Raw genomic sequence first — 141,905 nt, 5'->3', positions numbered from 1 at the left:
CAAGTGTAACATATGCTGCAGGTGGAGGAGATTCCCAGTAACACTGTACAACATTACTGGCACTGTGTGTAAGGCACACTGGGTTCATAGTGTGCCACATGCCATAAATCCACCTTATTGACTTTCTGCTTTTAGAAGGGGTCCTTCGAGGACCAAGAACCGAATCAGGTCTGACAGTATAGCATGGATGAACTGGGGACTAAAAGTCAGCCCAGAACCTGCAGCCATAAATGCATCAGAAACATCATAAATGACATGTTTACATTTAGTCATTTAGCAGACACTTTTATCCAAATGAGGACAATGGAAGCAATCAAAAGCAACAAAAGAGCAATGATATATACGTGCTATAACAAGTCTCAGTTAGGTTAAACGCAGTACACATAGCAAGGGCTTTTTAAATAATATAATAAATAAAAAGAAAACATATAGAATAGAAAAAGAATAGAGCAATGTAGTGTTAGAGGTCTTTTTTGCTTTTGTTAACTGTATAATAAATGAAAAGAAAACAGATAGTTTTACAAAAAGATTAGAAAGCTATTAGAATTAGAATACAGAGTGCTAGAGTTAGAGGGTCAGATAAAGATGGAAGAGATGTGTTTTAAGCAGATTATTGAAGATTGCTAAGGACTCAGCTGCTCGGATTGTGTGGTGGAGGTCATTCCACCAGGAGGGAACATTTAATTTAAGAGTCCGTAAAAAAAACTTTGTGCTTCTTTGGGATGGCACAATCAAGCGACATTCACTTGCAGAACGCAAGCTTCTAGAGGGCACATAAGTCTGAAGTAACAAATTTAGGTAAATGGGTGCAGAGCCAGTGGTAGTTTTGTAGGCAAACATCCATGCCTTGAATTTTATGCGAGCAGCTATTGGAAGCCAGTGCAAATTGATAAACAGAGGTGAGACGTGTATTCTTTTTGGCTCATTAAAAATTAATCTTGCTGCCGCGTTCTGAATTAATTGTAAAGGTTTGATAGAATTGGCTGGAAGACCTGCCAAGAGGGCATTGCAATAGTCCAGCCTGGACAGAACAAGAGCTTGAACAAGGAGTTGTGCAGCATGATCCGAAAGAAAGGGCTTGAACCTCTTGATGTTGAATAAAGCAAATCTGCAGGATCGGACAGTTTTAGCAATGTGGTCTGAGAAAGTCAGCCGATCATCAATCATAACTCCAAGGCTTCTAGCTGTTTTTGAAGGAGTTATGGTTGATGTGCCTAACTTGATGGTGAAATTGTGATGAAACGATGGGTTTGCTGGAATCACAAGCAGTTCTGTCTTGGCAAGGTTGAGTTGAAGGTGATGGTCCATCATCCAGGAAGAAATGTCTGTTAGACAAGCTGAGATGCGAATAGCTACCGTCGGATCATCAGGATGGAATGAGAGGTAGAGTTGAGTGTCATCAGCATAGCAGTGGTATGAAAAGCCATGTTTCTGAATGACAGAACCTAATGATGCCATGTAGACAGAGAAGAGAAGTGGTCCAAGAACTGAGCCCTGAGGCACCCCAGTAGTTAGATGTTGTGACTTGGACACCTCACCTCTCCAAGATACTTCAGATACAAGATACTCTCCACTTCTGAAGCCAGATTGGTTGCTGTCAAGGAGGTTGTTGTGTGTCAGAAATGTAGAGACTTGGTTGAACACAGCTCTTTCAAGTGTTTTATCAATGAAAGAAAGAAGGAAAATTGGTCTGTAGTTCTCTAAAAGAGATGGGTTGAGGGTGGGTTTCTTAAGTAGTGGATTTATACGAGCCTGTCTAAATGTTGAGGGAAAAACAGTGTTGAGGAATATTTTAATGATGTGAGTGAGTGCAGGTACAACTGCAGGAGAAATGGCTTTAAGGAGATGAGATGAAATAAGATCAAGCGGACAATTAGTAGGATGATTAGAAAGGAAGAGTTTGGAGACTTCTAACAGTTTAGGCGGAGGAAGCAAAGATGAAACCATAGCAGATAGCCCGGAGGGTAAGAGTGAGTGTAAGTTACGTCGAAATATGACATGTGGAGGGGTAAGTGATGTGTCAGGGACCATGTTGAGGTTAAGAGTGAGGAGGAAGTGATCCGAGGTGTGCAGTGGAGTAACCAGAACATGATCAGTAGAGCAGTGTCGTGTATAAATAAGGTCCAGTTGGTTGCCTGATTTGTGAGTAGCAGTAGTTGACACTCTCTGGAGATCAAAAGAGGCAAGCAGATTGTGGAAGACAGCAGATAGAGGTTTCTAGGTGGATGTTGAAGTTTCCAAACATAACTAGGGGAGTACTATCCACAGAAAAGGTTGAGAGCAGCACATCTAATTCATCCATAATGTTACTTATTGGTCCTTGGGGTCAATAAACAACTGCAAAATGTACAAAATATATGTCAAAAGATAAGGGAAAATTAGATTTCACAATTCATGGCCCCTTTAAAAACCTATTTTCACTAGATTTAGCAAAGTGTGATCCCAAGCCCCCGATTGTAAATGAATGTGTTCCAGGGACCGAAATCTATAGTTTGCTGTAATCACTACACAGCTTTATGTGCAGAATCCTGCTAGCTTTCTTTATGGGACATTAAACGCTGAATCTTCAGTAACACTTTATATAGTCTGTATTTGAGGGAGGCTGTGATGGGATGACACCCCATCTGCTGAAAAAATTAATTAATAAAAAAGCTTCCCTTCTGTAAGACCACCATTTCCCCTCGACCATCTCCTTTACATTGTTATCATCTAAAACTCATCATGCAAATTGAATATTAAAACTACATGATAATTTACAACCTACAGATGTCATATATAATTTCCTAACAAGCTGCACACAGGGTCAAGGAAGTTTTCGTCATCATCTTTTGACGTGCAGTAAAACGAAGAGAATAAAAGATGACTAGTGATTCTGAACGGTCTCCTCATGAAACGTTAGAAAGGATAACGATTGTCTATTTTATTCTGTAACAGATCATTGTCAAGGTTGAATTACTGGAATGAATGCAGTCACACAGGCTGTTATACACACATGCATATGCTAGATGAATGTACACGTGTCAGCAGAGCTATTTTCTTACGGCACTGTTTAAGCAACCTGCACAAAGCAAAAGCAAAAGCAAAAAAAAAAAAAAACCTGGACCATTTGCACTCAGACAGTTGTTAATGGCTCCAAAGTGGCACTGTTGACGTATTCTGGCTGTTTCTGTCCATTTATGTAGAATAGCATGCATGCTGTACGTGTGACTGATGAACTGAAAGAGACAACTCCATCCTCGAACCTAATTTTGAACTCATTAAGTAATTTTTTATTAAAACTTCTGTTTATAATGACTTTAAAGCATGGTAATACTGATTAGACTAGCAGTAAAAACAGCATCTCTATATAACTCAATACTATAAAATATGTGCTTGTTCTGGAAAGAGAATATCTTTACTCTGTTATTTGTTCCAATCAATTTAATAATGTAAACTGGACTCAAGTTTAGGTGCTTCCTCAAAGAAATCCCATTCAAAATACCTAATAGTCTATACCAGACAATTTCTACCAAATTTAAGAGTGATATTGAAATAAATGGCTTTGAATGTTCCACTGAAACAATGTTTCCATTTGTTTTGGTCCTGCATTTAAAAAAAAAAAAGTTTCATTGTTGACAGTATTTTAAAAACATTTCATTTATCCTATAAACATGATTTTCAGTTATATATTGAGAATCACTACTCAAGCAGTAGTGAGTACTCAACTATTTGTTCTAATTTATTCTTTTTATTTTTCTTTTGATATTTTGCTGTTTTGTTATGGTGCATTAAACAAACAGAACTAACAAATATTGCTACAATTGTGACTGCATCATATAATAATGGCTGTTAATAATGTTCATCATCTGGTTAACTACGTCTTGTATTAATTTTTCTGAAAAATCCCGTCATACGTACACAAACTGACAGTCACCACTTATAAGCTACTACTAAATATTGTAGAAAGTTATTTTTTGTAAAGTTGCTTTGTAACGATTTGTATTGTAAAAAGCGCTATACAAATAAACATGAATTGAATTGAATGTGAAATGTTTTTGAACTAATTAAAACAAAAACAAAATGTGAAAAAATTAGAAATGTGAAATGTTTTCATTTCACATTTCACATCAAGGCAGTGCGAAATGTTAGTTCTAGAAATGTTGTTAGTTTTAATCAGTACAATCTGATTTAAATGTTTATTCTTAAGCCAAAGTTCTCAGGAAGCAGGACAATTTGAAACTGAATTCTAAGACTTGATCGAATGTTTCATACGCTATCAGGAGATTAGCAAACTAAAATGACACTTTTAAAAGCTGAAGTGTCAGTTTTGAAAATTGGCCCTCAAAACATTTGCATAAACACAATAAAATGGCTCGTTGTGACGGGATGTGGAGCACAGCTGCAGGCCATGGAGATGGTGACCAAAACACAATAATTGTGAGTCAAATTTCTCTTGACACTGATCCCGTCCTGTATGGGGACGGTCCCAGAATGTGAGGCGTCCCTGCAGCTTGTTCCTGTCCTGCTGCATCGTTACACGTCTGGATGCTGTATAATTTTCAGGCAGCCTTATGCCACACCAGTATTCGCATGACATAATCTATTTGTCAGCAGCAACCCCTCAATCTCTGCGCTGCATTTCAACCCGGCATTGCTTACTAGGTAAGTCTACAAAAACATTCAGGTTTCATGTATATACAGCTGTCAATAGCGGGATCATAGCGGGCAGTACACAAAACACAATACAAAAACTAAATAAACAGTGTAATGTAAGCAAGATGCTAAAGCAAATGACCACAGCAAGGATGTCACAAAATACTATCTCCCATTTACAGAGATTACTGTCAAATCTTCTGTCAGGCTTGTTTGAGAGATAACAATGGTGAATATTCTATAAGTCACTGGAAGACTGACAGAAACACTCTTGTGCGAGCAACACACAGACTTCTTCAACCACACATGATGTTATGATATACATATAAACATGCAGAAGAAACAGGCATCCAGAGAAAACGTATGGGTAAAGTAAATAGAAGACAGTTTATACAGAGACAAAAAAAGACAAATATTGTATGTTTAGGTAACAGGGGATTATTTCTTCTTCTAAAAAACAAAAACAAAAGATAAGTAAGAACTTATTCCTTTATCAAAATGTCAGTCTAATGACAAAATGATACACACTTGCATCATAGCAGCAACACACTGGTGTAGCCTACTTTATATAAAACACTGCAGTCATTAATTTTCACTGTTTTTATTCAGTTCTTCACTTAGCATTCTGTGAAGCTCAGTGCAACACTTACTGTTTTTGTTCGGTTTTTTTCCAACAAAGGTTTTCACAATGACATCAACTCAATACTGCACATCACAATACAGTAAATACAGGAACGCAAAAATAAATAAAACAAAATACACTACTGTAAATACAGAAAAACAGGCCAATTATGCGTGGGTGGGATTACGGACCATGCCGTCTGTTTGGGTCTGGCCACAGGTATCATCAACATAAGAAGTGATATTTTCTCCTGCTAAGCAACGGGGAAAATAAAAGCTTGTGTGCCGTATCCATCCATGGATTGACGTTTCCTCAGTGTCTCCTCATGCCTCAGTATGTGTGTGTGTGTGTGTGTGTGTGTGTACCTGTTTTTCTATTCTGGTGGGGACTTAAACCTGAATACACACAGACTCATGGGGACTTGTGTCACGGTGGGTTCCTAAATTGAGATCACCATGGGGAAACAAGCTCATAAATTACACAGAGTTAAGTTTTTTGTAAATCTAAAAATGCAGAAAGTTTCTTGTGAGGGGTAGGTTTAGGTGTAGGTTTAATGTAGGGCGATAGAAAATACAATCTGTACAGTAGGAAAAGCATTACGCCTATAGACAGTCTCCACAAGGACAGAAGACCAGACAAGTGTGTGTGTGTGTGTGTGTGAATATTGTTCCGTTTTGATCTCTCTTTTACTTCACTTTCACTGATAATTGAAATGACTAATGCTCCTGCCCTTTTATGTTCATTAGATCGGCTTTTGTTTTTCATATTTTTGTTTCTCGTATAGCGGGCTAAACTAATTAGCTTTCATGTTTCTTTTGTTATTGTCTTTTACTTTATTTATTCATTATTACGTTCAACAATTAATGCTACATCTGCAGAAAGCACGTACAGTATTTTGTTCTAAAAAATAAAGCAAGTTGTAATTATTGCATACAATATTATATTTTAAATGCAGGCATCTTTTATTAATCATATGTCCCCATATTTGTTTTGTTTTAATGTGTTTGAATACTCGTATAATATGGTATTTGCAGTGGTTGTTATTAACTATTTTCCATTGTGTGATTTTGGTGAATTATATTCAGTTCTCTTCACCACAGCCTCTATCACCAGCACTTTCTATTTTATTTCTATTATATCTACTTGTTTTCTTTTATATATATATAACGCCGTGCCTCTTATAGTGTCCGGGGGCGTGGTCAACACGGACAAATAAAGGCCGGTCCCGGAACTTTCTATTCTATTTCTATTCTACTTGTTTTCTTTTTAAGAAACTACTTTACTTTTTATTTATAAAAACTTGACCTTCCAACACATCACCCTGTATTACATTTCTATCTACCCATTTCCTTTTTTTATTAGAAAATTTACCCTCTAAAACCAAGACTGTCTATTATATTTCTGTTATATCTAGTTTTCTATTTATTTATTAAAAAACCTTCTTTCTCCAGCACTCTCTATTCTATTTATATTCTAATTACTGTTAATTATTATTGAAATAATAATAACTTAAACGTCTAACATTAACTAACTTCATCTCAAACAGACCTTTGAAGCTGCCGTTCTCACCAAGCTCTACCCACGATCACAAATCGACATCTACGTTAAGGCATGTACAAACATAAAACATCTATCTATCTATCTATCTATCTATCTATCTATCTATCTATCTATCTATCTATCTATCTGTCTTACAGAATATTTCCTTGTATCGTGCATGCTGCGTATAACTGATATTAACTGAACTATTAACTGAAGCCTACATTTAGGCTGAACGATTTGAGCAGAAACAAAATCTTTTTCTGGATGAAACACCATATAGAGTATCTACAGAAAAACTGTGTTTTGTAATTACAAAGATCAAATTTAAGACAAAAAAAAAAGGTTTTTGTATGTTTCTAGTTGACAACAGATTTTCCTTTTGTGTACCTCTGTACTCTATCATTTTTGCTTCCTCACTTTTATATATAAACATTTATTCCACATCTGTTGTATTGTACTGCCAATAGTTGATGTGCAAGTCTATTTTTGAAAATCAAAACCAGTGTAAATAAACATATCCTAAAGCTCGCGAGGAAGTTTCAGGAGGTTTGTGAGTTTATGAAAAACTAATAATTAAATTAATTATAAATAAATAATACAATTTAAATAAATTATTACAAAAAAGTGTAATAAAGTAGTGTTTAGAAGCAGCAGCACTACTTTGTTTACAGCGGTGACCTATTTCTGATCAGCGCCACCTGCTGTAAGACACTGGATTTACAGACTCACTGCTGTTTTTGTTCAGACCAATGACAAAACAGGACCAAAATTTAGTTTAAACTAATGTGTAATCTCAACACTTAATTACTGATCAATAGATGTGATCATTTTGGTCACTATAATCGTGATATGAAAATTTCATGTCACGATTATAGTGATGTGAAAAAAAAACTTTTTGAAGTAAACATGCAAATGTGCCATTAAAGGGATACACCACCCCAAAATAAGATTTTTGTCATTAATCACTTACCCCCATGTCATTCCAAACACAAAAAAGCTTGTAATGCTTTGTAATTGTAATTTTGGGGTGGAGTATCACTTTAAATTATTTAATATAATTACTTAAAATCTCAGGGGGTTCTTACAGTAAATCATATAGGCCAAAGGGATTCGGCTGACAAGAAATAGCAAAAAAAATCCCAGTCCTAAGTGATTATTTGAATTGTTAATTTGTTATCATAGGTGGCTACGGATTCAATTATGTGCATGTTTGCTCAAATATATAAGCAAACACTGACGCAATGGAGTTCATGCATATGATAATAAGGTGCTGAACTGTAATTACCCTACTTAACCACACTTGAATACAAGTCCTTGAATATTTGCAGATATACTTCCTGAACATTTCAGCCGTAATTCTAAAATCTTCACTATCCAGTGCCAAAATAAACCAAATGAGCAAAGTTCAAGGAATGATAAAATAATTTTAAGTGCTAAACGTACCCCAACACTATCACAAGAGCCACTAATGAGTAACAAGCTAGTAATGAATAGGATATTACAATTCAGAAATGATCATTAGTGCTATTAGTAAGATTAGACATGATGTGGAGATTGATTGATTGATTGCAACAGCAGTCTATGAGATGATGGTGAAAAAAAAAACTAAAAAACTAAAAAAAAAAAAAAAAACCTAACAAAAAAAAAAAAACCTTGCATTAAATCACAGCCCAGCAGGTGGAGCCCATTGTCTTCTGGTCAGCTCTGTTTATAGGTATGATTTTTGCATTGTGTCATTTCTGAACTATTCCAACTAAACATAGTTTATACAGTGCAATTAGAATTAAAATAAAGCACCATAACATGTATGCTATCCTGTAAAAAAAAGTAAAAATGAATTGAACATGCTGAAAGAGACAATTAACAGTGTATGTAAATGATAAAGACATTATTGACATTCCTGATGAACTGATGATTTTGCAGCTATGCTGGGTGTTATCAAATATTTTCTTTTATCTGTTTCTATATTCTTTACCTTTTGTGTTTTACCCCAAGACGCAATCTTTGATAACATGATAACAACTTACCCTAAAGCAAACCCTATAGTAATTGCAAGTTGTTAATATTACTCAGTACTTAACTGAAACAGAAGAATTTTAAGGTGTCCTTGTTACACGTTACATGTATTTACTATTATAATAACATTTAATTATGCATAGTTACATGCAAGTAACCCTGGTCCTAACCCTAAAAATATACAAAGTAAGGCCTACGTGTAGGCTAGTTAATTAATATTACTCAGTACTTATATGCATAACAAGGACAACCTAACTGCCCTATAGCGAGTATGTACATAAAAAGGAATAAAGAGAAGTGTGCCAAACCGTTCATAAGTGTCAAAGAAATGCTCCAGTTATTCTCCATGGGTCTCATCATCCTGATGTGCAAAAAACCGCAAAGAAATGCAGATGTTGAAGTGACATGCTGATGTTGCTGCCCATAAACAGTTCTGCCATTCACTTCCATCTGAGCTTACTGAAATGTAGCAAAGTAACTCGAAATAAAAACGCATTTAAAGTAAAGAAACGCTGCTTCAGTTGTGCTTTACTCCTCTGTAAAGCGCTGTACTGATGATGATGATGATGATGAGTGATGCGCTGCATTGTGACGTCAGTGTGCAGCAAATAAGGAAGTCTGAGATCCGGTAGTTCCCCTTAACTTTAAGAGAACTATTAGACAGTTCGCTCAAAAACCAGTTAGGGCTTCGCCATCGCATGTTAATGAAACTCCAGTCTTTTCATGCTTTCCTAGTCTTTAATGTTGAGTTAGTAGTGATTTTTTCTGACCGGAACTGGTAGAAAATTCAAAAAAGGTGACAAACAGACCGCAGGATGGATGTCACTCACCTGACGGAGGACGAAATGGCCGATATAAAGAAGGAAGTAAGTATCTTGTGTATGAAGGTGTGTTAAACAGATCCGAAATGCCACGAGTCTGTGAACATGTTGGTGTCTTTTCCAGCAAAATCGCTGTGTTGAGGTGGAAGTGAAAGTAGTGGCAGCTCACTGGTGAGCCAAAGATGAAAGACTTCTAGCTCTTTACTTACCGCAGAGTTCGCTTCTGGATAGTGGATCATCTATAAAAATAAATACATTTAAAAGAGGGCTACGCGATATCATATAACCTAGAGATTAGATAGATTTTTGACATCATAGTTAAAGTTAATGGTTAAGTTATTTCTACGAGTATTTATCCTTCTTCTCTTTAAAAATAAATAGTATTGCCAGAAAGGTTCTTTTAAGGTATGATTAGAAAGGCTTCATATCATATGACTAAGGTCTATTAAATTATATGCTATGCAATATGATGTTAAATAAACAAAACGTACAGTCTGTTAAAATAAACACTTGTGTACTAGATTAGCTTAATAAAGTCCGCATGAAACATAAGTTGTTATCATCTTTTGTTCACAGTTGCCAACTCTCGCGAGATATATAAGCTCCCGCAGTTTCAAAAACAAGCCCAATATTATTTGATTAATGATGATCGTCAATAATATCAATTATTTATTACCTATAAATGAGTCTGCAACATATTAAACTGAAACTACTCTTTTATTTGAAAAGCAAAAATAAGTTATTTTTTACAGAAATTAGCAAAGTGCGGCAAAGCGGCAGGCGTGCACTATCCCCTCATCTCTGATCAGCTGTGAGAAGAATACGATTGGAGAGATGGAAAAGGTGAAAGAGACAAGAGCTTTAAAAGTCACATATTTATAGCCAAATAAAACATATTCAAACCAAATGTAGATAATGTGTTAGTATACGGCCTACTTCTTGTTTATTATAGCCTGGGATAATTAACAGACATTACAAAAGCATTTTAAAATTAAAAATGAAGAAACGCCTCCGACTCCTCTATAATTACATCTAAAGTACTATCATGGCTTGGATTACAGTGCCACGCATCTTCATGTTGAACAAGATTTTTCCCCAAGATTTTTCCCCAATTTTTTTTGGGGGGGGGGGGGGGTGTTTGATGAATTGCACTGATTGACAGACAGAGTGTCAATCAATGCACTTGGAATATGGCGAACATAAATGTAAAGAAAACTTTTTTCACACAACTTCACACACACACAAAAAAACGAACAGCGCATATTATAAGCGGACTTGGCAACTCCGCTTTAGTTCTCTATTCTCCTAAGATTAAAAAAATGGACTTGACTTCATTTTGTGCAAGGTGAAATGATTGGACCGTTGTCGTTTCATATTACTGTGACCTCATGTGAGTGACAGATTCAAAAGTAGACAGATACAAACATAGTCCGAAACAGCAAGACAAAGTGGAAAATCCACGCCAGACAGTCATTCAGGTTATAACAAGACTAGTCTGAAAACTAGAACTGGGAACTGGCTCCGTGATGTAGCTATCGCTAACACAGTGATACGCTAAACATTACTCAGCAGTGAGAGAGATGAAGTCTATTACTTATGTAGGGTGTGTGATTGGCAGCAGCTGTGTGTGTAATCAGTGCAATGGATGCTGGGATATGTAGTCCGGGATGACATGCAACAGTTTGTGTGGTGTGAGAGTTAATGTAACGGAAGGGTGACCTCTGGTGGCAATCGGATGTAAGTCTACGGACAGTCTTCATGAAAACTGTATATCTCAAAATTCTGCGTTTATATTTCACAATTCAGACTTTGTTTCTGCGCAGATCTGAGCTTGCATCTCACTTTTCTGAGTTTATAATTCACAGTTCTGACTCTCTACTGAATTCTGCGTTTTTGTTTCCGCTATGAAATAAAGAATAAAAAGGTAGGCTAATTGTGACTCTTTATCTCACAATTCTCACATTTGTCTTGCCATTGTGAGTTATTTAACTCACAACTTCTCAGAATTAGAAGTTTAGTTTATTCCGATTGCAATTGTGAGTTAAAGCCCTGCAAATTTTACTTAATATATATACACTAAATTGCTAAACAAAATAAGTTGCAATTACATTTTTTATTTTTTATCCTGTAGTGGAAACTGGCTTCCATAGAAAACTGCTCACCAGCAAAGAACTTGCTCTTAAAACTCCTTGCTTTGACTAGTGCATTACACGCATGTCAACCACAACACTTCTGCAACATGCAGCTTGTGGGCAGCACCAATCTATTTTTGCAATTACTTTTGTTTGTCTCAGAAATAGTACTTCATGAATATCATTTAAATATTCCCTTTTGGTTTTTCTTTTTCACTGTAGGCCATAGACAGGTTACGGCCATACCTGGTGGATAAGATCATCGCCGAGCGGCACTTTGATTACTTGCGCTCGAAGAAAATCCTGACCAGAGAGGACACAGAAGAGATCAGCTGCAGAACCACGAGAGGGAGACGCACCAGCAAGCTGCTGGATATACTCGCAGAAAACCCTCGGGGTCTAGACGTGCTCATTGAGTCCATCAAATGGGGCCGAACTCTCAACTTCATCATCGCAAAGATCACTGATGAGGTGCAGCGCGTGAAAAATGAGCGACTGGAAGCTTTAAAAGGTAAAGAGGAATGGTAAAACACTTTAGCTTTGGGGACAATTGTGGCTATTAACAAGTTGTTTATTAGCATGCATGTGACTAGTAGTTTGGCTGTTTATTAGTACTTATAAAGTACATATTAATGTCTAATTCTGCATGACCATATTCTGGATCCCTAAACTTAACAACTATCTTACTAACTATTAATAAGCATCAAATCAGGAGGTTTTTTTTTTTGAGGCAAAAGACTACTAGTTAGTTAATAGTTAGAATTGGTCTCCAAACTAAAGTGTGATATATTATTTGTGATATAAGTTATGTGTATGTGAGATAATATTTAAAGGGGTCACCTCATGAAATCTGATGCTGATTTCAAATTTTACTTTATTATTTATTCATTTAATTACCTTTAAGTCTCAAATGGCTAACATTATTTTTAACATTAAACCATCCACTTGTTCTTCAAAAGACTTAAACCTGCTGTCTGGACTCAAAATCTCAAACCGTTTTGGACCCCATTTACACCTGTATTTAACATTTGAGATTGGATCAACCAAATCATATTTTAACATCCAGATGTAAACAAGGCCAGATCTACTCCTAATACAGCAGAGAGTGTGAGCTTTGCGGCGTTTAGAACTGACTTCTATATGCTTAAAAAGATAAGCTGATGATAAAGCTAAACAATGGGTTAAAAAAGATCTGCCCTTGATTTTCTGGCCATATAGTTTCTAATATGTTCTTGTATTGCAGCAGGGTCCTCAGCTAATTCAGGTTATTCAATCACAAAAGGAGCAACCAATGACTTCTCCAAAATGGACTCGGACTACGACAAGTATTCCACTATATGCTATCATCCCGAAGGGGAAGGAAGTCAGTCGTCCTTGGTGGCCACGGGATCCTTTAACCTGCGTTATGGCTCGGGTCGAGTGAACGAGGCTCTGTCGGTCTGTGGAGGGACTGGCAGCATGAACGTGTCCTCCACCGTCTCATCAAGCCTGCCTAAACCTGGAGACCCCGGAGCTCCGCCGCTGCCCGAGGAGCCGGATCTAGACGACCAGGATCTAGACGCTGCTGTTTGTGGAAGTACAGGAAGTAGCGGAGATGCTAACATCCAGCCGCTGCGCTCACGTTCTCTGTCTCCGCACATGCCATAGTGCAAACCTACAACACAGTCACTCAAAGTGAGCGATTCAGAACATTCTCTACAACAGTTGTCTCTCACAAGCATCCTCACACTGTAAAATAATAATAATAATTATAATTTCTCATGCTTGTTAAATTTGTGTTATTAAATTGAGTCATTTGGTTTCTTCTTCTTACTTTAACTGTATCCAGTCTACTGAAATATGTACAAGTTGGTAACACTTTACTTGAAGCGTTATGAAGGTGTATGTATAATGCATTATAAAGTTTTTTATAATCTACAATTGCAATGCATTGCATCTTTTCATAAATAATCGTGATCAAATGCATTCTAATATATAAGGTTTGTTTGTCATGTGTTCTAATGCTTTTGATTTTATAAATCTGTAACGAATAGATATCATAACTGTGGTTACAGTTATTCATGAGATCATACAATGCATTATATGGTGCATAATGCATTTATATACATTACATTTATAGTGCTTTTAGTAAATACTTAATACTGAAACTGGGCAGTGGATTTTTAGTCTCCTGCATGTTTTGCATAAAGGGCTGGAAGAGTAAAATGTGTTAGTCTGAGTAAAGGGAAAACCCTGTTGGTGTTTAATGCTATTGTGTTTGACATTTAAAGAGTTTCTAGATTGTGTTTTTGTGGTTACCATTGTGCCGAAGAGTGCAGCTTGTGGTGAAGTTGTGGGTGGATCCATGATTTAAGTTTATAGTATGTTGTTCCACTCGGTGATGTTCATTGCAAACATTTGCTATGCTGACTACAGGAAATGTTTTTAGTGTACGGTAAAAATCAAGAGTTCATATTACTCGCTTTTACAAGTAAATAGTTGTGTAACGTATTGACAAATGTTAGGTAGACTTCACCTTATTTACTGTGTTATAGCTGATAAATGTATGTATAGCTTTGGGTGGATTTTACATGGGATTAAATCTACTCAAACAAACCAGTTTCATTCTAGAGATCAGATTAACCTTCACTCTTTGAAGAGCAGTCTGAATATTATGCTATACCTTGTTTTCTTTTATAAAGAAATTAGAAAATCATGAGGTTAAGTAATATTTTTGATTTTAATTCCTTTACAAAATTGTATTTAATGGTATTAAATGATGTCATTATGAAATGATGATGCTTGTGCATACACTGTGTTTATATTTTGTTAAACAGTATCATATTCATATATAGGTCTAGTTACAGTTCGTCAGCTTATAGTATGAAAGTATAATTGGTCACGCATTATCAGGTGGCTTTAACTACTAACACGAAATACATACACGACTATGGATTTACTGTCTAAACACATGATGTTCTGGATTTACTGCTAATGGGTTTGAAGTATGGTTAAGTTTAAGAGTATGGCAGGGTTAGGGTTAAAAAAAAGGAAAGTGAATTATCTGATAGACCTTGCTGCAGATACTCAAGATTGTCATTATTATCATTCAGGTGTGATGTGATTTACTCCAAAGCTGCAGCATTTTTATAGTCAGTATATACGTTAAATTCTGAAATGCACATGATATTTCAAATATTTACTCCTTATAAAAGGAGTAAATATTACTCCTTTACTCATATAAAACCTTTCGTTTTCAGAGTTAAAATGCAGTAGTTTATCATGCACCTCACCATCCTTAGATTTGAGTTGCTTGGTAAAACTGGAAATACAGTATAACGTAACCATGTTTCTTGTAACATAAAAAAAAGCATTTTAAATAAGCTCAATTTCACACTTGATTCACTGTCAAGTTGTCAGTCAAGACAAGCTGTTCTTGATGATATCGATTATGAAGTTATGATCTGCCTGTATATTTGTTCCACAGTTAGTGAACAATGAGATGATGGTCACATTCAAAGAGGAAAATCACCGCCTTCGAACATTTTATCCTGAAAAATTCCCAGAGCAGAAATAAAGATCATGGCTTGCACACAAGACACGAGGTTCATGATCACATCCTTTACGTAATCAGAAGGGTACGGTTCTTTGGATTACACATTGGAAAGAATCATACGTACAGACAATTCTTTCCCTCAAATTATATTTATTTTTTCATTGACATTATTATTTTACTTTTCCATGATCTCTTAAAGCATTATGCTGATAGCCTGATAATATCATGTGATTTGAAAACAGAAAGCATGCAAAATAGCTTTTTTTATATTGTAGACAGTACATTTAATTACTAGTAAACACTTCCAATTGTCACATCTTTAGTATCAAAGTAACTTTGCATCTAGATGCTAGCAGTCTTTAGAGTATATTACTGCCTCTCTGTGTAACATCTGCTGACACTATATTTTGATGCTCATCAACACATTCTAGTCACTTCCAAGTTCATGTCAAATTAATCTGCAAACTTTAACCCACACTATTAATACTCTAATTAGAGTTGGTTGACATGTGAATTAACAGAATGTCTAAAGCGGACTATCAAAGGAAAGTGTAACTGTCTTGAAACACTGAATCTAATTTTTCTATTAGTTTTTCATCTAAAGACAGCTGCTTCTGCTTTCGGTTTCAATAAGAACATTTCCAAAAGTCAGTTTACTAGCCATAACCACACAGTTTCCAGGATTGGCTAATAGTGGTTAGTCACATGAACACTAGGCATTTCCCTCTTCTCCTTCATTTTTATTTTAATTTCTTTCAAATCTCAACTGTTTTGTTCCTTGATTTCATGCCGTTTTGTCCCAAACTCTCAAGTTCTTTATTTCTCAGAGTGAGCCAGAGAAAAACAGACTCAGAATTCCCCTTGGACAGGTTGAATTTAACTCGTTAAAGTGTGTAATCTGCTGTGTTCGATTACAGATCAAGTTTGACAACCATGCACAAAGTGGACAAATCAAGGTACGTTTCTGGCTCACGTTAGTTGTAGTGCAGGACCAAAAACACACAAAGAACACAAAAATCCCCTCTCAACAAAATCAGCAATCATCATAATCATTAATAAGCAAAACAGTAAGTCCATTATCACATATACAGTGGCTTCAACGTGAATCTTGAATGAATGATTAGATACTAAATATCTGCAAAACAAGTAATGCCACAACTTTTCTCAGAGCTAATTTTCATGATCCTTTTATGATTTTTTTGCTGGCCAGGTGATTTATTTAGTTCCTCTTAATTTTACACAGGTGTAGAAGAGTAATGACAGGCTTCGTTTGTCACAGTAACTGTACAGAGGTGCAAAAACTGGGGTCATATTGATTCCCCTTATATATATATATGTGCATTTTAAGACGACTGCACGGAGAGAAAAAAAATGCATGACAAAGGTTAATTTTTGTATTATTATTTCTGTCTGTGTTAGTGAAAAAAAAGTTAACAAATAAAATAAGTATATCAGTTGGGTTTGGAAAGTCAAAAATGAAATCAGAATGATGGGGAAAGCTTGTATCATCTATTAGTAAGTTATATAGATGTTTTTGGGGATTTCTTGTCTTGCCGCATGTTCTAGTGCAGGTCTGAGGATGAAAAGTTAATTGCACAGATTCATTCTTCATCATATGCTGAAAAATTGATATTACTGTCAGCCCTTTGATATTTCTGTAACAACACAGTTGTCAAATATTAAAAGTTTAACGACTTACTCTTAAATCTCACTTTATGACTGTTAAAATGGAGGTTTTGTGAGGAAATTCTCACTTGGCTTGGCTTGTGACAACCAAAAAAGTCCAAATACTGTTTGTATTAAACCTAGTAAACTTTTTTCTGAGAAACGTTCATATCATCAGTTATGCAATGTCTGTCTCTTAGCAACTAAAAATGAGGATGCTGAACACATTTCTAGTCACTGATTTACCTGTGTTGTCCATGCACTAACTAGTGAAGATGTGTGTGTTTGTTCCAGCAGACCTTCAGTATCAGTATCAGCTCATCCATCTGTTTGATCCTGTCTGCACACGCTCGGTCTACAACAGCATTCTCTTGCAGTTTGTAATTCTCCTGGATATGGCCGTCCCATTAAAGGGACAGTTCACCCAAAAATGAAAATTTGCTGTTAATTTACTCGCTCTCGTAGACCTTTTTCTCTTCAGTAGAACAGTAAATAAGATTTTTTTTTATCTTAAAAACCAGGCTCCTTGGTGATTCATTTAATTAAATTAATTAAAATTGACTTTACTTTTTAACTAATCAAATTAATAGCAATGGCTCCTGATGATATACTGAGGTCTTATGAAGCGAAACGATCAGCCTGTGCAAGAAACTGAACATTATTTACTTTTAAATTAACAGTATAATTTCATTTCTGGTTGTACTATACCTTTAAGCACAGCTCTACAATTACTCAGCAAGTCCATACATGCACTATTCTATTCTATTCTATTCATGTTTATGAGCATGAGATAAAAATAGTAATGTTTGAGAATAAAGTTTTAGTTTTACAGGAATACAGTCGGAAACTTAAGACATTAAAGTGAGCATGTTACAGAAAAGACATTCTAGCTATCAAGCAAAAGAAAAAAGAAGGTGGAACTTAAATGTATCCTTATTATATACGTAACTGTATCCCAGCCTTGTAAATATCATAAGTCAAATGATTTACATAAATAAATAATTCACTGCAATAATAAAATTTATGACACTATGCATAAAAATTCTCAACGAGGAAATGCAAATGCACTTTAAAACAAACAAACAAAACAAAGATGTACTGGTAACTGTCTGGCAGGACATTGTATATCCATATATACTGTACATAAAAAGGAAAAGCCATCACAACATACAGTAGTTTGATATGTTTGGAAACTTATAGATCAAAAACATGTAATCAGCAGTCCAAATCAAAGAGAATTCAAACATCGTCCACTAAACAAACAACAGCTCTCCGTCCTGAAACAAATGAAAGAAAAAACACAAAAACAAGGCCATGAAGTGCATCCAGTCGCTCTGAAGCAGGCAGAGGTTCAGGCGTTTTCTCCATTCAGTTGGCAGCTTGACTCAGTATGTCAGTAGGAAATAAGTCACAATCTCTTCCTCTTCATGAGCTGACAGGTACAGTAGATCTAAGCGCTAATGTCAGTAATTGGCTTGTTTTCAGGATCTGATGGATTATGATGTGTGCAGTATTTTGCTGGGCTCTTTTAAACTGTGAAAAATTTGACTTTATTGCTGCCATATGCAAATCCCTTTTTTTAAATTGGCTATGTAGTGTTACAAATAAGTAGATTAAATATTCAGTGTTGTTTATAAATTAATATGATCTCACAAAAGCTGCATGCATAAAAAACTTATAAAAAATTGCTGTTTAAAAATAGTTTAGATGGTGTAAAAGTATTTAATGTCAGCTACCCATATATCAAGCATGTTTAAGCCATTTAAATAAAATAAAATAAAATAATCACATCCCTTCTTTATGAAGAACATTTCTTATTTCTCCTCTGTTTTGGACCTTCAGAATGGTAGCTGGCTGTCTTTTCTCCATGATTAACAGTGATGAAGTCTACTCAACCTTCACTGACCTCCAGGATGAGAATGATCTGGTGTGGATGTTCAGCAGAATGTAATTTACACCTTTGTCCCACTCTTCACATCCATGATTTTGAGCTTCTTCACTGCCCTTATCACAGACACTTCTGAAACCATCAAGGTATGTATATTAAAGCCTGCTGCTCGTATAGCACACAGCGCTCAACAACAGCAACCAAAACTGGGTTTAGGTTTCCTGTGCAAGCTTGCCATCACAATGCTTTGGGTTTGTGATAACTAAGTGGTTCTTAGCACATCGCCAGCGCATGCTTTGGTTTTGTGGTAAGCTGTTTTTAACAAATAGCTAACACATACGTTATTAGGGTGTGATCTATTATAAGCAAGTTGCTGATTCAAAGTTTAATACTTAGTGTTAGTTCAGATCCCTAACTGTGAGTTATAGTAATAGGCCTTGTTCACACAGCAGCAGAATACAGCTGTCAATCTATGATGCAAATAGTCAAAGTAAGCACCATGAATGATCACACTTGACTCTGCTCTCTTTTTAACTGCAGCATTTTCAGAAGCATGGTTTGCCGTTATCAGAGCTGCAGGGTTTCATAGCTGAATGCAAGGACACATCAAACTCGGGGAAGTACGTGATGGATGAAAATTCCTCCACCTTCTGGTACCTTTGTGCTCTTTGTGTGAACTGCAGCTGAAGCTGCATGATGAGGAAACTGTGCATTGCTCACGGTCTCATGCACTGCTCCAAACCAGTGGCTTTTAACTGGAGGGTTGTGACCAAAATGGGTTGCATGTCTTTTCTTACAGGATTGTGGACAGCATGAAAAAAAAAAGATTAACCGCAATAATAAAACATGCATATTTTAAGAGGGAGTAGAAAAATCTTGCCGTATGTTGTGTTAGCATGGTGCCTGTACACGGTGCATGTAACTAATGGATTGAAAAGTAAGAATGATTCTGATTACATATGTATTATTATACTATATATATATATAACTTAGTATATACTAATATACAAGATCAAACATATAATTTGTTAGCAATTGATAATGATAATAAATTAAAAGTAATAAATTCATATAATGTATATAATGATAATGTATAATAATAAATCAAGCCGCATATGAATAGCACACTGAAATCATACAAAACTACAAAGAAACAATCATGCAAAGCAATCCCGCAGTCTAGTGGAATGATTATTTACTGACAATAAGACGAGTCTGCGATTGAATGCATTTCATCTGCTAACAGTCAATCTGCTAACTAAGCATTTCAATTTTGCCAATATATTGACTCAGACCTTGGTCTTGAGTTCCTGATTAACTATCAAGCGTGTGTACACATGAAAATATGACATCAGCAGGAGATAACCAAGTCACTGGCTGTAAAACATGGATAAACGTATAGGCCATGGTTACACAGTACAGAAGGGACACAACATTAAATACTAAAGAGCAAAGTGATTAAAATAATTATAATGATAATAACAATAATGAGAGAGAGTATTTTGACTTATTTTTATATTTGTGTTTATTTAGTTGCATTATATGTTATGCGTATATATATATATTCATTAAGTTTAGACCTTATAGAAGAAACAAGGCGAGTAAATATCGGTTAAATAGATATAATATAAATTCAAGTAAATGGAGAAATCAGTCAAGTGTCTATATATATGTTATGCGGAAGACGCTGAACACCTGTTGATTGTTGTTACAGACGATCCAGCCAATCAAACGGCGAGTTGCTGGTTGCTTGACAACAGGCTGGCCAATGAGAGTCGTGTTTGTTTATTTTGAAGAACTGAGTTGCACTTCAAATCATCCGATGATCTCTCTCTCTCTCTCTCTCTCTCTCTCTCTCACACACACACACACACACACACACACACACACACACACACTAATAATCAGTGTAATCCGCGCGCATATGCTGCTCTGTCTTCGCTCGGGTCCCCTGAAGTAAGTGCACCGGTGAGTCTGTGTTTATTAGCCGCTGTGCTAAAGTTGAAGCTCCGCTTGTGTCTCTAATGTCGTGTGCTGCCTACAGAGACGTGTTTGAATCCCTCTTCAAGCATCACCACTGCAGTGCCAGGCTAATGCTCTAATTTACCTGTGCAGTTCTTTGCTAACACTGTTTTAATTCTGCTGTTAATGTTTCCTAATCGAGAATCGCTCAAGCAGATTTATTAACCCGTTTAATCCCTCATTTCTCCCAGACATGAAAATATCCAAATGTTATGTCATTAGTAATGTTAATGTTTTTTTCTTCTTATTATTTTAAACTGTTCTGATCACATTCTAGGGTTACTATTATGCTTAAAAACCTTTATACAACACTGATAGTAATACTGAGATAAAAGTCCAACCATCAATGTATTTCAAAATTTTTACTTTATTGTAACATAATATTGTTCATAAAAATATATATCACAAAATTTGTCATATTAGAGCTACCTATTACAACATCAATATTGTGACTTCTATGTAACATTTGAACTTTTAATTTAGTGCAGTATGTTGCAATAATTTGCAAGCTTTCAGTGCAGCCTTCACTATTGTGACCATCAACATGTTTACACATTATATGACCATCACATGACAAAACTGAATAATTGTGCATTCATATATCAATACCAGACACCTTAAAGATTACTTATACCAAAAATCTTGATTGTAGCCTATATTTATGTTTACATACTTTACTAGGGTTTTGTTTTGCGCGCACAAAATGCTTGGGAAAAAAACAATCAGAGATGCTAGAATTGAGTCTTTTTTTATGTTGTGAAATATGTTTAGCTAAATATGCATAATGGAAAAGTGTCACAACAGTTGAAAATGTCCATTGAATGTATTTTTATATATACAAAAAATGCATGTACTGTACAGATTGTACTATGCATATATAAACTGCTTTGACGGTGTGGATTAAAAGCGTATGAAAAATGAATGCATGCAGATGAATTTTCCAAAGGGCATTATTTTGGGCCTAAGTCATAATTCTTCTGCTTAATGTAAAATATAGACTGATATAAAGCATTCTCATGAAAACATTTCCCAGTGGAATAAGAAAAAAGATCTTTGTTTTTAGTTTTTTTCTAACCCCATTGGCAGATATTTGTTTAGTTGTTTTAAGCATAGATTCTCTTAATTTTTCAGAAAGCGAGAGTGATGTCTTGAGCCATTTTGCTTCAGAGCAGAATGTATCTTGATTTGAAAATGTTTAGATATACTGGAAAACGAGACAAGAATCACAATTTGCAATGCAAGCCTGATTTTATTTTTTAAAATGATCATTCCATGCATTATTATAATTGTTATTATGTACACATCTGTGATATCCTGCATTCACTGTTTGTCGTGGACTCATGGTGTGATGCATCCATGTGTTTTTCTGAACTCTGAACTCAGTCTTTGGAGTCTGACCTTTTCTTGACTGTTGTGAATGAAATCTGCTGTGGGGTAGGATCTACACTGGTTTGGTTTGCTCAGTGCTCTTCGTCACGTGTGCTTCTGGTAATCCTGCAGCGGTATTCCAGGCTGTGTAATCCGGCTTCACAGGCCTTCTGCTGGGTAATCCAGTGTGCCGTCTATCCTGTTTCAGGCGTGATGTCCGAGTGCTAGCCTCTCGCTTTGGCCTCGCATCTCATCTGGATGAGCAGGACGCTGGAGAATCCCATCCCAGCTGAAGGTTTCGTGGGAGATTGGTGGACTCCTGCCATGATGCCAGATCCATCTCTCGGTGAGCTGCAAACATGGGAACGTTGTGTCCGGGACTCTTGGCTTGATCTTGTTAAGAGACTGAGTTAATTTAACCATGCTTTGTAATTGATCTGTGAAATGTTGCTTTATATTGAAGCTAGTTCTGTAGTGTATTGGAAGGAATAGTTAACCCCAAAAAAATAAAGTGTCTTTTTTTCGTCCCATGTATGCTGTTACTCTCTTCCCTTGGAACACACAGGAAGAATCTTAATGTAGCTGTTTTCCATAAAACAGACAGTTTATAGTGACCATATCTGCAAACCTTAACAGATATGTGTATTATCTGTTGTTGTATTGGGAAAAAAAGCTTTGTAAAGATTGTTCAAAAATGGGAAAGAAAATTAGGAGACGTGTGCTGGGGAATAACATGTGGTTGAGCAAATAATGAATGAAATAATAATGAATTTTAATTAGGGGCCAATTCACCGAAGTACAGACTCTGTCTTGTCCTTGTCCTCCTCCACTTTTGACTCTATCACAGCAAGTTATGAAATGCGGTACACAGATAAGATCCAGATGGGCAATCTGAATTATTAGCATAACAAATCTGATATCTCAATCCCTCTAGCGCCACCAGCAGGTCAGATTTGCACTTCATCGAGGCTAGTTACTTTTGAGGCCTAGAAACAAAATGATTTTCTTTTTTTCCTAAACTCCAGAATGATCATGTGTAAAACCTAGTTTTTCAAACTTCTAGACCATTGTCTCATATTTTCCAAATTTCCTGACATCCTGAAATGCTCGTTGTCAAATGCACCGCATAGTGTTTTGTAATTTTTTGTTATTATTATTTGAATGCTTTTCCTCAACTGAATTCTCCCAGGTCAGCTCCTGGTTTCGCCAGGCTTTAATAACGGGCTCTGCCTTTTCTTTTGTCTTCTGTACAGACACCAAAGAGCTTTCCAGTATTTCTGGGATCAGCATGTCTCCCTGCAGGCAAAACTCTCACCATTCGCTGCATTCCTCCACGGCTCTGCCCAAAACCTCCTACAGCGTGATAAGTGCGTTCTGCACCGAGGAGAACATACCGCAGTGCATCGCATATATCAATCAGGTACACTACAAGAGCAGTTCGAATGTATTGCATTATTGCATTATGTTTAATTACTTGGATTAAATGCAAAGCAAAGATTGTCCCTTTTCCCCACAAGGCTCCATTTCTTGTGGTCATGCACATGTAACTTCAAATGAACTGCGCATGTGGGGCTTCAACCCTGTTGGACTAATTTGAGAGACAGGGCAGATGTACTTGTGGCTTTAAGACTCTGTAATTCTAGCTCTTAGGATTATTTAGAGTAATGTTACTTTGAGTCTTCGAGTGAACCTATGGGAACACCCTCCAGGTGTGACGATTGTCTGATGCCTGTACAGAATGATGTGGATTTATTGGCTGTGTATTTGTATGACTCCTTGTCCTTGTTTCATCATGAGTAGGACACACAGGAGGAGTAAGTTAAGAGTTTGGGTCTTTGTCATTCTCAAGCCACACTAAATGGCTCTTTGGAATATCTCACATTGGAATAACTTTACAATGAAGTCCTTCGCTCAAGGTTTGCCATCTTTGAGTAAAGGAGAAAATTAGCTATCCATTCTGGTTCCGGTTCATGAGTCTGGGTCTATCTCTCGCTCTAACCAGACCAAGTGCTGTGTATTTATCTGGTTGCATGTGAGGAATATCTGGATGAGATATCTTTCTACTGCTCTATTGGACTCTTGAGGAGTTGGGAAATAGTCAGAGCAGTGCTCTTTCCAACAAGTATTCAGGAAATGTGTCCCTCTTTGGCTTAATTTGAGCTTCTGAATGTTGTGACACGTCATGATAGATTAAATGTAAACTCAGAGGCAGTCAAGGAACTCAGATGAGTGACTGATTTGGCATCATATGGCTTGCACGATTGGTCATTCTGTGGCAGGGTTGGTGGGACCCAGAGACATCTATGGTTGAATCTAGGGCTGAAACGATTCCTTGAGTAACTCGATTACAAAAATTGATCGAGGCAAATTCCTCTGCCTCGAAGCCTCTTTTAAATCTCAGTCAGGTTCTTTCGCAATGATTTTTAAAATTTGTTTTTGCTCTTTTTGTTGTTTTTGATTGCTTCCACTGTCCTCATCTGTAAGTCGCTTTGGACAAAAGCGTCTGCTAAATGAATAAATGTAATGTAAATGTAATGATTTTTTTAATGTGACACAATGCGTTTACGTCACCCACAAAAGCGGAAGGAGACACAAGCGCTGCGTCCGAAGTCACATACTGCAAGGAGTCAGCAGTGTTTTGTTTGAGGTCGCGGGCAAACGTAAAGAGAACGTCGTGGGCGTGTGTCCATTGCAGGATAGAGCTGGCATACCACAACTAGGGCCCTATGATTTCCGCGATGCAGAAAACTCGGAGGGAATCGCGGAATCCAGTCATAAAAACGGAATTTACAGTTTAACGCGGAGTGGCACGGAATTTGCCAATTTTTTAATGAATTAATCAAAAATAGGTCATTGCACTTACATCAAATCACGATATGGACTAATATCTGTAAATATTAAGCCGGAACAGACTATTTAAATATGAATCCTGCATGTTCTGCGTGTCTGTGTTAATGAAGGGCGCAGAAGCGCGACTTTCCATTATTTACACACACTGAAGCACGTGTGATGCTTGCGATGATTTCAGCGTCTGCTGTCTCACTAAATAAAGACGTGAACACATGAACAACATCTCCAGAACTGCTCTAACAGTCACTTCATCAGCATTTGGCCGTTTGATTGAGTAAAACTAGCTTCACATCACATACACAGAACTGTAAAAGTACGTCAACCCGTCAAAATAAAAGTCCGGTTAAAGACTATTGTTCAGCAGAAGCCTACTACAAAAAAAAAAAAAAATATCAAACCTTATTTTTTTTTTTTTAAAGGTGTAATCACAAAACATTTCTTCCATGTTTTATTTTTATTAGTAAATCCCCTTTGTTTACCAAAAAGTTAAGTTAATTTTCAATAATTAAAAGATAAATTAAATTAATGTTTTATGTGTTTAATGTTTAATGTGCATCTCAGAAAATGCTTTAAAACCCCAACTGAATGGCACTTAAATGCACTTAATTCATCTGTCAACTTTTTTGTCATTGTTCACAGTACAAGTACAGACAGCGAAACAATGGGTAATAATTAAATGTTTATTTATGATGTATGCATTGCATTCTATGCATTTAAAAAAAAACATTCTAAAAAAGGAAGCTTAGTTGTTCATTTTAAGAGGCCTGTGACGGTCACGGAGGGACCGCTCGTTCAACATGGACGTTAATACGCACAAACACACACCGAGACTGTTTGGTGATACAAGAGTTTATTGTAATTATTGATCAGAGAGTGAATAAAATACCTGCAACCCTCAGGCCACACTCTCCACTGCAGAAACAAACACAGACTACCTTCCATTACAAAGACATTCACATTTATACGGGTGGCCAGCACCATTACCACATGTGGAGGGACAAACTCAAGAAAACACTTTACACATGTTCCCTTAAATATACAGAGCCTGAAAGAAACATATTGGCAGGATGTTCTACTTAATAAATCTACTTTGATTTTATTAATTCGTTCACATTAAACAGGAAATAACAGCAACAACTCGGCCACGTTGCCCCTGAAACCCCCACGCTTAATTAACACATAGTAGATTCCCACCCTAAGCGGAACCAATAATTCCTGCCATTGTTTCTTACCAGGACTCTAAAAATCACGGGACAAACGCTACACGGGAACAATACACATAGTTTACAGGTATTTCATTCACTCTCTGATCAATAATAAACTCTTGTATCACCAAACAGTCTCGGTGTGTGTTTGTACGTATGTGTGCGTATTAACGTCCATGTTGAACGTGTGGTCCCTCCGTGACCGTCACAAGACCCAGGAGTCTTATTTTCTCTTGCATAATTAATATTGCACTTTAATTAAGCAAAAACACATTTTATCCGATTACTCGATTAATCGATTAAATTTTTGGTAGAATACTCAATTACTAAAATATTCGATAGCTACAACCCTAGTTGAATCTCACAGATATGTGTGAGAGAAAAGTCGAGGATGCTCTTGTTGCTCAGTCGGGACTTTTTGGCAATGCAATGAATTGTTGATTTATTAACATTTGGGGAAGTCGTGGCCTAGTGGTTAGAGAGTTTGACTCCTAACCCTAGGGTTGTGGGTTTGAATCTTGGGCCGGCAAGGTGCCCTTGAGCAAGGCATCGAACCCCCAACTGCTCCCCGGGCGCCACAGCATAAATGGCTGCCCACTGCTCCGGGTGTGTGTTCACAGTGTGTGTGTGTGTGTGTGTTCACTGCTCTGTGTGTGTGCACTTTGGATGGGTTAAATGCAGAGCACGAAATCTGAGTATGGATCACCATACTTGGCTGAATGTCACGTCACTTTATTGTCCACTAAATTAGTCTCTGGCTTTTCATATCCACAAAATATACAAAATGGGTTGCTTAATGATGGGGATCACAACAGAGGACAAGCCCAGATTTAGAGAATGGCCATTCTTCTCACAGTCTCTTGAGATTCTATTTTATTGTTTTTTCCACTTTTCACATCTTAAACAAGGTCTTGAACAACAATCTTTTTTTGTGTGTGTTCCATATGTCAATGACTACAGTGCACAGGAGTTTACGATGTTGTGCTTTTATGAAGCGTTGCCCCTATGGTGCATGCTGAACCCATTATACTGAGTCAGGCCATATGCTCTTCCATTTTGGGATAGGTTTTACCTGCTGCTCAGCCACTTAAAGGTCCCATTTGGGAAGGCTTGCTACAGATAGATGCACAGGGTGTTCTGATACACTCGTATCTCATGCACTGACTGGAGACGTAGCAGGCTTTCTAATGATTGCATTGTCCTCACATGAGTCTTAGTGACCCTCTTTCTCAGGTATCTGCTGTAAAATGTCTGATGCCTCTCTTCATTTGGCAGAATGACAACATCTGCTGAATGTCTCTTGTTGGGTTATGCAAACCATATAAAAGAGGTGCACTACCCTCCTCATTACTCCCCACAAAAGCTCAGAAAGCTCAGATCTTATGGCAGATAACCTACTCCCTGAAAGAGGAAAGGAGCTGTAGATAAAACACTTCCTCCCCAGGGGGAATCTGGTTTCTACATCCAGTATTTTCTAGTGCTGGAAAAGGGCAGCGGTTTGCACCTTTGGGCAAAGTCTGTCACTGTAAGGCGAGTTATGATAAGTGTCTTGTGCAGTTTTTTATTTTATATTTTTAAAACTGTTGAGATTAGCTCATGTGGCGCACAAACTACCTGGAGGTGATGTTTTTTTTTAGACATTTCCGGTCCAGACGAATGTCATGTGGTCATCAGGATGGAAAGAATCAGTGGTCTGTTACATAAAATCGCTAAGGGAAATGCATTTATACCCATTCTTCTTTGGACCTTTGGGTGAAGACCAAGCTTCTGTCACTGAGGGCCGGTTTTGGTCTGATTAGCCAGAGGTTTGAGGAACTGGAAAGCAGTTCTTGCGAGGGTCCGGGTGGACAGAGTGCCGCTGTCACCATTTTGGCCATTTCACCATATTGTTCTCGGATTTGGTGTCTCTCCTGGAGAAGCTTCCTTGGAAAATACCAATCAGAACGGGTTTACACTTTCAGGCTTGGGGCAGCATGTGGGATCCCTGGCAGGAAATATAGAAACTGGTTTAGCCTAGTCTTTGAATGGAGCTCTGTAATTAATTGTATCTTTTGACCCGGAGATTATGCAGATACAATCTAGGACACTATACTCTTAAGTTGTGGCTTTTTGCATCATGTGCAGAGAGCTCAATCACGGTTCCCTGCCCTTCTGTTTTAGTGCTGTCATTGCTTGTCGAGGATATTTCTTTCTTTTCCATTTTAGGTGTATGTAGTGGCAATTTCTCCCAGTCTAGTCTTGGTTTCGTTGTGGCCGAAGCTAGGTTGCATTTCAAAAGAAGCTTCTACTTCATTTTGCTCTCTAGATTTTGTTGCAGACATTTTCTCCTCTTTTCTTTGAGTCACAGAAGAATGAGAGACCACATATGTTTTGTCCTATGAGGTGATTAACGTAGACTGCATGATCCAGTGTAAATCTGATCAGTTGTTTGTGTGTTTCGGGGATGCAACAAGGGTGTTGCCACTATAAAACAACGGATGTTGCATTGGGTGAAAGATGTGACTTGCTTATGTTGTGCATGGTTTATCTTCTCCTCTCGGCATTCAGGCTCACTCTACGAGAGGCGTTTCTGCTTCACAGGCTTTATCGAAGAGCTCAACTTTATATATTTGTGCTGGCAGGTTGGGCCTCTTTGCATACTTTAATCAGATCTTATAACCTGGATGTTGACTTTGAACAGGTGTCATTTTTCTGTCAGTTTGTGGATATGTTTTCACAGGCTCATAAACTGGCGGACTCTCATGTATTTCTCTATAGTAACTTCTGGAAGGTGTTCACATTGTGTCAGCTAATGACCCAGCATCTTGGATATTAATGAACTACTAAAATCGTACAAAGAAAATAAACCACTGATCTATTTTCACAAGACGAGTCAATACTTTGACCTAAAATGACATGGTTTGGTGCATATCCGTAACTGAGATATAGTTTTTATTATGTATGTCTGTAAATGAATTGTTCATTTGGACATTATCTGTGGGGTTTACATTCACTTTGCTCAAGATGAGGGTCTACTTCAAACTGCCAACACAAGTCATGTATCTAACTCAAAATATGACCTTTATAGGGGACCAGTCTGGTCAATGCAAGTTCTCTGGCTTTTCACTAGCAGTGTTGGGGAAAGTTACTTTTAAAAGTAATGTATTGTGTTACTACTTAAAAAGTAACTAAATACAGGTTTGCATCATATTCACTGTTTTTATTCATTTCGAGGAATACTGAATCTGTTTTTGTGTGAGTAAATGCATTTTCTCATTTAGTCTAGAACTACAGTATCCTCATCATCTTCACACAGCACACACAATGCCTCTGCGCTGCTGATTTCTCTCCACATGGGAAAACAAAGTAACTGGTATTGCTTATTTGAAAAAGTTACTCCGATATTTCCTTGTAAATTAAAAAGTAATGCGTTACTTTTATTATTTACTTGGAGAAAAGTAATCTAAAGTAGCTCTCAGTACATTTAATGCAATAACCCATCACTGTTTACTAGCATGCCAGTTTGCATTTAATGTTAATTTAACATAAAATAAAAATGTTGTCTTGACTCTTTGGTGAAAACACTGTTAAATCATGCATATTAAGTTACTTTACTATTAAACAAAATACTGTATGTATAAATATTTAACACAAAACATAATTGTTTGAGTTGTTCGTATTGAGACGTTTCTCTTGGTTTTCTCTTGGGGAAGTCGTGGCCTGGTGGTTAGAGAATCGGACTCCCAATCGAAAGGTTGTGAGTTCGAGTCCCGGGCCGGCAGGAATTGTAGGTGGGGGGAGTGCATGTACAGTTCTCTCTCCACCCTCAATACCACGACTTAGGTGCCCTTGAGCAAGGCACCGAACCCCCAACTGCTCCCCGGGCGCCGCAGCATAAATGGCTGCCCACTGCTCCGGGTGTGTGCTCACAGTGTGTGTGTGTGTTCACTGCTCTGTGTGTGTGCACTTCAGATGGGTTAAATGCAGAGCACAAATTCTGAGTATGGGTCACCATACTTGGCCGAATGTCACTTCACTTCACTCACTTCACTTCACTTGGTTCTCCTCAGGAGGTGTGTTCGCTGGGCTTGACTGGAGTCAGTTTAGAGACTAAAGCAGGCGTTCTGAGCGCTGTGCCGGTTTTGAACCTGCTCTATGAAGTACTTCAGCTGCAGAAGAGAGCTCAGCGAGTACTACATGATCTGGAGACCCAGCAGCTGAAGAGCAGCAGTGACCTCGAGCATCTGCAGCACAGCAACTGTAGACTCAAAGTACGCCGCTTTCTACATCACTCCAGACAAATCGAACAAAAAACATTGCACAGGGATTTGTCATTTCCAGGACTGGGAAAGTGATGGAAATAGGGCTGTCGCGATAACTGCAATATTGTAACACCGCGCTATTGACAAGCAAACCACAGAGAAAAGATAGCAGGTTGTTCAGGTTCAGGATGATGTTCAGGTTTTTTTTTTTTTATATGAGGCTGTGGTCTTCTTGTTTTTATAATTTGTCACTGTGCATTCAATGTTAAATAAATTAATGATACAATATGGTTACGACTGTAATTTTCTCGCGAGCCGTTGTAGCTTTATGGTGCTTCGTTTGTTTTCGAATAGGCCGGCTGAAACGATGGGAGGCGCTCGATCTCGTCCCAAAACCTAACTTCACGTCACCAGTTTGGGAACATTTCGGCTTTCAACCCAATGAAAAGGGCGAGCCAGCGAATTTAGATGAGCCGATATGCAACATTTGCGGCAAAAAGTTTCCTGTGACGCGGCAATACATCTAATTTGAGGTCATCGGGACATTCTAAAATGCTTAACGTGGTTTAATGTACTAATACAGTGATATTAACAGACCAAACTCACTAAACATCATTTTAATAAAGTATACTATCTACAAAAAAATCAGATGATCCCTGAATATGAATTCAACGCATTTAATAACACATTAAGCCTTTTCCTCCCATAGCGAATTCTGTTAATATCACTATCTTAGTACATTAAGCCATGTTAAGCGTTTTTCACCGTAAGCATTTTAAAGTGTCCCCTGTCATCCAGCGCAGCTGCCCCCTCAAGCATCAGGTCGCGGAGCAACATCAAAAAGAACAGCTGAGACCGGCCGACAGTTAGGAGTAGCTGAAGCCTTTGTGAAATCTGTAAAATACAGCCGTGAAAGTAACAGGCATACCTGCTGAAGTCACGGACAACCTCCGCGTCAGTGCCCAGAGAGCGTGAGCAGATAACTAGCTCACGCGCTTTCTGCATGAGGAGTGCATCGACTCCAACGCGAATCCACTGTCCTGGTGGGCCAGTGCCGTGATAATCCGCTGCTGTCCAAAGTCGCGCGCAAATACATGTGTAATACGTGTTAGAACTCTTGGATTTCTTAAAAAAATATTTTATTGGAAAAGCATGTTCTTGTTGCTGTTTGGCATTTAACAATAAACAAAAATGTTTTAAAACGTGTCTCTCTGTCAGTTAAAAAAGCAACAATATATGCTACATAACTCAATGATAAAGCTTTGTATGCAGCAAAATCAGGATAAATTAGGTATGTTAAAAAAAACCCCAGCGGTAATACCGCATATCGCGCTATTGAGCCACCCATAATAACCGCAGGGGAAATTTCTTAACCGTGACAGCCCTAGATGGAAATTATGCAAATTTATTTGTATTATCTTTGAGATGATTTATTAAATATCTAATTTATTTTATTTATGAATTTATATATTTTTTCCCCTTTTAACCAGATTTCACAAACATAGTTTTGATGTCTTGTTTATGATGACTTAATTTTAAATGGTAGAAAATTGTAAAAAAAAAAAAAAAAAAAATTCTTGACCAGGAACACATTTAACATGTAAACATTTTCTAATCTATTTTGTGACGCCGAGTTAATTAATTATTTATCCATAAAAAAGTGAAGTAAGTGGAAACAGTGGGGCAGCTAGGAGACTCTTAATTTGTTCTGCTGTTGTGTAATTGTCTCAGGATCAGCTGGAGCACACCAGGAGAGAGAACTCAGGTCTGCACGAGGGAGAGCGACAGCTACAGCTGAAGATCAAAACCTTACAGAACTGCCTCAAGTCTGAGAAAGAGGAAGTAAGAGAAACTCGTTCATATGGTCCGACGGAGATGACAGCTGCACTCCTTCATGCTGCAGTATATTAACTAGTGCACTCTTGTTCCAGCTGCTACTTTCAACTAAACTACTTCTTTCTCAGACACTAAGTCTGAAATGTAAAAGGCACAATAGCAATGTATCTCCCACCATATGTGCTCGCTGTGTCTATATGTAATCTGGCTGACCTAAAATGAGCCCCGTGTGACAGTGGAAACACTGTCTGTCCTGAATGTGTCCCATACAGTATCCACTAATGGCCGCTCACTTAAAGGCAGAGTTCACACACACATGAAATTTAGCTGTTAGTTTTCTCACCCTCAGGCCATCCAAGATGTAGGTGACTTTTTTTTTTTTTTTTCAGTGGAACAGTAAAGATATTTAGCCGAAACTGTGCTGCTACAGTCATTTTAAGAGTCAAAAACAGCGATATATTGAGGTCTTATGAAGTGAAACGATCAGTCTGTGCAAGAAACTGCACATTATTTACAGCATTATTATTACCTGTAATCCAAAGCCTTGGTTAAATCTTCCAGAGTCTTACATTTTATGTATAATATGCTTTTGATATATGACTCTCAATGTGACTTGCTTGCACCAATGAGCACGGTTTCAGCTAAACACTTTCTTACTGTTCTACTGAAGAAAAACATGCCCTAATCCGACCACATTGATATTCAGAGTAGTTTATGTTGTAAAGCAAGATGTTTGGGGATCTCTTGTTTTGTTTGTTAATTTATTAAATCGAAAACCTTTTTTCCCCTCAATGATGAGTATGTTTTTAAGACTTCTTCGGTGTACTGTGTGTATACCCTGCATAATAATCACACAGCAGCCTCACTACTGTGTATTAAACATGATGCAGGTACAGAAACTGCAGAGCATCATCTCCAGTCGTGCCACACAGTACAACCACGACACCAAGCGCAGAGAGAGAGAGTGCACCAAACTGAAGGAGCGTCTCAACCAGCTGCTAATGGACAAGAGAGACAAGAAACTCTGTGAGTGCTGCTTTAGGAGATCCAGTTAAAATTCACCTTCTCCAGAAGGATTTGAACAGTCTGTCCAAGGTTACAGTATCCCTCTCTTCTCTGTTTTCATGTGTTCAGCCATTGAAATGTCAAACTATGTGGGAAGGTCAGATGGCAAGAGAGGCCTTTGGAAGACGAGCAAGATAGAGGCCAGGTAACCTCCAGCGCTCATGTGGGGCTTTGACATGATTCGTATCTCTCCCAGTGAAACAGTTGCTCTTGTGTTGTCAGACATGAGGGCGAGATGTACAGGGCTCTGCTGGGTGATTATGAGACGCGGCAGAGATCTCTGATGATGGAGAACTCGGAGCTTAAAAAAGTGTTGCAGCACATGAAGAAGGACATGATCGCTATTCTGAGCCCCAAGAAAGTCCTCGTCCAACCCGAGCCAGCAGATGATAGCCTCGAGCAGGTCTGAAGTCTACTCGCATCCTCTTTTTGAATCATTAAAAAATCCTGTAAATCAACGTATTATTTTTAAATTGTCACATGATCTTCAGAAATCATTGATTTGCTGCTCAAGAAACATTTTTGATTATCAGTTTTAAAACAGTTCTACTTTTAATATTAATTCACAAACCATGATATAGTACCGTTCAAATGTTTGTATATGTGAGTGTTTTTAATAGAAATGAATGCTTTTATTCAGCAAATATGCATTAAATTGTGACCGTAAAAACATTTTTATTGTTACAAAAGATTCTATTCCAAATAAATGGTTCTTGATGCTGAAAATTCAGCTTTGCATCACAGGAGTATTCAAATAGGAAACCATTATTTCGAATTGTAATAATATTTCACAATATTACTCTTTTTTTTTACTGTACTTCTTATCAAACAAATGCAGACTTTGTGAGCAGAAGAGACTTCAAAATCATAATGTTTCCAACCCATGGCTAATTAGGCATTTTTTTGTCTACTTTTGCGCATTATACAATGCAGGACGTGCATCACCAGGCTGTGTGTGAGGACGAGGAGGAGCCTGGTGACTGCAGCAGAGAGAGTCTGGAGCAGTCGTGTGAACGGGTCCGCCAGCAGCTCACCAACAGCATCCGCCTGCAGTGGAGGAAGCTCAAGAGCCACATGGAGAGACTCGACAGCCAAGGTTCAGCAGCTGACTGATGCTTTCATTCTTAAAGGGGCACAGCATGCATTTTCAGATTTTTTTTCTGGCAGTGAAATTATGGAGTGAGCATCAAAATACGTTCAACATTTCTGTCCGTCACAAACATGTCATTTCAAGTCTATTACCTCTTTCTATATATGTTATGGCCGAGTCAGATTAAAATGAACCAGTTGCCCCTATAGACAAAATACTTGAGAAAAGAATCCATTGTGAAATGACATAAACTTTCTCATTCAGTTGCTCAGGTACTTTAGGAACAAACTTCAGCCATGCTTTTTTAATAGCTTGATATTGACATTACAGTACATAACTTTACATTTTCATTTGATTAGAAGATTAGTTCAGTTGTTAATGTTTTATGCCGTCATTTGATTACACAACACCGAATGCAGACAGAAAAACAACTTTATTTGATCGATAATTAAAATTTAATTAAAACATTAAAATGAAGTCCTAAAAAAATGTATACGTTTATATAGGGCCCTAGCAAATATACTGTTACGCTTTGCTCTTCGGTTAACTATTGCTCTTGTTCTTGCAAACCATAGTGAGGGAAGCCTGTTTATAGTGACTTTTTATCTCACAATTCAGACTTTTTTTTCCCAGAACTGCGAGTTCATATCTTGCAATTCTGACTTTTTAACAAGCGATTGTGAATATGAAGTCACAATTCAGGTTTTTTTCTCTCGCAACTGATATGCAAAAAATATTAACTCGCAGTTCTGAGAAAAAAAAGCTCAGAATTGCAAGTTTATATCTAGCTATTTTGACGTTATAACTCACAGTTCTGAGATAAAAAGTCAATATTACCTTTATTTTTTTTTTATTTAGTGGTGGAAACGGGCTTCCATACATGGTGATGCTGAATTTCAGAGCAAGTTCTCTCTCGTGTCTTGTGTAATGGATGTCAGTGGTTGTGTTGCAGTGTCGCTGGTGGCGTGTCAGGAGCTCGAGGGACACGAGATGATGTCCAGGAAGGAGCACGAGGACGAGATGCAGCGGATGAGACTGGAGTTACAGCAGTGTAAAGAGTTCATCCACATGCAGCAGCAGCTTCTGCAGGTGAACAAACTCTCAATAACTCCGTCTTACAGTAACATAACTCCCAAGGTCAGATTTTGTCAGTGGACCCAGTGTGTTGTCTCATGTTATGGATATTTTGCGTATGAATATATCTAATTCGGTGTCTCTGGTCCCAAGCATAAACTGTGCTAAAACGTAGATCATAAAATCAGGTTTCTGTGGGTCTTAAAAAGTCTGAAAAGGTCTTAAACTGGAGCAGATTTTTTTTTTATTCAATATTTTACATTTTTAAAGTTTTAATTTCATAGTCATGGCATCAAATAAAATATATATATTTGTCTGTATATTTGTCTTGTTTTTCAATACAAATATCTAAACATGCTTTAATTTAGAAGAATTCGATGGTGCAAAAACAAGAGGAAAAATCTTGTTTACAAAAATGATTGAATTAAGTTTTTTTTGTGTGTTTTGTTTTCTAGGCCCATTGGCAGATATTTGTCTTTTTTTTTTGTTTTTTAAACTCACTCCATTTTGATTTATTTTTTTCTTTTTAAAATTTTAACCATGTCATTTTGCATGTTGTTTTAAGAATCTTTAGACATTTGCACTGAAAAATAAAACAAAACAAAAAAAAATAATAATTTTGCTGTGTGATCAAATGTACAGTAAAAGTTATTTCCACATTCTAGTTGGGCTAATTTTGTAGAAAATGATTTAAAAAGTAATGAAGATAATTTCTTCACATTTTGAAGTGCTGCTAATACAATTCATTGTGTTCTCCTGAAGACATCTAGATTTAGAGGACATACCGATGCATTGTTCCCTTTAGTTTATTCCTTGAACTTTCTTTAATTGGTGTGTGCTTCCAGCAGCAGCTGAGCTCGCCGTGTGATGAGGAGACTGCGGCTCTGCTGAACGACTGCTACACGCTGGAGGAGAAAGAGCGGCTCAAAGAGGGGTGGAGGCTCTTCAGTGAACAGAAGAGGAACTTTGAGAGAGAGAGGAAGAACTTCACTGAAGCTGCTATTCGTCTGGGACACGAGGTACTGAATACATACAGATACCTTTATTACAGTTAAAACTTTAAAGGGGGGCACGAATTGAGAAATCACATTTTCCTTGAAAGGTTTCGAGAAACTTTTATGTAGCATGGAAATAAGATGCATCTGTTTGTTTCTTGCCTCTTTAGAGAAAATCGTTTGAAGAAGATCGAGCTGCATGGCTGAAGACCCAGTTTTTGAACATGACTCCATTTGTAGACCGTAAAAGACCTGCATTGTCTGAAGCGTACGGTGCATTAGCAGTCAGTGAGTCACGTCTGACACCTCTTCACCGGTGACCAGTGAGGGAGATCTACTGTTTCACATGCACTGCATTTCTGTTTTGTAGTTGACATTTGCATATCTCTAGGTACAGAACCCGAGGCCAAACTGCAGTCCACTCCACCGCTCGCGACCAAGTCCCAGTCCAACTCTGTGTTCTCCACACCTAAATCTGCCCGCTGAAGATGCCCTCCACTGCTGACCTCTACCGCACACTACACCTCATCCCAGAGAGCAGGTACTCTCGCATACAATAGAAAGTCTGCCATGTATTTACCTTTAAATCATGCCAAACCTTCATACAGTTGTCAAGCTCCAAAAAAGAGGACAAACACACTGAAAGCTCAATGAATGTGTGACCCTGGACCGGGATTTAAACATTATCTGAAAGCTGAATAAATAATCTTTCCATTTGATGTTTGGTTTGTTAGGATCGGACAATATTCGGCTGAGATACAACTATTAGAAAGATCTGGAATCTGAGGGTGCAAAAAAAAATAATTTGAGAAAATCGCCTTTAAAGTTGTCCGAATGAAGTTCTTGGCAATGCATATTACTGATCAAAAGTTATTTCTCTTTGATCTTTACTTATTAACTAAGTAAATTAAATAATTAAAGGAACACTCCACTTTTTTTGAACTCCCCTAGAGTTGAGTTTCACCATTTTAGCGTGCTCGAATCCATTCAGCAGATTTCCGGGTCTGGCGGTAGCACGCTTAGCTTATCTTAGCATAGATCATTGAATCTGATTAGACCGTTAGCATCTCACTCAAAAATGACCAAAGAGTTTCTGCATTATTCTTATTTAAAACTTGACTCTTCTATAGTAGCATACATACAGTATTATTATAGCAGTACAATGTCACTACCAGAATAATCCAGGTTTTTAGTATATTTGTTATTGCTACGTGGCAAACAGTAGATTCTCAGAAAACAAACAAGACCCAGCATTCATGATATGCACGCTCGTAAGGCTGTGCAATTGGGTGAATCAGGTGGCCTCTATTTAAGGGTGAAGCCAGCACTTGTTGAACATGCATTTGAAAGCCTGAGGAAAATTTGTCATTCAAGACATTGTTCAGAAGAACAGCGTACTTTGATTAAAAAGTTGATTGAAGAGGGGAAAACCTATAAAGAGGTGCAAAAAATTATAGGCTCTTCAGCTAAAATGCCTTAAAATGGAGAGCAAAACCAGAGAGATGTGAGAAAAAACGCAAGACAACCATTGAAATGGATCGAAGAATAAGCAGAATGGCAAAGGCTCATCCAATGATCAGCTCCAGTATGATCAAAGACCGTCTGGAGTACTGTGACAGTTAGAAGACGTCTGTGTGAAGCTAATCTATTTACAAGAACCCCCTGCAAAGTCCCTCTGTTAAAAAAAGGCATGTGCAGAAGAGGTTACAATTTGCCAAAGAACACATCAACTGGCCTAAAGAGAAATGGAGGAACATTTTGTGTACTGATGAGAGTAAAATTGTTCTTTTTGGGTCCAAGGGCCACAGACAGTTTGTGAGACGACCCCCAAACTCTGATTTCAAGCCCCAGTGAAGACAGTGAAGCATGGTGGTGCAAGCATCATGATATGGGCATGTTTCTCCTACTATGGTGTTGGGCCTATTTATCGCATACCAGGGATCATGGATCAGTTTGCATATGTTAAAATACTTGAAGAGGTCATGTTTCCTTATGCTGAAGAGGAAATGCCCTTGAAATGGTTTTCACCAAGACAATGACCCCAAACACACAAGTAAAAGAGCAAAGTCTTGGTTCCAAACCAACAAAATTAATGTTACAGAGTGGCCAGCCCAATCCCTGGACCTTAATCCAATCGGGAACTTGTGGGGTGATATCAAAAATGCTGTTTCTGAAGCAAAACTAAGAAATGTAAATGAATTGTGGAATGTTGTTAAAGAATCATGGAGTGGAATAACAGCTGAGAGTTGGTTGACTCCATGCCACAAAGATGTGAAGCAGTTTAAATAAACGGTGGTCATACAACTAAATAGTGATTCACAGGATTGCTAAATCCTAGAAATAAAAACGTTTGTGCAAAATAGTTTTGAGTTTGTACAGTCAACGGCAGACACTGCTATTTTTTTTGAACACACCCCTTTCAACTAATTGCCCAATTGCACAGCCTTTCGAGCGTGCACATCATGAATGCTGGGTCTTGTTTGTTTTCTGAGAATCTACTGCACCTACTGGTAACTTGTTTGCCACGTAGCAATAACAAATATACTAAAAACCTGGATTATTCTGGTAGTGACATTGTACTGCTATTATTTTGAACAATACTGTATGTACTAAGACTGATGGAAAATGAAGAGTTCCCATGATACGCAGCAAAGCTCCTTGATCATTATGCCGGAATGAGAGTATAGTTCCTAGCCATATCAGTGTAGAAAATCACAACTTTTCATTTTCCGTCGGTCTTCATACATGATGATGTAACTACAGAAGAGTCAAGTTTAAATAGGAAAAATAAAGAAACTCTTTGGTCATTTTTGAGCGAGATGCTAACAGTCTAATCCGATTCAATGATCTATCTATGCTAAGCTAAGCTAAAAGTGCTACTTCCAGACCCGGAGATCGGCTGAATGGATTCCAAAACGGTAAAACTCAACTGTTTAACTCTAGGGGAGTTGGGAAATGAGCCTATTTTCAAAAATTAAAAAAAAAAAGTGGAGTCTTCCTTTAATTCCACTGTGGAATTCTGTGCTCTTTATTGACATTTGTAGTTGCAACATAAAATGACAAGTTACTTGAGGTGATTTTCAGATGTGCTTTGGCACTGCATGGATGAATGAATGTGGTTTGAGGTTAACCCATGGTTGCCTTTTGATCATGCTATTAGAGCAGATTTAGCTGCAACAGAGTCACTGATGAGGAGACATTCCTAGAAATATGTTCAGGAGAAATATGTTGTCTGAGCAAATAAATATCATAACCCATGTAATGTTTTCTGTGTTAGTGAAGCTGACATATGTTTTCTGCCTCTCCAGAGGCCACGGAAAATGTCCGAGTGGTGAGATGTTGACAAAGTCACGGTTGCGTAATTGTTCTACAGCCTGCAGTGTCCTCTCATTGGTCAGAGACGAGAACAGCCTGGTCTGATGACACATCAGTATTACACTGATCAGACGCTTCACAAGAGACACTCCATTGTTCAAGCCATCGTAAGTGTAAGCTTTGCAGGAGTCTTCCGGTCATCCCATCACCGCATGACCAACACCTCTTCTCTGATTCGCTATGTTGTCCCTTTACGGGTTAAGGGTTGAAGAAAACCGATAGCATGTTTAGCTGGATCAAATTGATCTCAGAGACAATCATTTGCATTTGCCACCTCTGAATCTCATAAATATGTAAAGTGGCCAATGTGCATTGTGTAGTTTTAATAAGGTGCAAGTCAGATTGTGTGATGTTTGTGTGAGCTGTAAATGTTACATTATTTCATAAAGCACTTTTAAGGGGAGAGATGTTAAATGTAACTTTTAAACACTAAAATAATTTGATATTTTGATTTGCCATTATTATATTGTTGCAAATACAGAGATATCTTGGGCTAGGTCTCACATTTAGTTCTGTATTTTAGTATAATTTAGTGATGCCTAGTACTATGTATTGATCACTTTTTTTAATGCAAGACATGGAAGATGTTTTTCTTGTTTGTTTTTTTCACTTGAATGTTGAATATTTATATTGAAAAATCAAGATTGTCTCATGACATTCAAGAATGAACCCATGTTTTTACATTCTAAGGCTGATTACTTTAGTCAATGCAATAAAGTTTGAAGATTTGAAAATAAAGATCTATTTGTATTTTTACATTTTTCTAAATCAAGAAATCAAAATTGACCGTTTTTTTTCCCATAATGCATGTTACTTGTCTTCCTATGATGAGACTCGCTTCTCTTTGCTGACATATGTAAAGCCACTTAGCAGTTGAGCCAATCGCAATCAGATGTAGAACCAATACTTTTTAAAATCCAATCAATAATTGATGGACAAATACCAACAAAAAGTCCCTTGCTGACTTTGTAAATGTTACTAAGGATTGCACACTACCAGACTTTGCAGAAGTTGTTGCAAACACAAACTAAAGCAGAAGCACGTGCCTAATTGCTAAACGATGCAATGACAAATGAAAACAATATGCCTTATAAAATTGTCTCAAATCAAATATGACTAGATGGAATCATAGTTTGAAGCAAAAAAAATAAAAATAAAACAGATTTTCTGTGAAATATGTCGACTTACCAAAATCTCCATATTGGTTCCTCCAGGCTCTAAATTGGGGCAAACATTGTGTGTTGTATTCCAAGCTTAAGTTGTTTGACTAGGAATTTGCGTAATATGATAAAAGTCGGTGACTTTTGTTTCATTTCAGCTTAACGCAGGAGCGTCCAATCAGTGAAATCAACCAATGAATGGCTTTCTTACATCCTTTTCTTATAGTTTTTTTTTCTGCTCGAGTTTAATGTATGTGTTTGTGTGTGTAAAAATGAATCGAACAATTTTGACAGGAGACAGGTATTTTATATTAGTGACCACTTTATTTTACTTGGTATCTGCAATTTAAAGCAAATGTTACAAAACATGACATAACTTCCACAAGATTCACTGATCGGTGTTCATTGAATGACTTCACAATTATGGTGTAGCGGCACTGTTTGCATTGCTATGGAAATTCTCAGATCAGCTAAAAGCAATGGTTTTGGAGACTACAATGTAAACGACATGCCTATTAGCTCTCTCAGTGGCGAGCGGCCTCCTCATCTTCAATGTCGTCCTCCTCATATTCGCCTATTTCGTCAGCGGTGGCATCTTGGTACTGCTGGTACTCAGAGACCAGGTCATTCATATTGCTTTCCGCCTCTGTGAACTCCATCTCATCCATTCCCTCGCCAGTGTACCAGTGCAGGAAAGCCTTGCGTCTGAACATAGCGGTGAACTGCTCTGAAATCCTGCGGAACAGCTCTTGAATGGCTGTGCTGTTGCCGATGAACGTGGCAGACATTTTGAGCCCACGTGGTGGGATGTCGCAGACTGCCGTCTTGACGTTGTTTGGGATCCATTCCACAAAATAGCTGCTGTTCTTGTTCTGGATATTCAGCATCTGCTCGTCCACCTCCCTCATGGACATACGGCCACGGAAGATGGCTGCCACGGTGAGGTAGCGGCCGTGGCGAGGGTCGCAGGCTGCCATCATGTTCTTGGCGTCAAACATCTGCTGTGTTAGCTCTGGAACTGATAGAGCGCGATACTGCTGGCTACCACGACTTGTCAGAGGCGCAAATCCCGGCATGAAGAAGTGGAGGCGAGGGAAGGGCACCATGTTAACTGCTAGCTTGCGGAGGTCTGCATTAAGTTGACCTGGGAAGCGCAGGCAGGTGGTGACTCCGCTCATGGTTGCTGACACAAGGTGGTTCAGGTCGCCGTAAGTAGGGGTGGTGAGTTTAAGTGTGCGGAAGCAAATGTCGTAGAGTGCTTCATTGTCGATGCAGAAGGTCTCGTCGGTGTTCTCCACCAGTTGGTGCACAGAGAGCGTAGCATTGTAGGGCTCCACCACTGTGTCTGACACTTTGGGTGAAGGCATGACGCTGAAAGTGTTCATGATGCGGTCGGGGTACTCCTCACGGATCTTGCTGATGAGGAGGGTGCCCATGCCAGACCCCGTTCCTCCACCCAGGGAGTGCGTGAGCTGGAAGCCCTGCAGGCAGTCACAGTTCTCGGACTCCTTGCGTACCACATCCATAACGGAGTCCACTAGCTCTGCTCCCTCTGTGTAGTGGCCCTTGGCCCAATTGTTCCCAGCTCCGCTTTGACCTGAAAGAAAGCCCATGTGCCCCAGTTTAAACGGAGTTTGATAAATTGGGTTGGTTTTATTCAGGGCTCCGATCCTGCTCCTGGAGAGTTACCTTCCTGCAGATTTCAGTTCCAGCCACAACCAAACACACCTGTACCAGCTAAACAAGATGTTCAGGGTTACTTGACAGGCAGGTTCGTTAGAGCAGGGTTGGAACTGAAGTTTGCAGGATTGTTGCCTTTTCCAAGTACCCAGACTTGCGGTCTTTGCACTTGATCACTTGACTGTTTATATGACATATTTCCTGTATTTGGTTCAAGTGAGGATCAAGACCACAAGTGTGTATGTACAACTTTCCATTACCTGATAGGACACACTTTAATTTCTGGTGCATCTAATTAAAGGATGCAATAGGAGATCTTGGAAAATGCTAACATTAGCCTGATAGCACTGAAAGCGAACATTCCACCCTCCCTGCAATCCCCATCCAAAGCCACGCCCCCTGAATGTTCACATGCTCACAGACCAGAATACCAGAGTCAACATTACTACAATAGGCTACTTCAGCAGTTCCCAATTACAGCCCATTTTCCGAAGTGAAGTAAACCTCTGCTCAGGGAGTAGGGAGCAATGAACACAGTGTAGGAATCATATCGATCGGAACACAGTTCATTTTCACGGAGCTCACTTCTGAGCTAACGACTCTGGTAACCTGAACCGAGTGTGTTAACTAAGCGAGACATGCAAAATATGTGCGCGAGAACTGGAATTGGGAACCGATGGGCAACTTCATGTGTCATTCACCAGCGATAAAACTTTAAAAGTACTACAATACCAAGAAGGAAGACCGGGTTGTTGATGTTTGTCTGCCATTCTAGCTCTGTCTGCACAGCATGTGTGAACGCGCTAATAATGTATTCTGTCTTATCATCTAAGTGGTGATAAGTAAAAAATAATTCTAGGCTCTGCACTTTTGCACCAATAAAATGTGTAGCACCTTGTTTTCCTATCAAATTATATGTAATATGTCTCATTATTATTAATATTTAACTTTCATTGGAAAGGTTTCCATGACCTCTTGTGATCTATGCAAAAAGTCTCGCGATTTATTTCCACAACATGATGCATGATGGGATACACTAAGCCTTTAATACCACTCTGGAGCGGTATTCGAGATAGTGGGGCAGTGCACTTTGGAGTTTATAAAATCTTCCTGTTGTGCGCATGCACTCTCAAGTGGCCAAGACCACAAGTGATGTTATTTGGACAAGGCATGTAGCTCTCCAGAAGCAAGGGTTGAGATCACTGGTCTACGGAGTATGATGTATGATAAGAGATACGATAAAACCAGCACCATAAAAGTCAACCAGACGATGTGATCTAGTTGTGTGAGGAACAGATGGAAATATAAGTCACTATTTACAGGTGCATCTCAAAAAAATGTAATATCATGTAAAAGTTCTTTATTTTTTGTAATTGAATTAAAAAAAGCAAACTTTCTTATGTTCTAGGAAGAGGAAGAATGAAGAGGAAGAGATGCATAGTGTGAAGCTTACGGTCTGTTGTATGTAGGATTGAGAAACATACCAAACACAAAATTATCTGGCCTGAAGATTTGTCCAAATGGGCCAGAGCGGACCGAGTCCATGGTGCCAGGCTCAAGGTCCACCAGGATGGCACGAGGGACATATTTGTTTCCTGCGAAATAAAACAGGGTTGGTGTAAACATCCAAAGGTTGAAACATGACTCAGAGTATCATATTCATGAATTTGAAAAATTCCTAGAAATTAATGTGAATTGACAATGTAATATATGACTAATTATGAATTGATTATAAATGAATGCATCATTTAATTCCCACACTACTTTGTTCTCATGTCTGTATTGCAACTGCTGATCCTCTTTAAATAAAGTGCATCATCATCATCCATCTTCCCTGCTCCACCATTTTGAGAACAACACCAGCAACAACAACAACCGAGGAACGGTTTTCTTTAACACCATAAAGACACATGTGGGCATTCTGAATGATTCTGCTGGTATCCCACAGTATTTAAACAACGCATTCGCGTGAAAAAATGAAAGTGAAAGTGAAATAGGGTTATGAAACATGTTTTGTTTAAACCACAGAAATGCATGACGAATTTGATATCTTTTTATGCAAACAGTGAACAAATAGCTGAAATCGGGTGAAACATAAACAAATCTGTAATGTAGAATAGGCTATATGAGAACGAGGCGAGATGAGCCACGCCTCTCTAATCGTCAATAACAAACAGCTGCCTTCTACAAAACCCCTCGACCAACTAAACATCTAATCAAAGCACTCAATGCAAATACAGATTGCTTACCAGATGCCTCATTGTAATATACATTTATCCTCTCCAGCTGCAGTTTGCTGTCACCTTGATAACTGCCAGTGGGGTCGATCCCGTGTTCATCGCTGATCACCTCCCAAAACTGAAACAGAATGACGCACTAGTGAATGCAGAATGCATGATGGCCGTAATGACACAGCAGTTCCCCAGAGCCCCTGCAGACCCCTACCACACCCATGCGCATAAAACACACTCACTTAAACAATTGTATTGCAATTCATAGTGAAAAAAAAAGTATTTCGTAACATTTTTTTTTTTGCATTCTTTATTTTACAATAAAGGTGGAAAATACTGTGGGATGTGTATATAATCTTACCTTGGCACCAATCTGGTTTCCGCACTGTCCGGCCTGAATGTGAACAATCTCCCTCATTGTGCTGCTGCGAAGAAAAGATGCGCGTGTGTCTCTGCAGCTGATGCGGCTCTGCCTTTCAGTCGCTGAGCGGAGAGGGCTCGCGCCGGGAACCAATCACGACTCGCGGTTTTGATGCAGTGGACGTGCCGCAGCATCGCGTGTCCTGCCGTCACACCGACGCGGTGACGCGCTCAAAATGCTGACTCCAAAACCCCATCACACACACACACACACCTGTTACAAAATGTAGAAGAATTTGATTTATAAGTTAGTTGTTATCCTAGTTGTGTTTCTATGTTGCATTCAAAACGAATATTTATTTATTTAATGAACATTGAAAATATATCCGTAATATTTAATTAATCACATATTTTATCACTGACAATAACTGTAGCTACCGTTTACATGCAGTCGCATTTCAACTGACCTTAATAATTCAGTAGGCCCCTCAGTATTCTGGTGAGGGTTTTAAACCGATTACTGTAAATTAGTTATGTGACTGTACACTGCCCAAAACACAAAACTTCACATTTAAGATTATGTACAGGGTTTAACAGTTTGCTGCAACAATGTCAAGTCTGAAAAGAGCTGTGATGTCGTCAATATCATACATTCCCGTCACATTTTTGAGCTTACTGTGAGTAACACTGAAGATTTTATTACAAAAAAAAAACAAAACTTATTTTCTATTAACCTCTTATGTTGATTCCAGTGAGTCTATCATCTGTTGAGGCAGTCATGTGAGTTTTTAGCTGCAAATCATGGGATTTATGTGATGAATGTGTGTCCATTGTAGTTTATGTACTCAACTTTTTTTTTTTTTTTTTATAATGTGCATCTTGGCATCTCTGTACAGCATTTTATATGTGATATCCCAAAATTTTTCTAAAAATAGGTGGATGGTCAACATGCAGTGAGTGAACCCTTATGAGTCAGAAACACAGTACACACACGAACACTCAAACAAACACAAATCAATTGTTTTTATGCTAAATTTAAAGTCCTAAAAGAAATAAAATGTTTTTTATTAATCTTTATATTGTTCACAGAACTGATTATTCCTAGTTTTTCTTTAAAGCTCTTGCACAAACTGGATAGTGAGTATCATATTTTAGAAAGCTGCATCTGATTGTTACATCTATCCCCAGCCTGTTTCAGTAATGGGCTAGACTAACAGCAGAACTCTTTGTATTTGACATTAACTCACCGTTTGAGTAGTACACATCCAAGTGAGTTTTATTTGTAGTGGACAAAAGTGGCTAGCATTTATCAAAGTTTGAGAGATCTACCATAAACAACCACTGAGTTACTGACGCTAAAACAAAAAAGTGTTACTTTCTTCCAGTCTAACATATTTAGAGGTTTGAAAAAAAAAAAAACAGAATGAATGATTTAATGAAACATGGAAATAAAATGTAACTATCTAAAAGAAAGTTTGTTTGTGAAGGCTCGAGTGCTAAGAAGCTTCATTAAAATCTCACGTATTATGAGAGAGACCCCTCAAGCGGAGCGATACAAATAATGAAATGGTTAGAGATCTGTTATCAGTAGAACATCACACCTCTGCAAAAAGCTCGTCAATCAGATTCGAGGACCAGAAAGAACGCTTACACACATCAATACATTTATCAATAAATATATTTTATTCAATAATGTATATTACGACACGTATGGCTTTATATACATGTGCATTATTTGTTAAAAATAAAAAAGTACATTAAATCCAAAAACATTCAAGTTCTTGACATTCATCCTCTTGCCAGTACTCTTGGTTCTTACATTCTGAGGGAATACCTGTATTAAATCCCCCTTTCAAGCACATGAGACATTATCGAGATATCACAATTTTGAATTGGAAGAGTTTGCGTTGGCTAGCTAATGTTGGTTTATCCAGATCACATCACACAGGTCAGTTTACTAGATTTAAAAGAGGTCAATTTGATTGGGTTCAAATATAATGTAGTGGTTGATCTGCAAATGTGAAGTGCCCTTCAGTAATTTAATGCTAAACACTGCACGGTTCACTCCATCAAAAGAATATTGAAAATATTGAATATTGTTCTTATAAGGAGCAACATAGCTTTCTTATGTGTATTCCTAAGTGTTAAGACTGAACTATGGCATATAACCGGTTCAATTAGAGCTGTGTACAATGAAGGGAAGAATGTTGTTTGTGATCCGACTGATCTAGTGTCAAAAAGTGAGTTGGTAAGTGTGCTGAAGGAAGAGATTTGGTTCTACACAACTGAATTTGTCCAAAAGCATACCTTCTTTAATTAAATGAACAAAATCCCTTGAAGCTACACATCTCATTCTCGTGTGCTGTTTTGCGTTTTGAATGACATTTTTGACACAGTTCAGATTGCTAGTATGTGTTTCGTTCTCAGCGTTGCTGTAAGAGGCATTATAGCAGACAGCAAAGTCTTCAGGTGGGATTTTTTTTCTTTCAGATCAACCATTGCAAATTAAAAGCTTGAAAAATGTTAGGTAAAACTATTGCTCTCATAAATATTGATTATTGACCGCAACATTTGCAGAGCTCATGTTAGGCATGCACTGGCCACACATTCATGTCTTCATTTGCACGCTTATGTGTTAAATATTTTTCTGACCTTATCTTTCTCCAAATGTCTTGGCTAGGAAATCAGTTTCATTAAACAGCTGAATCTCAACTGGGACTGTGAAAGTCCTTTGTATTGCTTCAAAAAGTTTGCACAAATCTCAACGTCAAATCATGTTAACGAAGTCACGCTGTACTTACAAATGGAAAAGTGTGATTTTTCTTCTCAGATTGTTCTTTTGATGTAACATGCTTGAACATTAATGACCTTTCATCACTCAGAATGTGTATTTCAAATGTCTCCAGATACAGTAGAAGAGGGCCATGATATTTGAGAAGAAAATAGCCTGTCCTTGGAAGAACTCAAAATACAAAAGATGTCATTTAAATTAACAAACATTTAAAAACCTTTCTAGAAATTTAACATACTTCAGGGAAATAATACTTTTTATTGAAACTAAAAAGAAACTTAATATTAGGTGAAATGATTAAGAGTAGGCCATCAACCATAATTGAAAAAATTATTTTCAATATGTAATGTTACGTTTGGTGCCAAGTACAGGTCCGTACTGAATTTCTCCTCTAATGGTTTTAGTCACCTGATGCAGTATTTTAGCAGATATTTTTAGTAATTCAAAATTAGCATGAAATATTAGTATTCTGTTTTTTAACAGTAAAAAAAAAAAAAAAAAACGCACATTATAAATATATTATTGCTGTGGATATAAATGTAAAGATGACAATTGTAGTCATTCCTCAAATTATTATTTGTCCTCATTACTTCAAAGTCACTCATTTTCATGTTCACATGCTTTTTTGTCACTGTGAACGATAAAGTGCCACAGACATGGTAACAAAATACCAATGCGCATACACTCATTGACATAGTAGACACAGTAACCTATTTTTTTTTTAAGCAGTCAGTACCACAGTAGCATAAAAAGTTGTCACATTCACAATACATGTGTTGCATTCACTTGATTGAGTGTATTGTGATCACTTAAGACATTAAGCATATAAACTCAAAATGATTTCCCCCCACCAGAAACAAGTGATTAGCTTAAAAATCATTAGCCTAAAATTTACCACATGAATACCATTTTGAAAAGTCTCCGTGTAGTGTCTGTTTTACATCCATTTTGGAAATATGCATATGGTTCTTCACTTTTCTTTTGAACACAGTAACTGGTGTTTCTTTGACACCTAATTCATAGAGGTATTTTCCCTCCACTCCAAGACACAATGGCAAACATTCCCAGTGTTAAATATACAATGTTGGGTTTTTGAGAAATTCTCTTTGCTACTGGACTTCACAGATGCTGTTTTCCCACCTGAATATGGCAAATTTTCATAGACTTAATTAGTCAAGTGATTGAGAGAAAATTACTCTGAATTAATCACATTTGACTAATTTGATCCTACCTGTTGTTAATGACTGTACCATCAAAAAGCAGATATGAGTGAGCCTAATTACTAGACTATATGAAATTCCAGAGTGACTCAAGTGAGAACTGTCACTATTGGTCTTCGTTTTTGTAATAAAACAAGCTCATTGATAACACATGGGAATTTGGATCTAGCTGCCCAAAAAGCAGTTTCTGGCACCACAGTAAGGGGCTGTTCACACAGAACACGCCTTTGCATCTAAATACGCCAAGCCAACTTGATTGCCCCGCCTGATTGGTCCACTGTTTTGGAACTGACATTGATGAGTGGTGGTGTGTGTAAAAGTTAAATTCTTTTAACTTGACACAGCGTCTTAAAAACGTGGCACTCCTGTGTAAGATACTGCACAAAACACGAGCGTATACACATCCGTATAGCACATTTACACAGAAAAATAATGGAAAATAGCGTATTGGAATGGAAAAACGTGTTCTGTGTGAATGGCCTAAGAAGGCTCTTTAAGTCAGGTGAGTAAAAACCCTTTGAGCATCAACCGTTATAGCTGTTCCCTTTCAGTCAAATCCTTTTATACCTTCTCCTTGCATTGCCATTCTTGGGTCATGGCTGCTGGGAAATAAAAATACTTCTAGCTATGACTGGCATGAGCTCCCATGACAAGACTCGCTTCTTGATAATAAGGCAGCCCATTAAGTGACATGGAGCGAATATGTGCATCATGAAGACGTCTCCCCATTGGCAGTATTAGTTTCTGTAATGGGCAAGTCAATGTCTATAGGTATACCTGAGTCAATAGGCGAGGAAACAGTCAAGTTCGTCATAAGCGGGTGGCTGGATTCTGTAACAGAGTCAGTGGTTGTGGCATGAGGTGCAGTTGAACTCACAGTGGCAAGAAGAGTAGTACCATTACTTAAGGTTGGCTCCAATATGGCTGGTGAAGAGGGGCCAGACTTTATGGAGTTAATCACAGGTTGGGCGACTAAATGTAACAATGGAGTGCCAGGATCTATGGGTGAAGAAAAAGATTGAACTGGCATGCCAATAACTTGACCAGACTGGTCTGGTATTGGTGTTAAAGACAGTTCTGTTGGGGAAGAGGTGACTAGGTGAACAGGGGAGTCTATTGAGGAAGAGGGAGGAATCTCATTTAAAGGCGGAGCAGGTGATTGTCCGGTGGATGGATCAGACAAGTTGATTGTGCAGAGAGGAATAGTTGGAGCAGGACCTGTAGAGCCCACTTCAGTTAGGATGCTGATATCATTAACAACCGACGAGGGGAATTCAGCTGGTGTAACTATATCTAAAAGCGAAGGAGTTTGGAGATCGGAAGAAGTAGAGGTCTCGGGGGTACGATCAGTGATTGAAGGAGTTTCCACAGTTGAAGAAGGCAGAAGGACTGGAGATTCTGTTCTAGGCGTCTGAATATAATGAATAGTGACTGGGGTAGAAGTGTTTGGGTTAGAGGCAAGGAGACGATCCTCTCCGGATGAGGCAAAGATTTCCGGCATGGATGCAGATTGCTTGATTTTATCTTGCTCTTGGGTAGAAGTCTTCCTACTGAATAGCACTGTCTGGCGGGGGGCATCAATGAGAAGATCGATGTCAGGTGAAGCAGTAGAGTCCATAGTGGAAACAGCAGTGACAGCTGCTTCGTGGAGAGGGGTGTCGCCAACCCTTGCATACTCGCGGCTCTCGGACTTGGTCAGCAGAAGACGTTGCTCGCCCGGTTTGCGAATTGGCAGTAACGGTTGGCGGGTGTAACTTTCACCATCTGCTAACGCTTCTGGTAGTGGTCGATTGCGAGGCTCTGGCAGCAGCAAGATGCAAATGATGCAGATAAGAGTGCAGCAGGCGAAAATGATATGATGCAGAAAATAGCCTTTCTGGTTATGCAGCTCCATGATGGGTGCGGTCAACATACCAAAACCAGCACTGGCCAGGACAAGGCCTAGACCGCCACCCCTAGACAGCACACACAGAACAAGGTCAAGATATTTATCAAAACACTTGCCTTAAATATCAAAGGGCTTTTAAGCCACATGTTACCACTGAAGTTTGATCTAAAGTAACTAGAATAAAACATCCATAAAAAGCAACAATGAAAATAAGCGTTAAGGTCAGCCACACAAAGATTGGGGAAATGTACAAATTGGATGCAAATTTCATAAATATATGTCCTCATTATGATACAAACGAGAAAGATATTTTTTCCATAAAGTCGCCCATGTGGTTTGCCTCACCTTATCACAGTAGGGGTGACTTCAGCACAAAAAAAGATGCTTAGATTGCTGACAGCATGGGAGGAGAACATGCCAATGATGGAGAAAGCCTTTGAAAAGTTGGAGTTCAGCGTGTCAGAGCCTGTGGGGAGTAAGAAAGATGACATGGTGAGCCATTTTATTTTTTATTCCTAAAAAGATACATCACATATGCAGCACAATTTAAAAATTATGTGTAAGTGCTTTCAAAACATATGCATATTCATACTGAATAATAATGACATTTTTCAATGTTTTTATTTCCAATTATTTTTGTGTCCATGGCAAAAGCCCATAAAAATAAAACTCAACTGTCAGGAGGACACATTAAGTACTTCAAAAGCTGGTGTTGTAAACAGACAGAAATCACTTTCAGGGATTGCTTTTAATGGTTTATCACTCATCTTCTCTATCAACCTAGATAACCCACTCTAGAGCAAATAGCTACATCAGCAGATTGATGTTTGAAAGCTTTTTTTATTATTATTTTTGCACATTTTTGCATATACTGCTCCCTTTCCAATTATAACCTGGACTCTTTCTTTTTTCCTCATTGCTGGGTCATAATCTTGTTGTAAGGTACAAATAAAGTTCTAAAATAAAGTTTATCTTTCAGACAGTGGACTAAAAATAAATAAATAAAATAAATAAATATAGATAAAAAATAAACCAATAAAGAAATGTATTAATATTGCAATAATACTATTTCATTGTAAAATATAACAAGTATGAATAAATATGAATATTTAATAATAATAGTTATTATTATTATAATCATTTAAATATTTTTTATTAAATTAAAATAAATAAATATTACTATACTAATAATACTATTGGGCTGTAAAATAAAATAGCAGTATTTAATAATAATAATAATTTCTTTGCCTTCAAACATCGAACTGTAGATGTTTTTATAGTTGGGAGATCAAATAGCTTTAACAGATTTATAAACTATTCCTATTATGTATTTGGGAATAATGTATACGTGAGTATAAATGAACACAGCGCTGTGCTTCACTCTGCAAAAACATATCACCCTTCATATACTCACAAACACAGTTTTATTTGTATTTTTCGCTTGCTGAGTGTTCATTTTGGACCCTGGCTACGCATGTTTTGCACACACAAGATGGCATCACAAGCTTGTGCAATGCTGCTGGATGCTACACTATTCATGCATGAAATAAAACATTATATATATGAAAAAGCATTATTTTCCCCTCTTGGATTTACACAATTCATGCGGTTCATACTTTATAAAATATGAAAAATCACATCTCTGGATAATGTAGATCCCTGTCAGTGTAAAGACAAGAGGACATAACAGCCCTTAGAGTCCTAAGAGAGGACAAGCATTGCAAGCAGGGACACAGACATCCTGAGGGGTCAGGTTAATATAAACAACTACAGTAGACACGTGAACAGACGGATGAAAGAATCCTAAAATTAAACATTAAGATCAAAGGATCATTGCATCTTTTGCCGACAAACCCAATAAAGAATAGCTTACAGAAGGCATGTACATCACAGAAAAACATCTTCAATCCACTGTTCTTCTTAACTCAGTCCACACACGTATAACACAATATAAGTATGAGAGGATATATAAACACTACCATGGATGTATCAGAATTACACACTCCAGATCGTAATTTATATAAAAAATGAAAATATTTGAAAAGTTTAAATAAAGTGCATAAGAGTGGGAATAAAGTGTTTCAAGGGCATATAACTGATATTAATATAATTGGATGCGGTGTCTATACCCAAAACTCATTGCATTGGTTGAGTAGTTCATATTGTGGTGTCAAACACACACACACACACACACACACACACACACACACACACACACACGCACACACAAGCATACACACGCACGCACACGCATACACACACACACACACGCACATACACACGCACACGCATACACACGCACACGCATACACACGCACACACACGCGCACACACACGCGCACACACACGCGCACACACACGCACACACACACGCACACACACACACACACACGCACGCACACAGCAATATTTTGGGAGCACCACAGTGTTTTACACTTTTTAATGAAATGAATTGTCTTATTTTTACTCTCCTCTGCATATTAAACTGGCATTGGTGATATTTTAATTGCACAAAAAATGGTTAATGTGAAACAGAGCAATTATGACAAATTTGCATAAATAGCATAGTGCATATACTTTACCAATATTTATCAGTTCACCGTACTTCCCCACCACTTCATTCATCATGGACGGATCACATAGAGGGAAAAAAAAAAAACACAAAAAATGAGAAAGTAAAGTAGTTTGCAGCTCCTGGCTAGTAATTAAATATGTGCATGTGTGTTTATATAGTATATACTCCGTATGCTTCAAATCATCAGGGATGAAATCCAATAAAGCCCTTTCATGAATATGATCTTCTGTTTATTTTTATCATTCTGTGCTTAACTGAAACATGTTTTTGTAATTTATAAACTGGTGGGCTACAACAGGTTTAAATTTGAGATTTCAAGAGAAGCAATTCTGTAGCAAACGACCAGCTTTTGAGCCTGTGATAGATTCACAATGTCTGCATGCACACCAGGCAGAGAGTAATAGTGAGTGAGCTGCTTAACCCTAGTATAGATACTACCGTGTCATATTTGATGCACAAATATCAGAAAAATATCAGCTTTTCTCAGAAACCTGTTGTAGGCTACACAGTCTGCTACATACCGCCTTTTTAACAAGTAAAACGTCCACCTTCAGCTTATGGTTCAAGTGTCTTTTGCTGTGAAATCTCTACTGATCAAAGCAAACGTAAGAATTTTTAAACACTTACAGTACTGAAGAAACTTAAGTTTACTTGATCATCTTCAGTTTTTAGAAAAATCGTGTTCAAATGTGAGTCTCAAATATGATCATCAGGCTTTTGAGGAATCTATTTATTCATCTCTCATTCGCCGTGTTGCATTGCATTGGTTTAATCAACTGTCCAAAAAACAACGACTATTTTTTAATGCAATGATTATTTAATAACCACCAGGGTTAAGATGCATACTGCATAGAATTTTCCCAAACATTTCTGTATATGCACACTTTAAAAACCTATAAGAATCCAGCACATACAGTAGTGTGTTTACGTAAGCCAGCAGAAAGTGTTTAATCATGTAAATGGTGTGACTGTGATTGTGTCTGATTCAGTTCGAGCCATGCTAATGTTTGTGATGTGTGTGTTCTCTCACAGTTTAGCAGGCCGAGCTGAAGGAGAGACGCCAGGGCTGTGATGATCATGAACAAGAGGAGTCCCCCGCGCCGGCCCATCATACCCACGGCAGGGCACAGCGCCACGCATGATGCCACAGCAATGCCCCCCGTGGAGTAGTATTTGGCAAAGAAATTAGGGAAGGTGAACTCTTGGTGGTTACTGTCACCTTTCTCCTCCAGGCTGCGGGCGAAGCAGTGGTGTATGCCGTAACCTGTCAGTCTGGAAGATGGAGACAAAAAGAGGTTTTTGAATGCCAGAGTTAAAGGGATAGTTCACCCTAAAATTACAATTCTGCCTTTATTTACTCACACCTTTCCAAACCCAAAAGACTTCATTTTCAAAACACAAATAATTAACCCAGACCTGTATACTACTTTTTGCATTCTGAGTCCGTTTGGACCTGAACAATCATTTGATCATAAGTCATAATTTTATATTTTTGTTTCTGATTAGCAACTTCTCATTAATGAGTGAATGTGAAAAAATGATCAGTTCTGAATGTCAAATGACATATGAACTAGGGCTGGGTGTTATGACCGTATACAGTGGAGATTAAAATTAGAAAACAACCTACAATTTCCTAAATTTCAAGGTCACTGTCCTATTTGAAGTTATCTTAACAGGAGTTGAAGGGCAGCTTTTTAAGCACATCTCATAAATTAATTGTTTTCTGAAGCACAGTATATAAAACTTAAATGAGATATTTTGAAAAGGAACTCTAATCAGATTGAAGGAACACTTTCAGATACCTTCAGGTTATTCGTGTGAATCTGACACATGGTGCTCATTTCCTTAAATTATATGACGAACCCTTTTTAACTGGAAGCATTCCTGTAATGCACGAGATGTCAGGATAATGCAGACTCTCAATGGGGAACTGATTCAACACTGCAGCTTTAACAGAAGTCGGACTGAAAGTGCATTCTGCAGTGATCAAGCCTCTCATCAGCAGGAAGAATCAAAAGACTAGACCAAAGTTCACTTTAGTAAAAAGAGCAAGATTCATTTATCTGGGTCAGATGGGAAACATTTTGTCTGGCATTGTGACATTATAACAAACAACTGTAACTGTAATTCAGTGCTGCAACAACAAAGACCTCCGTAGTACTACTGAAAAGTTATATACACCTGACATAATGCGATAAGGAATCATGCATAAATATTTATGTCATATTAATATTTAAGTTATTAAGCACAGTATGCAGTGGAGAACTCAAAGCAGTGCTCGTGGTGAGAGTAGAACATACTCGAAGCAGCATGCCATCGCGAATATGAACTTGCACACGGTTAAATAGTTATTAAGCACAATAACGAGTGAATATGAAATGACGTACTCCTGAGGAGTCTCTCTCAGACAGTATATTCAGCTCTCTTTCGCGTCTTATTTAGCTTGAATGGTCAAATAACCACATAATTGTCAAAATGCCCATCGAGTGTGGAGTATTCACGTAAAGGGGGGTCGGTTATGTATTAAATAAACGTAAACAGCTAGGTGAAGACTGAATAAGTTTTAGTAAATAGAATCCGTGCAGTCAGTCTTAAAGGGACAGCGGCCTAATTTACCTGCTGTTGTCTTTGGGATTATTGTTATTATTGAACAATAAAAAAAAGTTTAATTATAAAAAAAAGAATCAATTCATATTTGATTGATGCAGTGTAGACTATGCAGTGTTTTAGTTATACACTTACTACATGTTAAAAAACCTGCTGAAGATTTGCTTCTTTGTTACTATTTTTAGCAACAAAATCTAATTAAAAAAAGCTATATTAAGATATATGACGCTATCGTGAAATAAAGTTCTTATACTGTGAAAACAAATTAAGAGAGATGTACAAAATCTGAAAAAAAAAATAAACAATGAGTATTTTGAGGATCTGAGTATATGGAAAGTTTCTTTCCTTTGTGAAAAGCTATGGGGTTTTTTTTCTTTACAAATTGTCTCTCTCTTCTGGTTAAAAATGAACCCGAATGCGTTAAGAGGGTTAATGAAACCTGAGAGGTTTCTGTTCCTCCATTGAATAACTTACAAGATCCTAAAAGGTCATTAAAGTTGTTTGTCATAAAGAAAATCTCCTTTTTAAAAAGCCTTTAATTCAATAGCTCAGTTAATAAGGAATCGTTTTAAGAGTTTTGATTTTGGAAATGAGTGCGAGTAAATGGCAGAATTTACATTTTTGGGTGAACTACACATTTAATATCAGCTGAATGTTTTTAATGATTCATAACATCCCATTTCACAGTCACGACTGTCACACAGATGTATAATATAAAGATATTTACGAGTTGACGCAGAGCACCACTAAATTCTTCCACAGGGTCCTTATGCCAACCATCTTCACAATGCATGTCCTCTTGGATTGCTTTGGCAGGGCTTGCTTCAGCTCTGAAATCAGTGCAGAAAACAAAGAGCTTAAACATTTCAGAGAAAACATGAGGTTTATGGGATAACAAATGAGATTACATTGCCTTCAATCATTCTGGAGTCAGTTTTCTTACAAATTCAAATGCCACATTCTTGAAGAGAAAGATTTTGTATATAAATTGCAGCTCTGCATAATACATGATATCATGAACAACGATCAATCACCAATGCAGGAATCTCATCAAATGATTCTTATGGTCTGAACGATCACCAGTGCATCAGTTTGCTCTAATGTCTTCAAGTAGACATGAAAAGGAAGTTTCCTATGACCCACTTTAAAATTGTTGAATGAACTGGCTTAGCTACAGTTATATCAAAGAAAGGTCAAGTAATGCCACTTTGATCAAAGATAATACGGTCATATTTAAAATATGCATGACTTAAATTGCATAAAAATAAGACCACTAACATGCATTAAGTACATTTTATTTTCACTCAGACTTTAGCTCCTGTTGGTTGTCACTGCATGAAACAAATTTTTACATAAAGTGAAATGATGCACTTACTGAACCAAGAAACTTTGAAAGTGTTAAACATTGGGACAATTAATGCATTCAATGGTTGCAGCTTTCACGTGCTGGATGACAAAAATCAAGGTGTAGTTACTAGGTTTCGCCTTTGTAGGGCACTTTGTTCCTGAAATGTTTACACTGCCAGCAGCCAGAGCCTGTTGACTTTAGATATAGTGCATGCCTCTGTCTGACAGTGACTCAGGTCTTTTAAATGATAGACATGGGATAGATGCCTGCAAAACCGGTTTTGTGTTCCACAGAAGAAAGTCATACCAGTGTTGAACAACATGCGGAAGAATAAATAATGTTCAAATAGTCAGTGCATTATGAAAAATGGGGAACAGGCCTACGTGTGAACATGGCAACATTTTGTAAATTAAATAGAAGCTAATCTAAATCTAAACATGGGAAGAATCCTACATTGATTGATTGATCTTTATGTGAGGATGGTTGCGATTGTTTTCCCTTGACTGGCAAATCAGGTTTTTAGCATTTTCGCAATTGTTCAGATTTTGTTCTGATTTTTTGCAGTATGCATTTTTCCAATTTATATCTTATCTTAAACTAATGGTTATTCTATTAAAGCTGTAAGCTGTTGGGATCACTAGTCCATATTTCTTTTAACATTGTTGCTTGTGTACCGGTCATGAGATCCTCTGCGTCCTCCTCTAGATTGATGTTGTTCTTTTCCGCGATGCGCTCCATGATCCATTTGGAGCGACTGTACTGCTGCGTCGCAAGCAGCCAGCGCAGAGACTCCGGAAATATCCTGATGAATGAAAACAGATATACTTTACTACATCTATTTGGGGCTAAACATACTTAACAGGAAAACAGAGCATTAGCACTGAAAGTTAGCTGCTGAATAAAAGAAGACTGAAACAAAGCAACTGTAACAAAACTGGATTACATTAAAGTTTAAAGAATAAAGTAAACATTCATTGATGTGGTTAAAATGCATCATCCCTACTTGCAGTAGTTTTTTCATGTCTCATATGGTGACAGAATCCTTCTACTATCACAATATCCCAATTAATTTGGTTAAAACGTTTATTGTGTAAATTAAAAAAACATAAGGAAATTGTTATATACAAATATCACATACAGTATACTGTACATTTAAAGCATGTGCACTGACAGCAGCAAGGCTATCTTCATGGCAAAAACAAGTTGCACAATAAACAAAGAACTATATAAAAAAGTATGATTATTACAAGACAAAAAATCTACAATATATAAACGCCACCCAGTAAAAAGCAAAAATATTCTTATACCATGATTATTTCATGTAGCATATTGTCATGCCATTTATCTTCTTCCATCTACCACTTGTAATTAATATAAAAGTTAATCTGTTTAATGACATGAGATTAGAGTTTTTGTAAAGTGGTTCTATTTTACACAAAGCAGGTCACTGGTTGAATTGCTTGGACTATTTTCCATTTTAATCATGCTTGATGGTAAACAGTGCATTTTTACAATGGCATCAGTACTTGAAAACTTTTGCTTCTGAGTGGAATAAATTGAGTCAATTTATGATTCTTATGGTTTGAAGTATTCCATTTTTGGACATTTTAAATTTAAGTTTATTTGAGATACAAAACCCATTTCGTGCAGTCGTTACTTCAATCTGCTATAAAAACCTTGTGTTATATAATCCTCCATATTTGTACTTATTAAGCCACTTTCTGCATTATCTGCACAGTTGAAAACGATTATGCTGCTTAATAAAGTATGGAAACAGTAGTGCAATGCACTTTTTCAGCAGATGAAGTCTGTTACTGTAAACTTATTGTGACTGTAAATGGGTCAAATTTTGGTTTGAAGAACAGCCAAACACAAATGTATTTTTGAACAGCCTTGGCACAGTTGCTTACCAGATATAGGACAGCATGAGTAAAAGAGGGGCGATTACGACTACTTGCAGAATCTGCCAGTCGCGACAGAGGACTGCCAATCCCGGCAAGAGCAACTGTCCCGCCAACATCATGAAGTTTGCCACCATAGTCATGGAGAAACGCCATCCTGGCAGACACAGCTCTATCCCTGCAGACAAGAACACACATCCGACATTAGAGTCAGTTAACATAGAGCTCTTAATAGCTGCAACAATCAGTGACTTTTCTAAAGAGAAGGGCTGTTGGCAATTTGAGCTTTTGTAAAATGCAGAAATGAAATGGTGATATAATAAGAGACAAATGTTCTGAAGAATGGGGGAAATAAAATACATTGACTTCCAATGGCGACCAGCATCCGTTGTTTACTAATATTGTTCAAAATAACTTCCTTTGGTGTTTAGAAGAACAAAGAAAGGTTTGGAACAAGTAAATGATGACAGAATTGTCCTTTTTGGGTCAACTCTGCCTTTAAGTCACATTTCAAATGCCATATTTCACCATAACATGACATTATTTAAGCTTTCAAACAAAGTTGAGCCATATTAGCCGTTTCCTTTCAAAGTTGCAAATTTAACTTCTGAGGAATTTTAGAATAGCATATAAAACATTTGCAAATAATACATGGCTGGAAACATAAAGCCATATAGATCTGTATCAGAGATTTTTCTTCACTTCTGGGTCTTTAAAATGACTAAGAAATCAATGCGTGTTATCTGTCTGAAGTCAAAGGAACAGTTCACCCAAAAATGTAAATCTTGTCATCATTTACTCATCCTCAAGTTATTTCAAACCTGTATTAGTTTTTTTTTCTGTTGAACACAAATTATATCTTGAAGAATAAGGGTAATCAAACAGTTGATGGTACCCATTGACTTTCATAGTTTCAATGACAGACCAGTACTGCAATATGAAATGATGGCAAATCCACAGAGCCTACAGCAGGGTCTGACAAGGGTGAATGGTTTGGGAGTGAGCTTTTCGAGGTGACAGGGCTCTGGTGGGAACACAGTGACTGTACTATCCTTCACAAAAGCCTAGAATTTCAATGAGCAGCACTTCTGAATCCTGCTCTGTGTTGAGAGACGGAGCTCAGGCTTTAATCAGACAGGATAAAAGCGCTCTGTTTCTCAGCTAGATGTATTACTAACACATCTGAAACATCCAAATGGGTTTGTAAACGCGGTCATTTCACGGTTTCAAATCTTAAATCAAGAATTAAGATGGGGCGTTTCTATTTTACAGCCCCTGCAGGAATATAAATATAAATCTAAACACTAAACACAAACATCCAGACTCTTCAGTCACGCATACAATTTGTCAGAATTGAACTGCATTAGATACAAAATATCAAACCAATTGTTATATTTATTAAGTTAAATTAAAGGTTAAAGCACAATCACTTTTTTTTAGAACCCATCTTATAAAAGTATTTTCCATTAAATTGTTTAAAATATTGGAAATATGAATAGAATATATGAATATTTGAATAGATTAAAAAAAAGAAAAGTGACTGACTTAAACTCCACAGTGCTGTTTTAGTATCACTGAAATACTATTATAGATAGTATTAATATTTTGAACTGATTTTCTTTTTGTTTCTATTTTTTTTTCCAGTTGAATGTTTTTGTCACTTTTAGTTTCTCATGTCTTTTAAATTTTTTAAATTGTATATATATATATATATATATATATATATATATACATATATAGTTTCAATTAACATTCATTTGTTTATTTTTAGTTTAACGTACTGTTACGTGGGAATGTGTTGTGTTGGTCTAGTGTTCCTTTTGGTGCGTTTCTCTTTCTTGTTACCCTCTTACTATCATGACTCGCAGGTGGAGCTGATAATGAGTGACCTGATTGGGGACGGGAGTGATTGCTGCTACTTAAAGCCACCTGAAGCATGGATCTGGAGCTCCCCGCTCTCATGGCTTCCTTGATTGAGAGACTTGTGTCTATGCTGTAACATACGGTGTACATGCTGACTGTGGAATGAGACAACTGTTGTAAATCATTACTTTACTTTTCTAAGTTGATCTGTTATGTGGAACTTTAATATTTATCTTAAACCCTAATCATTTGGAGCATAGTAGGGAGGTGGGTGCCTTTTTATTTATTACTCGTTTTCTCTTGTTTGTGATAAGTAGGGAGGTAAGCTTTTGTATATTTTGTTTATTATCTGAATTCTAGGTTAGAATCTTTAATATAGTTAGCTTTGTTTTGTTATTTATTTTTGGCTTTTCCCCCTCCTGAAATGTATATGCTCTTTTCTACCTTATGTTTAATAAATTTACTCTTTATACTTTAAAGTATCTTTGGTGTTTTGAAGCTTTGGGAGTGAGAGCGGGGACTCCAGGGATCTTATTTGGATCCCTGTTATTTGTTATGAATGTTTCTTCTGTTCTCTTTGAGTAGAGACTTTTGTTAATTCGTAACAATTGGGGGCTCGTCCGCTTGTTTTTCTTTTGTTTTTGATTTAACAAGTGGAAGTGACCGCTTGTCTAATTGTATGAGGAACGAACAAGTGTTAACAATCCATGTACTGTCGTCTTGGTGAGTAAAATGTACTCCAATTTTGTCTTGCTGATTTAAGTGTAAAGCAGTAATGAATGTAATAATGGAGTTGGAAGTTAGATCATTTATAGAAAAACCTACTATACAGCAGTTTGAGGCATTTCGAAAGAAAGATCTAATAAAGATTGCTGAAGTTTTGGAGGTTTCTGTAGTAAGCTCTGCATCTAAACAGGTAGTGAAAGCTGAAGTTTATGCTAAACTGGTTGAGCGAGGTTTTTTTTCTGCTGATATGGATAGCGAAATTGAAAAGAGTGATGTTTTAGAGGCTGCTAAAACTGATTTGACCTCTCAACCAGACCCTTTGCTCTTGTTAAGATTAAAAGAAGTGGAGTTACAAATAAAACGTCAAGAACATGAGAATAGTACGTTACATCTACGTGAATTAGAGCTGGTGCACATGGAAAAAGAGAGAGAGCGTGCGTTTGCTGCTGTTTCACCTGTGGTGACTACTGGGCATGTAAGCATGCCTTTATCTACGCAGCCTGCTGCTGTTAATTTGTTCGATCCAAGTAAATACATTAAACTTGTGCCTCCTTTTCGAGAGTCAGAAGCCGATGCTTATTTTATTGCATTTGAGCGCATTGCTGCTAAGCTTAACTGGCCGAAAGATATGTGGGGGTTAATGCTACAATGCAGTTTAGTAGGGAAAGCTCAAGAAGTATGTTCTGCTTTGCCCATTGAGGAGTCTCTAAATTATGATTTGGTGAAAGCTGCTGTTTTGCGAGTTTACGAACTTGTGCCTGAAGCGTACAGACAAAAGTTTCGTAACTATACTAAATCTGCTAAACAAACTTTTGTGCAGTTTGCACGTGATAAGAGGGCTCTGTTAGAAAAATGGTGCGCTGTTTCTAAAACGACTACGTTTGAGCAACTTCAAGAACTGATTCTGTTGGAGGATTTTAAAAACTGTTTTTCAGACAATTTAGTGATTTACCTAAATGAGCAAAAGGTTAATTCCCTTTCAGCCGCTGCAGTGTTGGCGGATGAATATATTCTGACACATAAGACTGTATTTTCTTCTGCTTCGAGCCCGAATCATAGTACTCCGATGCTTTCAAGTGTGGAGAAACATTTGATGTACACTCGCTCAACGAAACCTATGATGCGCTCTGCAGTGCAGGGTAAGGAACAGAGCAAGAGTGGTGAGAATAAAAGGGTTTGCTTCTATTGCTTAGATCCAAATCATCTTATTGTTGATTGTAATGCTTGGAAGAAAAAGAATGCTGCCTTCAAACCTAAAGGGGTAGCTAATATTGTTCTTGAGCAAATGTCCGGTGTTGAGAATTTTTCAGACAGCTCTGCATTTACTCCCTTTGTATTTAAGGGTAGTGTGTCAGTTTCTCCTGGTGGTGCTATGAAGTCAATCTCGATTTTGAGGGATACGGGGTCAGCTCAATCGTTTATATTGGAGAGTGCATTACCCTTCTCAGATGTGACGTACACTGGAACTGATGTGTTGGTTCGGGGAATCGAAATGAACTGTGTTAAAATTCCTCTTCACTCTGTGTTTTTGACTTCTGATTTAGTTACAGGTCCTGTTAAAGTGGGGTTACGCTCAAGACTGCCTGTAGAGGGTGTAAGTCTAATCTTGGGAAATGACCTGGCGGGTGCTAAAGTTTTCCCTCACCCAATTGTAGCGAAGACTCCGGTTTGTGATGCGGAGCTTGCCAGTAGATTTCCTTCAACATTTTCAGCATGTGCTGTCACTCGTGCACAGGCACGCAAAAATGAGGATGTGATTGATCTGTCTGACACTTTTCTTGTTTCTCCAGATTCTCCCTCTGAGTTAAGGTTATCTGTATATCCTAGTGTGGGCAACAGTGATAATGATATTTCTGATCAAGAACCTTCTCTGACGATGGGGAGAGAACAACTTGGAAAAACTCAAAAGTCTGACCCTTCTCTAACACGCTGTGTTGAGGCCGTGGAGGGTAAAGTGAAAGGAGGTAATGCTGATGGGGTACGGTATTTCTGGGACCGAGGCGTCTTAATGCGTGAGTGGTTATCTCGTAATGCGAAGGAGGCTGGAGTAAGTCCAGATTGTCAGATTGTATTACCTTCTGGTTACCGAAAGGCTGCGCTTAAACTTGCTCATGACCACCCACTGTCTGGTCATTTAGGTAGTACTAAAACCTTTATGCGAGTAGCTAAGTATTTTTATTGGCCTGGTTTAAGATCTGCTGTGTCAAGACATTGTCGTTCATGTCACGTATGCCAAATTTCTGGTAAACCAAACCAAACAATTCGTCCAGCTCCTTTGCAGCCTATTCCAGTGATGGGAGAACCATTCGAGCGACTCATTCTTGACTGTGTTGGTCCCCTACCGAAATCGAAATCAGGTTACCAGTATATTTTAACGCTAATGTGTGCCACGACTCGTTTTCCAGAGGCAATACCATTGCGTAACATCAAAGCGAAAACCATTGTGAAAGAGTTGATTAAATTTTGTTCAACGTTTGGGTTACCTCGTGTGATCCAGACCGATCAGGGAACAAATTTTAAATCTAAAGTGTTTGAGCAAGTGTTGAAAGGAATTTCCGTTAAGCACGTAGTGTCGAGTGCATATCATCCGCAGTCGCAGGGAGCGCTAGAGAGATTTCACCAGACGCTCAAATCAATGATGCGGGCGCACTGTGTGGAAGCCGGTAATGACTGGGCTGATGATCTCCCTTTGCTTTTATTTGCGATAAGGGAAACCGTTCAAGAATCGTTGGGGTTTAGTCCTGCAGAGCTCATTTTTGGACATACGGTTCGGGGTCCTTTAAGGTTATTACGCGAACAACTTGTTAGTAATGACACCCCGTTTGTTCTCGTATCCGAGTATGTTCATTCTATTCGTGAACGTCTTCGTAGGACTTGTGACATTGCGAAGAAAAATTTGTCTGAGTCGCAGACTGAGATGAAGGAGCATTATGACCGTAAAACTGTCGCTCGTTCTTTTCATCCTGGTGAATCTGTTTTGTTATTAATGGCAGTGCCAGGGTCTGCTCTGCAACCAAGATTTTCAGGTCCTTATAGGGTGACGAAAAAGTTGAGTGACACGAATTATCTGATTTGCACGCCTGATCGTCGGAGGAAGTCGCGGATAGTTCATGTTAACATGTTAAAGTCTTATGTGCAAGACGAGTCTGCCCTTGTTAAGCCGAGTGTCGTCGTTGGGTCGACTGTAATAGAGGAGATGGAACAGGATTTTTCTGTACCTTGTGGTCATCTGTCGAACTCCGTAATCTTGAATAAATTGGAATCTCACTTAAGTTATTTAGCTCCGAATCAAAAGAAAGATATCGTTGAGTTAATTGAAAGTCATCGTTCACTATTTGGTGACATTCCATCACAGACTACAGTACTTCAGCATGATATCGACGTCGGAAACGCGCAGTCAATAAGACAGCACCCTTTTCGGCTTAATCCGAGAAAGCGTGAGTTAATGAAAGCGGAGGTCGAGTATTTACGTGAGAATAACTTTGCGAGACCCAGTTTGAGTGCGTGGAGTTCGCCTTGCTTGTTGGTTCCCAAGGCTGATTCATCGGTTCGGTTCTGCACTGACTATCGCAAAGTCAACGCAGTAACTAAACCTGACTCGTTCCCACTTCCACGGATGGAAGACTGTATAGATCGGGTGGGTCCCGCAAAGTTTGTGACAAAATTAGATCTTCTTAAGGGGTACTGGCAAGTACCTCTTACTTCTCGGGCCTCAGAGATTTCAGCGTTTGTGACCCCTGATGATTTTATGCAGTACTCCGTTATGGCGTTCGTGATGCGAAGATTGCATCGGTTATGAAGTTTCCAGTACCAGTGAATAAAAGAGAACTGCGTCGATTTTTGGGGATGGCAGGTTATTACAGAGGGTTCTGTCGTAACTTTGCCAGTGTTGTATCACCCTTAACCGATCTCCTCAGCACAGCTCGAGTATTTGTTTGGTCTCCGGCTTGTGAGGAAGCTTTTCGTACAGCTAAGGATTTGCTGTGTAACGCTCCTGTTTTGGCAGCGCCAGAGTTTACACGCTCTTTCAAGCTGGAAGTGGATGCCTCTGCTACTGGCGCTGGTGCGGTTTTACTTCAAGAGGGCGAGTTTGATGTTGATCACCCAGTTTGTTACTTCTCGAAAAAGTTCACGTTATGTCAACGCAGGTATAGTACCATCGAAAAAGAGGCTCTTGCATTGTTATTAGCATTGCAACATTTCGAGGTGTATTTAGGTGGAAGTTCATTTCCAATTATTGTCTATACGGACCACAACCCACTTGTGTTCTTGGCCCGGATGTCGAATTCAAATCAACGCTTAATGCGCTGGGCGTTGATAGTTCAAGAGTTTGACTTGGATATTCGACATAAAAAAGGCGCAGAATACTGTTGCGGATGCGCTGTCCCGCGTTTATGGTGCTGAAGTGTAGGATCTAAATGCGGCGGTGCAGTGTAGGTAATGCAAACTTTTTGTTAGCATTTCTTTTGGTGGGGAGGTGTTACGTGGGAATGTGTTGTGTTGGTCTAGTGTTCCTTTTGGTGCGTTTCTCTTTCTTGTTACCCTCTTACTATCATGACTCGCAGGTGGAGCTGATAATGAGTGACCTGATTGGGGACGGGAGTGATTGCTGCTACTTAAAGCCACCTGAAGCATGGATCTGGAGCTCCCCGCTCTCATGGCTTCCTTGATTGAGAGACTTGTGTCTATGCTGTAACATACGGTGTACATGCTGACTGTGGAATGAGACAACTGTTGTAAATCATTACTTTACTTTTCTAAGTTGATCTGTTATGTGGAACTTTAATATTTATCTTAAACCCTAATCATTTGGAGCATAGTAGGGAGGTGGGTGCCTTTTTATTTATTACTCGTTTTCTCTTGTTTGTGATAAGTAGGGAGGTAAGCTTTTGTATATTTTGTTTATTATCTGAATTCTAGGTTAGAATCTTTAATATAGTTAGCTTTGTTTTGTTATTTATTTTTGGCTTTTCCCCCTCCTGAAATGTATATGCTCTTTTCTACCTTATGTTTAATAAATTTACTCTTTATACTTTAAAGTATCTTTGGTGTTTTGAAGCTTTGGGAGTGAGAGCGGGGACTCCAGGGATCTTATTTGGATCCCTGTTATTTGTTATGAATGTTTCTTCTGTTCTCTTTGAGTAGAGACTTTTGTTAATTCGTAACAGTACTAGAGAAAACTGAAAGATATTAATATACACAAACTTTAGGGTAATGTAGGTGAAAATACAGATAGTATAACACACTGTAAACAAATTAGACAAATTTTTAATCTAAGGAAGAAATAAATAAAAAAAATTCTACCAATAAAAATAAATGCAGGTGCATCCTGAAGTGTATTTATAGCACTGAAGCTCTGATTTCTAAGTGAACAGATTGTGTTTAAGCAAGTGTTTTGCAAATAGTTGGTTTTGCTTTTGCAGAGCGAGTGTTATGCAGATAATTTGCGTGTGGTTTTACAGACTCGGTGGGAGGATTTGGTAGAGGAGTTAATATAGTTTCACTTTCAGTCTGTAACCCACTGCAAAAAACTGTAATGATCATTTTAATTCTCAGTGAGGGACTTCAATAACATTCTAAGAAAATAAGATAAAGGTTTATAGAAGGAAGGTCTGACTCTAAAGCGGATGGATTAATGTAGTAACACACACAATGAATGCCACACAGCATGTTTATGTGACAGAATAAATGGCAGTTTTGTGCATCTATGCAGTGACCAGTTTAACATCGATCTCCATTTATAAACATGTTAAAGTGTGGCCACAAACTGAGTTTTACTGAGAATGAAGGAAGCTTACCGGTGAAACATCCCATTTTTCACTGGCTTGGGAAACGTAATACTTCTCACTGCCAAGTTGTTCTGATTAAAAGAGTCTGCTGAATTAATAAATGTGTAACCAATAAAGTTCAATAAAATATCAGAAATAACAATCAGTAACCAGTTCGTATTAGATATGAAATCGATGAATCAGTAGGCAGACTTTTAGAAACTGACAGGACGAGCTACAAATTTGTGAGTACTGTGTGCAAAATCATTTTTAAATTTGTTAAAATATACTAAAGTTCAATTTCACATTATTACTGTTTAACTGTATTATTGATCACATATATGCATCATGGTGAGCATAACTTCAGCAAGTCTTCACTAAAAACAAAGTTTGCAAACATTGACAAGTACTGCAAGTCAGCATCTCAACTGAAAATTAACCTCCTGCTTTCGGAAAACCTTTACGCCTATTAACCCTTAAAATGCTGCCTATGAAGGCGGCTTACTAGGTTTTTGGAACAGAGCCTTTTTTGTGTAAAGTGTGTTCATCCCATATGCGTAATGGTTTTTATACTGTACAAAATGTATATTCTATGGCCCTACACTAACTCTATACCTAACCCTAACCCTCACAGGAAACTTTGTGCATTTTTACTTTCTCAAAAAAACTCATTCTGTATGATTTATAAGCGTTTTGAAAAATGGGGACATGGGTTATGTCCTCATAAGTCATCCTCTCCTTGTAATACCTGTGTCATACCCATGTCATTATACAGAGTTGTGTCCTGATATGACACAAAAACAAGAGCACACACACACACACACACACACTTGTATGTGTGGTGTACGGGGACTCTCCATAGGCGAATAACTGTAAAAACTGTATTTTTTAATCGCCCTACATCTAAACCTACCCCTCACAGAAAACTACTGGCAGTTTTTGAATTTCATAAAACATTGTTTTGTATGTTTTTTAAGCTTTTTGTTTTACAGGGACACAGGAAGTGTGCTCATAAACCATGTTTACTTTGTAGTACCCATGTCATTAAACACATACGTGTCCTCATAAACCTTGTTTGTGACCTTGGAGCACAAAACCAGTCTTAAGTGTCAATTTTTCAAAACAGAGATTTATACATTATCTGAAATCTGAATAAATAAGCTTTTCATTGATTTATGGTTTGTTAGGACCAGATTAAGTTCTTAGCAATGCATATTACTAATCAAAAATAAAGTTTTGATATATTTACAGTAGGAGATTTACAAAATATCTTCATGGACCATGATCTTTACTTAATATCCTAATGATTTTTGGCATTAAAAAAAATCTATAATTTTGACTCAAACAATGTATTTTTGGCTGTTGTTACAAATATACCCCAGAGACTTAAGACTGCTTTTGTGCTCCAGGGTCACATATACCAATACACACACACACACACTCACACCTGATTTCTATTGTGTTAATAAAGCTAATGACTACAAATACCCCTAATTCAAACCATGATGATATATAAAGAGTTGTCTGTTATTGAGCTTGTCTGTGGCTGAAATCCCAATGCTTGTGCACCAGAAGAGGGCGCCCTGAGGGATCAGGGTTGTTTGTCTGTTTCAGCATGAGGCAGACATTGTGACCTTCTCCCGTCACATGAGTCACTCATGGCCTCCTACATTATGTCACATATTCAAATGCACTCCATGTGAGGACTGCTTCATTTGTGTGTCATGGAATGACATGAGGGTTACCAATGACTGTTTTTCATCAATGTCAAACAGTAAAGAATAACACACTAATAATGCTGTGGCCATGAGTCTGATTGCCAGGGAATGCATGAACTGATAAGTGAAGCTCTTGGCATCTGTACGTAGATTCATAGGGTTTGAACAGTGTTTCTGTGTCTCAGAGAGAAAAGGGATTGAGTAACAGGAGAAAACCCCCAGTGAAGTGCAGGTGGTGTTAGATGTGGTGGTCTGGGTCAAAGGTCACAGATAAAAGGCTGTTGCTCTGAAGAAGCTCAGCACAACCCTTGACCTGTACTCCAGTCAGCATACAAAACACTGACAGCACATCTCCTCTGATTACAAAAGAGTTAAAGATTTGAGAGCAAAAGAATAAATTACATTACGGTCCCAAATGATGTCCGGTTCAAGTTATTCTAACTGAGCATATGTGAACCGAACGCTTGAATAAGGGGTCAAATTAAGTTTTCATGGTTTCATGGAGTTGATGAAGACTAGTTTGTTCACTTTATATGCTTTAGACATGCTAAACATCGGTGTTTTTCATCATTATTGGGTGCTTTAATAATATAATTGTGCATATGTTACTTCATTGCGTGATTACATAAACGGGTGATTGACTTATTTGAGCCAGTTCAACGAAACAAACTTTCTGAAAGAACCAGTTTGTGGAAGATAATTGAATTTTCCTGTTTGCCTGAGGCTCTGGGTTACAGGTAATAATGCTGTAAATAATGTTCAGTTTCTTGCACCGACTGATCGTTTCTCTTCATAAGACCTCAATACATCATCAGTAGCCACGGCTATTCATTTTGAGTTGCCTTGTATGCTTTTTATGATTCTCAAAGTGCTGGTAGCCATTGACTTGAGTATTCTGAGTCACAAAGGACCATGGTGTCCAACGCTATCTCACGAACAATTCCTACGTATTTTACGAGGTGGGTAAACGTAAATGTTTCATTTTTAGATTTGACCATTTTTCATCATGTTTGTTTTCAAAAAGGACTCAAAAAGCAGGTTTATGCAGCTAGCCAGGTAAGTTTGAGTTTATTTTGAGACAAATCTGGACTGTTGGCATAACACAGAACTTCACCAGAATTCACTGCTGCAACAACAAACTCTGCACGGCTGACTCGCTCCAAAACAGTTCGGTTCTCAATCACAGATTCGAAAGTGATTTGAAAGTTATGCAAGGAACTGAATTACAGAAAAAAGGCCAATCCTTTCCAGGAAAAGCTCAAAATCCGATGGAAGTGTGCAGTAGGTTTACAGCACATGCACACGATTGAATCACGATGGACTCTCACTAGCTAAAGTTTCCAAGAATGAGAGAAATGTAATACTAGTGTGTGAAATACAGCAGGCACCACACATAATCAAGTGTGTGATCGATCCAGCCATCCTGGGATATCACGGATCATCATACATTCATAACACTTTACAATAACAATACGATAAGTAGAGAACATTCAAACATTAATACGTTAATATTAGCATGCTGCTAATGTTCCCTTAATCATTACATAAGGTTTTTAATGTTATTAAAGTGTTAATGACATAACTTCTATGAATAGCACATCCCACCTCACATTTATGCCTGGAATCTAGAAGCTGTGATAAGTCTTACTCAAGGCTCACGAGTATTATTTATGCAACATGATGTTCACAGGCCAAACATATAAGGCTTGCTACCACTGATCTATAATGGGGGACTAAATTACACATATATTGCTCCTATAGAACCACCGAAATTCCTATTCCCCAGTATTCCCACACACTCTATTCAATTAATAGAGAATCATAGGGCTTTATTAGAAAACGTCACTGTTTTTATATCTTAAGTCTCCCTGCATATTCCTACTATGCAAATGTGCTGAGCATGTAAATAGATATTTGTTAAAGTCAGGAATTTCCCCCGCTTATCAAAACATTGTATTCATATTCATTACAGTAGAGAACATCGGATCAATATGTTACCAATGTAAAAGTATAAAAGTGCAGTGATTTACAGTGTTTATCTAATTATGTTGTTGTAGCATTGTTTTTATTGGTACAGTAAGCTAATTGCAAAAGTTTCAACAATGATTCTGTTAACATAATACAATTTTGGAGCAGTTAATGATTTAAACAAGAGTTAAATTAATAATCAATTTAATAACATACATACACATTAACACTTTACTCCTATGTAAACTGTAATTCTTGTTTAAAGCTTTAGAATTTGCACAGTCTTAAAGAGTCTGAAATATATGTTGCTGAATTAGGGCTGGGCGATATACAAAAAAAATGATATCTCGATAGTGTCAAATTTTTTACGATATTCGATATATATCTCGATATGTTTGCATTTGCATTTAAATAATAAAAAATAAAACATGATTTTCTTTTGCCCATTAAAAAAAAAAAAAAACATTTAGATTAAACAGCTAATTTAAGCAGTTAAAAAAATCTAGACCAAGAGATCACTTACTGCTTTTTATTAAATGAATACATGTAGGCCTATATGTAACTGAAGCAGTGCAAATCAAGTAACAGTTACAGAAAGTGCATTCTGTCAACTTTTTTGTGCATGCAATTCACAATTTAAACTATGCAACTGGGATAAGTATTTTATTTTAATTATTTTAACAAGTTTTTAAGGCTCATTCAAGGCTCGTTCGCTCATTGGCTTGTTCTGTGGCAACTGCACAGCCTATCGAGCGCGGGCTGATGCAACATCAGACCTTCTTGCCACTTCCCGCCGAAACGGGTGTGGCCCAACCTATAAAAGGAGCTCGAAAAGGCTGACTCACCTGATTTATTTCATCGCCGAAGCGAACCAGAGTGAATCGTGCGCACGGCAGAGAACGCAGTACTCGTTCGCTCTTCTAGAGAGAACCGAGGTTACGTTTAGTAACCGAGTACGTTCTCTTACGAGAGCTCTCTCGTACTGCGTCTTAGCTAAGACGCTACGGGAACCCATTGTGAAACGCCGTGCACGCAGGGATCACACACCAATAAACCTGAAGCAACGCCCAGGATTTACAGTGCACAGTCACCTGAGGGACTCACAGAGAGTCCAGGACAGAAAAGGGAAAAAGCCCTCCGTCCTATATCTAGTAGCATCCGTAGATGCGGCAATATGACATCACACAGCCGAGGCAAGGCCTGACCAATGTGGCAATGCGGGTCTTACGCAATACTGCCCATATAACAGTCGGCAGCGCATAGCGCACGTGAACTCAGAATTCCCCTCAGGGCCCTGATTCGACTATACCGACAACAGCCTTGCTTGCAAGGCGGGGACCTCCAGGTTATAGACGAGGCGACGCCTCTTGTGGAGTGTGCTCTGACGCCCAACGGGCACTGAAGGCCCCTGGAAGCGTAAGCTAACGCTATGGCGTCAACTATCCATCTGGATAGAGTCTGTCTCGAAACAGCCATTCCCTTGGAACGTCCACCGAACGAGACAAACAGCTGCTCCGTCTGCCGAAAGGCAGCAGAGCGAGACACATAAGCTCTTAAAACCCTGACAGGGCAAAGAAGACTCGAATCTCCATCCTCCCCTGACACCGGCAAGGCAGACAGGGCAATAACCTGAGCCCGAAACGGTGTGTTGAGGGATTTCGGCACATAACCGTGCCTAGGTTTGAGTATGACCCTTGAGTCATTGGGCCCAAACTCCAAGCACGACTGGCTCACCGAGAGCGCGTGCAAATCACCCACACGCTTCACATAAGCGAGAGCCAACAAGAATACTGTCTTGAACGACAGATGCTGAAGGCTAACCGATTGGATAGGCTCAAAAGGGGGACCCCTCAAGGCCTCCAAAAACCGCAGCGAGGTCCCACATAGGGACTGACGGAGGTCTGGGAGGATTAGGCCTCCTAGCTCCTCTGAGGAACCGGATGACTAAATTGTTCCTTCCTATTGACTGACCGGACGCCGTTTCAGAAAACGCCGCGATGGCCACCACATAAACTTTGAGCGTGGATGGGGCTCTGCCCTTATCCAACAGCTCCTGTAGGAAGGAGAGGACCTCCGTCACCTCACAACTAAGGGGTGAATAACCTCGAGCTGTGCACCAGCTGGAGAACACCGACCACTTCGAGGCATACAGACGTCTTGTCGACGGAGCTCTAGCCTGAGTGATGGTATTTAGCACTCCCACTGCGAGATCAGCAGGTAACCGTTGAGCGCCCACACATGGAGGGACCACAACTCCGGTTGAGGGTGCCAAATCGAGCCCCTGGCCTGCGAGAGGAGGTCCCTCCTCAACGGTACCGGCCACGGGGCGACATCTGCTAACTGCATCAAAACTGGGAACCATGGTTGGTTCTTCCAAAGAGGTGCTACAAGCAGTATTGAACATCTCGTTTCTCTCACCCGTTCTATCACCTGCGGAAGGAGGGAGACGGGAGGGAACGCATAAAGCGGGCAGCACGGCCATCTCCGTGACAGCGCGCTTTCGTTCTTGGAAAAGAACGCGGGGTAGTGAGCGTTTTCGTGGGACGCAAAGAGGTCCACCTCCGCCATGCCAAATCTCTCCCACAACAGCAGGACTGTTTGCGGGTGTAGAGACCATACGCCCACGCTCTGCGCGGCACCCGAGCCTTCAGCCAGAACTGCAGGGGGTGCATGCGGAGCAGGCCCAGCCGCAGAACCGGAGATGCTGAGGTCATGAGATCCAGCATCTTTTGACAGTGTTTGAGCGACACGGTCGGGCCGCAGCGGAAAGAACTCGATGCGTGCTGAATGCCCATCGCGCGCTGTGGTGACAGCCGCGCCGTCATGGAACACGAGTTCAGAACTATACCCAGGAACAGGATTTTCTGACTGGGGTTCAGCGAACTCTTCGCCCAATTGACACTGAGGCCGAGCTTCTCGAGGTGATCGAGTAAAACGGCCCTGTGGTCCACGAGCTCCGCTCGTGATCGGGCCAGAACCAGCCAGTCGTCCAAATAATTCAGCACTCGTATGCCTCTGAGTCTGAGAGCGTGCACGGGTTTTTTTTTTATTTTACAGAAACCACATGACGCGTGTGACATAGTAATTGTGGGCACTGAGGGGTGGGCACGCTTACTATGCAGTGTGCGCGATCGACTTGAGTTGCTTTTATGGGCGCAGGCCCTGTGTGCAGGGCTGTGCTTACATGTGGAGATGGGCACTGAGGAGTGGGCATCATCACTACATTTATAGCACCATCGGCCGTGGCCGGACGAACGTGCACGGGTTTCGTTTTTACAGAAACCACATGACGCGTGTGACATAGTAATTGTGGGCACTGAGGGGTGGGCACGCTTACTATGCAGTGTGCGCGATCGACTTGAGTTGCTTTTATGGGCGCGAGCCCTGTGTGAAGGGCTGTGCTTATATGTGGAGATGGGCACTGCGCAGTGGGCATCGTCACTACATTTATAGCACCATCGGCCGTGGCCGGGACACCAGAAATTACACCTTTTTCAGGAAATATCTGGGCAGCCGTGATAACAGTTTTCGTGTGCAGGCAAGCGGGCAACCATACAGGCTTGCGCATTGCAAAAAACGCTGAAACAGTCACAATCTCTGGAACTGAAACAGCGGCGCGCTTAGGTGAGAGCCCGGCCACAGCGGAACTCGTACACCGGCGCTTCGATGAAGCAGCCATCGTGTGTAGTGCCGACGCAGCGTCATGCAGCATGCGTAGATGGCTTTCCTAGGATGGCTTCGGGGCTCCCGGCCTCACCGTAATCCTCTGCCGTGGTCCCCGCGGCACGAGGCGACGGCCGGTAGAGCGAGAACGGGGGTCTTGAGCTGGGTTGCTGAAGCTGTTGTGATAACGGCTTTTGTGTGCAGGCAAGCGGGCAACTGTGCAGGCTTGCGCATTGCAGAAAACGCTGAGACAGTCACAATTCCTGGAACTGAAACAGCGGCGCGCTTGGGTGAGAGCTCGGCCACAGCGGAACTCGTACACCTGCGCTTCGATGAAGCAGCCATCGTTAGTAGTGCCGACGCAGCATCACAAAGCAGGCTTTAGATGGCAACACCGCTTTTGCCGCCGTCCAGCAGAGGGCGGACAAAGGTGCGTCGCTATCGCCTGTTCCACTGGCGGAAGTGAGTGGTAGTTCCTGTTTTTAGCATCATCAGTGTGGAGAATGCTAGTGAGACAGACGAACGAGTTCGCGCTGAATATGGAGCGTTCCAAGCATTCGCCACCTCTTCGTGAAGCTCAGGAAGAAATGAGGCGGGCTTTGAGAAGTACGCTCATCCGAAAGGGAAATACCATCCAGCCGGGAACGAGAGGGGGGCGCTGGTGCAAACCACTCGCGGCCGAGACTCATCGCGGCCAACACAAGCATTCGCCCCGGCTCCTTCTCGATGTCAGCTCGTCTGCTGGGCTTCTGAGCAGAAGGCGCAAGATCCTCGGAGCTCGCCCAGCCCTCACTGCCCGAAGCTTGCAGAGAGCGCGCGTCTTCTTCCTCCGACGCGGCCCTGAGATCGACTTCCTCGGACGACGCGCCGGCAAACAGCGGGCGCTGCCCACCGGGAAGCGATGCAAGGGGGGCCGGTGAAGCAGGGCGAACCGGCGAGCTCGGTTGAGCTGAAGACGGTTCCGGAATCCGCTGGAAGCGATGCTTTTACAGCGCCTCAGCACAGCGGAGAATGCAGGCTCAGAGAAAAAGGCCAGGCGAGTCCTCAGAGTCACCATGGCAACAGCTCGCAGTGGGGGCATCCGCCGTCAGCGAGCGCGAGCGCTGCATGATCTTCACCCAGGCAGGAGACACAGATGACGTACCGGTCTCCCTCGCTGAGTGGGGCTCTGACGAGCCTCAGGAAGGCATCTTAAAAAAGACGCGAGCTCTTTTACGAGTGTGTGTCGCAGGGCGAACACACACACACATAAAGAACAGCTTGGATATAACAGAATTGAAAGGATATAGGCGCCGGATAGCGCAGCAGGAACGGCAGTGGAAGGCGGCGATGCCAGCAGCTTCAGAATGGCTCGTCCTGCTGATGTGCTTTCTCAGACGGCGCTTGCTTCCTCCGTGATCCAGCGATGCGTGAGCTTCGCTGAAGAGATGAAAAATCAGGTGAGTCAGCCTTTTCGAGCTCCTTTTATAGGTTGGCCACACCCGTTTCGGCGGGAAGTGGCAAGAAGGGCGCGAAGAGCCCTTATTGGTCTGATGTTGCATCAGCCCGCGCTCGATAGGCTGTGCAGTTGCCGCAGAACAAGCCAATGAGCGAACGAGCCGTCTCGCCTATGGCTGTGTACTGCTGCAAATGCGCTTTACAAAAATACAAAATTAAGGATAATTTTTTGCTTCAGTATTTCGTGAAAAGAGACTTTTCCCGTAGCGTCTTAGCTAAGACGCAGTACGAGAGAGCTCTCGTAAGAGAACTATGGTCCTACTGACACTAAAAACCTTCTTAGATGGGGAGCTAGTTGCTGAAGCACATAGCTATTTCTTATATATAAATATATATAAATGAATACCAAAGACTTTTGCATTCTCTCTGTCTATATTATGGAAACTGGTAAACATCTCAGTGAAATTCCCCAATAGTAATTCCAAATGGCCATAGCCTATGTTTCTCTATTCAAACATCAGCGGTCGAGTAAGTGCATTTATTTTGCGATCACAAATGCAAACAATACAGTTGAGATCTCACGACAGAACACAGACCGGCTGAACGACGCTTTCATTAGATCGCTCAATTCCAGCTTGTTAGTGTTCTCTTACGAGAGCTCTCTCGTACTGCGTCTTAGCTAAGACGCTACGGGAAAAGTCTCTTTTCACGAAATACTGAAGCAAAAAATTATCCTTAATTTTGTATTTTTGTAAAGCGCATTTGCAGCAGTACACAGCCATAGGCGAGACGGCTCGTTCGCTCATTGGCTTGTTCTGCGGCAACTGCACAGCCTATCGAGCGCGGGCTGATGCAACATCAGACCAATAAGGGCGCTTCGCGCCCTTCTTGCCACTTCCCGCCGAAACGGGTGTGGCCCAACCTATAAAAGGAGCTCGAAAAGGCTGACTCACCTGATTTTTCATCTCTTCAGCGAAGCTCACGCATCGCTGGATCACGGAGGAAGCAAGCGCCGTCTGAGAAAGCACATCAGCAGGACGAGCCATTCTGAAGCTGCTGGCATCGCCGCCTTCCATTGCCGTTCCTGCTGCGCTATCCGGCGCCTATATCCTTTCAATCCTGTTATATACAAGCTGTTCTTTATGTGTGTGTGTGTGTTCGCCCTGCGACACACACTCGTAAAAGAGCTCGCGTCTTTTTTAAGATGCCTTCCTGCGGCTCGTCAGAGCCCCACTCAGCGAGGGAGACCGGTACGTCATCTGTGTCTCCTGCCTGGGTGAAGATCATGCAGCGCTCGCTCGCTGACGGCGGATGCCCCCACTGCGAGCTGTTGCCATGGTGACTCTGAGGACTCGCCTGGCCTTTTTCTCTGAGCCTGCATTCTCCGCTGCGCTGAGGCGCCGTAAAAGCATCGCTTCCAGCGGATTCCGGAACCGTCTTCAGCTCAACCGAGCTTCCCGGTGGGCAGCGCCCGCTGTTTGCCGGCGCGTCGTCCGAGGAAGTCGATCTCAGGGCCGCGTCGGGGGAAGAGGACACGCGCTCTCTGCTGGCTTCGGGCAGTGATGGCTGGGCGAGCTCCGAGGATCTCGCGCCTTCTGCTCAGAAGCCCAGCAGACGAGCTGACATCGAGAAGGAGCCGGGGCGAATGCTCGTGTTGGCCGCGATGTGTCTCGGCCGCGAGTGGTTTGCACCAGCGCCCCCCCCTCTCGTTCCCGGCTGGATGGTATTTCCCTTTCGGATGAGCGTACTTCTCAAAGCCCGCCTCATTTCTTCCTGAGCTTCACGAAGAGGTGGCGAAGGCTTGGAACGCTCCATATTCAGCACGAACTCGTTCGTCTGTCTAACTAGCATTCTCCACACTGATGATGCTAAAAACAGGAACTACCACTCACTTCCGCCGGTGGAACAGGCGATAGCGACGCACCTTTGTCCGCCCTCTGCTGGACGGCGGCAAAAGCGGTGTTGCCATCTAAAGCCTCCTGTGTGACGCTGCGTCGGCACTACTAACGATGGCTGCTTCATCGAAGCGCAGGTGTACGAGTTCCACTGTGGCCGAGCTCTCACCCAAGCGCACCGCTGTTTCAGTTCCAGGAATTGTGACTGTCTCAGCGTTTTCTGCAATGCGCAAGCCTGCACAGTTGCCCGCTTGCCTGCACACAAAAGCCGTTATCACAACAGCTTCAGCAACGCAGCTCGAGACCCCCGTTCTCGCTCTACTGGCCGTCGCCCCGCGCCGCGGGGACCGCGGCAGAGGATTACGGTGAGGCCGGGAGCCCCGAAGCCATCCTGGGAAAGCCATCTACGCATGCTGCATGACGCTGCGTCGGCACTACACACGATGGCTGCTTCATCGAAGCGCCGGTGTACGAGTTCCGCTGCGGCCGGGCTGTCACCGAAGCGCGCCGCTGTTTCAGTTTCCAGAGATTGTGACTGTTTCAGCGTTGTTTGCAATGCGCAAGCCTGTACGGTTGCCCGCTTGCCTGCACACGAAAACCGTTATCACGGCTACCCAGATATTTCCCGAAAAAGGTGTAATTTCTGGTGTCCCGGCCACGGCCGATGGTGCTATAAATGTAGTGACGATGCCCACTGCTCAGTGCCCATCTCCGCATATAAGCACAGCCCTTCACACAGGGCTCGCGCCTATAAAAGCGACTCAAGTCGATCACGCGCACTACATAGTAGACGTGCCCACTCCTCAGTGCCCACAATCACTATGTCACACGCGTCATGTGGTTTCTGTAAAAACGAAACCCGTGCACGTTCGTCCGGCCACGGCCGATGGTGCTATAAATGTAGTGACGATGCCCACTCCTCAGTGCCCATCTCCACATGTAAGCATAGCCCTGCACACAGGGCCTGCGCCCATAATGTCGACTCAAGTCGGTCGCGCACACTGCATAGTAAACGTGCCCACCCCTCAGTGCCCACAATTACTATGTCACACACGTCATGTGGTTTCTGTAAAAACGAAACCCGTGCATGCTCGTCCGGCCACGGCCGATGGTGCTATAAATGCAGTGACGATGCCCACTACCCAGTGCCCATCTCCACATGTAAGCACAGCCCTGCACACAGGGCTAGCGCACATAAGATCGACACAGATCGGTCGAGCGCGCCGCATAGTAAACGTGCCCACTTCCCAGTGCCCACATACACTATGTCACATACGGCGCGGGGCTTCTGTAAAAATGAGACCCGTGCACGTACATTCTGCACAGGCAGACAGCGAGTTGAAAGTGGTAAAAGTGCACACATGCAGCCCACGGTTACTCGCAGATATATCGAGTCCCACGGGACCCGCTCAGCCTCCCTCCAGTCGGTTAAGCGCCGGAACGGGGTCGAGGAAGAGCGATCTGCCCGCTGTGATCAGCGCGCTCCCCGCCTCAGATGCGCAGCACACTCGAGCGCCGCCGTTGCCCAGTCAACAGAGCGCGTTTCGCATCCAGCCCTTAGCCATTCATGCAGATGCATGGTCAGTGCTTCCAGGGGTTTCGGATTGGGTGCTAGGCATTATAAAGAGAGGCTACTCGCTACAGTTTTCTCGACGCCCACCGTGCTTTTCAGCGCGCGTCGAAACTACGGTCAAAACAGAAGTAGCACACATACTTCGGGCCGAAATATCAAAACTGTTGAGCAAAGGGGCTGTAGAGCCTGTGTCTCAAAGCGAGGGGGGGCTGTACAGCAGATACTTTCTGGTGCCCAAGAGAGACGGGGGTCTCCGGCCCATACTGGATCTAAGACAGCTGAACGGGCATTGATGAAACACAGTTTCAAAATGTTCACGACCAGGAAGCTCCTCGCGCAGATTCGCAGAGGGGACTGGTTCATGTCAATAGATCTGAAGGACGCGTATTTTCAAATACAGATAGCGTCAAACCACAGGCGATATTTGAGATTCGCCTTCGAGGGCCAGGCATACCAGTTTGCAGTCCTGCCATTCGGCTTGTCCGTAGCTCCTCGTACGCTTACGAGGTGCATGGATGCAGCGCTCGCTCCTCTTAGACTCAGAGGCACACGAGTGCTGAATTATTTGGACGACTGGCTGGTTCTGGCCCGATCATGAGCGGAGCTCATGGACCACAGAGCCGTTTTACTCGATCACCTCGAGAAGCTCGGCCTCAGTGTCAATTGGGTGAAGAGTTCGCTGAACCCCAGTCAGACGATCCTGTTTCTGGGTATAGTTCTGAACTCGTGTTCCATGACGGCGCGGCTGTCACCACAGCGCGCGATGGGCATTCAGCGTGCAGCGAGTTCTTTCCGCTGTGGCGCGACTGTGTCGCTCAAACACTGTCAAAAGATGCTGGGTTTCATGGCCTCAGCATCTCCGGTTCTGCGGCTGGGCCTGCTCCGCATGCGCCCCCTGCAGTTCTGGCTGAAGGCTCGGGTGCCGCGCAGAGCGTGGGCGTCTGGCCGGCTGCATTTCAAGGTCGATCAGAGCTGTGTTGCGGCTCTAGCACCTTGGACAGCGAACGGCTGGTACCGATCAGGTGTAAGCCTGGGGACTTCCCCGAGTGTGAAAATGGTGTCGACGGACGCCTCCACTTCGGGATGGGGAGCGCTGCTCGAAGGCAGACCGTCCTTTGGCCTATGGTCAGAACGGGAAAAGCTCCATCATATCAACTGCCTGGAAATGCTGGCAGTGGAGAATGCGCTGACGCGCTTTTGTCCCCATATCAAGGATCACCACGTCGTAGTCCGTTCGGACAACATGTCCGTGGTGTCCTACATAAATCGCCAGGGCGGTCTCAGGTCCCGAAACCTGTACAGGCTGACGGAACGCCTCCTGATTTGGGCTCAACGCAACGTGCGCTCGCTGAGAGCGGTGCATGTGCCTGGACTGCAGAATCTGGGTCCAGACAGGCTGTCCAGAGGCAATGTCCCTACGGGAGAATGGTCTCTACACCCGCAAACAGTTCGGCTGTTGTGGGAGAGATTTGGCATGGCGGAGGTGGACCTCTTTGCGTCCCACGGAAACGCTCACTGCCCCACATTCTTTTCCAAGAACGAAAGCGCGCTGTCACGGAAATGGCCGTGCTGCCCGCTTTATGCGTTCCCTCCCGTCTCCCTCCTTCCGCAGGTGATAGAACGGGTGAGAGAAACGAGATGTTCAATACTGCTTGTGGCACCTCTTTGGAAGAACCATCCATGGTTCCCAGATTTGATGCAATTAGCAGATGTCGCCCCATGGCCGGTACCGTTGAGGAGAGATCTCCTCTCGCAGGCCAGGGGCTCGATTTGGCACCCTCGACCGGAGTTGTGGTCCCTCCATGTATGGGCACTCAACGGTTACCCGCTGATCTCGCAGGGGGAGTGCTAAATACCATCACTCAGGCTAGAGCTCCGTCGACACGACGTCTGTATGCCTCGAAGTGGTCGGTGTTCTCCAGCTGGTGCACAGCTCGAGGTTATTCACCCCTTAGTTGTGAGGTGACGGAGGTCCTCTCCTTCCTATAGGAGCTGTTGGATAAGGGCAGAGCCCCATCCACGCTCAAAGTTTATGTGGCGGCCATCGCGGCGTTTTCTGAAACGGCGTCCGGTCAGTCAATAGGAAGGAACGATTTAGTCATCCGGTTCCTCAGAGGAGCTAGGAGGCTGAATCCTCCCAGACATCCGTCAGTCCCTATGTGGGACCTCGCGGCGGTTTTGGAGGCCTGGAAGGGTCCCCCTTTTGAGCCTATCCAATTGGTTAGCCTTCAGCATCTGTCGTTCAAGACAGTATTCTTGTTGGCTCTCGCTTCTGTGAAGCGTGTGGGTGATTTGCACGCGCTCTCGGTGAGCCAGTCGTGCTTGGAGTTTGGGCCCAATGACTCAAGGGTCATACTCAAACCTAGGCACGGTTATGTGCCGAAATCCCTCAACACACCGTTTCGGGCTCAGGTTATTGCCCTGTCTGCCCTGCCGGTGTCAGGGGAGGATGGAGACTCGAGTCTTCTTTGCCCTGTCAGGGTTTTAAGAGCTTATGTGTCTCGCTCTGCTGCCTCTCGGCAGACGGAGCAGCTATTTGTCTCGTTCGGTGGACGTTCCAAAGGAATGGCTGTTTCGAGACAGACTCTATCCAGATGGATAGTTGACGCCATAGCGTTAGCTTACGCTTCCAGGGGCCTTCAGTGCCCGTTGGGCGTCAGAGCACACTCCACAAGAGGCGTCGCCTCGTCGTGGGCGTGGTCTACTGGGATCTCCTTGCAGGATATATGTATGGCGGCGGGTTGGGCCTCGCCGTCTACATTTATCAGGTTCTATAACCTGGAGGTTCCCGCCTTGCAAGCAAGGCTGCTGTCGGTATAGAAGAATCAGGGCCCTGAGGGGAATTCTGAATTCATGAGCGCTAGGCGCTGCCGACTGTTATATGGGCAGTATTGCGTAAGACCCGCATTGCCACATTGGTCAGGCCTTGCCTCGGCTGTGTGAGGTCATATTGCCGCATCTACGGATGCTGCTAGATATGGGACGGAGGGTTTTTCCCCCTTTTTTCTGTCCCGGACTCTCTGTGAGTCCCTCAGGTGACTGTGCACTGTAAATCCTGGGCGTTGCTTCAGGTTTATCGGTGTGTGATCCCTGCGCGCACGGCGTTTTACATCGGGTTCCCGTAGCGTCTTAGCTAAGACGCAGTACGAGAGAGCTCTCGTAAGAGAACGTACTCGGTTACTAAACGTAACCTCGGTTCTCTCTAGAAGAGCGAACGAGTACTGCGTTCTCTGCCGTGCGTACGATTCATTCTGGTTCGCTTCGGCGATGAAATAAATCAGGTGAGTCAGCCTTTTCGAGCTCCTTTTATAGGTTGGGCCACACCCGTTTCGGCGGGAAGTGGCAAGAAGGGCGCGAAGCGCCCTTATTGGTCTGATGTTGCATCAGCCCGCGCTCGATAGGCTGTGCAGTTGCCGCAGAACAAGCCAATGAGCGAACGAGCCGTCTCGCCTATGGCTGTGTACTGCTGCAAATGCGCTTTACAAAAATACAAAATTAAGGATAATTTTTTGCTTCAGTATTTCGTGAAAAGAGACTTTTCCCGTAGCGTCTTAGCTAAGACGCAGTACTCGTTCGCTCTTCTAGAGAGAACCGAGGTTACGTTTAGTAACAGAGTACGTTTTCAGATTATCGTCAGCGGCTCTTCCGCAATGAGGAGTGAGCACGTGCGCATGGTTGCCAGATTGCTTAAAAAAAACCAAACACCGGGCAGAAAATGTATCCTTGTAACAGTGGAGCTCTGATTCGGAGATTTAAACTCTTGTTATCTGGCAACCGCTATCATTACAGCTCTCGTAGTAGAGGGGCGTAGAGCAGTCAGCAGTTACAGGTTCCTTTTTTGGACATTCGGCGCGTTCTTTTGGGAAAGTATGCATGAATTTGAAATATTCGATATTCCCGATATATTCAAATTGTACATCGTCGTCAAAATTATTCCGATATTATCGCTAATATTTGATATATCGCCCAGCCCTATGCTGAATCATCATTCAGAGAAATATGTAGCATCATAACATCATTCAGAGAAATAACGCTGTGTACGGACTTAAATGCATGCTTTAATTCCAAGATGATGCATGTTAAATGTTGCATGTTGCATTAGTTTCTGCTATTAATACCACATATCTGTTCATAATATTCCCTGCGTACTTATGTACATAAATAATATATATATTTTGATTTTGATTAATTTGATGTGTCAGCAGTGTACAGCAGATACATCCACCTTAACGATTTCAATAGATCGCTTATGCTTCCCAGAAGAGACTATAAACTACAGATAAATCTGAAGTATGAATTAATTTACATTCGCATATCCTAAAAACTGAAACGCTTTAAATCGGGTGATTTTAGGTCAAGCTTTTTGCTGTCGGTCAGGGATGCCCTCTGCTGGTGGGGAAGGAATATGACCGGAATATCACCACCTGATAGAATTCTGTGAATTAATTCTAATCTATGAACTCTAGAACTCTCTATACTCAGTGGTTGCAATAAAGAAAAAAACGTACTATTATAAAAGGCATATTTATTAATAAATAACTTCTTGATGGCAGGGAAGGCTACTGAGCCGTGTCTCCATGACTCATTGAATATCCATGTACTTTACTATTATTTAATATGAAGTGGAAATATAGAATGTTGTTTTCAAGGCTGTGTGTCTGTCCATGTGTGTCTCGTTTGTTTACTCCTTTGTTGAGTTGATTCATCCCCAACAGTCCTTGTTCTCTAGCAATCATTTCTCTCTTTTATATTCTCTTCTCCTTCTCAGTTTTGTTGGCGAATCATTGCCTAAGTTGGTCCATCTCCAGCCTGTTCCAGTTGATCTAGTCTAGTCTTGTTTCTCTAGTCTGATAGAATTCTTGTCTGCATGTTCATTCTGGGTGTAGCTGAACAGCTAGAGCTCTACTCTTGCCTGGTTAGTCTTGTATTGCTCCTGTTGGATTCTCTTTATGAATGTATGTAGATTAACGGTCTAGTCCAGTCTAGTTTCTGTTCTGATTTGCTCTTAAATCTCTGGATTTCTCAGATGCCTGTGATGTGAGCTGTTCAGTTGGATCAATGTTTAATTTGTGAACATAACTGACTGGGGAGGGAGGTGGCTTTAAAGGGATAGCTCACCCAAAAATTACAATTCTGTCATCACTTGCTCGCCCTCAAATTGTTCCAAACCTGTAAGGGTTTCGTTCTTCTGTTGAATGCATAAGAAGGTATTTTGATGAATGTTGGAAACCCAACCAGTAGTCATTGAGTATTTTCCCCCCAAACTATTGAAGTCAACCAGCAACTGTTTGGCACACCCAATCTACCCGAGTAACAAGAGTAGTTGTCTTTGAGTATAATAAGTTAATGTTGTTTGATACTTCATTTTATATTTATACCTAGCCTCTCAAACAAAGGCAAATATTTCCACATGGTGATTTAGGGATGTGGGGGCGTGTTTAAATGAGCCGTTTTAGGGGGCGTTTCAGATTCTTAACTTTGATAAAGAATCTCTCTTTGGATTTGAGACTTTAGTCTTTGCAACCTTACATATCTTCTTCATGCACCAAGAGCTTGTAACACTCCAAAGAGAAAGGACAAATTGACATCACATCATATGACCTCTTTAAGAAGGTTGTCCTCCACCGATGCAACAGTTTGTTGTGAATCCGTACACTCAGTTTAGGAAACTTGTTAAATGTATTGAAAAAACTGTCATAGCTATTGTAAAAAAAAACTGTAAGAAATATATATATATATATATATATATCACTATGTTCAGATAGAGTGTTTTCATTTAAACCGTTTACTATATGTATGAATATTACATCATGTCAGGACAGTCATTAGTGAAATGTGCATTCTTGTGTTGTCCTGATGTAATTTTCCTGCAGCTCTATAGTAATAAGTCCCATGGCATTTACAGCTCAGGTTATTGGCTTAAAAATTTACCATCTGCAAACATGGCAGCATGCAAATCAAATTCGGTCACGGAGATAAATGGAAATGCTAGTGGACAGCTTTATCCAGGCACTTCAGACATCCACTGCAGCTGTTCCGAAAGTCGCACAGAGCCACAGCGTTTAGAAAGTTTTTCATTTTTTGCTGTTTACTTTATATCTACTTTACACAACAGTACTAAACCTCGTCTCATGCCAGTGGCATCAGGCTCAGGGTGGGGTTGTCAGGGCTTTAGCCCTGTGAGAAATTTGCATAGCAACAGCCCCCAGTATAAGAACCAATGGTGAGTCGTCGCTTCACTCACAAAGTTTGAATAAAAAATTATCCGCCTAAGAGGAAGCAGATTATCAGCTTTTATTTGAATTAATACATTTTTTGTATGCATAATTTTTCCTCAGAAGAGAAAAGTGACATGAGGGTTTTTAATAATAACTAAATCTTTAGGATATTTAACATTAATAAAAAGATATTTAAAACAGCATGAAAAATAGGGAATACATGCAAACAATCATTGCATTTGAGTTTGTGTCAGAGCTTACTGAGATTTTACACCATACTGGCAAATTACCGTTGCACACATATGTTTCAGTCCTAGAAATAAAAAATATACTCCCATTTACAAAGAAGATTTCGTCACGAAATTATGTTTTTTAAACACCATAAATCTATGAATAGATTACATATAAATCAAATCTACTATGTAACAGTTGATACACTGTAAAAGTGATACTCAACTCAAATATCCAAGTAATACATCTTTATATTTCAAGTTAACGCGGAGTTGACTAAACTTGAAAAAGAAAGTATTTGTGCTGCTTTAAAGGGACACCTCACCCTAAAATGAAAAGTTTGTCATCTTTTTCTCACCCAAGATATTTTACTGTACTAAAAGAAGATATTTTGCAGAATTTTGGAAAACAAACAGTTGACGGTAGCCATTGACTTCCATAGTAACAAACTGAGAAGGCCACAATTATCCTCGGAGACATTCTAAGGGCAAGACCTTTATGTGAGAGACACAAATCTTACATGTTTCCTTTAAGGCTGGGTGATTTTCTCAACCCAGTGACTGTTGGGTAGGAAGGGGAGTTGGTTTGACCCAATTTGATGAAAACAGTGGAAAGAAGAGAGAAACTGACTGCAATATATTCAACTACTATTCAATACAAAAGTCCTGGAAGTAAAAAAAAAAACCTTTCTCCATAGGGAATTAGATTTGTGACAATAACTGATAAACCTTTAAAAACAGACCTGTTGTTAGCTCTGAGGTTGATAAGTGATGGTATGTGCTTTTGGTTTAGTGCTGTATTTTGAATTAATTCAATTTATTTTTAAAATACATAACCATGGTTAGTGGAAGTAGTAGGCTAGTTAAAAAACTCCATTACCCATAATGCCGTTCCACCAGATTCCACAGGCAACAAAGTGCACACAAAATAGTTTTTTTTTTTTTTAGCTCCACCCACTACACAAATGACAATTTATAGCCTCTCTCTCTCTCTCTCTCTATATATATATGCTATCGAAATAAAACATTTGTATAAATATGCACATTTTGAGCGTAAAATACATTATTTCTAAAGATATAATTAACAACTTTACATCATTTTATGAATAGTGGTTCGTGAACAAAGACTTCTTTAAAAAAAAAAAAAAAGATTTCCTATTGGAAAAATTTACAGGAAAAAATACTTCGGGAACCAACATCGCTGAAAAAAAGGGTCCCTTCTGGACCCAAAGCTGGCAAACAAGTTGTGTTTTTAATGACCAAAAATAAAATCTAGTGAGAGGAGTGGCCAATAACAATATAATACCGGTATACTGTATTCAGATGAACTGAATGATAGCAAATGAGGCACAAATGTGCACACAATTACTGAAATCAACCAAACTATGCATTTACTCAATTCACTACCTAGTGAATAAAAACACTGAAATCAGACACTATGTATTACCTATTGATGAGGCTGATGGTAGATTTTGGAATTAATAACGGGGGAAATGAAACTTCTGAGTGGGAACGATCATCACCTGATGCCAATGATCTCAAATTTCCCTAAACATTAGCTGAAAAATTGGTCTGGTCCTTATACACCACCACCACCACCAAAAAAAGAGTCTAGTATACAGTGTATCTACTGTACTTTGAGCCCTGTAACATTATTAGGTATAAAGAACTGTTATCAGTCAAAGCACATTTGGACTGGAGTGAGATGAGTAAATCAGAGTCAAGATCTCAGAATCCAACACCGTCCTCAGTCTTTCCTCTACAGCAGCACTGACTTTCTGCTGAAGATCTTTCTGAGAAAGATCATGTGACTCTCACAAAGCAGGATCTGGACGCAATGCTTCATCACAGCACTTCTCTTTCTCCATCCACAAACCCATTGCTTTGCACACAAACACCCTGATCCTTTCACTGTACCCAAAACAAGACTCACATTACGAAGTGGACTGCTCAGGATATTTGTAACACATGTGACCATGGTAAAAAGATAAAGAGACTCGAGCTAAATGCATCAAGCTGTGAACTGTAATGCCGATATGCAAAGACAGGTTATTAATGCTGACTGTTATTATAAATTAATAGCATTCTATCCGTTATTGTACATATTTGTGCATGATGTAATATAAGCATCAATGTATTTAATGTGGATGTGTATATATTTTTGTAATTTGTAAGTAAATGTATTCTCTTGAAACAAATGTTGCAGTTCTGATAGTGGAATATTGCACAAAGAATGAAGGAGTCTTCTGGACCAAAGCTGTTTAAACTCAGACATCATACTTACTCAGAGCATAGAGCGAGAGTGTGATTCCTGCCAAGCACAAGCCCTCAAAGAAGCGCAGGGTGATGAACATTGGGACGTTGACGGAGAAGGCCACCGTAATGCCGAAAAATAACATAAAGATGACGGACAGGATCAGGACCGGGTACCTTCCAAGCCTGAGTGTTAGAAAAGAGAAAACAAGGCCAATTTACAAAATGGTTTATACCAGTGTTCCTCAGCTGGATTTTAATTTATGTGTGTCATATTAAATTATGACAAGTGAGTAAACAGAGTAGCATTGTTTATTGTAGAAAAGCAAAAAAAAAAAGTCAACTAAAGGAGAAAACAAGTCCTGAACGATCCCTTTAAAACATGCTACAACTGAAATGCATTATCATTATCATGACCTGCACCGGCCCAGTAACATTATAAAGATGACATGTGTGGAATAGGAAAACTGACTTGATGATTTCATGCTCTTGGCAGCAAATACCTCGCGACACAAAGCACATTGTGCTCGGCACAAACAGTAGCACTCGTGCAGTAATAACGGAGTGGTTTATTTGTGTTCATACGCTTATGAGGACTTCTCACTAATAAATTGTGTTACTAAGGTTAGTCATTTGCAGAAAACACACGCAGATCATTGCATGGTGCAATGCAATTAATCATTACATTTTCAGAAAAGTTTCCATAATCTTAACCCTACATTGTATTTTAATGACTACCAAGATTCGATTCAACTATGATTTTTTTTTATGCATTTAGTCCACTGCATTTAGTTTTTTTTTAAACATGCTACATTTAAAACAAATTGAAAATCACGAACACCACTTTTTTACCCGTCTAAATATTTGATTTATAAACATTATAATACTACTTTTGGATCAAATGAATGTACTTTTGTAAAATATGTAGATTTTCATTCAAACTATTGATTATAAAGAACAGTTCTAAAGAACAACAAAGAAACACATGATCAAAAACAAAGAGCGCTTGAAGTATCTCAGTGTTTTCCAGACAAGACCAGAAGTTTTGTCCCCTCTCTTCACAGTTCTGTAAGACATGCAAGATCACTGTGTTTATATGAATTCACTTGATATGCAAGTTGATTTCACTGCTTCACGTCCAGCACAGCTGCATGCCTTAAGTGCACTTCAGAGACAACACACACACACACACACACACACACACTTATCTGTCACTTAATGAGTTTTGTGTATTATCTAATGAATATATTAGGCTAGAGATCATGAACCAAAGCTCTCTGTCTAAGTGATGCCCGTGTCGAAAGCTAGAGGCCATGTTAATATTTACTCAAACATCCATTTCAGTCACATGACATCAACTATAGTTATGATATCAGAGGGATAAATAATGCTGAGGAGTACAAAAACGCATGAAAAAATGTTGATCCACACCAAGTCCCTGAAAAGCTTTTTACAGATCTCAAGCTACTGTAAGACAGACATTCACAGCAAAGTCGGATCCAGGAATTAATTCATAATGTGGCATGAGGACTATGACGGGAGACAACACCAAAGCAAACATCCGCACTTATGCACTTATGAGCTGACTTACACGTCCGTGTACATGAACATGAGAAGGACCACAGAGTAATCATCTCATGCTTGAAAAAGGAGTAAAAACGAGTGCTGTCAGAAATGTGGGAAAGTAAGACATTTTTAGACACACTCACCAATCCGCCAAAACTCCCAACACCAAGTATCCAACGATGGAGCCCACCAACAGAGAGAACTTGGCTATATGAACTATCCAGTCAGAGTCGCCCACTAGGTTCCACTGTTGGGACAGAAAGATGGGATAGAAAGGCCTTATTATTAATAGGTTACATATTTCAACCGTATCTGTCAGCATATGAACGACCAGAATTATTAAATGTGCCACATATGAATTTGAGTTTCTAAACCAGGATTTCTCAACCCATTTCCGGAGTCTCCACATCACGGCTCATTTTGGACGTCTCCCTTATTTAACACCAGCTGAGCAGAAGTGTGCTCCATGACCCGAGCTGTATGTGTCCAATCAGGGAAACATCCGACATTTGACAGTTTGTACTGTCCTTACAGATCCAGCATCACACACACAGAAGGGAAATTTCACAGGTGTATTTGTCATCTATTATGAACTCGACAGCAACTGCTTGATAATGAGGGGTGTGCAGGATAAGGTGAGCATTTGATTTCAATAAAGCGCTTCTGATTATTTTCATTTTCACCATTTGTCCATACAGAATTTGCTATGGTGCAAAAACACAGAGGTGCACTCTCAGAAATAAAGGTATTTGTGTGGCAGTACCTTTTCAAAAGGTACCGTTTAGGTGCTAAAAAGAGCACTTTAGGTGCTAATATGTATTTTTAATGTGCACCTTGGGGGTAGATAAGGTACAAGCATATTTTTTAAAAGGGTACTGCATTGACTGCTTTTGTACCTTTTTTCTGGGAGTTTTTTTTTTTTTTATTTGTTGTTGTGATGTTTATGGAACAGCTGAACCTTTAGACAAAATATGTGTATTGTACAAAGTATATTGTATATTCTAATATTATGCCTTGGTAAGTTGATATTTCAATACTCTGTTTGATCAAAGCTCTGTAGCATCAAAACATATAATGCAGTGCAATTATAACACTGATGAACAGATAAACGTTCCTCAAAAGCCTGATGATCATAGCTGAGACTCATCTGAACATGATTATTTCTAAAATAAAAAAAGGTGTATAATCAAGTAAGGTTTCTTTAGTCCAGTAAGTGTTCACATAAATGCTCATAAAGCAATAATACATTTTTTTCACCATTTCCCCTTTTCTATCCGAAACCAAGTTTTATCAAACCCTGTAAAAATGTGCACCCTTTGCACTAAGCTGTAAAAATGTGCTATTACAGCACAAAACTATTATGTAATCTATTATGCTGAACAAACACTTCCAGAGCAGGACAAACAAAGAAATAAACAAGGCAAAAACTGAAGCGAATGAACTTACATTACATTTCCTAAAGAAAGCAAACACAAGCTGCTAGTGGGTTGTATTGTAATCAGGGTTTGTAAAGGAGCTCATGTTTCCTGGGTTTCCCCTGCTGTACACACACTGACGGACTGAAACTGACACAGGATCTGGTTTCCTCTATTGTGTGCGGATTGAGCCGCACCCGTCACATGCTTCAGTATCAGCCAGCTGCCAACCTTACCAACAAACATTAGTCACACACACCATTCTTCCATCAGGCAAGTCAACTTTAACAACATTCAGACCAAAGCCTAACCTGACAAACACACGGCTTTCATAAGCAGACTTCAGCTTATTATCATCGATAAATATTTTGTATGGACTGAGAGAAAAAAGTCTATATTTATGGACTGCATTGAAATCTAATTTAAAAACACTGCAGATTAATATCTTTGATTTGAAGATTTAAACCTTAATTTCTACCATGGTAATTTCTAGCAAGATACAATACTTACTACAGTAAAACTAAACATTTAATACAGCATTAATATGTGTGTGTGTGTGTGTGTGTGTGTGTGTGTGTGTGTTTAAAAATAAAAAACATTTACTTATACTACTACTAAAGTTAAATTTCCAATAAAATGCATACTGTATGTCCAGAACAAAACTATACAGTAAGTCATGTATGTCAGATAACAACTTAATTTAGTACTTAACTTAATACTGTTTGACTAAATACTGGTTAAGGGAGTTTAAAATACTCAAGACACGTTTTATTCAAGATATACATATGCTTATACATATGGTTTTTTGTCTAATACATAAATATACACAAATTAGAGAGGTCAACCAATCCTAGACGTTACTCATATGATAACAGTGTGTAAAGAAAAAACAATAACCAGATTCTAATCACAAAATCTATACATTGAGAGGGCAGCCGTGACAGAAGCTATACTAGAGTTATACTATACTAGAGAAAGAAAGAAAGAAAGAAAGTAGGGTTGCACGATTAATCAAATTTCTATTCGTGATTGCAATTATGGATGCCACAAATACATAATCGTTCAAATCGGCAATTAATCGTTCAAAGTCCTCTTATGTTATTCTGCGCGCTTGCATTTTTTTCTATTGTTTTAGTTTGGCATTTATATTTGTACTTTTTTATCATTTAAAGAAGAAACCAATCAGATGTAAAGTTGATGTTTGAGGTTTAACACTATAGAAAAGCACTAAATGTTTTTCAGTTCAAGTGTTTCTAGCTTATTGATATGCATATATAAATACAGCATGCAGTTGCATCAAACAATGTTATAAACATCATTCAGTGTAAATTGTGATCATCGTAATTAATAATAACAATTAAAATTTCAAGGGAATAATCAACAATTACATTATGCCCTAGAATGAAGGACTTTAAATTATAAACAAGGCAGAAATAGACTTTTATTTTGAAACGTGTGCCCTGTCATCATTTACTCCTCCTCAAGTAATCAAACAGTTGACGGTAGCCATTGACTTCAATAGTAGAGAAATAATACCATGGAAGTCAATGGCTGCCATCAGCTGTTTGGTTAACAAGTGGAAAATCCTGATTATGGTTGAGGTCACTCTGATATTCTGGTATATACTACCTTCATGAATAATTAAAGGGAAGTAATAAGAGCTGTCTTACATCAGAATATAAACATTACAAAACAGGTTATATCTCTCAAACTAATTTGTATTTGATAACTGGTGCTAGAGAGAGGGACATCCCTTTAAAAAAGATTATTACAGTGGCCTTAAACAAGGCCGAGTCTGAGAGGTGATTTCCATGAGATGATCTGACAAAATTATAATGCTGAAGGCTTTGAGTGTTTCGTACACACAGCTATGTGAATGAGGAAAGGGACGGCATGCAGAAGAGAATCAGCCCCAGAGAGAAAATTCAAGGCAGAGAGACAGAGATTGCCGCAGATTTTCTGCCTAGCAACAGACTAGCAGTGAGACACAGCCCTCGCTTGAACAGTGTTATTACTTTATAGTTCAGAGGGAAGAACTAAATGAGAGCGGGAATGAAAGCAGAGGAAGTGACACACACACACTTGCGTGTGCATGTGTGTGTAATGTAAAGTGAGCGGCTCGCGATTATATCATGACAGTGAGATCACGATACAGAGATCTAGATTCACCATTCTGGACTGTACATTTACATCAGTTCATTTAGCAGATGCTTTTATCAGAAGCGACTTACGACTGTAGAAGTGGTCAATTCTACAGAGGGCCATTCCACGTCTTTTCCTTTTACATTGCTAGCAGCTAACTTCAACTTTTAAAACCATTTCCTCAGCTCAAAACACAAATGTTTCTGCCTGTTTGAAATCCAAATTGGATTCTGATGTGAGGTAGAGATATATAATTTTTAAAATCTGAACATTTTGTATACACTTACTGACTTTGTCAATAATGGCAAAGAAAAACTGGGCATCCTACACGAAACAATGGAGGATCATTTCCACAACAGACCTTCAAGTTGTTCTGAGCAGAAACATGCTCACTGTTGCTATGAGATGAATGATAAATGAAACAATGTGTTCTTAAATCTGCTGAAATATCAAACATGTTTGATCTCCTTTGACTGGATGGAAACAGAGTCTGTGACCATCACACACTACGTGATTTTCAATGCAATCAGTCAACTCAAATCTGTACACTGGCTCTGAGTTTTGCAACTTTCATCCACTTCTCCAGAATGTAAACCGGGGGGGAAATCAGGGCAAAAATAATGTAGTGTATTCCAGGTTTAAGAGATGAAACAGACCAAACGGCTCTGTCTTTAAAACAGTGATTCGATCGTAAACAGAAAAAAATTCAATGTCTAATAGTGTTCCTGTGGCTCAATGTTAAAGCATTGTATTAGCAGCGCAAGGTTGTGGGTTCGATTCCCAGGGAACAAGTGTTAGACAAAAATGTTAGCCTAGAAATCTAGATATAGAATAGAATAGAATATAGAAATCTTGGCCAGGATGTGTCCAGAAAAAAAAAACAGGGTGTACCCCAGATATAGATATGTTTGCCCCAGATCTGCAATTCGGCACTACAATCAAGTCACATTCATCTATACAGTGCTTTATACAGCACAGACTGCTTCAAAGGTAATAAAAAAATAAATAAAAAAATTAAACCTGTTACTTAAGTTTTTTTTTTTTCATGTCTCTGAATTTGTTTTATAAATTAATTGATAAATGTAGTTTGATGAAAAAATTTGATGTTGCCTTGACAAAGCCAGGTCTCAAAGTCTAAAATTAGTTTGAAGATTTTACTCAGAGAAGGTCAGAGAAATACAATAAAATGTCACTAACACATTTTAGCACATTGCTAAAATGTGTGTAGCGTGTTTAACATGTTGCTAACACTTTGTTAGCATGATTTAATAAGTTGCTTCAATGCTATCGTATTATAAAACGTTGCTAACATGATGTAGCACATTGCTAACATCTTTTAATGTTTCAAACCTATTTTAACACTATGCGAGCATGTCTTAACACGTACAGCATGAATCTGCATGTTTCATGTTGTTAACAAATTGCTAACATGTCTTAGCATGTTGCTAGCATGTTTCTAACATTTACATGATGCTAGTGTGTTTTGACACTAAATGTACAGAATGTTTTAAACAGGAATATTAAGAAGAGAAGACAACGTCTAATGTTATGACTACAAGTACAAACTTCTTTCTTGACTTTTTTTTTTTTACAACAAATAGCTACCACAGTTAAACTATTGCCGCGTTTCCACCGAAATTACCCGGAACATTTGTACCAGGAACTTTTTTTCCCAGGAACTTTTTCCCCCCAGACCTGTTGCTTTCTGCGTTTCCACCGCGGTGTAAAGTACCGGGAAGATTAGGCAAATAGACTGGTGACGTAGGTCTGCGCGCGTTTCTCAATACAAAGTACGCTGATTTTGGACGTGCATTCTCGGTAGTGCGGACTTTGTGCATTCGACTCGGGAGTGTGTGATGTCCTTCAGACGCAAGTCCAGTAAATCTGCAAACAGCAGCGTACTTGATAACTTCATTCAGCTGACCATGGCTACTGCTATTTTCCTCTCTGTATCTGTATACTATATTGTATAATTTACAATAAAACGAAATAGGATATCAAATACCACTGCCTCCTTTCGTTTTCATTTAAGCATAATAACAGCTGCAGAAATGTACTTAGTTCAGGGATATGTGTATACAGCCATTACAATGAAACGAATTATTATATAGATTTGCCTTTTTTATTTTCATTTTAACATATAGATAAATTGAATACAGACCAAAGAAAACCTGTTAGATTTACCCCGCAGCTGAATTATATTTTATGTTTAACCACTAAAGAGACATCAGAGCCCGCGGCACACATCAGAAGGTCTAGCCGAGGAGAGGCTGCTTCTCGTTGGATACATGATCACTGAGCTCTCGCTGGTCGCGTGGAGCTGACCGTCTCTGAGATCGGCGAAATACATTTTTAAATGGGCGCTGTCTTTATAAATAAACCACAGATTTGAGTTTTAAACAACTACATTCTCGCCTGAAATACTTTTAAAATTACATTTCATGACACAATAACAGTAATATTTTGAAAATGTTGATCCGAATAAATGGTGGTTGAAGTCACAATGCTGAGTGAACTCAACCAATCAGGATGTTTAGCGGCCAAGTCCTGCCCCCGAAAGTTCCGGAACTTTGAAAAAGTACCACCTCACCAGCAGGGACTTTCTGAGGGGCATTTTTTTACCCGGAACTTTATTTAGTTCCTGGTTCCTGCGGTGGAAACACACCGAGTACCAGGCCAAAGTCCCTAGTTCCTGGGTAAAGTTCCTGCGGTGGAAACGCAGCATATGGTTACTATAGCAAAACCATGGTTAATTTGTGGTTACCAGGATTTAACAATAACCATGTTTTGTTGGTGTTTAAATTGCATCTCTGATGCCACCCAGATAGCCTTAGCAACACCATGAGGATCAGTGAGTTTATATGCATGTTGATTAAGAGATATTTAATAAGCCGACAATGTGTTAAACCATTTCTCTGGGGTTTTAAAAGCTTTTCAATTCACATAATCAATAGAACACATGGATGATCATGGGAAATATCCTAACTTTTAAAAATGTCTTGTGAACATGGTTTTCTTGCGTTCCTGGGTTACTGGGAAATGGGATTTCAATAAAAAGATCTGTGGTAGTTTTCTGTACTGTAACTGCATACAGAAGCAATGTTCTGAAAACCACACGGTTACTCAGTTCCCTGATAGCACACGGACATCACCGAGATGTCTATGTGCAATAACTCTGTAGGACGTTAGTCAGACTTTTAGAAAATGTCTTTTAAATGTTTATGATTTAGAAAGAATGTAAAACAGAGATGTCTATCAGAGGTTTGTACACAGCAGATACTTTAACAGACGCAATCTTTAACAGACATCTTGCAGACGTATCTGGGTTCCTTCAGAAAACATAAAAACATTTCAAATAAAATCAGGTTTAATTTGCTGTGTTCTTTAAACACAAATATAAGGGCATCATTCAGTCATTTGGACAGTGCACTGCATGTGGGATTGGGAATGTGTCCTTCTGCATAACTCTGTCTTCAAGAGAGCGAGAGAAAGAAAGAGCAATAAGAGAGAAAGAGAGAGAGAGAAAGAGAGAGAGAGAGAGAGAGTGAAGGGTGAATTGTGGGTAAAACAAGGAAGAGGGCAAAAAGGGCCCATTGTCTTTTGTCTGTCATCATGTGTTACTTCACCAAAGTATAGAACAGAAACAGTCAGAATAGTCATAAAAAAAAACAATAAATCAAAGAAATCTTTAACAAATTAATCAATTATTAAAATAGGGCCAAAATGCCAAAAGGAAACATTGATGTTTTCTGCACATACACGAGGAACAAAACGTTCTTCTCCACTTGTAATAACAATAATATCTATTTTCTATTGTTAGACACACTGTCTGCAAACAATAGCATGAGACACATAGTGGTGCAGGTGTATGACATCAGAACATGTACATACAAGACTAATTCACCTCTGGTTCCTTCGAGATTTTCATATGGGTTTTTACTACTTTGTTTTTGAATTGATGAGAAAAATACCTATGGGACGCATAACTTGAAGACACTTTAATGGTTTGTTCTACAATGTAAATGTTATGTTTATTTTTGAAAACGTATGTTTCTAGTAAGTAACTAGACGAGAGTTTAGGTGGGGTGTGAGTGTGTGCAGTTTACGTCATAGAACAAAACGCCAGAGTATCTTCAAGTTATGTTTACCACAGGCTTTATTTCACTAATAAATTGAAAAACCCCATTGGAAAATCAAGAATGAACCAGCGGTGTATTAATCGTGCACCCCTGCAGCACTCTATACTGTCAGCAGGAATAAGTCAAATCCCAAACAGGCTGGGTTATAGGTTTGATCATTCTACATTTACAAAGACTGTTTCAGTTATGCATATTCTGTCAAGGTCATCTGAGTCCAGCTCATAAGTCTGATTGAAAATCTGTGAAGAAGCAACTTGTGTTTCTGTCTAGAAGACCATGTCACTCCAGCTGATAAAGGAACTGTGAGCTGACCTCAGCAACTTCAGACTGGACAGCTGGGTAAATACAATGTGTGTGGGTGGATGCATATGCTGCATGTGTGCAAATGTGTCTGCAGAAAACTACAGCTCACATTTCCATGTCCATCAGAGCTCACACAAACAAAGAAGCCCACTCGATCGGCGTCACGTTACAATGGTGATCTAACCTTGACAGCTGCTTTAGTAAACGCTCACTTTGCAATTTTTATGTTGTTAAAACACATCAGAAAATCTATGATAACGAACAATGCACAAAGAAAAAATCCAGTTGATACAATATGTAGGAAGTTCTGTAGAACCAGCAGCGTTCTGAAGGATGCGACGCACCCCTGTCATCATCTTTTGTCTTTGCTGCCATCTGGGAAACGCTATAAACTGAACACTATCACCATTCCCTCGTTGTACATCAAATGTGCAATGACAACTGTAGAAACTGTCATCTGACCAGACCCAGTTTCCACTCCACAATAGATGCTGGATCACACTCATTTCCCAAAATGGCTTAATTATTATAGAGAAGCAGAAAGTCAACAGTTACGTTGTTTCTAGATCATTTGGCATGATCATATCTTGAGCAAATGGTGACAAACTGGAGAACGGGAATGGGTTTGGGACACAGAGAACCATCTCAGACAATGGGGTGCTACAACTTCATTAACATACAGAGCACAGCTGTTAGCGCAGAAGAGCAACTTCATTTACATTAAAGGTAGTGAACTGTCAGTGTATAAAAGGTTCGAAGGATGTTCGGAGTTCATTCCGACTGTGCTGATACCATATACGTTGTCACTACTATGCTTTAATAAACCCCTATTGTAATAAAAATCTATTTTGATCAGGCACATTTATAGACAAGCTCTTAATTACTCCATGTGGCTTCACTGCTTGGTGTAATTGGTCAGATTTTGTTTTAAGCCATGACTATCATAATCAGCAGCTTTGTGTATAAAAGCTTTTATTGCAGTTTACAGTTTGGAAAGGACAGAAGGACTTTCAAAATGGCAGACATAAACAATTACTTTGTGGAGTTTTCTTTAGCATGAACAACTAAATCTGTGCAGAGTCAAGAAAGGACCTCAAGACAACTTGGAGACCAGGACACACACACATTGTTTCTAGACCAGGGGTGTCCAGCTCCAACCTGTCTGATGGTTTCTAGCGGAGGTCCTGAAGACCTTGAACAGCTGGTTTTGGGTGTGTTTAACTGAGAGGCCTAGGGGCAAAACATCGTCTGCCTCGTGTGTAACCTTCCAGAACAATCCATCTGCTTCAGCAACACGTGTTCATCAGTCTACATCAGCTCAGCAACTAGTAACCAAATTAGTAAAAGAAGAAATCCTAACGTATAGCCTCTGAACAACCATTTTCAATGTTGATAAAATAATAAGATCTCTCGAGCAGCAAATCAGCATCTAGAATGATTTCTGAAGGATCATGTGACATTCAAGACTGGAGTAATGATGCTGAGAATTCAGCTTTGCCATTACAGAAAAAAATTTAATTAGAAGCTTTATCTAAAATTTTAACAGTCAATTATCAATTTTAATATTTCACAATTTTGCTTTTGACTTCCGTGAGCTTAACTTCTGAGTGGCTCATGTGCAAAGCCAACCTCATAAGTCAAGTGACTATTACGTTTTGAATATGGACATTTTTCTTACAAAAACACATTGATTCGCTACAGGAGGACTTGGTTGGACTTTTTGAATGGATGTGCATTGTATTAAACTTCTGATGGACCGATGGAGTATAACACCCACTGAGTGCCATTAAACAGCTGAATAAAGTTGAAAATCAATTACATTCTAGAAGCAATTTAATCAAACAACTGCTAATGCGATCAGAATTTGGCAACACTAACAGCATCTTCGCTCCTATTATCCAAACAACTTCTTTAATTCCATATAATATACTTGATTACACAATCATTTATGGGCCTATATGAGTTACGGATGAAATGAATGTTACACTCAGCACATTATTTTTTTAAGTAAATGGAAAAAAAAAAACTTCAGATAAAGTAGATCAGCAGTACCTACAGTATTTTTATCCTACACTGATCATTTTATCCGATTTACACACTTGCTACTGGATCGAAACCCTTCAGGTCTAATCCTAACCTTGTCATCAGAATACAACATTAGAGCCAAATGTGCAGCTCTGTATCTTCCAGTGATGATATTCTCCTACTCATTTTACCTCATCTTATTAAAATAAAAGCCTGTTGGGCATCCAATGCAATTAGAACAGTCCTCAAAATCTGAAGGGGCTCTCCCGATGGAAAATGACTTCCAGAGGATTTTTTTCAGGGACTTCTCCAACTTCCTCAACTCAATCGAAGAGATTCTCTCTTTCACAGGGTAGGAGACTACAGATCTTATTTCGAACACTGCGTCGAGGAGTCAACCATTTCTTTATTCTGAGCTATTCCTTTGCAGATCCACTTCCTTGTTTTGGCTCATGCCTTACAGTTGCTATCAGCTTCTTTTCACCCAGTGAAACTGTGAGCAAACGTGTCAAAATCCGACTTATCTGCATGAAATAAATAGTCCCAGAAGTCCTGCTTCTCGTTAGGGACGCACGTGTAAAGATTGACCGTGAGGTTGAGTGAGTTTAATGATGTGCCTTTAATTATGGTGCACATGCACACGGAGTTGCTGAGTTTGCTGATAGCGAGCTGTACTTTAGTGTGTTACCTGTCAGCATTTCATTATTAATCTCTCATTGAGCCAATGAGACTTTGTGAGACATCTTGATCTTTGCATTGTGGTACTAAAGGCCTGTGGGTATTTTAGCTTTTCATTACAGATTATTCAGATTGAGGATTCATATTTTTCTGATCATAAGCTGATAATTTTTTTAAACTATATTGTCCAGGCCTGCGAAACAACCTCTTAATCAGTTTCAATTTTAATTTCTGGTGCAAATCCTTTAATTTGTAATAAAAAATAAATAAAAAATAAAAGTTTTTATTAATAAGATCCAAAATATTCACTCTAATATTGTGCACTCTGGGAATGTCTCTCGTACTGATTATTGCAATTCTGCTGTATTTTCTTGTTTAGTCTATTTCTAATTTAATGGACATTATTTGTCATTTAAAACATGTATCCTGTACTTTGGATCCTATTCCCACATTTTTAACTATGAAAGCTTTAGATACCATTGGTCCATATATTCCGTTTATTATTAATAGTGGTCATGTTGCATCCTGTTTTAAACATGCAATGATACACACTGTACTTTAAAAACCTATCCTTGATCCACAAGTCCTAGCCAATTAACGGCCTATATCAAAACTTCCTTTCCTTTTAAAAGTACTGGAGATGATTGTTCTTTATCAGCTTTCCTCCTTAAAGAATATATTGATATATTGAACAAGTCTGGGTTCGGAGCTTAGTATAGTACAGAATCAGCTCTTCTGAAAGTGTTAAACGATTTGCTATTAGCTGTTGACTCTGGGAAATGTTGGGTTTTGGTCCATTTCGATCTAAGGTTGGCTTATGACACTATCGACCATTCTATTTTATTGAGACGACCGGAGGAGTATGTTGGGATTAGGGGAACAAATTTGAACTGGTTCACATCCTATCTTAAGGGCTGACCTTTTTCTGTTGCTATTGAGAATTTTACCTATGTTATATACATGTGGAGTACCACAGGGTTCCGTTTTAGGCCCGGTTTTGTTCTCCCTTTATCTTCTTCCTTTAGCTATAATTTTTCTTAAATATCAGATCTCATACCATCTTTAAGCATATGATATACAGTTTTATCTTCCAATGCAACCAGATGACAATATATCTCTAGTCTCTGATCGATTGTGCAAGTGAAGTTAAAACTTGGATGGCAGAATTATTTTTTTTTTTTACAGCTAGATTCTAAGACAGAAGTGTTGGTCTTTGGATGGCCTGAATGTGCTTCCATCCTTTCTAAACCTTTGAGTCCTTTAACTAAAACTGTAGGCACTTGTGCTCAGAATTTGGGTGTTATTTTTAACCCGGCACTCAAATTTGATAAACAGATAAATTCAGTAGTAAAAATATGCCTTTTTTTTCATTTTAAGTAGGATTGCTAAAATTTAATTCTTTCTTTTAAGGATCTGGAGACTATTATTCATGCATTTATTTCAACAAGATTGGATTATTGTAATTCATTGCATTTAGGAATTACTCAGTCTTGTTTATCTAGTCTCCAGATAGTCTAAAATGCTGCATGCTATGATGCCCCTGAAACTTAAGGTGCTTTTTCCGTGTCCCATTGTATATAAAGATCAGCCTCCTCTTTTCAGGTTTTTAAGTCTTCACTTAAGACTTATCTTTTAAAACGGCTTTTGGTCTGGAGTAAACGCCGTCAAATATTTGATAATGTGTGATATTATTTGTTTTATATGGTTAGTTGTTTTATGTATTTTAGTTTTTAATTTTGTACAGCACTTTGGTCGACACGGTCAATATTAAATGTGCTATATAAATCAATAAAACTACACTAAACTAAAATACCATCAGTGCTGGGTAGATTACTTAAAAATTGTAGTCCGTTTCTGATTCCAAAATTCATGACAGAAATTGTAGTTAATAACATAATCCATTACATTACACAGTTAAGGTATTATAATCAGACTACTTTTTGATTACTTTTGACCTAATTTGTTTATCACATTGATTTAAATAGCAGAATCTTGTACAATGTTGATATAAAAAATACACAAAAAAGACAACATATTCCATTCATTGGAGTGAAATAAAAATTATATCACATCAAAGTTTCCCAACCTGGGGTTCATGAAGGAACTGCGGGGGTTTGTGAGTTTAATTAAAAGCTAACAATGAAATCATACAAATGTGAAATTAAAATAAAACTTTTTACATTTACAACAATCAAAATCAAACCCTTAATAATAAGTATAACTGTAGTCTGATTGAGCATTTTAAAATTTATTATAATATAATTATAAGTTAATTTTTGGAACCTGATAACATAATCCAGATAACATGGAACCTGTTGCTACCTAGCACTGGGTACTATGTACTTTAGCGCTTATAGCTAAACCAAACAAGTTTACTGAAGTGAATGATGCCAATTCACATCTGATTCTAATGTTGAAAGTGTACCAACATCTGAGACACAGTCATAAAATCCTATATGATCAGTGTATATGAAAACAAACAAAAGGACACCTCAAAGCCAGCCTAACCTAACTGAACAAATATTGATCGTTCCAGAATTTGCAAGCGTCACTCTTTATGAGAAGAGCTCAAACTAGGAAATAACCAGCGCGGTCATCTGTCATTTACGCAAAAACACAATGCCAGCAGAAACTGTCATTAAAGTCAGCTTCAAAAACATATTTATTGCCAAACAACGTTGTTGTCTGGAATTTCTTGATGAGCTCAAACACAAGTAAGACACCGAAGCATACATAAATTATTCCAACCATTATAAAGAATGAAATACAGATGCATAAGTGCCAGAAGAGTTAAACCATGGATCATCCTACAATAGGTACCATTCAAAAAGCATGCAGACTTAGTTTTAATTGCTTAATTTAATTTATTAAAGTCGACTGCCTGAGGGTAAAGGAATAAAAAAAAAATTGTTTTCGGATGTGGAACCACTAAGAATTAAGCCTTTTTTTTCCTGCAAACATGAGACATAAATGTCATAAATGGTGGACAAACCACAATATTATTGAGAAAGTCATCTTTCTTTGTCAGCTCTATAAAACCTGAAGATACCAGCTTTATATACTCTGACAGAAAACACCAATAGCCATAACACTAATCTCTCACCAGTCGCGAATCATAAAATGCATGAGAAATGCATGAGTATGTGTTGAATTTGAGCGAAAGCACGTGAAATACTACAACAATCATACAAGTGTGGTCAACCTGAACAACAGATCCATGCAGGAGTTGCAGCATGCGGCATGTTTTACTATGGTTCTGAAATAAATAAGTAGATGCCAGAAACGCCTCACTTTCCCTGGAGAAAGCTTTGAAAGAAGCTTTAGCGGCCTGGCTGAGGACTTTGTGAAAACAGTGAGTGTCTTTGACAACAGACAATGGCTCAAATACAGCGAAAACTACCTAATGCATGAGATTTATAATAGCTTAAAATTATTTCTAAAATAAAGTTTAAATGAGAAACAAAACTAGTGTCTACAGGTGTCAAATGTATCATTTCATTTGTTGTACTAGCATACTTTTAGTTATTTTTAAATGCAATGAGAGCCATAGATTTAAAAACCATACTTAGTGATGAATTATTTCAATATTGATTTCTGAAAGATTGTGTAATACTGAAGACTGGAATAATTATGCTGAAAATTCAGCTCTGCATCACAGAAATAAAGATTTTTAAATATATTCATATTGAAAACAGCTTTTTAAAATTGTAATAATATTTAACAATACTACAATTTTTACTGTATTTTTGTGCTCAAATTCAGCTTTGCAGTAAACATAATCTGCAGCTGTTAATGGATCATGTGGACCACAGTTTCAATAAATAAATAAAAGAGATGACTCACTTTTGACTGCTGGAATGGCATGCCAACACAGTTCTAGGATTTCCTTTCAGAGAGAACAGCAAAGCCACGGGTAAATTGATGCTTTCGTAAGTTTGCTGATTCACTCTCATTGCAGGCTGTGTGCAAGGCTCATAGGACAGTGAGTCTTTTACGATTTTCACTACCATATATTTCTTTTTACGAATGTTGCACAAGACAACATATTTTAAGCACATATGTTTTAAAGTATCACCTCTCTGCTTGTTCATGACACATTACATCATCATGATGAGCATTCTAGACCATCGTAGTGAATGTTCCTCGTTACCAGATCAGCAGAGAAGAACATAATGTGTCACTGATATGATAAACACAAAAGGCCTACGCTGGCCTTCTCTTATCTCCGTAGGCTGCTCAGAATTACTGTGTAACCCTCACAGTCTGTTGACCAATATTTCACTATTGCACAATAACCAGACAGGCGAATAGAGGCTGAAGGGCAGGACACAGATGGTTAAAAGGGTGCAGTTGTTGTTTTTAAAAGCGGTTATGTCATCTGGTAAACATCAGTGACATGACACCCCATGATTGCAGGCCCCCTGTCAGCTGTTGAAGCATTTGACTCATATTTATCTCAGTCAGCAATGCCATTGGTGTAGAGTTGCTCCTTTGCACTGTAATGCAGGCCCCTCAATGCTTCGTAAACAAACTCACATTCATGTGGGAGCTCGCATAAAAAGAAATAAGTGAAATTTAAGTGTGTTAATACCATGCATGCTTCTATGCACGTCCATGAACTTGAAAACGCCTGCCAGCCAAAAGCTCAAGTTCCTCTCCTGTTCCCTGACAAACTGAGTGCAAAACGAATATTGCTGTTATTACGGACGAGTTGAACGCACACTCTTACCTTGGTGACAACATTTTGCTCTAGTCCAATTTGCAGTTGACATCCTGACGGCGTACAGACGCATTGTGATGAGGATGATGATGATGATGATGAGCCATTAGTGGGGTTGTTTCCATTAGCCACAGCCGACACATTGGACGAGGGCTGGCTGGAGTTCGGCTGCACCTGAGCGCACGGCTGAGGCACATACAGGAGAAACCTGTCCGAAAACTGGCTGAAGCCAATGAAAATGGCCGGGATGCATGTTAAAAGGACCAGCAGTTTCTGAAATCTCCCAAATCCGCCCAAGTTAGGCAGCACGCTGCCATCGATCTGCGAAAGTAAACCGTGCGATTTATTAGTTTCGGGGGTGACGAAGCCGTTCTCCGGTGGATGAGGCTCGATGTCCAGCTGAGACACGGCCATCACCGTCTCACACATACCGCAGCGCGGCTCGGGAATGCGTCAGAACCGAACAATCCCCGTTCACACCGGATGCGCGTACCTGCAATCAGAAGGAGAGCTCGGTGTCCGGTGCTCGGGGAGTGGTTCGCTTGTCTTCACCCGTTTAAAAGTCGTCAGGAACTATTCGCGATCAATCAATAGATAGGCTACTGTAAAAGTCACCGGCTCGGCCCGCTCCACTTCCCAAACACGCTTCTAGTCAGAAAACAACAACGTTCAAGGAAAGCAATTCGTTTCATCGGCATGTTGCGGATCCGTGGCCATTTCCAGCCTTCACAGCCACAGGTAACACACCTGTCCCGGTCCGCGCCGCGCGCGCGTCACATTACACTCACACCCGCGTCATGACCCACTCCCGAGCCGAGGAATCTCTCCTTCCGACACAAATAACCGACTTATTTCGGGGATGACAGGGACCGAGCAAACCGTCCTGAGGGCGGAACCTCGACTGAACGCCCCTTCAGCCATTGATTCCAGTCACAGTGATCAGCTACTGAAGCTCATTAGCCTCTGTTTACGAGTATACACGCTATAAGCTACTTTTTTAATATATATATATATATAGATTCATGTGGTTGTGCTGTTTAATAATCCAATTATCTTGTGTGAGGATGATATAGACCTGTTTTCGTTCTGGTGTAAATGCTGCCATCTACTGTATCTGTCCGAACTGGCAGGACTATTTAAATGACAATAGGAAAATAAATTACAAATTGAAATAAATGTTAAGGTGTATTTAACAAAGGACTTCTGAATTTAATATAGGCACACTCTCAGAGAAGCTGTTCCTGGGGTTGTGTAACCTTTCAAAGGTTATAATGTGCAATTAAGGTGTACTAATACACTATGTGCACTAATGTGCACCCTTGAGGGGTAAATCAGGTACAGAAGTGCACCTTTTGAAAAGGTACAGCCCCAGTAACAGCTTTTGTACCTTTTATTTATTAATACATTTTTCATTAATTATTTTATTCTTTTTTTTTTTTCTTTTTTTTGATCAGATGTTGGATCAGATGTAGGTACACAGCAGATGCTTTCCAGATGAAGCGAGCTTTAGCAGACATCTTGAAGATGTGCGCGTGCTATCTTGGACAGGTATATATATATATATATATATATTGCATATTTTGAAGCAACAACTTCCAATGTTTAGGGACACGCATTATTGGAGTAAGCCTTCCATCTAGTGGTGACCAAAAGAGTCACAAGAATTGTCTTGTAATTATGTTTCCGGAAGAGAGAAAAAAATTAAAGCAACTTGAGGATTCGAAGGCAGTGTTTGGGCAGCTGGACTCCTTTTATCTCAGGAGTAAAGCACATTAACTGAAGGTTGAACATGTTTTTACTTGTGTTCACTTTCAGTTTGCTCAATTCATTGTTGGACTGCTCCTTTATTCACTGATCGAAGACTCCTGCCATGAAAACAAAGCAATAAAAAAAAAAAAAAAAAAAAAAACAACGACAACATCTAATTAATGATAAAGTTTTTATTTAAAAATACAAAATGTTTGATTTATGCTGTGGTTTTGTCAAATTCGTCAAATGCAAAACTTTTTAAAATTAGAATAGTTAAGAATACATTTTGTGGGTTCTGACTTTCAATAAAATTCCATTATCATAATTTATTTATATTTGTATTTATTTGTTTATAATGTCTCTTGGGTAAAACTGTGAACACAATAAAACCAACTTTGCATTAAGACAATTTTATCAAGTTTTTCAAGTTGTGTTAAATAAAATTGATCTTTACCAGATGCTGTTTAATGAGCTGTTTTGTGCTCCATGTTTGTTATCTGTAATTATGTAACTAAGAACTGTTTAGCTGAAGAGCCATTAAATATGCAATAAAAAAAAAATGTTATGGCAAGTTCCCATTAAGGCCACTTACCCAAAGGTCAACTATTCAATGCTGAAAAGTAGTAAGTAGAAGTATCAGGTCATGCTTTTGTGTTGATTACCGGTATATTACGTTTTTTACTCTCTAGTGGTTAAAAAGTGATTAATGTTATTTAAGGCTGATAAAACCATGATATATAACTTCTCTAGTTTTTGACGTTTTTATATCCTAATTGATTGTATAGTGTAGTGTAGCAGTATTCACTTAAAGAGTTTACTGTCTTTTGTGATTGCGTAAGAGTGAAATTGGCTTAGTTTTTGTTGGTTGATGAAATCATTAGGTGTGCGTCATCTGTTGTATCATCTGTGCGTGAATGTGTGCAGTTGTAATGACCAAATCACTGAATAGTATATGTGAAAGTAAGACAGATGTTCACGGTGTCTTACATGTATTCTGTACTTTGACCCTTACAAAGTCACGCTCGCTTGCAAAGAAAATGCAAAGGCCTATGTCCTTTATTATAGAATTTGCCACGATTATCAGATATTTATCTAGTGAAAAAAAAACATGCATCAAGCCGAAACCCATCAGAAATGTCTGTGTTCCCTTGCCAGGAAGTTTAGACAAGTAGGAGAACTAGCTGAAGGGTGTGTCAGAATAAAGAGTGAGTAATGATCTGTCATAAAAAGGCTTACGCATAGACTGAAAACACAACAAGTGGTAACAGAACAGGTGTAGACATGGGGGTATTTGTGCAGCCACACCTGAATTGTAGAGAAGCATTGGGAAAGAAAGAAAGGCGTTGGTTCACCTCTGTGACTCATCCCTACTAAGACCTGGAAGATATGTCCTGTAAAACAGCTACTGTATAAACATATATCTGGACAACACAGAACTATCCATGCAGCTCCAAATTGGTGCATGCCATTTAAAAAAGTCATTATTACTTGAGAAATATTATTTAAATATATGTGTAAGACGGGTGTTAGTTAAATGACTGAAATCATGTTAACTCTTGCCATTAGTTGGTGACCTAAAGGGGTAGTTCACTCAAAAATGAGCATTCTTTCATCATTTACTCACCCTGCACTTGTTCCAAACCTTTAGGAGTTTCTTTATTTATTCTGCTGAGCACAAAATAAGATATTTTGAACAATTTGGTAACCAAAAATGGCTGGTAGCCTTTGGAAGTCAATACCATCAACTGTTGATTACGACATTCTTCAAAATATCACCTTTTGTGTTCAACAGAAGAGAGGTGCTCAGGTTTGGAACAAGTGGAGGGTGAGTAAATGATGACAGATGTTTCACTTTTAGGTGAGCTATCCCTTTAAGGGGTGGTTACACTATACTTTCGTTCCCTTAAGCTCTTCTGATTTGTCAAATGCCTCATCTTGACAGTAGACAGGAGTAGGCAGCTACAGTCAGGGAGGAGTGGAATAAGTGCAGTCAATTCTTACTGAACCGTTCTTACAAAGCACATAAATGTGAATCACACAATGCCTGCCTGATATCATGTGATTCACACTCTGTTGCTAATACACTGCTACTATTGAAAATAAAATGAAAAATAAAACATGATGTCAGAGTTTTGGAATAGAACAAAACATCACAATTGTTTAAACCAATGAGCATTGAGCTGTATCAGCAAGTAATTCTCTATCATACCTTCAGTCAGTTCATTTTGGGTAGAGCAAACGTGCAATCTTTTTTTTTCTTCTTTTTTTGCTATATGTTATGCATCTCATGGTGTTCACTGGTGATTGGTTTAGTGCTGGTTTTGCTCAACTGTTTGTTTCTGTGAAAGTTCTAGAGTGAAAGTTCCTGACAAGACAGAGAGTCCGTTCACACAGCAAGTTGTGGATACTGATTATGAGGTGGTTTAACAGGAAAATGTACTATCTCAACCTCTTGAAAACAGGGAGGGAAGGAGGTCCATGTGGATTTGGCAACAACAATCTATCAGAGGGCAGAGATTGGACAGGAAGTGAACCTTAAATTGCAGTGTAAGTTTGCTGATGTGTTCTCATCTCTGCCTGGCTGCAACAACCTCATTGAGCCCCACAACGAAATAACTCCAGTTGTAGTGGTGTATTGCTGAACATTTAACCTACTCAAACACAAGAAAAAGTAGTTTGGGACAAATTAGAAGTGATGCTGTGAATATGCATAATAGAAGAATAACAAGCTGTGTTTAAAACCGATGGCTCTTAAAGATTCTGTGTTAAAGACATTGTCAAAAGTTAAATACTCATCCAATGCTTTTGACTAATTTTATTCAACACTGACAGAATACTGGCAAATCCCTTTAACATAAATGCCCTGTGAAATTATGACCTTTACCACTCTGTTTTGTTTCCACCAGTGGTTCTTATGCTGCATTCCATTTACAGTACCTCAGATCTTGGAGCTGAGAATGAGGTAACACCCAACTGGAGAAAACAAGATGGACACATCCATTATTAGCAGTACCACCTGATTAAAAAAATTGATTTTGCACAGTTAATGCCATAGCATAATGTCCACAAATAGAGATGTGATAGTACTGTATGTACATCTGAGTTTATTGAGACACGGACAAACAGAAGTGCTAATAAATATATTACTACTGTTTCTCTTCTTTTGATGTACTGGGCAGCCATATTGGATTCTGAAGTTGGAATTAGTGCGACTCCTCTAAGATTCCAAGTCAGGACTCTGTCTTGGGAGGGCGTTCCAGTTAAAAGTTCCTACTGGGAACTCAGAATTTCCAACTTAGAAGTACAAACGGAACACAGCATTAATCCTGTTCTTGGGGACCCCCCACTTTGCACATTTTACATATCTCCTTTGTTTAACACACCTGATTCAGATCATCAGCTCATTAGGCTAGACATCCATGAACTGAACTGAATGTGTCAGATAAGGAAGACAAAATGTGCAAAGCGAGGGGTTCAGAGGACCAGGATTAAGTACCACTGGGTTACACCAATTTGTGACTCTTCTTTTCAGGTTGTTTGAGGTCCCAGCTACATTTCAGCGCCTCATGTTAGTCCTCCAACCCTGCTGCCTGCTGCCTCTCTAGATGATATCATCATGTTCAGTAATGTTTGGAAGAGGAACGTGCAGCACCTGAGATTGCAACATTGAACAGGACTCTCAGCAGACCCTAAAAAGTGTGCAGTCCGACATTTGTTGGAGGTACAGTACATTCTCTGGGCACTTTGGGTTTAGGTATGTGACCCACCACTACCTCTCAGGCCAATCCTTCACACTCCAATTGCTCCACTGCATAAAGGATGCAAGCGTGTAGATCACCCATTGGTATCTGGGTTTACAGCCCTTTAAAGCCTGAGAGACACACCAATCCAGTGGTCTACCGTCAGGCACTGGTGGTTTTTGAGTGTCAGTTGGCTTTAGTTTTTTCAGTGTGTTCCACTCCGTTGGCTCTAGTTGGATGCCGCCCGCAGTTTTCCGGTTGATTCTACATGTCGAATCAGCGGCGAGCTTTCAGCGAAAAAGAGAACTCAGACTGGTTATTCAGCTTGGCAAATAAGTACACAAGACAGATAAGGAACTTACAAAACCAAACCGTGACGGAGTAAATGGGAGTAAATGCATGGAGACTTGTGCTGCATCTGAAAAAACTCTTAACATGCTGCCTTCGGAGGCAGCATTCCAGGGCAGGAAAGCATCAAGGCAGGTTCAAATCTAAATTCTGCTTTACTTCCTGTCTCCAGAGGTACCTTCTTCTGATCAAATTTTGAAGGCAGCATAGATGTATCCTTCGCTGCCTTTGATATCCCATAATCCTGTGCATTCTATTCCGTGATGGTTGAGAAAAAAAAAGATGGCATCTGAAAGTTGCATTTGGTTGTGAGTTTGTGTGTAAATGTATATCTCTGACTAATTTCTGCACTTTTGATGTTAGTTCTAGAGAGAAGTCAGTATTATAGTAATGTAATATTGCTTTAGTTATCAAAAAAACTCGTTCTAAAACTCAACTCTAGGGGCCAAACAACTAAAAATCAAGTCAGAAATCTTGGTGTGATCCTGGAGACCCCACATGGAAAAAACCTATATAAACATATATGTTTCAATATAGGTTTTGATATATGTTTTTAATATATGTGACATATATAAAATTGGCCGTTTTCCTATATTATATGTACATATATGTACATATATGCACACATATATTTACACATATACAGGTACACATATGCACGCACAAGTTGTGTTCAAAATTATTCAACCCCCTTGACTTGCAAGACAATTTGCTGTGGAGGATAACATTTTATGAAATCAATTTAACAAAGGCATCAGTAAAGTATTAGAGAAAGTTTGTTAATACACTTTTGAGTGATTCTGAGAATGGAACATTGATGAATCATGATAAAATTCGAATTGGCTCTAAACATTCATGTTCAAAATTATTCAACCCCCTTTGTGCAGAATCTTTTATTCTTTAAAATCACCAATAAACACTGTCTGTAAGTGTTTAGAAGCTTCTGTCACCTCTCTACTACAGTTTTGGCCCATTCCACACCTGAAAAAGCTTTCAGATCACTGATAATCTTTGGTTTTCACATTGCCACTGCTTTCTTCAAATTCAACCAGATATTTGAAATGAGAATTAAGCCTGCAGACTGAACAGGTCACTCAAGTACATTCTGTGACTGATCCCTGAACCAAGCAGTAGTAGGTTTGAATGTGTACTTTGGTATGACTGTCCTGCAGGAAAGTCCATTGAGCATCAGCTTCAGTCTTTGCACCAAAGGAATCACAATTCTTGTCAAAATGGCCTGATACTTCAAAGAATCCATGATGTCCTTCATACAGTCATGATTTCCACTTCCTTCTACAGTAAAGAAACCCCATAACAGGACTGATCCACCTCCAAGTTTGACGATGGAGATGGTGTTCTGCTGCTTATGAGCTTTGCCTTTTTTTGCAGCAGACATACCACTGATCCATGGGTCCAAAAAGTTCCAGTTTGGTCACATCACTCCATAAAACATTCCCCCAGAGCTCCACAAGTCTACACAAATGAATTTTATCAAGTTCAAGTTGGCTTTTTGTTCTTCTTGATCAAGAGTGGTATTTATCAAGATGTCTCAACATGAAGGCCATACTTGTCTAGTGTTCTTCTTACACACTGCATTGAAATGGTTTTCCTCCTTTCATCGGGTCATCTTGCAAGTCTTTGGCTGTACATTGCAGGTTTTTCTCAGTTGGCTCTGATTAAACATTTTATGATATTGTGCTTTTTCTTTCACACCCTCAAGGATTTTCTGGTAAAACACACTTTAAGCTAAGAAATAAGGCTGAGAGCTGTTTCTCTAGGAACTTTCAATGTCTTGGAAATCATCATATAGCCTTAGCCTTTCTAAAGTACTACGATATTTATTCTCTTTTGCTTTTGTGAGATCTCTGTTGACATTTTTGCTACTCAACTTCAATACATGCATGGGCAAAACTGTGTGTGTAACAGCTCAAGCTAATTCTGTTTTTAATAGAGTTTCTAAAGGCTTAATTGTGTTTTGAGACTGTTTTATTCCCCACCATACAAATAAGTGATTTAAAAACAGCAATGTTGAATAGGGGTTGAATAATTATGACATAGCAGTATTATTAAAAAATCTTATAACTCAAATATATTACATAATATATAGACAATATAACTTTTAATATGCCAGTGAACTGTTATAGATGCAAGTTTTATTATATCCTGGATCTTCAGAAAAGCTTGTATTTGTAAAGTACTGCAGTCTCTAGGGGGTTGAATAATTTTGAACACAACTGTATATATGTACCTATATGTTCACCTATAATAGTAAAATTAAAATCCATAGCTGCTAGGCAACATAAATAAAAGTCCAAAATGTAGAAATGTACATTATGTATTTACTCAAGATCAATCAAATAGTTACTATTTGATTGATCTTGAGTAGATAAATAATGTACATTTCTACATTTTGGACTTTTATTTATGTTGCCTAGCAGCTATGGATTTTACTATTTAATAGTACAAAACAAAAAATATAGTACAAGAACAAAAATAAGACAAAAAACCTGCTAGGCAACATAAATAAAAGTCCAAAATATAGAAATGTACATTATGTATTTACAAGAACAATCAAATAGTACAAGAACAAAAATAAGACAAAAAACTGAACAGAAAAAAAAAGATCTGTAATATTCTTTGAAGGTCTGTCATGACGCGCCTCATCATCCTCCTCCTCCGCCGCCGCCTCCTCCTCTTCCTTCCTGCACTATCCAATGACGTTTGATAGGGTGTCCGAGATTTTTATTTTTTCCTCTTTTTTTTCGGCGCACAAATTTTTTGGTGGATAGGTGTTTTCGTCCACACGGATCTGGCGTTTTGGAAGAGTGAAACCGATGTTTTGAAATCGGGTCCCAGAGTGGATATATTTGAAAACGCCGCCTTTGCGTTTCTTCTCGACGGCGAATCCGTACATTTTTTGAAAATATGCCGTCATCAGCCCACGTCTCGCCCCTAGTCAAACACCACTACATCATGTAACAGTTCCAAAAACATGAACAAACACTGAACGCTAACATTAACACGGATTAATAAATGTACTGATCCATGTTCGTTTGTGTACCACGCGCAGCAAATCCATGTCTTCTTCTCCGTTTTAAGTGTATCTCTGTGGCAGAATTACAGCGCCACATGCTGGTCTGGCATGTATACTACATCGGTTTCGTGTGGACGCGGATATTTCTTGAGACGAAGGAAAAAAAGATCGGGGTTCCGTCTCTGTGTGGACGGGGCCGAAGAAGTAACGGGTACTTACGGTTATGGATAGAAATGTAGCGGAGTAAAGAGTACAATATTTGCCTCTCAAATGTAGTTGAGTAAAGTCATGAGTACTCCCCAAAAATGATACTCGAGTAAAGTAAAGATCCCTCAAAATTGTACTTAAGTACTGTACTTAAGTAAATGTACTCTGTTACTGTCCGGCTCTGTATATCATGTTAATATATTGCCATTGTTAAATTCCATAACATGCCAATTACATGTGATACCAATTTCACATGTTCGCACATAAATAAGTTCTTCGTTTTTTTCGTTAATTCTTAGTTTTTGCTTTGATAATAGAAAATATGAGCTAGGCATCATGTATGACAGTCAAAAATGGGATATGAGCTACAAAATAACCAGATCCTGCCATTAACTATATAGAAGACATATCTTGTATGTATAGGGCTTATATGTGGATATGAAGAAGCAATACAGGAGACCTATATTTCCTGTATATGCACATATATGCACCTCAATTTTGCCTATATGTGGCATATATACGTATATATGCAGCATATATGTGCATATACACTGCATATAGGTTTCATATATGCGCAGATATCCACATATAGGTTCTTTCCATGTGGGACAGACCGTAGTTTCAGTAGTCATGTCAAAGCAGTAACTAAATCAGCATACTATCATCTAAAAAACATTGCAAGATTAAGATGTTTTGTTTCCAGTCAAGACTTGGAGAAACTTGTTCATGCCTTTATCACCAGCAGGGTGGACTATTGTAATAGGCTCCTCACCGGCCTTCCCAAAAAGACCATTAGACAGCTGCAGCTCATCCAGAACGCTGCTGCCAGGATTCTGACTAGAACCAGAAAATCTGAGCATATCACACCCAGTTTTCTAATTCTTTGTTTTATTTTTCTGATTATTTTACTTTCTTTTATGTAAAGCACTTTGAATTACCATTGTGTACGGAATGTGCTATATGAATAAACTTGCCTTGGCTTCCAGTGGAGGTGGAAACTCCAGTCCCACTGGCCCCATCCAGGTTACCTCAAGCTATTCGTTTCAGTGTGTCTCAGAGGCAAGATTTGAGTAGTTCTTTCCCAAGATCCCCTTCAGATAATAAATTACATCACAGTGCACCACCCTGTCTTTCCAGCTAGCTCCAATAATGGTAAAGTCACAGCAGTTTAGCCTGCATGGCGAGGGTCATCTCCTGGGGCAATTAGGGTTGCATCTGACAAGTGTTGACTGAGACACCTGAGAAATGTCCAGCAGGCCTACTGTTTGTTCCTAAGTATTTATAATAATGGGTAAACACACTAAAAACAGTTTAATGCACTATATGAACTTTACTGTTTCACCATTATCATCAAATAACAACCACTTTCCTCAACTCCACAACATATTTAACAAGTTTCTTTCTGGCCAACCATCACACAAGTTACTGACAGGTTCAATAAGGGCAGGACCCGAGAGAGAGAGAGAGAGAGAGAGAGGAGGAGGAGGGAGGGAGAGAAAAACAAAAGAGTCACAAGAATACAACCTCTGAGATAACAAAAGGCCTATATTTATTTATTTCGTGTTTTGTTTAGTTCTAGTATTTTGTTGAGGTCCAGGAACTTTGACTGTATAGCCAGGTTGAGATATGCTGATCAGGTAAAGTGTACTATGTGAGGCTTGGGCGATGTTCTTTTCTTGTTTTGTTATGCTTTTCAAGTACGTACTGTATGTGAACCGTTGCTGTCTTTCAGTCGTTACATTTATAACATTGACAAGTTTGTTCATGCACAGGCTCTTTACAGAAGTGCAACAATTAACTACTGAAAGAAATTAATTCAGAAAATTATTAAGGGCTTGACTGGTGTGTCTGTGGGTGTTTACGCCACTCTCGTTAAACAAGATTAAGCACTGTGTCCCCAGTGAGAGACAACAATCAGTAACATGTACTCGATGAATTTCTCTGTGAAAAAAAAAAAAGATTAGCTTTTTTGGGATTTAAATGCAATAAAACAAATATCCACATAACTTATTTGAAAGATTAATATTTATATAACACTATTTAAACGTGGTTGACAGAAAACATCCCAGTTACCTATAATAATTACACAGTAAAAACATAACACGGAAAAAAATAAAATAGAGCTAAATCATATCTCATTTCGCTCTTGATCTTATCTTTATTGGGTTGCAGAAAGTTCACCGACGTACACACAATCATGCTCTCTATGCACACTAACATGCTGTTGTTTGATTGCATCTAGTGGTTTTGGGATCTGACAGAGCATTTGGACCTCATACAACTGAATTGAAATGAGATGTTATGTTGATTAACTGCAAAGCTAATTGAAACATACTGTGTATAGGTTAAATAAAACTGGGCCCAGTATTGAGTCTTGGGGGACACCACCATGTCACATGATGCCTGTAAGTGTGTACACAATGCCACACAAATGTTTTGTAATTGACAAAGCTGCTGAGACAAACTTTTGCAGGGAATAGAGAATAGAGAGAAGTCTAAAGCTAAGAGTAAGGGCGGGGTTGACCTTATTGCTATGGATAATGTCAGCATGCTCAATAACTATGCACACAGTGATTGGCTGATAGAGGAGGGGTCTGTAGAGATATTGTAGAAATATTGTAGAGCATGATATTATGTTGCCATTTTCAGATAAAGGTTTTTAAAAGTAAAAATATTGCGCATTTAAATAAAGATTTTAAAATGCAGGCCAAGTGTCACTAATTAATCAAGTAAATATTCATTTAATTGTCAATTAAATTTTTTTTGTATAGCGCTTTTTACTATACAAATCATTGAAAAGCAACTTTACAGAAAATGAACGTTTCTATAATATTTAGTAGTAGCTTATCAGTGGTGTCTGTCAGTTTATGTGCATATGACAGAAATGTACGGAAAAATCAATTATAGACATAAGCAAACAGACAACGAACACTATTAACAGCAATTATTAATAGTCCTTTTCACTACTTCAAATGGTTTTCAGATTTCGGAGCTAGTTTTAGCGCTAAAACGCTTTGTGAAATACTCTTAGAGCAAAATGTAAAAAAATTTGTCTTAAATTTAGGACACGCCCATTACTTTTAAGATTTTTTCCTAAATGGGCAAGTTATGAGTTACTTTTAGCCTTAAAATGTTTTGTGATATTGGCACTGGTGACAAAGTTGATAATTTCTAAATAAATAAATAAATTTTTTTTGCATCTGATGAACAGGTATGAAAATAAAAATAAACTTGTTGTTTGATAAGCGTGTGTAAGAGCCTTGCTGTGTTGCAAAATTTCATGGGTAGAATGCTAAAAATTCATATTGTGCATGTTGACACATCGTATTGCGTACATACTATGTTGCAATGAACTCTGGTTTCAATAATTATGGTTTAAAATTATGATATACTAAATAAAATGAGTCTTTTTCAGTCTTTCAAATTTAACCTCTGTTCCTAACTGTCCCACACCAAATGGTAAATTAATGCAAAATTACATTATGCATAGTTCTTTTCACTTATCAAACAGTCTAATGGACAATTATTTTGTACTACCACCATACTACACTTTTTTTCCAAGTTAACCTGTCAAGAACCTTTCAGGAATCACAGAGTAGGGTGTGTGGGCCGGGTGTGTCGCTCTCCCAACACACACACACACACACACACACACACACACACACACACACACACACACACACACACACACAGAGGGGAAAGTCCTCTGCAGATTGAGTCTGTGTATTTGAGTCAAGACAGTGCATGCTTTATACTTTCGTGCAATCCCATGTTTTATTGATGCAATTTAACTTTTAACAGATGTGAGATGTGCATGTTTCTCATTTCACTGATTGTTATGATATGGGCTACCATTCTGTTTGGTCTCTTTTTGCCAAGCCACAAAAAATAAAATAAAAAAATAATAATAAATATAAAAAATAGATAGATAGGTAGGTAGATAGATAGATAAACAAATACATAAAAATCACAGGACATCCTTAAGCTTTTGATAGAAAGTATGTGCAGCAGCTTGTTGGCTGATGTTCAAGTATTGTGTTCAAAAAAAAATTTTTTTGGGGGAGGATTTATGAACGAATTCCGTTGGAAAGTGACTAATATGACTAATGCCGCGCCTCGTGGGAAGCCTTTCCTCGGGCTGACGGGAGGCGGTGCAGGTGTGGTCTAACGGCAAAACCGGAACTATCCCGAGCGCAGCGGCCAGTATCTGCGCACTCACCGACGGGCGAAGACGCGCTACACGAGCAGAGGAGAACAGGAGGACTTTTGGAACTTCCCTTGCGCTTTCTTTGCTTGAGACTGGTCGTTGTATTGGTGCTGCACTCTTCTACAGAGATGAGTTTGTACGGATCTCAGACCAGACTCCACCAGATCGGCCGCAGATCCAACTCCCGGACCGATCTGACCGTGGGCTACAGCTTACCCCGGAATGACCCCGGTGCACCGTACTTCACGAGTGGAAATGGATACCAGTCTGAGTTCAACGATGGCTACGCGCAGGCCATTACACAGACATTCTCCAGAAACTCAAAAGGAGGAGGAGGAGGAGGAGGAGGAGGACAGAGGTGAGATTCCATTAATGAAACATCAAGAGTTTTGTTGTTACTAAAGTATGCATTGAAAAACTTATCAATGCTGTAGAATTTTACGTTCATCGAATAGCTATACTTACTTAAAGGCAACATTTTTATATTTTTATTATATGTATTTTGATGAAATTTAGTGAAGCATTCGAAAGAAAGTTTATAACTGAAAGAGCTCCATCTAGAAACAAATAAACGAATGTTTTAGCAATAATAATTGGCAGGGCCAAACATTGCAATTATGCATATGGACTTTGCATACATTTGTTGTATATATATATTTTTTTTTGTGGTCACATATCGAACAGTGCTTTCATAAATTTGTTGTGCATGTGAACTTTGCATGTAAATGCATGCATTACAATTATGGGACATTCAAAATGTAACCTGGCTTGTTTGTTTTTAAACACAAAATGTCAAATATTATTCCCGCTTGACAATATGTTCTGATCTGTCTTTTAACTGAATGGTGGCTAATTCTATTCAACAAAACATAAAAAATTTGTTTGCTTTAAAATACTTTAAATCATTAGTGATCTACTGTGATTTTCTGTTTTTATTTATTGATTTTGTCTTTTTTTTTTTTTTTAGCATGTCATCCATGAGTATTCAAAAAAGAGCTCAGATGCTTCACAACGAATGTATGGGCTGTCTGAACCGAGCACAGAGCATCCTAGAAAATGTAAGTGTCATTTACACACTTTGACAATGTTTTATGCATGTGTTACACACACACACACAGTGATTTTGACTGCTTTCATGTTATTTCCATGGTTCTTTCTGTCATGTTTCTGCAGATGGGACCAGCAGCTGAAGTGGACAAAAACATGAATGCGGCAGCGTCTCTGATTGAGCAGATGAATAAGTATGCCATGGACTTAGGCAATGCCGGTCATCCCAACGACATGGTGCTCCGGAGGTGTGTGATTGTGTGTTGTCATGTAAATAAATGGAACCTGCTTAGTATGCTGTCACTTGAAACACACTTTCCCATACAGCCCAGCCCACTATGAGTGAAGTATTACTAATCAGGAATATGTTGTGAAATTTGTTTAGTAGCAATGGGTGGACACTTTTGGCATTGTGGACTTTTAGACAATAAACTTCTTTATTTCTAATTACAAATTTATTACATATAATGATAAAACTGCAGTTGAGTACATTCAATATCAACGTACATTTTTTATCTTTTAACACTACGGTTAAAATTATAATTGTTCCATGTGCTTTAGTATGTTAGTCAGTGTACTTTAGTGCACAGCAAACAATGACATAATGATGTACTTTAAAGTAACATTTTATTAACAAAATATTGCAAAAAAGCACTTTTTAAAAATTCTGCTGGTACAGAAAGAGTAAATCAGGGTTATAGAGTTAACTAAAATTAAACTTTAAACTTTAAATGAAATAAAACATAAAAAATTATTTTATTTCAACTAGTTGTCAATTCAAGTAAAAAAGTACTTTATCAAGTAAAAAAACTAAAACTGAAATTTAAAAAACTTTAACTTCAATCAAAATTAAAAAATATCTAATATAAAAACTATAACAAATTCAAAATATTAATAAAAAAAAACCTGGGGCAGTGTCTTAGTGATATTAAAATAACACTGCAGTACTTTTAAGATCTGAAGTAAAGTACTAGTCCACATTCAGTACAATTACGTGCACTTTTCTTTCAACAAGGGAAAGCTAATTTCATAGCTAATATTGTCCATTTCTTTTGCAGAATTTATTTTTTGATTAGAAATGGTGCACAATTAAAAAAAAAAATATATATATATTTTTTTACACAATACAGTGCATGTCTCATAATTCCTCTCAAGCATCCTAGTCACTGACATTATTGATAATCAAGTAAACACAATTTTGAAAAAATGTTGTCTTGGTGGAAATTATATCACAACGGAGAGAGCATTGTAATGGGTCTAAAAGAATTGCAACTGTGATTTCTATTGCAACTATTCACAATGATAATAAAACGTTGAACTCTCTTAGTTCTAATACAGATCAACTAATAGGATGTAAAATGGCAGTTGTTGAAAACCCAGATATTCCTGATAAAAAAAAAAAGAAAAAAAAAAAAGAGTAAAATAAATTTAAAGCAAAGCGTCTAATCCTGGGTCTATCTTTCAAGTTTGGACGAATGCCACGCCTTTCACTCAGAAATTCGAAGCTCCATCACGGGCACCACTATCAGGAGGAGCGCTTATGGAGGTACTCGGGTGACCGGGTCAGAGGTGAACACATGGGAGGACCTTAGCAAGAGCTATCAGGAGGCAATGGGATGGATCAACCAGAAAAAGGTCTGTCTTTGTGCCACAGATTAAACACACATTTGTCTGTTCAAAGCTATAATGGATGAGCCATTCTTTGGATAAATAAATGAATAAACTCAGAGAAAAAAACTTCCAATCAATCTACCTACTAAAAACAACAATTTCACTAACAAGTAACTAATTTAGCTGTCATATTGTTTCAGTGCATGGTGCACAACATCTATAACCTCTAATGTTGTCAAGACATTCTAATTCTCATAATGCACAATTTTGTGTGCAAAAAAGGACACAAAGAAACTAATTTTATTACGAGAGATGTAGAAGCCCTATAAGTCACTTTCAAACCAGACAGCTTTTTGTTAGTCAGAGCACTCTCAGAAAAAAAGATACAAAAGCAGTCATTGTGGCACACTTTTGAACGATATTTACTGCTCAATGGTGTATCTTAGTACCTCAAAGGGACTAAATATGACATGGGAGTGCCCGAAGTGCACATATTAGTGTGCAAATTGTACATATAAGTACCTTTTGAAAGGTGACCATCACAGTGAGAACTTTTGTACTGTTTTTTTTTCTTCTGAAAGCGATGCAGCAATTCGCATGACCAACCTTAACATGAGCGTAGTCTTTATGGGGAACTTTTTTGACCTCACTCAAAACTCCCATTGGACTGGCAACATTTTCTCAGCTATTTTTAGACATCAGCAGTACTGTGTGTTTTGCTTGTTTATTTTGCAGTGTTTGACTGATGTGTTACTAGTATATTTGTCATACTTTACTGTCAGTGGTTGGACATAAACGCATAGTTCACCCAAAAAATTAAAATTCAATCAGCTATCATTTATTCACCCTCCAAAGCTGGATGAATGGCATTGTTCTGTTGAGCACAATAGTAGGTATTTTGAAGAATGTGGGTCACCAGTTTCTGCTCCCTGTGGACTTCCAACAGCAACGCATGTTTGGATGAGTAAATAATGATGACTTTTTATATTTGGGTGAATAATGACTCTATTTACACTGAAGGAAAATTCCTGGTAAGTACAAGTCATGCTCTACTGACATAATCTGTTTTATATGTGGCTGATGAACTTCCAGTGTAAGTGTGAAACTATTTTCTGTGTTCAGTCTTGGCTCGAAGCGTAGAGCTTTCACTGGAGCTTCTCTTTTGGTGAACTAACAAAGCAGATCCGTTGCACAGTTTGTCTCCGGAGCGGTCTGGAAAATAGCAGAGGATTGTGATTTCTCACCCTGCTGAGAGACGGTACAGCCCATAACGACAGCACTTTACTGGAAATGACTCACACAGCTCAGCCTCCTCCTCAAGTCCAGACTGGTTCAGTGATTCAGGCTCATCTGACATTAGGACCCACTGAGATCTGATGCATTTCCAAAAAAGAAAAAAAGATAGGAGTGTATCAGACTCCCTGTATTAGACAGGAACTTGTTGTTACTTGTGTTAGTGTCCACACCCAGACACACCCGGTGTCAGCCGCCTGCTTCAGCTCTTTTCCTGTAAAAAAGATGAGTGGCAGAAAATGCAAGACAGGGTTTCTGCAAGTCTTTATATGTCTTGATTCACCCTTTCACAAATTAAGGCCTTAAAGGGTTAGTTCACCCCAAAATTAAAATTATCCCATAAATTACTCACCCTCAAGTCATGTGATGTGTGGGACTTTCTTCTTTCAGACGAATCCAGTCGGAGTTATATTAAAAATTGTCTTTGATCTTTCAAGCTCTATCGTTGCCAAAATCTATCGAGCTTGAAAGATGATGATTCTTTATATAACTCCGACTGGATTCATCTGAAAGAAGAACGTCATATGAACTAACCCTTTAAAACTCATAAATCAGAGCAGAAAGTCTTAAACTCATAAAGTTGCATGCATTTGCAAATAATGAATGTCGTCTCGTCCTCAGTATTTTTGTTTTCCTACACTAAAATCCAAACATCCTTAAATCAAGATACATTAACTTGAGATGCACAAGTAAAATGAAGACTTAAAAACTGCAAGCAGCAGCAAATATCTCTCAGTGGGGTATGAAATCTTGTTTTCATTAACTAGTTTAATTGGCAGATACTTGGCAGATATTTGTTCTTGTTTAAATCATACAAAACAAGACTTATCTTATGCCATTCTGCTTCTCAAGTAAACATGTTGTCTTGATTTAAATATCTTTAGACATTTGCACTGGAAAACAGGCCAAAAATACAATTTTGCAGTGTAATGAGAAGGCAGATTAAAAGTCCCCCATATTCTAGTGTTTGGAAGCAGAGATGTTCAAGTTATATATTTGTTGATTTAAATATGTATGTTAAAATTTATTTAAATGATGGCGATAAGTTGTATTTTGAAACTTTTAAATGTTCCCTAGACATTTGCATTAATAAAGTTTATTTAGAAAGCACTTTCTTAAAACAAAGTGCTGTAGAAACATTAATAAAATATAACAATAGTAGAAAAACAACAACAAAAACACTTTGATACTAACAGCTCTCACACGCCAGATTGTAAAAGTAAGTTTTAAACCCGATTTTTACATTAGGAGAATTGACATATTTATTTCCCTATAAAAAATCTGAAATATGCTTTCATCAATCCTGCAAGACTTTATTGCACTGATTCACTGATTGAATGAATGAGCGAGTGCTTTCACTAACAGTGTTGCAAGTTAAAGTTTTTTCTTCTTCACCACTTCCTGGATGAACAGAAAGCTCCTCCTCAGATTCACTCCAGTGATGAAGTCAGTGTTGTGTTGTCAGGCCCAGTCAGACTCTCGGCATTTTAATATGTTTTTTTATTTCTTAGTAACTGTATACTGCATAGAGATATTGAGCACTCTTCCTTTTGAGCACATTCTACCTGTGACACACACACACACACACACCCTACACAGTTCAGCGCGGGTTAGACAGAGCACACATAGTTTCGCCCCGAGCATGAAGGAGGGGGAAGAAACAGGGAGAGGCTGGAGCAAAAGAAACCAAGACAAAAGCAGTGAGAGTGACTGGGGTGTGTCTGGTTTGAAGTGGTTTGGAGCTCCGGCAAGACGAATACTTCAGATAACTCTACAGTCAGCAAAACAACAGCAGACATTATATAAGAAGAAAGAGACACTTTAGTCGACGGCTGACGGAGATGATAAGCACTGCCACCTAGAGGCTATGACTGATGATGTCATAAATCACGCTGATTCTTCACTTTGTTTAAACATCTACATGCTTTCAGAAACAAGTGAAGATTGTCACGTTGTGATTCAATGGCGAGCTTCAAAGTGCATAATTTCTGCACTAAAAGGAATGGTCTCCCAAAAATAGATACAAACAGACATTGACTGTTATTGGTTTTTGTTTAACTGTGAATTACATTCATAGCGCATATTGCAACCTACAGCTTTACACAATATATATTATAATTTACATCTTTAAAAAAAGGCTCAAAGTCTTTTATCTAAACCTCTCTATTTAACTGTTCCATGTCACACGTCTGCCATGTTTGTAGTTTTTAAACACTTTTTGTAGTTCTGAACCGAATTCTGATTTGTGGGGAATATTAGCTTTTAAAAGGTCAAAATATTTTTTTTCCCCCTACATTTAGGATGCTCTTTTCAACATATACGATTTGGGACACTGATTCTTATACTGAATACTATTTAGGACAGAAAACGTGCAAACTGGGACAAAATATCAGAGCCCATGAAACCGATCAAAATAAGAGTCTTTGGAACAACAGACAGATGTTTTGTTAATTATATTTAATTAAATAGAAATGATCGTGTTGCAAAAAAAAAACAAAAAAAACAGGAGAGGTGTTGAGAGATTTAAGTTGACAATTAAATTGTCATATCAATGCTTTATAATTATATAGTTCTGTCACACCCACTGGAGCAGGTTAGGTTCACCGTTTCTGTGGTTTCTAACACACACTGATAGTTAACTAACCCTGCTTTCCAGAGAACACTGTAATCTGCCGTTCTGACCATGTGTTCGTATGATGAAATGAATGTGACATTTCAGAAATAGATGATAATTACAGTGAGGCGACGCTCCAGAAGACTGTAAATCAGTGCTCGTGTTTGTGTGTTGCAGAGACTGATTGAGACCGCACCCTTCGGTGAAGATACAGAGGCCATCAGCCAACAGATCCTCAATCACAACAGGTTTCAAAGTTCAATCCAGAGGAGCCAGGAGGTGGACCGAGCACGGGACGAGCTGGTATGTGCTTTGAAAGCCAGTTGTGTGCACACATGCCAACACAGGCCTGGATGACATAAAGCTGTGCACCGTTCAGAAGTGAACTCAGAATGCGTTTTTGCTATTTGAATTTAAATGTCACTAAAGTGGAGTACCATTCAAAGAAATTCAAATACTTGCATAAAGTTTTAAGTAAGATAAAGATGTACTGACAGAAGCTTTCTGCTTCAGACGCAGAGCAGAGAAAAGGCCGGACTCCACTCTCTGGAACAAGAATGGGAGAGTTTACAGGTCAGCTAATAAAACCGCTCTTATTTCACACAACTGTTTTTGAGATGTTTCTACACTTTGATCCAAGTAATTCAATCCTACTGATTATACTGTCAAATGAGTTCTGTTTATAGACAGTTTATAGACAGACTTGTGCTCCTGAAAAGATTTGGCACACCTACTCGAAAACTTTTTTATTATTACTACTTATCACATTTTAGAATAATAGTAGAGTCATCAAAACTATGTAATAATACGAATGGGAATATTACGAAGTGACTGTTTTAGAGTGTAAATGTTTACCGAATCGGTTTGATCTTCCTCAGAGTAGCGTGCATTCTCTCGTTCTGATCTTTTCTTCTTCCCTCCGTGTAGAAAATGACCCATGCGCGAGCGTCTCAGCTGCGAGACCTGCAGAACATCCTCGAGGAGATCTCCAGAGCCATCATGTGGGTCAACGACCGAGAGGAAGAGGAGCTGGTGTTCGACTGGGGCGACAAAAACATCGACAGCTACATCCCACAAAAACAAGAGAGCTACTCCGTAAGGAGACACGCACGACCATCAGGAACTAATACACACCAATGCTAATGATCGCAAATGCGTATGGAAACTGATTTTACAATGCATGCTTTTAAATGATACAATGCCTCAAAAGAACTGAGAATCTTTATTGTAAACCTTTTGTAAACCACATTTATTTGTTTTTATACATTTATTAATTTACCAGACTCAATATTTTTTAGAACACAATACCAATTTTATAGGGAAATATGCAGTTATTACACAAGCTAGAATGGGGATGAAATACAAAAAAAGAGATGCATAAAAATACATTGGCGACTCATTAGAATCAGAATTTTGTAATCAGATTCAGAATCTGCTAGACTATAATTTCCTGTCATGCAAATGCCTGATGACTTTAGCTTATAAAATACATCCTTGTTTTCAGAAACTGATGAGTGATCTGGAAGAGAAAGAGAAAGAGCTGAATAAACTGAAGACGAAGGTGGACAACCTCCTGAGGAGCCAACACCCAGCGTCTGATAAGATACAGGTGAGGAAACATCTTCACGCTCAACTTACAACAGTGACAAGATCAGTGACAAACCAGTGGCTGTGGAAACTCTCTCATTAATGCTGTGAATATGAGTGATAGCTCAGATCATCAGCTTTTTACAGTAATTGACAGTGTTGCATCGGAGATCCTAACATGATCTTTTGTCTGGTTCTTTCAGGCTTATATGGACACACTGCAAACCCAGTGGAGCTGGTTACTGCAGATCACCAAGTGCATCCACGTTCACCTGAAGGAGAACGCTGCTTACAGCCAAGTAAGGGTTTGGCTCTGCTCTCATGGGGAACATTTATTTATATAGCATATTTTATTTTAGATGAACTAGAAACAATGTTTAATTTAAAAAGTTTTATTTTGAAATGTAAGTCAGTATCAATTGGCTGAAGTCTTTGCGAAAGGAGACTCCGCCCCATTTTGGAGTTCAAGCCCCATTTTGCAGATCTCCGGTCTGCAGTTAAACCCACTTGAGGGTTTGGGCGTTTGGTGTATATAAAGGAATCTTTGCTTGGGCTACTGCTGAGGGATCTGATGCTATTTCTTGTGGAGATGATATAAATGAACTGTCTTGCTCTAAGGAAGAGTAAGCAATTCTCAAAAAGTGTTTTTGAAAATATAATCATTGTCGCATGGGAAATCTCTAAAGCTTGGTATTTTAGTATGATTGAGATACTAGATTATATATATATATATATATATATATATATACACACACAGTATATATATGTTTCATTTGAATTTTATTTAGTTTTAGTAATTTTGTTATGTTTTTGGAATTTGTTTAATACATGCATCAATTTATTTTCATATAAATTATTTTAATTATAATATTAATTTTATTTCAGTTTTAATTTATTTTAGTACATCAAGTTAAACCAAATTAAAATGAGAAATTTTGCCGGCAACTTGCTGAAATAATATTTTTTTATATTTTATTTCATTTCAAGTAATGCATTTTTAATGCTGTTATAAATGCTGTAACAAGTCATTTTTATGCTAAAAGTGTTAAAACGAATTTAAGAGATTTATATATTGGTCCGTTTTGTTCTAAGCAAGAGTAAACAATTCTTAGAAAGCATCAATGAAGATTAAAGACAAATGATTTATTTAGTTTTAAAGGTGCAGCAAAAAATGCTTAATTATTCACAAAAATCATTTGGCTTCAGAGGACTTGGAATATATAGTGCACAAAGCATATGGATTATTTTATGATACTTACAGTATATGGTGATTTTGTGTCTGTAATTTGAAAGCCCCAGTCCTCTTTTATTGTAATTGCATGGAAAAGAGCAACCAGTCCTTTGTTCAAAATTTCTCTTTTTGTGTTCTATGGAATGAAACACATTCATATGGGTTTGGAGACGGAGGGGAGTTAATGATGACCGAAGTTTTATTTGAGTTATTATTCTTTTGTAGTTCTTCAAGGAGGCCAATGAGACGTACACCAGACTGCAGAAAGACCACGAGAGCATCCGGAAGAAGTTCACCTGTGACAGGAACACACCTCTGGAGAATCTGACAGAAATGCTCAAAAACCTGGAGGTGAGACAAAATCAAACACCTGTAGAGCTAAATCCACAAATATGTAGCATATGACTTCCTATAATAGCGTTTCTTGTGTGCGTATAACGTGACTGCTCTCTGCAAATCACTGTGTGCACAGAAAATGTTCCCATTCATTTTGTAAAGAAGTGTGCCTGTGTGTGTGTGTAGAAAGAGAAAGAGAGGATCAGTGAGAGTAAGAGGCAGGTTCAGACGCTGGTCAGCAAGTCCAAGAGCATCGTGTGTCTGAAGCCTCGTAACCCAGAGGAGAAGAGCAGCGGCCCGGTCATCGTCAAAGCCCTGTGTGACTTCAAACAGGACCAGGTCAGTGATATCCTCTTTATTTTCTTTGATATACACTGAAGTGTTCTTCAGAGGGACCCAAGCATGTCAGTTTGAACGTACAGCTAGGGCTGGAAACTGAGATATGTCTATTTTCATAACAGATCTCCCATCGGTGCACAACTAGCTTCACTTTTAAGTTACATAATGTCTTTTAAGTTCAAATAAAAATTGTTCAGCAATAGATTACAAATTTGTTTTACAAGTATGTGACAGTGTGACTGCTCCTATATTACGGTGCCATTGCAGTGTTGATTTATGACGGCATTATAATCAGCAAAACTGTCTACTTTGTTGCAAATCAACATTTTTTTTACTTTAGTAATAAAGTGCTGTCAAACGATTAATCACATCCGAAATAAAAGTTTTTGTTTACATAATGTGTGTGTGTTGTGTATATTTACCATGTGTATATATAAACATACACACACACACACACACACACAGCATATATTTTGAAAACATTTACATGTATATATTTACATTCATATAATTTATATAAATATATTTACTATATAAACGTAACAAACCTTTTTTTTTTTAAAAATATATACATAATAAATATACAAAGTACACACACATATATTATCTAAACTTTTGGATTCGAATAATAGCGATTAACTGTTTGACAGCACTAGTAATAAAACATGACGTGTAATTTTAAAGACTTTTCATTACTAAGATTAAACACACTGAAAAACGATTTCACTTGTCATTGTAAGCAAGTGATTTCTCATCAGACACCAAACAGAGGACACACAAAACACTGTTTTAGCCAATGCAATTACTTACGAAATAGGAGGATTTGGTAAATTTGGTTCTAAATTTCTGTAAAACGCTATGAGACACTGAAACGCAGTTTGGCCGTTACAGAAGGGCATCCTGAAAGACAACGAAGGTATCCTGAAAGACAACTCTCAGCGCAGTAAGTGGCAGGTGACTGGACCCGGAGGACTGGAGATGCTCATCCCATCAGTGTGTCTGCTCATCCCACCTCCGAACCCTCTGAGCATCAGTCTGGCAAACAAGTACGACACAAACACACATGCACACAGATGGTAGAGCAGCCGGTAGTGTCCTAGTGAAGGCACGGTCTGATTAACTGATCGACTGCTCGACAGGAACGAGCAGTACTTTGAAGCCATCATGTCCATCTGGAGTCAGCTGTACATCAACATCAAGAGTCTGATCTCCTGGCAGTACTGCATGAAGGACATCCAACACATCAACTCCCTCACACTCTCAATGGTACTAGTGGATCGGATGCATCTTTCACTCAATGCTTTTTGACTTATGGTTCACAAAAGCCTCCATCTCTTAGATCGTTTTGTGCTTCTCGTTCCCCGTCTGTTTCAGCTCTCACGAATGCGTCCTGAAGAGTATCGCAGCATCATCAAGAACCTGGAGCTCCACTACACAGAGTTCATGCGCAACAGCCTCGGCTCGGAGATGTTTAGTGATGAAGAAAAGAGAAAGATGGAGATGCAGTACGCAGGAGCTCAGTCTCATTATGACCAGCTGGTGATCCAGCTGCCCAACTACAGTAAGACACATCATTTCATAATCAATACACATGAATGTACTGTTGCACGGAATATCAAGAGATACTTTAATGATTTAAATGTACTAATCCACAGATTGGGTCTGTAGAAGAGTTCATCTCTGATTTACCATCAAAATATGATTAGAAAAAATTATGCTAAGACTTTATGCTAAAAAATTATGAAAAGTCTTTGTTGATTCCCTATTTTCTATACAATTGTCAGTCTCCGGAAATAATCATTTCACTTAATTCAAATTATCAAGTGACATGATTTATTATTTATCTGCATTATTGAATCTGCAAACTGAAGCTGAATGCATGGAAATGAACCCATCTACATAACACTCAGTGTTAAACTTCCAAAGTAAAATTAAAACCATAAAAAAAACATTCATTAATTGAAATAAATAATATATATATATATATATATATATATATATATATATATATATATATATACACACACACACACACACACATACATAAAAACTACTAAAAATGACAAAAATTAAATAATAATTAAAATGAAATGCAAAATATATATTTAAAAAATAATAATAAATTATACATTTATAAAAAAATTATAAGAATGTAAATATAAAAATATAATTATATAATTATAAAAAACATATAATTATAAAAAATTATAATTATATAATAATTAAAAAAATTATAATTAAATAATTATAAAAAGGTTATAAAATATAATATAGATTCAAAATATTAATACAGACTCTTATAGTATAACAGTGGTACAGGCAAATTGGCACCTAAAAGTCAATAATATTAGGTACTAAAACTATTGATGTTCTTTTAAACAAGAATTAAAATAATTTAATTATTTAGACCGGAGATATTTTAGTATAAAGTGCCTCTGTTTCTGCTTTTAGCTCCATTTATAAACACTTAATAAACGATTACAGGAATGTTTGATTAGAGATTTTGTGTTTTTGCTTTCTTTGTCTTCTAGGGGAGAGTGGAAAAAAACCAGACGGGAAGGAGGAAGAGATCGATGGGAAGCAGGTGGTAATCATTGGGAAGCAGGTGAGCTCAGGGCTGAACATGAGCTTCATGTCGGATCTGAGCGCTCTCAGACGCAGGGTGGAGGTGGCGGAGACGGGCTTGAGCCAGCACCTCCACGTGCCTCTGACGGAGAACGGCGTACAGGAGTGCTCCCAAAGACTCGTGCTGCTGCAGGTACACGCCAACACAAACATCACTGCCTAGATTGCTGCATTGCTTTCTCATAAACATTTACAATTAAAGCCACATTCTGACTGAAATGAAAACGCTCTCATCATTTACTCACCTCAAGATGTTACAAATCTGTTTCTGTTTCTAAACACTAAAAGAAGATCTTGTGAATAATGTGGGTTACCGAACAGTTGACGGTAGCCATTGACATCCATGGTATGGAAAAAAATACAGTGGAAGTCAATGGCTACTGTCAACTGTGTGGTTACAAACATGGTTCAGAATATCTTCTTTTGTGTTTAACAGAAGAAAGAAACTCGTACAGGTTCAAAACAGCTTGAGGGGGCGTAATTGATGACAAGAGTTACATTTTTTTAACAAAATGTATTTCTGTTTAACGTGAAGAAGAAATTGCAGCATATTCAGGGGCTGATCTGTGATTTATCCCAGCATCATCCACAACCGAATCTCCTACTGTTTTTTGACAATGACAATGTTACGATTTAATCGGGTTACAAGAAGGTATCAGTTGAAAAATCATTTATCAATCATTTTTGGCCACTAACACTTCATATAGCAACTAAACACTGAATTTCAAAAAGTTAATCTTCTCAAATATCCAGCATTTAGATGCGCTTGTGAAATGAAAAGGGTTAGAAACGCTGGAAAACATTAAAGAGTTTTGTTTGAGGCTCTTACTTTCACGTTCACCTACGAGACAAGGGAAAAGTATCATTTTCATATTGACACTTTGCCGAAATATATTCCTATGATTAAAAAAAAGTTTTTGTTTTCACCTAATCTTGACAATCTCTTGATACAGATGAGTTAGTTTTTAATTTGATCAGTAAATGTGCCTGTGTCTGGTCGGTCTTTTCAGGGTGTACATCGGGATCTGGACGCTATCCAGGACGAGTATCTGCGTCTGAGAGAGAAGATCTTGAGAGAGCTTGAAGGAAGCACGAACGCAGAACAGACCCGCTACCTGCGCTCTGAACTGGACCTCATCAACCAGAAACTGGGCAGCCTGAAAGGCATCTCCACTGCATATATCCAGAGGCAAGAACACTTTAAACTACCAAAACTGCATGTATTATATTTGTTGATTGTTTTGATTTCGGTCTCTCTTCCTAAACCTGCTGAAGTGTCTGAAATGAGACACATGGGTCACACAGAGTTCCACTTTAGTCGTTCTGCTGACTATGAGTAACTTTGCGACTACATCTCAGCTAACTCTCATTAGAGTATTAGTAGACTGTTAGTTTAGGGTTAGGATGAGTAGAATAAGTTGACGTGTGTGTTGGGATTCATTAAAAATAAAGTGTGAGTGGATATTAAGCAGAGGGTCTATTAATACTCTAATGACTGCTAGTTCACACGTGGTTGCAGAGTTATGTACAGTTATTATGAATGTCTAAAGTGGAACATCAAGATAACGTGTTGCCTTGCTAAGCTAATGCATTATTCTCAATATGCCATTTGTTACGTTTTACCTTGTAATAGTCACAGCAGAACAGACGAGAACCGGACACTAGCTTCAACTTCACTTGTTTGTCTTTTTATTCTTCTTCTTTTTTTGTTTCTACCAAACATTCATTCCCATGTGAGCTACATCGCCCTCTACAGGTTAAACCATAACTCAATACACAACATATTTCCCCTTTTGTTTAGGAAGCTTACCAGGTAAAATAAAAATAACTACGCCGTCTCTTAAATCACTTAGACCTCGGCTGTAATATAATGCAAACTTAAATGTTTCCTTATTTATACTTAACATTAACCTTCTTTTCTTTTCAATACTTGTAACAATTTAACAGTATTACATGCAACCTTATGTTGATTACACTTCTAACAGAAGCATTAAACTTAAGTGAATTTAATCAAACAAATTCACAAGCAAAACAGCATTCAGATTATTATTATATATATATATATATATATATATATATATATGTTTTCCCTCACATTACAATGTCCTTGCTTTTTTTTTTTTTTACTTCGATGTCATTCCCTCTTAGCCCCCCCCCCCCAAAGGCCATGAGAAGGGTTACTGTACGTAATCATTAAGCCATGAAGGCTTTTTTCTGACCCTGCCAGGCATTCGCACATCACCGAAGGGTTGTGCCGGTCCCGACTCAGGTACTGAAACATCCAGCATTTGTGTCAGCAGAGTAGCTTTGCTTGCTGGACCGATGTTCACCTTTGTGCGCATTTTCCTGTTGAACATGAGTTCATATGGTGACACTCCTGTTGTACTGTGTGGAGTTGCACGATATGTGAGCAAGAAGTCCTGTATGAATGGTTTTCATGATTTCCTCTCCTGCTCGGCAGTAAGGAGTGTTTCTTTGAGAACACGGTTCCAGCGTTCAATAGCTCCGTTTGCTTGTGGATAATACAAAGATACTTTCCTGTGTGTAATATCTCTTACTGCCAGAAATTCTTTGAACTCGCTCGAGGTAAACTGTGTCCCATTGTCACTAATGAGTTCTGTGTGGTTGCCAAAGCGGGCAAACACAGCAGACAGGAAGGTAGTGACAGCCGTGGTTGTGATTGAATGTGTAAAAGCCACCTCCGGCCACTTTGTATAATAATCAATCAGAGTCACTGCATAGCGGCAGTCCCAGTTTGCTGACTCACACGGTCCGACGATGTCAATTCCTACTTTCTGCCATGGACCGTCTGGCAGTGGGACTGGCTGAATTGGAGCAGCATGCGTCTTAGCGCTTTTATCATTCATCTGGCAGGTCACACATGCACTAAAATGTCCATGCCGGGCCACCAGTATAAGTCACGCAGCCTCTGCTTGGTGCGCACAACACCCTGGTGAGTTTCATATGCCAGGTCCACCAGCTGTTTTCTCAGAGCTACAGGCACTAGGCTTCGGTGGGGGCCCCTGTATATTGTCACATCTTGGACTGAGAGTTCATCTCTAGTAGCAAAGTAGGGTTTGAGCACCGCCGGTACAGACTTTGCTGTTTTAGGCCACCCTTTTTTTATCTGTGCCCTGATGGCAGTAAGCTCTGGGCATACTTCACATGCCCCAGTGAAGTCCTTTGCTGAGAGAGCTTTCAGTTCTGTGTCCAGCAAAGCTACAAGTTCGGGCTCAGTCACTGGCTCTGCATTCTCTGCTGATGGTAGAGGCAGACGAGAGAGACAGTCAGCAGCATAGTTTTGTGCTCCTGCACGATACACCACGTCGTACGTGAAGCAAAGAAGTCTGGCTGACCACCGGGCAATACGCATTCCCGCGCGCCCAAGTCCTTTTGTGTGTAGCAGTGTGGTCAGAGCCTGGTGATCTGTACACAATTTGAATCTTGTCCCCCATAAAAACGTCCTCCACTTTTCCACAGCCCACACACAGGCTAATGCCTCCTTTTCTACAATGGAGTATTTTCGTTCTGCAGGGGTAAGTGAACGTGAGGCAAAAGCAACGGTGCGCTCCGTGTTATCAGCATGCATTTGTGTCAATATGGCCCCCAACCCATAATCCGAAGCGCCTGTAGACACAATTGTAGTAAGGCTGGGGTCAAAGACGGATAGTGCTGAACTGGTTACGATGCGAGTCTTGACCATGTCAAAACTTGACTGTGCTGCTGCCGTCCACTGAAAGGTATCGTCACGCAGGCAGTCTCGCATGGGCTCCACCAGGGATGCATAATTTTGCACAAATTTTGCGTACCAGGCTGTGAGCCCCAGGAATGAGCGCAGTGTGGTGGCGTCGCTAGGCGCTGGAGCAGCTGTAATAGCTTTGAGGTGGTCTTTGTCTGGCAGCAAACCCTGAGCTGAGATGGTGTGTCCAAGGAACCGTAAACTGGTCTGGTTGAAGTGACATTTTTTCATTGTTGAGCTGGAGACCAGCTTCCTTTAGTGCAGCAAGCACCATCTGCAGGTTACGATCATGCTCCTCCTTTCCTGTGCCATAGACTATTACATCATCCAGATAATTCGGGACCCCATTAAGATCTTTCAGCACCAGAGCACCATTATCACTGCACCATTCTTTCTTCGTGTGACAACGATGGGTGATACCCATGGAGATGCATCAATCCTCTCTATCACATCCATTTCTAACAATCTCTCCAATTCAGCAGAGACACCTTGTTTAACCAAAAGTGGAAGTCTCCGCAGCTTTTGTTGAACAGGTTGAACGTCTTCCCTGACCTTTACACGGTGAATGAAACCTTTAGCAAGACCTAGCTTCTCCCCAATCGCAGCTCCGACTTTGATCTCTCTGATCTCTGTCACTGGACCCGCAGGTGAGAGCACGCTGTTATTGTCAATAGAAAGTCTCAGTGCTCTGAATAAGTCCATTCCCAGCAGGGCCGTGCCTGTCTTCACGATGTACAGTGTAACTGGTACTGTAATGGTCGCATACTGCACTGTAGTTAACATGCAACCTAGCACTGGAACGTCAGCTTTGGTGTAAGTCACTAACCTTTTTTCTGGCTCAGCAAGCGGCACACCACTGAAGTGCGTTCTGTAGAGGTGCTCAGGAATGATTGACACCGCCGATCCCGTATCCACCACTAACTCCACAGTGCGGGAAGTGGTTTTTGCCTTTATGGCTACTGTGCATGTAATTTTGTCATCTCGTTGTCCATTTTCTATAATTCGCACTGTATTCATTTCCAAAATAACCACTTCTCCTACTTTGGCTGTGTTTTGTTTGGACTTACATACACGAGCAAAGTGTCCGACCTTATTGCAGTTTCGGCATGGCACTTTCCTTGCAGGGCAGTCCTGAGCATTTGCCATGTGAGCTGCTGATCCACATCTAAAACAGCTTTGGTCCTGTTTCAGTGCTGCTGCAGGCACTGAGGAGTAACTGCTCTTTGCTCTGGTTCTGAATGGACGTTTCGCTCTCGCCTTCACCACGTGCACTGGAGCATGCGGCTCCGAAGCTAGAGTCTGAGCATGTCCGATAGCTGCTTCCACTTGACACGCCAACTTTACTGCTGTATCCAGAGTGAGGTCTGCCTCAGTTTGTACTAACAGTCTCTCACGTATTTTTACACAGCTAGCGTGCTCAATAAGTTGGTCCCGTATCATTTCATCTGTATTACCAGCAAACCCGCACGTAGTAGCTAACTCACGAAGCGCGCCCACATACTCAGCTACAGTCTCATGTGGTCTCTGTATTCTTTGCCTGAACTTGTGTCGTTCCACCACAACATTTATTGCTGGACTGAAATGTGCACGCAGTGCAGCAACTGCTGAATCATAGGTTGTACCTACGTTCGTGAGTGTATAAAATACACGTTGGCCTTCGGTGCCCAAGCAGTGTAGGAGAATTGCACGCTTCCTCGTATCGGGCCAGTCATCCCCCTCCGCGTGAATAGAGAGCAGGTAATTTCCACAGCAGAACAGACGAGAACCGGACACTAGCTTCAACTTCACTTGTTTCTCTTTTTATTCTTCTTCTTTTTTTTGTTTCTACCAAACATTCATTCCCATGTGAGCTACATCGCCCTCTACAGGTTAAACCATAACTCAATACACAACACCATTATACTCCCATATTGCTGTACCCAAAATGCATGTTGAAATGGATTAGGTCCAATTAGTGCAAAACTGGACAAATGATTTGAGTTCTCATCTTTCAGGCACAGGGCAGAAATGGGTCTTTTTTTTCACCTGATTCGCTTTTTTGGTCCACTTCAGGGGTTGGATTTTGGTTATAGTGCACATAATATGCTCATTAACAGATTCATAAACTTATTTTCGGGGTCTGTTAGAATACTTTTGCATTCTTTAAAGATCAGAAAACATTATTTGTCTCCTACTGGACATAAGCCCGCCTTTCTGAAAAGGTCTGCTCTGATTGGTCAGCCGGCCCAGTCTATTATGATTGGTCAACCAATAAGAGCGTGTTGGAAATATAAAGCACCTTACCATAATTGGGATTCATCTCCAGAGGCTTCATTAGAAGGTGTAGACAATATAAGGTCTATGGTGAGTATAGCATTGGTTAGGTTAAGGATTAGCATTGGTAAAAAAGTCAAATGTTTTTTGCCCTTGCTGTGTGAATAAACAGAAGAGGGTATTAGTATGAGAATAAATTGGCAGTATTCTTCTGACAGTGTGTTCATGGGGATGTGTGTGTGTGTGTTTCCAGGCTCTCTGCTCTTAAGGCTCTGCTCCAGCATCTCCTGCAGGCTGAGGACATCGTTAAAGTCCATGAGGCTCGTCTGACAGAAAAAGAGACGACTTCTCTCGATCTGAACGAAGTGGAAAAGTACCACATGACTCTTAAGGTGAACTTCATATTTATGAGTTTAAATATCTAAACTTTTAATATAAACCTTTATCTTCTTTTTCTTTTACCAGGTACATACTATGTATGTGTGTGTGCATGTGTGTGTGTGTGTGTGTGTGTGTGTGTGTGAAAATAAAACTCAAGCTAAAATTAAAACCATAAAAAAATTACTTGAAATGCTTTGTGTGTGTGTGTGTGTGTGTGTGTGAAAATAAAACTCAAGCTAAAATTAAAACCATAAAAAAATTACTTGAAATGCTTTAAAATAACATCGTTAACAGAAAAAAAAAAAAAAAAAAAAAAAAAAAAAATATATATATATATATATATAAATTAATTTTAGCTAGTTGCCAAAGCAAAATTTTTTATTTTAATTTAGTTTAACTTGATGTACTAAAATAACTAAAACAGATAAAAATTAAATAAAAAAAAACAATAGACATGTTTTTTTTTTCTCTGTAAATAAATTACTAAATAACTACTAATGACAAATGACGAAAACACACACAATTATTAAAACTAAAATGAAAACATAAAAAGAAAACTGATTCAAAATAATAATAAAAACTACAATAATATCTCAGTGATCCTAAAATAGCACTAGTGTGTGTAGTTGAGATAATTTTGAATATTTTGACCCTGAAACATATTTTGAGTTTTATTATTCAGATTTAATTTAAGATTATTGTTTCCAATATACAATAAATGGCAGGTTTTATAAAAAAAAAAAAAAAAAAAAAAAAATAAGTTTTTGTAAAATGCCTCTTAAGATTCTAAACTATTTTCAGTAATTTCTGACTGAATTAGGAGATTATTCAAGCATACATTAAATAATTAGGTAAAACAAATATTTATAATACAGTGCAATAAGAAAATAATCAGACCCCTTCATTTTTTTCACATTTTATGAAGTTGCAGCCTTAAAGGGACAGTCAGTGTTATAGTCAGTGATTAGTCAAGACCAAGACTTGAAGAAGGTCGAAGAAGTGTCTCACTGTTATTCAGTCAGTGTAAATATGTTTCCCTAGGGGTGAATGAAGCCCTGATGTTTATTCTGTTTGATTGTGATGTCTTGTGCCATGCAGACCATGAAAGCAGAGCTGGAGCAGAAGAAAGGTGTTTTGAAGGCTATGGAGACTGAGCTGTCCAAAGCTGTGCACTGGAACAGTCAAATAGACAAATCTTTCCACCAGTGTGATGTTGACCTGTTCAGATACTCCGAGCACGTTGGACAGATGACTGACCGCTGGCGCAGAATTGTGACTCAGATTGATAGCAGGTATGGAAAAATATGATGTTCTGACATGGTCTTGTATTTCCACATGCACTTCTACGATATGCAATGACAAGTGCTGTAGAAATGTAGAAAGTATCACCACCATGATTAGTTATATTCAATTTTTCTTTGGTGTTTGTCAGGGTATGGGACCTGGAGAAACAGGAGAAGCAGCTGAATCACTACAAGCAAACAAACTCCATGATAAACAAATGGATTCAGGAAACACGTCAGCGCCAAGATGCCCTCCAGATTACTAAATTCAACACTCTGGATAGTTTGATGGACCACCTGAACCAGCAAAAAGTCAGTCCAATACACTCCCAATAAAATACTCACATCTAATCAAATGATATTAAATCTGGTATAAAGTCTAGTGAGGTGCTTGCCTAGACAGATGAAATGATCACATTGACAAGATCACCTTTCAGAAGGTATTTATATGTATTTTAAAGGTATTAATATGCACCCTTTAGGCATAAAAAAGTACAAAGGTGTACCTTTTTCAAAGGTTTGACCTCAGTGACAGCTTTTTTCTGATAATGTGCAACTTTTCGCCAGAGGTATAAAGAGTCTATTACCGATTCTAATACCACTTCAGTAAAGGTCTTCAAGTATCTGATTTTAACTTCAGTACTTTACTTTTACTGGACATAGGCTCAAAGATGTACTAGAGAAATGCCAGTGAAAAACAAGAAACAGTTGATTTGTGAGGGAAGTAATTAAGGTTTATTTTCCAAAATAGAAATAAAACTGAACACCTTTATATCGCATTCAATTAAGGTTGACAGTAGCCATTTAAATGCTCAAAGTCTCAGTTAAGCTCAAGTTCTCAAAACGACATGTAATTCTTTACACCACTATTTGATCTCATATTTTGTAATATGCATTTTTTTTGTACTGTAGTACTTTTCTCATCTGAATTTAAGGGAGCTCTGCTTCTGTTTCTTAACTTGAATGTAAACAGTATGAAAGAAAAGCCATTTCTTATTAGTAAGTCAGTTTTCTTTTGCTGTCATGGAGCATCAAGACCCTATGACAGTAAGAAGAATTTGCAACAAATGAATGTAAAAAAGGCCTTTTGAGCAAGTAGCATAGGCTTTATCTACTGCTGTGGTTCAGATCTTGTTGCTCTTCTTCACTCAGTAATGAAATGCAACAATAGACCCGTCAGTAGTACAATTTTACTGATACGTTCTGATTAAGAAAGTTAATTTTGGATTTGGGTAAAGCTTAGTTAAAATATTTAATTAAGAAAAATATGTTGTCAATTAACAGGCGCTGTATTCTGAGATAAAAGGAAAGAAAGAAAAAGTAGAGGATGTGGTCAAAGATGCAGACACATGTGCTGCCTCCATAAAGGTGAGTCTCATATTTCTTTATTTGCTCATTTCAGGTATATACAAATGATGCAAAAGGCTCAGTTCCCAGATAACTCTTTTCACAGGACTATGAGCTCCAGCTGGCATCCTACAGCGCAGGACTGGAGACACTGCTCAACATTCCTATCAAGAGGACTATGCTGCAATCTCCATCCACTGAACTGAGGCAGGAGGTAATCATATTAGATCCAAGAGGGGAAAAATTAATTTACATCACAGTTGACATGATTTATATTATTTTTAGTTTATGAGTACATTTTCAATCTTCACTGACTTATAACTGTTTCTCTAAAGGCGGCAGAGCTGCAGTCACGCTACATAGAGCTCTTGACACGTTCAAGCGACTACTACAAATTCCTTGGGGAAATGATGAAAAACATGGAGGAGTTAAAGGTAAAAGTTGTGTCTGATGTGTTGTGAATATATCTTTCCAACTTCTAAATCAGGGTTCATGAGAAGGAAAACATAATTTTTTTTTATGTAAAATATGAATAATAATAAAAAACTATTAGTATCTCTTATGACACAAAAATATAACGGGAAATATGGTTGTCTGGGATTGCCTGAAATATATAATGTAGAATGCTTACTTTACATTTTCAAGTAAATTTGTTTGAAGACTATAAATGTGATTTATAAGAATGCAAAAAGCAAGACACAAGAATTCTAAGAATATTACAACAATTCCTAAAATAGTACCAATATTGTCACAGTGCCAATTTCAATTTCACCTTGTTTAGGACACTAAAGATTAGTCACTACATAGTCAAGTTAAGCTAACTATTAGTGCTACACTTTATTTTGATGGTCCCCTTTAGAAAGTCTGGTGACTTTAAGTATCTTTGCAACTACATTTCA

At 38.9% G+C, this 141,905-nt stretch overlaps 5 protein-coding genes and 1 long non-coding RNA gene across 8 annotated transcripts in view; 4 read left to right on the top strand and 2 right to left on the bottom strand.

Moving 5' to 3' along the window:
* Positions 1–9,402: 9,402 nt before the first annotated feature.
* Positions 9,403–13,505, top strand: LOC132154320 (B-cell lymphoma/leukemia 10-like). Of its 2 annotated transcripts, none has more exons than XM_059562865.1 (3): positions 9,403–9,678; positions 11,988–12,276; positions 13,012–13,505. In XM_059562865.1, exons 1-3 carry the CDS (start codon positions 9,628–9,630, stop codon positions 13,410–13,412), a joined length of 741 nt encoding a protein of 246 aa, XP_059418848.1. In that variant the 5' UTR covers positions 9,403–9,627; the 3' UTR covers positions 13,413–13,505. The 2 variants fall into 2 exon arrangements, with proteins under 2 accessions (XP_059418848.1, XP_059418847.1); XM_059562864.1 differs by having other exon boundaries at positions 9,405–9,678; positions 13,009–13,505.
* Positions 13,506–20,690: 7,185 nt separating this feature from the next.
* On the top strand, positions 20,691–40,712 carry LOC132155290 (afadin- and alpha-actinin-binding protein-like). Its single transcript, XM_059564169.1, is given in 15 exon segments — positions 20,691–20,809; positions 22,452–22,589; positions 23,497–23,663; positions 30,348–30,548; positions 32,271–32,381; positions 33,266–33,401; positions 33,510–33,585; positions 33,663–33,843; positions 34,389–34,536; positions 35,483–35,619; positions 36,450–36,623; positions 36,770–36,887; positions 36,991–37,074; positions 37,077–37,140; positions 39,908–40,712. Coding segments are annotated over 14 exon segments (1,797 nt in total). The 5' UTR covers positions 20,691–20,809; positions 22,452–22,501; the 3' UTR covers positions 40,020–40,712.
* Positions 40,713–41,438: 726 nt separating this feature from the next.
* LOC132155291 (tubulin beta chain-like) lies at positions 41,439–45,564 on the bottom strand. Its single transcript, XM_059564170.1, has 4 exons — positions 45,407–45,564; positions 45,064–45,172; positions 44,299–44,409; positions 41,439–42,731 (listed from the first exon to the last, which is right to left on the bottom strand). The coding sequence occupies exons 1-4, from the start codon at positions 45,461–45,463 to the stop codon at positions 41,659–41,661; spliced, it is 1,350 nt and encodes a 449-aa protein (XP_059420153.1). The 5' UTR covers positions 45,464–45,564; the 3' UTR covers positions 41,439–41,658.
* Positions 45,565–49,558: 3,994 nt separating this feature from the next.
* On the bottom strand, positions 49,559–106,966 carry LOC132155288 (solute carrier family 22 member 23-like). 2 transcript variants are annotated; one of them, XM_059564167.1, is made up of 10 exons: positions 106,045–106,966; positions 90,757–90,860; positions 89,079–89,233; positions 59,745–59,913; positions 58,509–58,636; positions 57,214–57,316; positions 54,910–55,151; positions 53,887–53,919; positions 51,650–51,770; positions 49,559–51,371 (listed from the first exon to the last, which is right to left on the bottom strand). In XM_059564167.1, exons 1-10 carry the CDS (start codon positions 106,462–106,464, stop codon positions 50,126–50,128), a joined length of 2,721 nt encoding a protein of 906 aa, XP_059420150.1. In that variant the 5' UTR covers positions 106,465–106,966; the 3' UTR covers positions 49,559–50,125. The 2 variants fall into 2 exon arrangements, with proteins under 2 accessions (XP_059420150.1, XP_059420151.1); XM_059564168.1 differs by lacking the exon at positions 106,045–106,966 and adding an exon at positions 105,159–105,287.
* Positions 106,637–107,910, top strand: LOC132155289 (uncharacterized). Its single transcript, XR_009437235.1, has 3 exons — positions 106,637–106,773; positions 107,490–107,583; positions 107,642–107,910. It is a non-coding gene; the product is annotated as an uncharacterized LOC132155289 (long non-coding RNA).
* Positions 107,911–119,266: 11,356 nt separating this feature from the next.
* Positions 119,267–141,905, top strand: part of LOC132155287 (desmoplakin-A-like) — a 28,073-nt gene continuing 5,434 nt past the window's right edge. Inside the window, exons 1-22 of the mRNA XM_059564166.1 lie at positions 119,267–119,678; positions 120,288–120,378; positions 120,494–120,615; positions 121,834–122,002; positions 126,063–126,188; positions 126,399–126,458; positions 126,813–126,980; positions 127,390–127,494; positions 127,676–127,771; positions 128,929–129,054; positions 129,226–129,378; positions 130,270–130,424; positions 130,518–130,644; positions 130,753–130,939; positions 131,910–132,136; positions 133,014–133,192; positions 138,249–138,387; positions 139,475–139,668; positions 139,809–139,971; positions 140,944–141,027; positions 141,113–141,220; positions 141,342–141,440. Coding sequence (XP_059420149.1) covers positions 119,449–119,678; positions 120,288–120,378; positions 120,494–120,615; positions 121,834–122,002; positions 126,063–126,188; positions 126,399–126,458; positions 126,813–126,980; positions 127,390–127,494; positions 127,676–127,771; positions 128,929–129,054; positions 129,226–129,378; positions 130,270–130,424; positions 130,518–130,644; positions 130,753–130,939; positions 131,910–132,136; positions 133,014–133,192; positions 138,249–138,387; positions 139,475–139,668; positions 139,809–139,971; positions 140,944–141,027; positions 141,113–141,220; positions 141,342–141,440 — 3,108 coding nt within the window. The 5' untranslated portion in view covers positions 119,267–119,448. The remainder of the gene's footprint in view (positions 119,679–120,287; positions 120,379–120,493; positions 120,616–121,833; positions 122,003–126,062; positions 126,189–126,398; positions 126,459–126,812; positions 126,981–127,389; positions 127,495–127,675; positions 127,772–128,928; positions 129,055–129,225; positions 129,379–130,269; positions 130,425–130,517; positions 130,645–130,752; positions 130,940–131,909; positions 132,137–133,013; positions 133,193–138,248; positions 138,388–139,474; positions 139,669–139,808; positions 139,972–140,943; positions 141,028–141,112; positions 141,221–141,341; positions 141,441–141,905) is intronic.

This window comes from Carassius carassius, chromosome 12 (assembly GCF_963082965.1).
Source record: "Carassius carassius chromosome 12, fCarCar2.1, whole genome shotgun sequence".
NCBI classification, from domain to species: Eukaryota; Metazoa; Chordata; class Actinopteri; order Cypriniformes; family Cyprinidae; genus Carassius; species Carassius carassius.
The sequence above is the reverse complement of the archived record's forward strand: the minus strand, read 5'-3'. Positions and strand labels throughout refer to the sequence as shown.

Excerpts from the sequence above, each read along its gene's own strand:
- LOC132155291 (XM_059564170.1), bottom strand. The coding sequence starts at position 45,463 with ATGAGGGAGATTGTTCACATTCAGGCCGGACAGTGCGGAAACCAGATT. Across the intron at positions 45,173-45,406 it reads GAAACCAGATTGGTGCCAAG|TTTTGGGAGGTGATCAGCGA; the intron begins GTAAGATTATAT and ends ATTCTGTTTCAG. Across the intron at positions 42,732-44,298 it reads GCCAGATAATTTTGTGTTTG|GTCAAAGCGGAGCTGGGAAC; the intron begins GTATGTTTCTCA and ends GCTTTCTTTCAG.
- LOC132154320 (XM_059562864.1), top strand. The coding sequence starts at position 9,628 with ATGGATGTCACTCACCTGACGGAGGACGAAATGGCCGATATAAAGAAG. Across the intron at positions 9,679-11,987 it reads TGGCCGATATAAAGAAGGAA|GCCATAGACAGGTTACGGCC; the intron begins GTAAGTATCTTG and ends TTTTCACTGTAG. Across the intron at positions 12,277-13,008 it reads GCGACTGGAAGCTTTAAAAG|CAGGGTCCTCAGCTAATTCA; the intron begins GTAAAGAGGAAT and ends CTTGTATTGCAG.
- LOC132155288 (XM_059564167.1), bottom strand. The coding sequence starts at position 106,464 with ATGTGTGAGACGGTGATGGCCGTGTCTCAGCTGGACATCGAGCCTCAT. Across the intron at positions 58,637-59,744 it reads CTCATGCTGTCCTATATCTG|GATATTTCCGGAGTCTCTGC; the intron begins GTAAGCAACTGT and ends TTCATTCATCAG. Across the intron at positions 51,771-53,886 it reads CGGTGAACTGATAAATATTG|GCTCTGACACGCTGAACTCC; the intron begins GTAAAGTATATG and ends TACTCCCCACAG.